Below are 143,684 nucleotides of genomic sequence, written 5' to 3'. Positions count from 1 at the left end.
GCATTTATATATAAATTCCAATCATACATTATCAAGAGCCTTTTCAAAGTCAGCTGTGAATACCAGGCCTGGTTTGCCAGATTCTTCATAGTGTTCTACTGTTTCCAGTACTTTTGTTATATTATCTCCAATGTATTGTCCATGTAAAATACCTTTCTTATTAGGATGAATAATATCTGACAATACCTTTTTTAATCTATGTGCTATGCATTTAGTTTTTTTTTCTTCATCACAAACCTGAAGTGTTTTTATGGACTGGATCTTTATATTTACCACTTGGGTCCTGTTTCAGTAATATTGAAATCAGACCTTCTTGTTGAGTATCTGATAATCTACCATTTTTATAGGAATGGTTAAAACATGCTAATAACGGTCCTCTGAGTACATCAAAAAAGGTTTGGTATACCTCAACTGGTATGCCATCCAGCCCTGGAGTTTTCCCACACTTAAAGGCTTTAATTACATCAAGAAGTTTCTCCTCTGTAATTTGGCCTTCACATAAGTCTTCCTGTACAGCAGTTCATTTTACGTTATTAACATAAAAAAATCTTTACAGTTAACATCGGTTAGTGGAAATGGAGGAGACTGAAACAAAAACATATGCTTAAAGTACTTTGCTTCCTCTTTCAAAATATATTTTGGTGAACCATGGGTGACTGTCATAGGTAACAAGTTTCAGTAAATTATTTTTGGTAGCATTTCTATGTTGAAGATTAAAATATAATTTTGTCATTTTCCCCCATATTCCATCCAGTTCGCTTTATTTAAAAAATATTTCACTTGATTTTTCTTGAATAAGTTCCTCCATTTAGTTTTTAAACTTATTCTATGCCTCTATGGTACAGTTTTTATCACTATCTATCTGTGCCGTTAGTTCCTCTATTTCCATTGTTAATATGAACTCTTGTGACCTAAAATGATTTTGTTTTAAAAGACGAGTATTAAACTGTGTGGCATTTATAGGCACATTTAAATGTGTCCCATACAATTAGGGGATCTGCTGTACCTATGTTTTGTCAGAAAAGTAACTTGTAAATTCTTCGGTCCTGGTTTAAAACAAGTTGTAATCCATTAGGCTTTGATTTAATTTACAATATCCTCACCCACGTGGAAATTCAGTAAGAGTAATTAACAGTACCAGTCAAAAGTTTGTCCAACTTTAGAATGGTACTGTATATGCCAATTATTTCATGGTCCGACCGCATTCTGTCCCGTATCAACACTTTTTAAACTTTTTGTGCCGGTGAGAATGACATAAGAAAGTAGTCAAGACGACTAGCTTGATTGAGCCTCCGCCATTAATATCTCACTAGGTCAGGATTTTTAAGCATCTGTAATATAGGGAAAGGCAAAGGGGGATACCTATTCAGTTGTACAACTGAATGCATATATCCACTATATATCCATAATATTCGTGATTTCCTTCAGTTCATGAGGGTAATAGTTTGTAGTGTGATTTCCTTTACGGTCCATTGAGGTATTTAAAACCGTATTATAATCTCCCACCATAATAATAGAGTCTTGTATTGCTTGTAGTCTTAATACATTATTATTCATATTTTCAAAGAAGCGTGGATCATCATTCTTCTGAGGTGTTGCTTAGATCCAACATAGTAATGTGTATGTCCCATATGGGATCACGCTGTAGCGACAGTTTCAGGTAGAATGCTTTTGGGTTCCATGTAGAACCCATGGCTTGAATAGAATTTTGTTATAGTTTCCAAAATCCCATGAGAACTAGGGCTCCTCAGTGGAAAAGCACAACCGGATGCCAAAACATGTTAAAACATACAATGACAATGTGACAGACTGTTGTGTGATGATGATGTTGTTTTGATAAAGGTAGGTTTGACGGAGGCCAACTGGAGTGAGTCCAGAAAACAGCTGTGTTCGAGCTGAAGAGACAAGCCATAGCTTGTTCAGCAGTTGAAGACATTTCAAAACATGGCTGTGTTTCTGGTTGTAAGCAAGCTAGGACAGAACAGTTTTATTAGGGATAAATAAGCATTTATCAGATTACATGTTTAAAGGTCCATCTGAATCCTGTTTAATTTATAATCACTGACAGTGCATTAGTTGAGGGTGACAGTCTATAGAATATCCAGTGTGTTTGTATTTTGCTGCTACATTTTTGTCTGATCAGCATAGGTTCATTAATAATCAACTAATTTCCCTGCATGGAGCTTCTATGCTAACCAAAACAACAAATGCTTTGGCATTAATCTGGCTTTGGCATTGTGTCACCCCTCTGGCACAGCTTTGAGCAACCCCACACACCAGCCCCTCCAGTCTCCCTAGCACCCATTCCCATCTTTGATCCACACAATGGAAATGGGCAGGTGCCAGAGGAGAGAATGTGATTGATAGTCTATATACCCAACAAAGGTTTCAGAATCACATTGCCCATTTCAGCAAGATCTGATTGCTAGGAATACTGAAGTTAAATCTTAAGGATACTGTCCACAGTCAGTTTTCTGAAAATATGCAAATGAGTTGAGCGATCATAGCAGTGGGTATGGGTGTATCAGTGCAAGCTTGGAGGGTTCTAGAATCATCCTTTAGTTTTCAAGGCATAGTGATAGATAGAATGTAACATGGGTTCTGTCTCGGCTCGGTGCTGACAGAGTTCAGAGTGAGGGTTCGGCCTCCATATATAGCCCCCACAGCACCAGGAATGGCTCTAATCCAGTCGGGCTCTCAGCCTCTGGCTGCTTGAATAACCTGACCCCTTCCCAAGTGCAAGGCCTTGAGTTGACAGACATGCACAGAATTTTTGTACCAGCTGTCCCATGCACTGTTGTTTTTGATTTGGGGGGGATGTACAGAGGCCGAGTCCAGCGTTCTGCATAGTCCAGACTCCGACGAACCCCTCACGTGCTTCGACGCTTCGATACATCTCATCCTATAGATAGACCGAGACAGAGGACATGAGTTATAGGGGGAATGTCAGGCCGGTATTTCAATATAGCTTGAAATAGAAGGGCAGTAATACCGCTGTGCTGATGGAAGCGGATTCAGCACTGGGAGATGGAGCTGTGCTGGAGAGGACTTACCCAGATGGGCCTCACTATCTGTATTATCATCAGCTTGAAATACATTCCTGTATTTTCAAGCCAAATGTACTTATCCCACAAATCATAAACCTGTTATCCATACAGATGTAGGATCTTAATTTGATCTCCCTATTGCAGGAGATGTAAAACGTATAGTGTATTTGAGTTTTAAAAAGGCTTCTGAAGTTTGTAATTTCCACTTTGAAATTTCAGACTTGATTTTCCCTAACAAAAAATGTATCCTTCAAAAACAAAAATGTCCTTCAAAAATGTACATTAATTATAATCCACATTATTCACATTTCCTGTTGCTGGATAATTATTTTCCTGCTTTAGCAAACTGGCTGAAAATTAAGATCATACACTGGTCATCTCCCCAGTGTACTCTGTCCTCGCTCTGTGGAGCTTAGTTTCACTGACACAGAGTCATTGCTCATCACTGTAGTCCAGATATAGGCTACAGCATCTCTCCCATGCAACATCCTCCTGCTGAGTGGGTCAATGGCGAAGGCCAGGAGACTAACTATCCCTCTCTCTACCCCTTCATCTTCTGTACCTCTCTCTCTCCATAACAGTAACAGCAGGGTTCGGCCAACCCCCGGTTAAGAGGAATTTATTCCTGAGGTGTAGTTGGTTCAGAGGGTGTGTGTACTACCGTGCACAGACGTCCCAGAAAAGCTGCTAAAGTACATTTCAACCTTTTAACTCTTGAACAAGGGAGCTTGCTGAGCAGTGAAATCACACATGAAAGCAAATATTGATCATTTCTCGGAGGGCAGGCAAAGGGTGGCTTTTTCTGTCAGTGACAAAGCAGCATTCCTGTCTTAATATGCAGCACAATACTATGGCACACTATCATGTGAGATATAATGCACAGTCACTCAAACTCCACATTTCTTCCTTCACCAGTACAATGTGAGTATTTCATATTTTATTAGGATCCCCATTAGCTGTTGCTGAAGCAGCAGCTACTCTTCCTCGGGTCGACACAAAACATAAAATATGACATAATACAGAACGTCAATAGAAAATAGTTAACTCAAGGACTGAACTACACAAATTCAAAATAAGAACAATATAACCAAAAAAGGTTAGACGTATACGTACACTGAGTGTACAAAACATTAGGAACACTTTTCTAATATTGAGGGGCAGCACCTTTTGCCCTCAGAACAGCCTCAATTCGTCAGGGCATGGACTCTATAAGGTGTCAAAAGAGTTCCACAGGGATTCTGGCCCACGTTGACTCCAATGCTTCCCACAGTTGTGTCAGGTTGGCTGGATGGCCTTTGGGTGGTGGACCAGTCTTGATACACACTGGAAACTGTTGAGCGTGAAAAACAATAGCAGTGTTGCAGTTCTTGACACACTCTCACAGGTGCGCCTGGCACCTACTACCTTACCCCGTTCAAATGCACTTAAATCGATTGTCTTGCCCATTCACCCTCTGAATGGCACACACACACACACATTCCATGTCTCAATTGTCTCAAAGGTTAAATACGGATTTTTAAGCCATCTCCTCCCCTTCATGTACACTGATAGAAGTGGATTTAACAAGCGACATAAATAAGAGATCATAGCTTTCACCTGGATTCACCTGGTCAGTCTAAGTATGTAATGGAAAGAGCAGGTGTGCCTAATGTTTTGTACATTCAGTGTACATTAGTACATATGCCTATTGTTTAATAAGATAAGGGAGGGGTGTTGCACTGTGAGGTGTTGTGATTTGAATCAGGTGTGTCGTGCTAGGGCAAATAAAAAAATGTGCACTCCTTTGGGTCCCCAGGACTGGGATTGAGAACCACTGCTCTATGTAATGCCGTGTGTTGCCTTGAATTTGTTCTGGATTTGGGTAATGTGAAGAGAACCCTGGTGGCATGCCTGGTGGGGTTAGTATGTCTGTCAGAGCTATATGTAAATTGATTACACAGATCATTTGGAATTATATCATACAATAATATTTCTCACAAACAAGAATTTATGCAGTCAATCTCTCCTCTACTTTCAGCCAAGAGAGACTGACATGCATTCTGTTGACATTAGCCTGCTGTGTACATTGAAGGGCACGAAGTGCTGCTCTGTTCTGGGCCAGCTGCAGCTTTTCTAGGTCCTTTGCAGCACTTGACCATGTCACCGGGAAATTAGATAAAACTAGATTAGATAAAACTAGAGCCTGCAGGACTTGTTTGGTAGACTGATGTTAAAATTCTGAGTATCTCTTTATCACAGACAGACATCTCCCCATGTTTACACCAATATAATCAATGTGTCTTTACCATGCTAATTTACAGTCTAAGGTGACACCAAGAAGTTTAGTCTCCTCAACTTGCTCAACAGCCACATCATTCACTACCAGATTCAGCTGAGGTATAGAACTTAGGGAATGATTTGTACTAAATACAATGCTTTTAGTTTTAGATATGTTGAGGACTAGTTTATTACTTGCCAACCATTTCAAAACTGACTACAAGTCTTTGTTTAGGGTTACAGGGATTTCACTATCATCAGTGTACAAAGACACACAGGCTTTGTTTAATGATAGTGGTCGATCATTAGTAAAAAGAGAGAACAGTAAAGGGCCAAGAGAGCTGCCTTGAGGAATATCACACTTGACATGTTTTACATTAGAGAAGTTTCCATTAAAGAAAACCCTCTGTGTTCTATTGGATAGATAGCTCTCAACCCATGATACGGCAGAGGAAGTAAAACCATAACACATACGTTTTTCCAATAATAGATTATGGTCGATAATATCGAAGTCTGCACTGAGTCATAACAATACAGCTCCCACAATCTTCTTATTATCAATTCATTTTTCCAAAAGTTTGCTAAGCGTGGGCAGCAAGCTGATTGGTCGGCTGTTAGAACCAGCAAAGTGAGTTTTACCATTCTTGGGTAGCGGAATGACATTAGCTTCCCTCCAGGTCTGAGGACAAAAACTTTTCTCCAGGCTCAGATTAAAGATATGACAAACAGGAGTGGCAATATAATTCACCTTTCCATTTAAGTTGTCAATTCTAGGTGGTTTCTCATTATTGATGGATAACGATAAATTTTTCCACCTCTCCCACACCAACTTCACAGAATTCAAAATGACAATGCTTTTCTTAAATTATTAGGTATTTTATACATGAATATGATGGCTCACAGTCTGTTGGCATTTCATGACTGAGTTTGCCCACTTTGCCAATTAAATTAATATCATTGGCAATATCTAAAGGTTTTGTAATGAATGAGACTTTTTTTGCATGATTTGATCAGGTGTGGTGATGGTATTTTGACATGGTCTGTAATTTCATCCTGGTCTCATAGACTAGACGTAACATAGTAAATGTAAATCCGGGATACACAAATGAATTTGATATGTTATGTTTGGCATGGTTACATCAGACAGAAGGTTACTTAAGTAGAAAACAAAAGTAGGGTGGTTGGTCAGAGTGGATGGGTAGGCATATAACGCAAACGTCTAGCAACCCAAAGGTTGCGTGTTCTAATCTCATCACGGACAACTTTAGAATTTTTGCTAATTAGCAACTTTGCTACTACTTACTACTTATTAGGTATTTTGCAACTACTTAGCATGTTAGCAACCCTTTCCGTAACCTTAACCCTTTAACCTAACTCCTAACACTAACTTTAACCTTAACCCTAACCTTAGCCCTAACCCCTATCCTACCTAACGTTAGCCACATAGCTAATGCTATCCCATTCAAATTGAAATTTGTAACATATCATATGTTTAGCAATTTCATAACATATTGTACGAATTTCAATTGGTAACATATCATACGAATTGTAATTCATAACTTATCATACGAAATGAATGATGGACATCCACTAATTAATACATACCATATGAAACGTAACATATGATACTAAATGGAAGGAGACAGATTTATATTTACTATGTTACGTCTACTAAATGGAGGGAGGCGGATTTACATTTATTATGTCGCATCCATGTTGGTATTTTCTAAAGCGTTGTCTGTTTACAGTACGAGTGGCATCAGGATCATGATCTGACACAGTCAGTTATGGTTAAAGAACGTGCAAATACTATTTTACCATGTCTGAAAAAAGAACAAGCCACTGAACTGATTCAGTGCAGTAAGTGATGAACTAACATCACATATGAGGGGGGAAAACATACATTCTCCTTTGAAAGCTTAAACTGTCATCACACCACCTTATCCAGTATATGTTCAGTATGGGATATTATGTAACTGTCTGATACTGGAGGGGCACATGTATGGGAATACAAACCCCACTGATAAATCACATTATATATTTGAGCAATCCTTTCACTCAAAGGCAATAAAACACTGCCTCCTGCCCCTGGTTGCATCATTAAGGGAATAGAGAATCAATTCAAGATATCTAGTCAGGGGACCTTCCGGTGACAAATTTACAGTATGTCATTAAGTAGCTTATTCTTGCCTTGTAGCCTTTTGTTTTTGGAGGGGGCAGTCAGCTCTAGTGACCCAGTTTAGAGAGTGCTCTGATGACTGGGTTTGATTCAGAGTACGAAACTTTATATTATGCAGTTTTTCTTTGGGCTTTCAAAAGCAACAATCTAAGCTATTGTGTTTGCGGTGTCTAGTGACCCTCTTTTAATGTGTGAGAGTAACTGGTAATGTAACAGACCCGGGCAGCCTGCTTAGGAGGGGTTTCATCAAGAGATGGATCCACAGAGGGATATTGTTTATGTACAGTGCAGCAGAGCGTCATAGGGAACTTTGGATTTGATTAACTTGATAACCATTTGTGGAGGTTGTGTGTGTGTGTGTGTGTGTGTGTGTGTGTGTGTGTGTGTGTGTGTGTGTGTGTGTGTGTGTGTGTGTGTGTGTGTGTGTGTGTGTGTGTGTGTGTGTGTGTGTGTGTGTGTGTGTGTGTGTGTGTGTGTGTGTGTGTGTGTTTTCCAACATATACTACTTAATCAAGACTACATATGGCACAAAAATATATATAATGTATTGAACTATAGAGATAACTTAATTTTTTTTAAATCAAAGCCAAACGAGGGGCTCTCCCCTGCTGTCCTCTGTGGCAGAATGTCATTGGTCTCACAGTGCCTCAAGCCAAGCAGAAGTAACAGCAAACCTTCAGCTCTAAGCAAAGCCACAGCTGCTGATTTTGGCCAAGTGGTGAGTTGTTTCAATTACAGGTAGCCAGCAAGGGCCCTAGGGGTCAGTGAGATAAACCAAAAGCTGTTTGCTGTTTGCTAGCTGCTAGAATCCCCCATGCTGATGCCTAGGTTCTCACACCGCCTCCACCCAACCAACCCGCCCTGATAAAACCTAATGGCACCCCCAGGCATGAGGAAGTAAAGTGCTCCAGTACCATTGTGGGGAGTAATGGAATGTGGGTAATGGCGCTACAGCCATAGTTGAGGGGGTTGAGGATGGGGGAGTCATTATAGTCTGTTGCTACGGCAACCTCCATAAGCTTGCCATATGCAGGAGAGGGGAAAAACACAAAAACATGAGCGTCTTGTAAATGGCATGCACATGCAGTCTTCAGTCTACAGGAAGCTACAGTATGCATTTTCAGATGGATTCAGTCAACTGTTGGTGGGGGGTTAGGATTTGGCATTTTGCTCAATTTTGCACACCGCAGTGAAGTGGAAACCCTGTGTGGAGATGTTGATTTTATATCAGTCTTGTTTTGTAGCATTTTCTCATCCACTGATTTCTAGCCTTAATTGATGGATTAGTCATGACATACAGTGTGTTATACTATGCAAACAGCACTCTTAAATGTGTGGGTGGGTCACACAGTTCAGACATGGTCAGATTAGTTCAAGGCCCTGCCATTATAGGTTCCTGATCGTTCTTTTTGCCCATCTCCTGGTAAAGAGCTAACTGTGACTAGCCTTGGTGTGTATGAGACTAGGCCTGTCCAGAGAGCCTGGAAATTAAAGGGTTAATATTTATCGCTCCAGCTTCGGCAGGGTTTAATTGTCGACCTCCACAATGAGTATTCTATGGCATTGCTGTAACACTCACCAGTATTCACTCTATGTAATGTATTTTTATAGTGTGTGTTGTTGTGTTGAATATTTCTATTACAAAGAACGGTCAAGGACTATAGATAGGCCTATGCACATTTATTGAAGACCTTCAGCCTAGTCTTGGAGAGGAAGACATCCACTTCTGTTCTTGGTCAAATAAGTACTTTCAAGGCTCTTCATATAATCTATTCCATCTCCAGCGTCTCACATCCAGCGTCTCACACCTGGGCCCGGTTTCATTAGAACCCCGGTTCATCATTAGAACCTACGTAGGAACATCGTTAAATCTCTGAGCTGTTTCCCAAAACCATTGGTATTAACATTGCACTTGAAAATGATCGTAATCTAATGCCTTCCTCAGACCACTCGTAGAACAGCTAAGTGGGTCGTTAGATGCTTTTGTGCCCTCCCGCGTCACTTTATACACAGAAGATCTCCGCTAAACTTAGAATCCGGTGGTTTATCTGTATCTCTGTGACCACCAGTGGCGGATTTAGGTATAGGCGACATGGGCAGCTGCCCAGGGCGGCATCTTGCCGGGGCGGCACAGGGCGCCCGCACAAAAAAATTGGAGTGGTGACCTTAGCGCGATCGGTTTTCTATCGCTCATTTGCACATCACGTCAATGATATCATGTCACCGTGTGGGACTGTAGGTCAATTAACCTTGTTGGAGTGGGCGCCCTGATTCTAGTTTGTAAGCTAGGCAGGCAACTGCCTGGGAAGGCCTCCCACTCAGAAGTACGAGATGGGGAGGGGGGCGGGGGTAGGTTGACCTCAGGTCTCCCCACTGGAAGCCCGAGGTAGGGGGAGCGGGAGAATCTATTAAATAGCGCACCTCTAACTTTGTACAGTACCAACGCAATTAGTAAAATCAGTCACACTACGAAATGCTACCGTTGGTTTAGTATTGACTCTTGGGGGGGGGGGGGGGGGGGGGGCTGAAGGGGGGGGGGGGTTCGCCCAGGGAGCCATACAAGCTAGAACCGACACTGGTGACCACTGATAATTTCAGAACAAAGTTGACTACAAATACAAAGGTGCCAATGTCTTTGGAATTGATACAAACAATTGACGTATAAAAATATGCTTCAAATGAAAACCAAGATGACTGCATTAAAATAACAGCAGGCTTTAGGGCTATTTCAATCATATTGAAATACATTTGAATTGAGTATTATTATGCTACTTGTAGGCTACTCTCTGTAATTTATCTCAATATATTTTTTGATGTGTGGCCTAACATGTGCGCAATGATGTACCAAATCAGTGATTTAATGCATTTTTATTGAGTAAGGATTAGAATAAGCCATCTCAATATGTGCAGCCGTAGGCAGTAATATCTCTCTTGGAGCTGATCCGTCATCAGTATTGTGAAATAATTATAATATTAAGGAAAGATTTGAATGGCGAAAGCTGATCCGAGAGCAGCGCTCCCTTTCTTTTGATCCTATCAGTATCAACACATGCTCTAATGATACACTCTCTGCGTGGTGTTGAGGGAAACGCATGTTACATCGTCGACATTTGTAGGAAAGATGCATCATTAAAACACTCCGAAGCCTAAATTCCATCGCTATCGGAAAACCGTGCCCTGCTGAACTTCAGAGTGAGGGATGAATCTTCAGATACTCTGCATGGTCTCTGGGCAGATTACTCAAACTACTCTAACCTAGTGGTAATCATAGAAATACAGTACATTACATGTTTATATACTGTACATCACTGGTGGGAACCCAACACCGTTATCATTGTGGATTACTGTAAGAAGCTCAGGAGGGAGAAGGAGGAGGGTGGGGATAGCATTTCGTGAATGCAAATGAAAATGATCCCTAGCAAAAGCAATGATGGTTGATTTCAGTCCAGGACACTGTGCTGTCTCGTCTCCTAGGGACGTACCATAACAGCTGGACTGGAAATCCCTTTGCTTGGTTTGGCGTGACCGTGTGAAAGAGAGAGCTTCACTGATTGCTATGAGACTCCTGCTCTGTGCCACACATAGTGTGGAAACCTGCTGCTAAGATGCATTATACGGAGGACATGTAACAGCTTGGCATTTGCATTTCCTTGGTATAACATGTGTTTCTTCTCTTAAGCCTATGCATATCAAGAGATTAAATTAAATTAAAAACAAAAATAGTTGAGGTGTGGTAATGATCTGTTCCAGGGGTATTATTCTAAGTCTAAGCAATGTTCTAGTGAAACTAATAGTTTATGTAATATTGAGGATGCACATACATGTCAGCGTGTCCCTATATGTTGATCTCTGGGAGAATGTGATTTCCAGGTGTGAAAACATAAGGCTTCCATTGCCTGCACTCAGGGGCCAGCTTGGGTATGTTGTGCTTGACTGGTAAGCACCATATCACGTTAATATGAAGACCAAACAATGCATTAAACAAATATATATCCATGAGAAGATTTTTTTCACATGCTTGTGGCTTTGAATGAAATATATTGAGACAAAATCACTGATCCCAAGTTTGGTTTGCCCCATTTGGCCTCAATTGTTTGGTTCAACAATCTCATTGTTGTGCCATACTGTAGTTGATGTGTGTGGAGGCTGCATGTGGTCAGGGTTCGCACAAGGCTTGGTCCATGCATTAAGTCCATGTCATTGATAGTCCCTCCCCTGTCCCCTGGGTACTGGTGCGTACTGAGGGAGGGAAGGAGGGAGGGGACAACAGTGTGATGTTGTTTCCGTGGTAATGGACCCAGTGGGGTGCAGGGCCTTAATGAGTTATATGGCCCCTGTTAATGCTATCTCATGATCTGCTATTATCATGACAATAGCCTGGGGCCACAGTAAACACAGGCTGACTACCCCTCTTCCTTTGGTAGACATTCCTCCATTCCAGGGGTTCTCAAACTTTTTGGAGCCGGGAACCCCTTTTGTGATAGCAAATTCATCAGGAACCCTCTCATAATCAGAACACAACTCGAGTGAGCTAAAAATAAAAAAAATGCTTACAAGGAGTTTTACTGACTTGGGCAGTGCATGGCCGAACTAACCAAGTCTCGGGCCATCGGAAGGAACGTTTTTGGCAACGGAGAAAATGTTTAAAAATCAGTTTCAGAGCATATTTCCTGCAATTCTACCAATTTTTTTAATAGGGCAGAGATTATTTTTTTTGCAGCATTAAAGCTAATATCCTGCATTCTACCCATTTCGGATGAGGCAGAGTAAAAAATTGCAGTTTTAAAGCTTAAATAACATTGCGTTTCTGAAAAAAAAATACAAGTATTAAGTTGAACCATTTATAATTGGTGGAGTACTGTGGATACCAATATCCCAGTGAGTCTCCCAGACCCATGTTGCCCAAGGTTAAGAGCATATGAGTAGATGAATAATATTACATTGCATTATATTGTACTGTATTATATTACACCTTAAACTTATTCCACGAATCTCTTGGACAATTAAAAAAAAAAAATCTGTTGTTAGTATAAAAAAAAAGTTGTTTTATTAATACATTTTTACATCTGCCCAAAGACCCCCTGCAGTACCTTTGGGGTTCTGTGGACCCCAGGTTCAGAACCCCTGCTCTAGTCCACTACTTTTGAATCTGCTGAGGGCTACTACTGGTCTGCGACTGAAGGGAGAGAAGCTTTCTCACCATTCTCAATGTTGGAAGGTCTTCATTCCTGAGGATTAGTGACTGTTTAAGAACCAACCTGGGTAGGCTTACAGGAGACTGTTGTGTTTTGCTTGACTAAAACCAACAAAGATACAGGCGCCCTTCCTAAATCAGTTGCCGGAGACGAGGGAAACCACTCGGGTATTTCACCATGAGGCCAATGGGGCTTTTATAACAGTTAAACATTTTAATGGCTGTGATAGGAGATAACTGAGGATGGATCCACAACATTGTAGTTACTCCACAATACTAACATACATTACAGAGTGGAAAGAAGCAAGCCTGTACAGAAAAAAAATATTCCAAAATATGCATTCTGTTTACAATAAGGTATTACTGAAAAGATTGTGGCAAAGAAATTAACTTTTGGCCCTGAATACAAAGTGTTGTGTTTGGGGTAATTCCAACACAACACAACACTGAGTACTACTTTTCATATTTTCAAAAATGGTGGTGGCTGCATCATGTTATGGGTATGCTTTACATCAGCAAGGATTAGGGAGATCTTTTGGGATAAAAATAAACGGAATAGAGCTAAGCACGGGCAAAATCCTAGAGGAAAACCTGTTTCAGTCTGCTCTCCAACAAACACTGGGAGACAAATTCGCATTTCAGCAGGACAATAACCTAAAGCACAAGACCAAATATACACTGGAGTTGCTTAACAAGACATCTTTGAATGTTTCTGAGTGGCCTACTTATTACAACTTGACAGAGCTTGACGAATTGTTTAAAGAATAATATTGTACAATCCAGGTTTGCAAAGCTCTTAGAAACTTACCAAGAAAGACTCACAGCTGTAATTGTTGCCAAAGGTGATTCTAACATGTATTGACTCAGGGGGTTGAATACTAATCAAATCAATAAATATTAGTGTTTTATTCTCCATTAAAAGAAATAAAAAATAATGTTCTTCCACTTTGGCATGACAGACTATTTTGTGTAGAACGTCCACCAAAACATGACAATTAAGTCGATTTGAATCCCACTTTGTAGCACAACAAAATGTGGAAAAAGTCAAGGGGTGTGAATACTTTCTGAAGGCACTGTAAAGAGTATTTCATTGGGGTAGCCTAACAGACTAGCAGAGAGAATAGAGATAGCCTGTACTGTAGTAACACTGTACCACAATCCTGTTTAGCACTCCACAGAAATGACAGGGTTTTCTCATGCAGCTGGGAAGACATGTTGAGACAGACCCATGCATGTGAATTACGCTGTCTTTACCACTTAAGCCCACTGAGGCTTGTCGAGGTATAGTCTTCCCCCTACTTTGCATGGTGAAATGCAAGTGTGAAACCACTTGAGGTTTTACACTTCAGGATTTACTGGTATTTTGATACAGTTATATCTATTTTGATTAATTGTATTGAACAGGACTCCTGCAGACCAGTATATGATGCAAGCAGTTTGTAACTCAACTGCTCCACTATTTGGCAAAAGACTTACTGCACTAGGGACATTGTGAGGATAAGTGTAGGTTCTTAATGCTGATTCTGAGTTGTGGGATAGGGAAAGGAAAGGGAAAGGGTAGGTGGCTAACAGCTTCCCTGAGAACCTCAACACATACCCTTTACCCGAACCTCGGATAAACAGCGGTCAAAGCCCACATACATGCACCTTTGTTAGCCTGAGCACCCTTCTTTTCTGTTGTCTAGCAGTAACAGTTGTCCTTTGTTTTAAGGGTGTTGGTTGATTGTTCAGTCATAAATACATAATGAGGATTTTGTTATGAGAATAGATGTTACCACCCAGTAACACAGTAACACCAGTAACACAAATACAACAAAGATAGTCATTCTCCACCAATTTCTGATTATGACTGTGCTTTTGTATTTTCTGGTGTGAGCTTTCTCTCTCCAAAAAATGGAAGGTGTTATTCTTCAGGTTGATAGATATAAATCCTATACATTTGAGCATTGGAGAATTGGAGATGGGAGGAGATGGTTTTCCATGTGCAGCTGAACTTGTGGTGAGGCTTCCTCTTCTCTCCTTCTGTCTCTCAGACAGTCCAGCCAAACTCCTTGGCCCTGAGTGAACGCACTGTGATCGCATCACTCGCATGGAGAGAGGGTTGCCAGGCAACCGTGCATGTCTGGTCACCCGACATAGCCAGGAAATCCAAGGGAAGGCTTAGATTTGGAGGATATTGTGTGTGTGTGTGTGTGTGTGTGTGTGTGTGTACGCGTGTGTTTGGGCTCACATGCATATACAGTATATTTCACTATCATTCAGGGATTTCACACCTTCTGTATCACATTGTGTCAGTGTATCTGTGATGGAGCGTGTATGATCTTGCGCACGTGCATGCGTGCATCCATTTCTGCATGTTTGTAGGCGTTTCTGTGCACACTTGTCTCACAGCAGTGTCACGATCGTCTAAGGTGGAAACAGTAGACCAAGGTGCAACGTGGTGAGCGTACATACTTCTTTATTATAAGATGTCGCCAACAAAACAATAAACATCAAAACGATAACGTGAAGCCAACGTAGTGCTCACAGGCAACTATACATGGACAACTACCCACAAATGGGAAGTGGGAAAAGGCTACCTAAGTATGGTTCTCAATCAGAGACAACGATAGACAGCTGCCTCTGATTGAGAACCACACCCGGCCAAACACCAAGAAATACAAATCATAGAAAAAGGAACATAGAATGCCCACCCAAATCACACCCTGACCAAACCAAAATAGAGACATAAAAAGCTCTCTACGGTCAGGGCGTGACAAGCAGCCAACTCTCATGTTCTATTTCTGGCACTTAGGGAGGCTAAACAGGCTTCGCGACGTAGAGTGCCCCTAGCCTATTTAAAGGGGAATAAATCTACATGTAATGGGAGCAGACTGCTAGATACAACATGGAGAAGGGAGGGGAGGAGGGAAAGGCTTTGCTTGTGTCAATTATTCCCTTGCTGTTGGCAACGAGGTTTTAGACACATAGACGGAATGGAATTTACCAAACAACATTTCAGAGAGTGGTGATGAAATCCTCAACACCGCTGTCAGTTGAAATGAAATAGAGTCCTCTGTTCACTCAAATGAGAAACACAGTATGTTTTTTTTTGTTTGAATGCGTAAAATGGGACATGTGAGTCATAGTTGTTATGGAGAGTGTTTAACAGGCGTGATTGTCCTGAGAATGATGAGGTAGAGCGCAATGCAACTGGGAAACATATTGACAGTGCCGTTGTCAGGTTCCAAGGTGTCTGTGTGTAGGGTTTGTTGGTCCTAGTGGTGATGCATGGAGGCTTTATTAACACTGCTGTGTTTATCCTGGTGTAGGTTACTTCCCAGGTAACAATAGAGGACTCTTATTAGAATGATGTTGATATCGCAGCATATGTCACAAAAGTGACCAGCTTTTTCAAGGGGTCTGTTGCACAGAGCTGGTGGGAACATTTTAGGTTTCATCACTGATTAGTCAATCAGTTAAACTGATTTAACAATTTATATTAGATCACCAAGACAGAACCAACAATGGTGCAGAGCCATGTGCTACAGGATAATGAGACGTATGAGCTCACGAGACTGTGTGCATTGGAAAAGGGAAAATTATACTTTGATGGCGCAGTACATCACCAGTAACCGGAGACGGACCATGGAAATGGAAGTAAAATCGATTATCAATATGATTCAGCTAAGAGCCATTAAGGAGGCACTTGAATGAAGGTGTGAAGCTGTGGAGGATTGAACAGATTTACCATTAGGTTTAACATGGTCAAGTTTGTAGAAGAAGCCAGATTGATGAGGATATTTTATTCTGTTTATTTCCAACTGAATCTATTCTTTGGTCACGTCTCAGTTGGCCCTGCTGCATGACTCCCTTAGTTGAGATAATCCGAGTCCGAATCCGATTAAGATACCAATCAGATTACATGTATCCAGTTTCAGGTTGGGTAAGGACAAATGTGTTAACCATTAACCTCGTCATAGAATGCCATCTGTAAAAGTCATTGGTTTAGGTGAAGTAGGGCAGGGGTTCATGGATCTTCTGTTGCATTTACGCACTTAGAAAAAAAGGTGCTTTCTATAACCTTAAAGGGTTCTTTGGCTGTCCACACTGGATAAACCTTTGAAGATACCTTTTTGGTTCCAGGTGGAACCGTTTTGGGTTCCATGTAGAATGTCTACCTGAAACAAGAAAGGGTTCTACCTGGAACCAAAAATGGTTCTCTTATGGGGACAGCAGAAGAATCCTTTTGGAACCCTTTTTTCTAAGAGTTTAGGTCTCCTTTGAAGACGGCTGACTGTATTAGTCCATGAAATCATTCACCGTTTGAACACAAATGGAATGGAATGATGCAATTCAACCAAATGATGAATGTAATATCTAACCTTTCACTCTTGATTATCATACAGTACAGTAGTATAGGCTACTGTGTAGCTCAGTTGTTAGAGCATGGCGCTTGCAACGCCAGGGTTGTGGGTTTGATTCCCACTGGGGACCAGTGTAAAAAAAGTATCAAAATGTATACACTCACTGTAAGTCGCTCTGGATAAGAGCATCTGCTAAAATATCACCACGCTGCTACACACCTCTCTGTCTCTTACTCTGATTAAACTCTCCACGTGTACTGCAGATCTACATGATGCTCGGATGGAAGGTAACCGCCTGCCTGCCTGCCCATGTATCTACCCATAGATGTGGCTTCCTTCCCACAGCAGTGAGTGAGACAGGGGAGGGATTTCATCGATAACAATGGCATCACCGACGGGGTGAAAATGAGGTTTATTTTCAACAGGATCATACAGTGGGGATCCATGATGTGCTGTCAGAGGGCCTGATTGAGATGGTAGCTCAGTCACATGTTCCCTCTCTGGGGGATCTATAACACACATGTTCATCTCTCTGGCAATGGAGACATGCAGCTCATTCTATTCTATTCAACCAGTCACTGTATTAAGATGAAATGTATGAAGCTGGAGACATTCACGTCTGCAGTTTACTGTGCGCTTTTTCTCTCTGAACTCTACTTGGCATGTGCATAGAACTACAGCATTGTGTTTAGAATACAACATTATGAGAGTATGCAGGGTTTGTTGGTGTGACTAACCTTGTGTTCCTCTACACCCAAACATTTCCTCATTGCTGTTATTGTGAATTTTAAGAGGTGTGTACATCAATGCTTTGCCTCATTCCAGCAAGTTTATAATCTCAACATCTTCCATCTGTAGTATGAACAGCAGCTGTAGGATCTCAGATTTACAAGATGTGATTTTCCTCTGAGCTTGCATTATCAGATACTGTATAGTTGTTTTTGAGTTTTGTGAAACCCAACTGAAATATAGACACTAGGTACCATAACTGTTTGGGGATTTCATTTTAACATGCCTCCTAAGTCTTTTGTTAAGTGACTCTTGATAGATGCACTACATGACCAGAAGTATGTGGACACCTGCTCGTTGAACGTCTCATTCCAAAATCATGGGCATTAATATGGAGTTGGTCCTGCCTTTGCTGCTATAACAGCCTCCACTCTTCTGGGAAGCATTCCACTAGATGTTGGAACATTGCTGCGGGGACTTGCTTCCATTCAGCCACAAGAGCATTAGTGATGTCGGGCACTGATGTTGGGCGATTAGGCCTGGCTCGCAGTCGGCGTTCCAATTCATCCCAAAGGTGTTCAATGGAGTTGAGGTGCAGGCCAGTCAAGTTCTTCCACACCAATGTTGTGCACGGGGGCATTGTCATGCTGAAACAGGAAAGGGCCTTCCCCAAACTGTTGCCACAAAGTTGGAAACATAGAATAATCTAGAATGTCATTGCATGCTGTAGCGTTAAGATTTCCCTTCACTGGAACTAAGGGGCCTAGCCCGAACCATGAAAAACATCCCTAGACCATTATTCCTCCTCCACCAAACTTTACAGTTGGCACTATGTATTGGGGCAGGTAGCACTCTCCTGGCATCTGCTAAACCCAGATTCATCCGTCGGACTGCCAAATGGCGAAGCATAATTCATCACTCCAGAGAATGCGTTTCCACTGCTCCAGAGTCCAATGACGGCAAGTTTTACACCACTCCAGCCGCTGCTTGGCCATGGAAACCCATTTCATGAAGCTCCTGACGAACAGTTCTTGTGCTGACATTAATTCTTGAGGCAGTTTGGAACTCGGTAGTGAGTGTTGCAAACAAGGACAGACGATTTTTATGTGCTTCAGCACTCAGCAGTACCATTCTGTGAGCTTATCTGGCCTACCACTTCACAGCTGAGCCGTTGTTGCTCTTAGAAGTTTCCACTTCATAATAACAGCATTTACAGTTGACTGGTGCAGCTTTAGCAGGGTAGAAATTTGACGAACTGACTTGTTGGAAAGGTGCCACGTTGAAAGTCACTGAGCTCTTCAGTGAGGTCATTCTACTGCCAATGTTTATCTATGGAGATTGCATGGCTGTGTGCTCGATTTTATACACCTGTCAGCCAAATCCACAAATTTTAAGGGCTGTCCACATACTTTTGTATATATACTGTAGTTGTTGTGCTACAGCAGAGCACCATATGATGTCTCTATTAATGCATGTGACCTAATGCCAGCAGGGTCAAAGCTCTATGGTTTTGAAGGTCACCCATTCTTCACTTGGCCCTAGGGCTCTGTCTTTCTATGTTAGGCTACTAAACACCAGTGACAATGGCGTCTGAATTCCCTCATCAACTCCCCAGTCAATTTGACAACAAAACAAGTTTAGGCCAGGGAGGGATTTTCTCTTAATTATGATGATTATAGTTCCCTTGTTTGGCTTGTGTATAAAGCCAGCCATTTTGGAATTCATTAATGAATAGCCTTCTCAACTGTCACCTTGGGCAACACCAACACAAGTAAACATTTCATGATGACTCCCTCCCATGTCTGTAACCTCTGGCATTTGGTGCCAAATTGGTGTAGGGAGCCTGTATTACACCGTGGTCTGTGTGGTAGGGGTATTTAGCTCTACCAATCACAGTTAACTATGTCAGTAGACTCAGAGATAGTCTGAGATAGTCTGAAGTTGACTATGAATGGATGCTTGTTTTAGACACTCCCATTGTCTTATATTGATATTTTAGTAAAGATGAGTGTTTTCTTTCTCCCATGTGAGCCGTGTTTTGATGCAAATGAGCAAACATCTTCACTTCATGAGTTGGGGTTGTTGTAGTGATTTCATGAATGAGGGTTGTTGTAGTGTGGTAAGGTCTCAGTACTAGTGAATTCCTCAATGGTGAGTTGTTATACATGCTTGTAAACTTGTCAAGTCATCGTTTTTTATATATTTTAGTATCAGTAGTCATCAACCAGTCATTGCGGACTGAATTACTGCTTCAATTAGTTGTAACTGCTGGTAGGAAATACCATCATTCCATCAATGTGTTTTGCTACAAGTCTGTGACACACATTTTTCTACCTTTATATATATATTAGGAACAAATTATTATTTACAGTGACGACCTGTCAAACACATCAATAAACAACAATCACACAATACAATTACACAAAGCAAACACAAACCTTGAGAAACAAAACACAACCATATGAAACGAGCACATTCTTCGGTAAAAAGGCCCTCTAACATCAGCATGAATTGCCCTACAGGCACCAAATCCACCAACTTAAAGGACTTTTGGTGATTATTCCACATGAGAGGCCCCAAAAAACTAAAAGCAGATTTACCTAGCTCGGTGGAGATTGAAGGGATTTCCAGGGTTAGCCATCCCTGAGTCCAGGTCTGGAAACATATATGTCAAAAGGTTAACAATGAGGTAACGTATGGCGGAAGTTTATGCAAGAGGGCTTTCTAGACCAAAATACTTCAAGGAGGGCTAGCCTACTTTCTGATACAAAATGCAATGATCTGTACTAAACCTATCACCCGTAATAAAGTGCAATGTTAAACTGTGTCCAATGGCTTCATTGCAGTGGCAGCTGCATTCATATCGACAATATTACCATTGTCAATAACAGCAATGAATGTTGACTGAATTATTTGTTTTCTGCTATTTAACGAAAGACAGGACCTGTTCTTATCAAAGAAGCCTATTTGAATTCTTAATTTCTTAACTAGCTCATCAACATGCTTTTTGAAAGATAGCTTTCGTCAATCTAGATGGCAAGATATTTATACGCGGGTACACGATCAATGAGGATACATATGCATAAATCATTCGATACATTTTTATATGATTTGGAAAATAACATATAATTGGTTTTACTTGCATTAAGTACTCATTTCAGTTCAACAAAGGCTTTATGCAGGGCAATAAATGCAGATTGACGCTCTGACAGAGCCTGGTCAGCTGTGCGGGCAATAGCATACACCACAGTGTCATCTGCATACAGTTGAAGGTTACAATTCTTTACAGATAAACCAATATTGCTAATGTAAATAGTGAAAAGAACCAGACTAAGTATTGATCCCTGTGGGACACCCTTATGTCCAGAACACCTGATTTAACACTATTAGTAAAGACACACAGCATTCTGTCCTTTAAATAATTTTCAAACCAGCTACATAAAAGGCCATGCTAAATGTCTTTGTGACATATTCATTTCGCAGCAGACTGAAGTTTCTCCCAGAGGCTTCATGAGGCAGACGACTGAGTAGACGTGAGGAGCAATACAATGTGTCTCTCTCCCAGAGCTGTAAAGTCACAAGGGTGATAGTCGCAACTGACTGTCTGTAAAAAAGAAGGCAACAGGTGATACATTATCAACAGGGCACCATACTAAACCCAGCCCCGCCAAGATGCTTGTTAGCACCAGCCTGCACTGTGGGGTGGGCACAGTCTGTCATGTGCACTGTGTTGCAGTTGCATTATACTGTAGATAGGCTGGTGTTAGAGTTAATTCCATATGTACGTTAGGCTATAAATCCCCACAGTGCATTTTTTGAGGTTGGTGGTGTTCACGGATGGTAGTGGCGGATGAGAGCAGTGTGGCAACACACCCCTGACGTGAAAATTAAACTTGTTTTTGTTTTGATCCTAATGACATGAGTGAGCAATTGTTTTTCCTCGAATAAATTTGTCAGCAATAGCAAAAGCCTTGTCAGATCTCCAGTAGGAGAAAAATAAGAGTTATTGTAAGGCTTGTTAAAAATGTGATCTATTACCTTTTACTAACCCTGATACATGGCTGCAGCCTCTTATGACAGCTGCGTGTCAGGGTTGTGTCAGGGTTAGCCTTGTACATAACCGGCAAGATGGCGCCGACAGAGATGGTCGCCTCGCTTCGAGTTCTTAGGAAACTGTGCAGTATTTTGTTTTTTTATGTATTATTTCTTACATTGTTACCTTTAAAATTATAGACTGATAATTTCTTTGTCAGTGGGCAAACGTACAAAATCAGCAGGGGATCAAATACTTTTTTCCCTAACTGTACTTCCATGTACATATTCTCATTCACCCGTTTAGATTTGTGTGTATTAGGTAATTGTTGGGGGAATTGTTAGATTACTTGTTAGATATTACTGCACTGTCGGAACTAGAAGCACAAGCATTTTGCTACAATTGCATTAACATCTGGTAACCATGTGTATGTGGCAAATAACATTTTATTTCATTTGATTTTACTGTACTCTCTTGTACATTACACATTGGCAAATAACATTTTATTTTATTTTACTGTACTCTCTTGTACATTACACATTGACTCAGATAACTCTGCCTATCCTGTGCGTGGGATGTTTATAATGTGGTGTGTAACAGGAAAGCGGTGCATGATGGTGGGTGTTAATGAATCCGTCATTGATAGGATCCTGCTAGGAAAATACCTGTCTATTTGTGGAAAAATCACCCTTATTTGTTCTTTAGTTATATCCCAGTTTACCTATTTGCTTATGGTCTTGCCTACACCCAGTGAACTGTTTTTTTAATTATATGAGCAAAAATCATTCCATTTTATTTGGAATGGCAAGCCAGACAAAATTAAAAGAGCCTATGAAATGATTAAATATTAAAGCATTAGACCTCTCACTAAAGGCGTTAGTCATACAAAAGTTATACTTCCTGTAAATCCGAAACGGGTTCTCGGGCAAATTAGTAAGAATGTCTCACCCCATGTTCAAGAATGGCCTTTTTCCCTTAATTCCGATTACAACTTTTGGTTATTTTAAAATGAAATAATCTCAAATATCTCTCTTTTTTAAAACAAGTCATAGAAAGTTGGTTGCAATTTCAGTTTAATCAACCAGAAAAGACAGAACAAATAATACAACACATATTGTGGTTAAACTCAAATATACGAATTGATAATATACCAATGTTTCTTTTTACAAACGATATAATCTTTGTAAATTATCACACTAATTGATTAAAAAAAACATAATTTTTTCGATAGAATGTATAAAAAAAGTATAATCGTGTAAATTATTTCATAACTAGGACTGGTGGCGTTATTTCACACACGCAGCTAACAAAAAAATATGGAAATGTCTGCTCTACCCAAAATAACAACCAACTATTTGCTTCATTACTGAAATACTGGAAGATGCAAGTGGAAGGGGGGGACAGTAAAGAGCTTGTCTGCTCGCCCGGCATTAAAGACCAAAATTGCTTAAAGAAAATTGTGATAAATAAAAAGGTATACAATTTTTGAGGTACCGATTCCATGGCACATGGTTTATGAGCTGATACTCAAACTTATAATTGTTCAATTGAAATTATTATACAAAATTCTTGCGACCAATAGAATGTTATATATGGGAGATACAGCATTCCCAGCTCTGCAGATTTTGCTGCGAAGACACAGAGTCATTCGATCATTTATTTTGGTACTGTCCATATGTAACTTGTTTTGGGTCACAGGTCCAGGAATAGCTGAAGAATTGCAACATTTACCTGGTGCTAACTCTGCAGATAACACCACTGGGTGATTTGAAAAGTAATAGTTGATCGATCAATAATATAATACTTTTAGCAAAATAAATGATATTTTATTTATAATCTGTAGAAACTATGAGAATTGAAAGGTTCAGAACTTTTGTGAAACATCACAGCACAGTTGAAAAATATATGGCAAATAGAAATCCAATATGGATGGTGTTAAGAGATAGATGGGAGGGGTTGAATGGAGCTGAAGGGTGGGACTAATAACAACAAGATAACTCATGTAAAATATACTGTGTCTGTAAAATGTATATATACTGTAGGTTCAGATTTTTTGTCAAACAGCACAGTTCAAAATATATGGACGGACATCAGAAATAGATGGGAGAGGTTGAGGAAGGGCAGGACTAAAAACAAACAAAGTACAACTATTGTAAAATAGATTTTGTCCGTAAAATGTACAGTACCAGTCAAAAGTTTGTACACACCTACTCATTCAAGGGTTTTTCTTTATTTTTTTTACTATTTTCTACGTTGTAGAAAAGTAGTGAAGATATCAAAACTATGAAATAACATACAGTGGGACAAAAAAGTATTTAGTCAGCCACCAATTGTGCAAGTTCTCCCACTTAAAGATGAGAGAGGCCTGTAATTTTCATCATAGGTACACTTCAACTATGACAGACAAAAGGAGGGGAAAAAATCCAGAAAATCACATTGTAGGATTTGTAATGAATTTATTTGCAAATTATGGTGGAAAATAAGTATTTGGTCAATAACAAAAGTTTATCTCAATACTTTGTTATATACCCTTTGTTGGCAATGACAGAGGTCAAACGTTTTCTGTAAGTCTTCACAAGGTTTTCACACACTGTTGCTGGTATTTTGGCCCATTCCTCCATGCAGATCTCCTCTAGAGCAGTGATGTTTTGGGGCTGTTGCTGGGCAACACGGACTTTCAACTCCCTCCAAAGATTTTCTATGGGGTTGAGATCTGGAGACTGGCTAGGTCACTCCAGGACCTTGAAATGCTTCTTACGAAGCCACTCCTTCGTTGCCCGGGCGGTGTGTTTGGGATCATTGTCATGCTGAAAGACCCAGCCATCTTAAATGCCCTTGCTGATGGAAGGAGGTTTTCACTCAAAATCTCACGATACATGGCCCCATTCATTCTTTCCTTTACACGGATCAGTCGTCCTGGTCCCTTTGCAGAAAAACAGCCCCAAAGCATGATGTTTCCACCCCCATGCTTCACAGTAGGTATGGTGTTCTTTGGATGCAACTCAGCATTCTTTGTCCTCCAAACACGACGAGTTGAGTTTTTACCAAAAAGTTATATTTTGGTTTCATCTGACCATATGACATTCTCCCAATCTTCTTCTGGATCATCCAAATGCTCTCTAGCAAACTTCAGACGGGCCTGGACATGTACTGGCTTAAGCAGGGGGACACGTCTGGCACTGCAGGATTTGAGTCCCTGGCGGCGTAGTGTGTTACTGATGGTAGGCTTTGTTACTTTGGTCCCAGCTCTCTGCAGGTCATTCACTAGGTCCCCCCGTGTGGTTCTGGGATTTTTGCTCACCGTTCTTGTGATCATTTTGACCCCACGGGGTGAGATCTTGCGTGGACCTCCAGATCGAGGGAGATTATCAGTGGTCTTGTATGTCTTCCATTTCCTAATAATTGCTCCCACAGTTGATTTCTTCAAACCAAGCTGCTTACCTATTGCAGATTCAGTCTTCCCAGCCTGGTGCAGGTCTACAATTTTGTTTCTGGTGTCCTTTGACAGCTCTTTGGTCTTGGCCATAGTGGGGTTTGGAGTGTGACTGTTTGAGGTTGTGGACAGGTGTCTTTTATACTGATAACAAGTTCAAACAGGTGCCATTAATACAGGTAACGAGTGGAGGACAGAGGAGCCTCTTAAAGAAGAAGTTACAGGTCTGTGAGAGCCAGAAATCTTGCTTGTTTGTAGGTGACCAAATACTTATTTTCCACCATAATTTGCAAATAAATTCATTAAAAATCCTACAATGTGATTTTCTGGAATTTTTTTATTCTCATTTTGTCTGTCATAGTTGAAGTGTACCTATGATGAAAATTACAGGCCTCTCTCATCTTTTTTAAGTGGGAGAACTTGCACAATTGGTGGCTGACTAAATACTTTTTTGCCCCACTGTATATGGAATCATGTAGTAAGCAAAAAACTGTTAGACAAATCAAAATATATTTTATATTTGAGATTCTTCAAAGTAGCCACCCTTTGGCTTGATGACAGCTTTGCACACTCTTGGCATTCTCTCAACTTTCTCTTCAACTTGAATGCCTTTCCAACAGTCTTGAAGGAGTTCTCACATATGCTGAGCACTGATTTTTCTTCACTTTGCAGTCCAACTCATCCCAAACCATCTCTATTGGGTTAAAGTTGGGTGATTGTAGAGGCCAGGTCATCTGATGCAGCACTCCATCACTCTCCTTCTTGGTCAAATAGCCCTTACACATCCTAGAGGTGTGTTGGGTCATTGTCCTGTTGAAAAACAAATTATAGTCCCACTAAACGCAAACCAGAAGGGATGGTGTATTGCTGCAGAATGCTGTGGTAGCCATGCTGGTTAAGTGTGCCTTGAATTGCAAATATATCACAAACAGTGTCACCAGCAAAGCACCCCCACACCATCACACTTCCTCCTACATGCTTCACGGTGGGAACCACACATGCAGAGATTATCTGTTTACCTACTCTGCATCTCACAAACACACAGCGGTTGGAACCAAAAATCTCAAATATAGACTCATCAGACCAAAGGACAGATTTCCACCGGTCTAATGTCCATTGCTTGTGTTTCTTGGCCCAAGCAAGTCTATTATTTTTATTGGTGTCCTTTAGTAGGGGCTTCTTTGCATAAATTTGACCATGTAGGCCTGATTCACACACTCCTCTGAACAGTTGATGTTGAGATGTGTCTGTTACTTGAACTCTGTGAAGCATTTATTTGGGCTGCAATTTCTGAGGCTGGTAACTCTAATGAACTTATCCTCTGCAGCAGAGGTAACTCTGGGTCTTCCTTTCCTGTGGCGGTCCTCATGAGAGCCAGTTTCATCATAGCACTTGATGGTTTTTGAGACTGCACTTGAAGAAACTTTCAAAGTTCTTGAACTTTTCCTCATTGACTGACCTTCATGTCTTAAAGTAATGATGGACTGTCGTTTACCTTTGCTTGTTTGAGCTGTTCTTGGCATAATATGGACTTGATCTTTTACCAGATATGGCTATCTTCTGTATACCACCCCTACCTTATCACAACTCAACTGATTGGCTCGAACGCATTAAGAAGGAAAGAAATTCCACAAATTAACTTTTAACAAGGCACACCTGTTAATTTGAATGCATTTCAGGTGACTACCCCATGAAACTGGTTGAGAGAATGCCAAGAGTGTGCAAAGCTGTCATCAAGGCAAAGGGTGGCTACTTTGAAGAATCTCAAATATAAAATATAACACTTTTTTAGTTATTACATGATTCCATGTGTGTTATTTCATAGTTTGATGTCTTCACTATTATTCTACAATGTAGAAAATAGTAAAAATAACGAAAAAGCCTTGAATAATTAGGTGTTCTAAGTGTTTTACTTGTAATGTATATTTATATATGTGTGTATGTATGAATGTATTTTTATATTTATTTACAAAATGTTATATGGGGGATTGGAAATGATGCAGACAATTATATTGATGGAAGCTACAATCTATCTTCAATATAAAAGCTGATCTACTCCCTAAATAAAAAAATAAAAAATAAAATGGTGTTCAATGTGGCATGCTGTGCAGTGTTATTAAGCTGTCCTGACATGGAGACAATCTGCTCAACAGCTTACTTACAATAGTGGAGAAAGATAGGACAACACTGGAGACATAACAGAGAAGGTCTCATCACAAAGGAGCAACAGATTACTATTTTAGGATGATATTCATCCTATGGTTTTGGGCTTAAAAACTGTTATGAATGTTGGTTAGTTATTGTGAATATTTCCGTATGAGAACCATTCTCATTTACGTAAATCATGATTTATTAAATCCATTTATGGAAATGTAATTGCACATTTTCAATTAGAGAGCGTGAAGGTGCCTGCATCAAGGTTACCGTGGACATCCCTTCCCAACATCCCCTCTTAATCATCCCATTAACTGGAACATGCAATAGGGAATGTACCATTCCTGTGGGCTGGCCTATATGTGTGTGTGCATGTGAGTGAGAATATAAGAAAGAAAAGGTTAGTCATCTCTTGTGAGATGGTTATACAGAACACCAACCAAGCAGTATAGAAACAGATGACCTCTCTCCAAACCTGAAGGCGTTGGTTACAATGAGGAATTGAGGATGCACACCACTGATCAGAAGATGACCAGGAAAATGACCTCATTTTACATATAGAGACACCTGCACCATTACGGTGTCCTTGGTAGAAGGCCAGCTTAGCATACATTGTGGCTCAGTGTGGCTCTAAAGCTCTATTGCTTCTGGGACTTTATCGGCCCATCAACCAGGAAGTGCTCATCTGGGAGCCGCTGTTACCCCTGAGGCGGACACGGAGCATTCCTTCCATTTTGCTACCCCCGTCCTGTCCTTTACATATGCTGCGGAATGTCCTAAATGTGACTTTGGAGGCCGGGATTGGTACTGAGAGAGAGAGCTGTTTTCCATCTGTTTTCACAGCTCATAATGTGGTCAGGAGCACAAGGGGTTTTTCCATTGAAGATAAAGGGTGTTTTTTGTTATTAGCTAGTTGGTTTAAAACACCTGCAGTAGGATAACACAGAATCCAATGACCTGCCTAAGAGGAGAGCCAACTACATTACATGGTAATATGGGAACCAGACCATAACAGAGCACATATCTCAAATCTACTTGAAGGGCTTATCATTTTATTAGTTCTGTCTTCAGCTCAGCCACAAAAAGACAAGACATTTATCTATCAAAAATAATGTTGTTTGTTGAATGGTTCTTGAGAGTGCCAAGGGAGGGAGAGTTACAGGGCACACATACATGGTATGTTTCTTTGCATCATCTGAAGCGCATTTCTGCAGGGGATATACATACACAAAGTCCCTAAGGTAAAAATGCAGAAAATGAGGCCATTTTCTCTCTCTCTCTTTACCTTATATTTCACAGGTGCTCAATGCAGCTCCATAAATCTTCAAATGGCCTATATAAATCTTCCTTTTGTTCAAGGTTAACCCCATAGACAACTGAATGCATAAACACAGCAGTAAGACAGGCTGTAATGTATGCAGAGAGAAGAGGCATTTTACCACAGACAGATGAGGTGACACATTTCACTGATTTCTGGACAGGAGACATGGTAGATCTTGCCAGACGGAGAGGTTAGGACGGAGGACCTGACTAGAATTGTGTGATCCTAACAAAATACAGTGCAGTGAAAGAGTATTTGTCCCATTTCTAATTTTCTCTACTTTTGCATATTTTTGATACTGAATGTCGTCAGATTTTCAACCAAAACCTAATATTAGATAAAGGGAACCTGAGTGAACAAATAACACAGCAATTATATACTTATTTAATTTATTTCATAAACAACGTTATGCAACACCCAATGCCCCTGTGTGAAAAAGTAATTGCCCCATTACACTCAATAACTGCTTGTGCCACCTTTAGCTGCAATGACTCCAAACAAACACTTTCTGTAGTTGTTTATCATGTCGTCCATCTGTCTCTAGAACATTCTTCCAAGAGTCTTGATGATCATCCAGGTGCTTTTTGCCAAACTTACGTGAACTTTTTGACACGACATATGTCCCATTATGCCTGGCGAAAACCAAACACTGCATTCCACAGTAAGAACCTCATACCAACAGTCAAGTATAGCGGTTGTAGTGTGATGCTTTGGGGATGCTTTGCTGCCTCAGGACTTGGACGACTTGACTAGAAGGAACCATGAATTCTGCTCTGTATCAGAGAATTCTACAGGAGAATGTCAGGCCATCCATCTGTGAGCTGAAGCTGAAGCGCAGCTGGGTCGTGCAGCAAGACAATGATCCAAAACACACAATCAAGTCTACATGAAAATGGTTAAAAAGCCAAACATTTGATGTTTTGGAATGGTCTAGTCAAAGTCCAGACCTAATCCCAATTGAGATGTTGTGGCAGGACTTCAAATAAGCAGTTCATGCTTGAAAACCCACAAATGTCGCTGAGTTAAAGCCAGTGGTGGAAAAAATACCCAATTGTCATACTTGAGTAAAAGTAAAGATACCTTCATAGAAAATGACTCAAGTAAAAGTGAAAGTCACCCAGAAATATACTACTTGAGTAAAAGTCTAAAAGTATTTGGTTTTAAATATGCTTAGGTATCAAAAGTAAATGTAATTGCAAAAATATACTAAATGTAAAAGTATAAATCATTTGAAATTGCTTCTAAAAAGAAGATCAGATGGCACAATTTTCTTGTTTTTTATTTACTTACGGATAGCCAGGGGCACACTACAACACTAAAACATCATTTACAAACTAAGCATTTGTGTTTAGTGAGTCCTCCAGATCAGAGGCAGTAGGGATGACCAGGGATGTTCTGTGTTTAGTGAGTCCTCCAGATCAGAGGCAGTAGGGATGACCAGGGATGTTCTCTGTTTAGTGAGTCCTCCAGATCAGAGGCAGTAGGGATGACCAGGGATGTTCTGTGTTTAGTGAGTCCTCCAGATCAGAGGCAGTAGGGATGACCAGGGATGTTCTGTGTTTAGTGAGTCCTCCAGATCAGAGGCAGTAGGGAGGACCAGGGATGTTCTGTGTTTAGTGAGTCCTCCAGATCAGAGGCAGTAGGGAGGACCAGGGATGTTCTGTGTTTAGTGAGTCCTCCAGATCAGAGGCAGTAGGGATGACCAGGGATGTTCTGTGTTTAGTGAGTCCTCCAGATCAGAGGCAGTAGGGATGACCAGGGATGTTCTGTGTTTAGTGAGTCCTCCAGATCAGAGGCAGTAGGGATGACCAGGGATGTTCTGTGTTTAGTGAGTCCTCCAGATCAGAGGCAGTAGGGATGACCAGGGATGTTCTGTGTTTAGTGAGTCTTCCAGATCAGAGGCAGTAGGGAGGACCAGGGATGTTCTCTGTTTAGTGAGTCCTCCAGATCAGAGGCAGTAGGGATGACCAGGGATGTTCTGTGTTTAGTGAGTCCTCCAGATCAGAGGCAGTAGGGATGACCAGGGATGTTCTCTGTTTAGTGAGTCCTCCAGATCAGAGGCAGTAGGGATGACCAGGGATGTTCTGTGTTTAGTGAGTCCTCCAGATCAGAGGCAGTAGGGATGACCAGGGATGTTCTGTGTTTAGTGAGTCCTCCAGATCAGAGGCAGTAGGGAGGACCAGGGATGTTCTGTGTTTAGTGAGTCCTCCAGATCAGAGGCAGTAGGGAGGACCAGGGATGTTCTGTGTTTAGTGAGTCCTCCAGATCAGAGGCAGTAGGGATGACCAGGGATGTTCTGTGTTTAGTGAGTCCTCCAGATCAGAGGCAGTAGGGATGACCAGGGATGTTCTGTGTTTAGTGAGTCCTCCAGATCAGAGGCAGTAGGGATGACCAGGGATGTTCTGTGTTTAGTGAGTCCTCCAGATCAGAGGCAGTAGGGATGACCAGGGATGTTCTGTGTTTAGTGAGTCTTCCAGATCAGAGGCAGTAGGGACGACCAGGGATGTTCTCTGTTTAGTGAGTCCTCCAGATCAGAGGCAGTAGGGATGACCAGGGATGTTCTGTGTTTAGTGAGTCCTCCAGATCAGAGGCAGTAGGGATGACCAGGGATGTTCTGTGTTTAGTGAGTCCTCCAGATCAGAGGCAGTAGGGATGACCAGGGATGTTCTCTGTTTAGTGAGTCCTCCAGATCAGAGGCAGTAGGGATGACCAGGGATGTTCTGTGTTTAGTGAGTCCTCCAGATCAGAGGCAGTAGGGATGACCAGGGATGTTCTGTGTTTAGTGAGTCCTCCAGATCAGAGGCAGTAGGGAGGACCAGGGATGTTCTGTGTTTAGTGAGTCCTCCAGATCAGAGGCAGTAGGGAGGACCAGGGATGTTCTGTGTTTAGTGAGTCCTCCAGATCAGAGGCAGTAGGGATGACCAGGGATGTTCTGTGTTTAGTGAGTCCTCCAGATCAGAGGCAGTAGGGATGACCAGGGATGTTCTGTGTTTAGTGAGTCCTCCAGATCAGAGGCAGTAGGGATGACCAGGGATGTTCTGTGTTTAGTGAGTCCTCCAGATCAGAGGCAGTAGGGATGACCAGGGATGTTCTGTGTTTAGTGAGTCCTCCAGATCAGAGGCAGTAGGGATGACCAGGGATGTTCTCTGTTTAGTGAGTCCTCCAGATCAGAGGCAGTAGGGATGACCAGGGATGTTCTGTGTTTAGTGAGTCCTCCAGATCAGAGGCAGTAGGGATGACCAGGGATGTTCTCTGTTTAGTGAGTCCTCCAGATCAGAGGCAGCAGGGATGACCAGGGATGTTCTCTGTTTAGTGAGTCCTCCAGATCAGAGGCAGTAGGGAGGACCAGGGATGTTCTGTGTTTAGTGAGTCCTCCAGATCAGAGGCAGTAGGGATGACCAGGGATGTTCTCTGTTTAGTGAGTCCTCCAGATCAGAGGCAGTAGGGATGACCAGGGATGTTCTGTGTTTAGTGAGTCCTCCAGATCAGAGGCAGTAGGGATGACCAGGGATGTTCTGTGTTTAGTGAGTCCTCCAGATCAGAGGCAGTAGGGATGACCAGGGATGTTCTGTGTTTAGTGAGTCCTCCAGATCAGAGGCAGTAGGGATGACCAGGGATGTTCTCTGTTTAGTGAGTCCTCCAGATCAGAGGCACTAGGGATGACCAGGAATGTTCTCTGTTTAGTGAGTCCTCCAGATCAGAGGCAGTAGGGATGACCAGGGATGTTCTGTGTTTAGTGAGTCCTCCAGATCAGAGGCAGTAGGGATGACCAGGGATGTTCTGTGTTTAGAGAGTCCTCCAGATCAGAGGCAGTAGGGATGACCAGGGATGTTCTGTGTTTAGTGAGTCCTCCAGATCAGAGGCAGTAGGGATGACCAGGGATGTTCTGTGTTTAGTGAGTCCTCCAGATCAGAGGCAGTAGGGAGGACCAGGGATGTTCTGTGTTTAGTGAGTCCTCCAGATCAGAGGCAGTAGGGATGACCAGGGATGTTCTGTGTTTAGTGAGTCCTCCAGATCAGAGGCAGTAGGGAGGACCAGGGATGTTCTGTGTTTAGAGAGTCCTCCAGATCAGAGGCAGTAGGGATGACCAGGGATGTTCTCTGTTTAGTGAGTCCTCCAGATCAGAGGCAGTAGGGAGGACCAGGGATGTTCTGTGTTTAGTGAGTCCTCCAGATCAGAGGCAGTAGGGAGGACCAGGGATGTTCTGTGTTTAGTGAGTCCTCCAGATCAGAGGCAGTAGGGAGGACCAGGGATGTTCTGTGTTTAGTGAGTCCTCCAGATCAGAGGCAGTAGGGATGACCAGGGATGTTCTGTGTTTAGTGAGTCCTCCAGATCAGAGGCAGTAGGGAGGACCAGGGATGTTCTGTGTTTAGTGAGTCCTCCAGATCAGAGGCAGTAGGGAGGACCAGGGATGTTCTGTGTTTAGTGAGTCCTCCAGATCAGAGGCAGTAGGGAGGACCAGGGATGTTCTGTGTTTAGTGAGTCCTCCAGATCAGAGGCAGTAGGGATGACCAGGGATGTTCTGTGTTTAGTGAGTCCTCCAGATCAGAGGCAGTAGGGAGGACCAGGGATGTTCTGTGTTTAGTGAGTCCTCCAGATCAGAGGCAGTAGGGAGGACCAGGGATGTTCTGTGTTTAGTGAGTCCTCCAGATCAGAGGCAGTAGGGAGGCCCAGGGATGTTCTGTGTTTAGTGAGTCCTCCAGATCAGAGGCAGTAGGGATGACCAGGGATGTTCTCTGTTTAGTGAGTCCTCCAGATCAGAGGCAGTAGGGAGGACCAGGGATGTTCTGTGTTTAGTGAGTCCTCCAGATCAGAGGCAGTAGGGAGGACCAGGGATGTTCTGTGTTTAGTGAGTCCTCCAGATCAGAGGCAGTAGGGATGACCAGGGATGTTCTCTGTTTAGTGAGTCCTCCAGATCAGAGGCAGTAGGGATGACCAGGGATGTTCTGTGTTAAGTGAGTCCTCCAGATCAGAGGCAGTAGGGATGACCAGGGATGTTCTGTGTTTAGTGAGTCCTCCAGATCAGAGGCAGTAGGGATGACCAGGGATGTTCTCTGTTTAGTGAGTCCTCCAGATCAGAGGCAGTAGGGATGACCAGGGATGTTCTGTGTTTAGTGAGTCCTCCAGATCAGAGGCAGTAGGGATGACCAGGGATGTTCTCTGTTTAGTGAGTCCTCCAGATCAGAGGCAGTAGGGATGACCAGGAATGTTCTCTGTTTAGTGAGTCCTCCAGATCAGAGGCAGTAGGGATGACCAGGGATGTTCTGTGTTTAGTGAGTCCTCCAGATCAGAGGCAGTAGGGATGACCAGGGATGTTCTGTGTTTAGAGAGTCCTCCAGATCAGAGGCAGTAGGGATGACCAGGGATGTTCTGTGTTTAGTGAGTCCTCCAGATCAGAGGCAGTAGGGATGACCAGGGATGTTCTGTGTTTAGTGAGTCCTCCAGATCAGAGGCAGTAGGGAGGACCAGGGATGTTCTGTGTTTAGTGAGTCCTCCAGATCAGAGGCAGTAGGGATGACCAGGGATGTTCTGTGTTTAGTGAGTCCTCCAGATCAGAGGCAGTAGGGAGGACCAGGGATGTTCTGTGTTTAGAGAGTCCTCCAGATCAGAGGCAGTAGGGATGACCAGGGATGTTCTCTGTTTAGTGAGTCCTCCAGATCAGAGGCAGTAGGGAGGACCAGGGATGTTCTGTGTTTAGTGAGTCCTCCAGATCAGAGGCAGTAGGGAGGACCAGGGATGTTCTGTGTTTAGTGAGTCCTCCAGATCAGAGGCAGTAGGGATGACCAGGGATGTTCTGTGTTTAGTGAGTCCTCCAGATCAGAGGCAGTAGGGAGGACCAGGGATGTTCTGTGTTTAGTGAGTCCTCCAGATCAGAGGCAGTAGGGAGGACCAGGGATGTTCTGTGTTTAGTGAGTCCTCCAGATCAGAGGCAGTAGGGAGGACCAGGGATGTTCTGTGTTTAGTGAGTCCTCCAGATCAGAGGCAGTAGGGATGACCAGGGATGTTCTGTGTTTAGTGAGTCCTCCAGATCAGAGGCAGTAGGGAGGACCAGGGATGTTCTGTGTTTAGTGAGTCCTCCAGATCAGAGGCAGTAGGGAGGACCAGGGATGTTCTGTGTTTAGTGAGTCCTCCAGATCAGAGGCAGTAGGGAGGCCCAGGGATGTTCTGTGTTTAGTGAGTCCTCCAGATCAGAGGCAGTAGGGATGACCAGGGATGTTCTGTGTTTAGTGAGTCCTCCAGATCAGAGGCAGTAGGGAGGACCAGGGATGTTCTGTGTTTAGTGAGTCCTCCAGATCAGAGGCAGTAGGGAGGACCAGGGATGTTCTGTGTTTAGTGAGTCCTCCAGATCAGAGGCAGTAGGGAGGACCAGGGATGTTCTGTGTTTAGTGAGTCCTCCAGATCAGAGGCAGTAGGGATGACCAGGGATGTTCTGTGTTTAGTGAGTCCTCCAGATCAGAGGCAGTAGGGATGACCAGGGATGTTCTGTGTTTAGTGAGTCCTCCAGATCAGAGGCAGTAGGGAGGACCAGGGATGTTCTGTGTTTAGTGAGTCCTCCAGATCAGAGGCAGTAGGGAGGACCAGGGATGTTCTGTGTTTAGTGAGTCCTCCAGATCAGAGGCAGTAGGGAGGACCAGGGATGTTCTGTGTTTAGTGAGTCCTCCAGATCAGAGGCAGTAGGGAGGACCAGGGATGTTCTGTGTTTAGTGAGTCCTCCAGATCAGAGGCAGTAGGGAGGACCAGGGATGTTCTGTGTTTAGTGAGTCCTCCAGATCAGAGGCAGTAGGGAGGACCAGGGATGTTCTGTGTTTAGTGAGTCCTCCAGATCAGAGGCAGTAGGGAGGACCAGGGATGTTCTGTGTTTAGTGAGTCCTCCAGATCAGAGGCAGTAGGGAGGACCAGGGATGTTCTCTTAATAAGTGAGTGAATTGGACCACTTTCCTGTTCTGCTTAGCATTGAACATGTAACTTTTGGGTGTCAGGGAAAATGTACGGAGTAAAAAGTACATTATTTTCTTTAGAAATATACTGAAGTAAAAGTAAAAGTAATCAAAAATATAAATATTAAAGTAAGGTACAGATACCTAAAAACACTACTTAAGTAGTATTTTAGAGTATTTATACTTAAGTACTTTACACCACTGGTTAAAGCAGTTCTGCATGCAAGAGTGGGCCAGAATTCCTCCACAGCGATGTGAGAGACTTAATTAAATTAAATAAGTATATTTTTTGTTGTTATTTGTAAACTCAAGTTCATTTAATCTAATATTAGGTTTTGGTTGAAGATCTGATAACATTCAGTATCAAAAATTTGCAAAAAAAAACAGAAAAACAGAAAGGGGGCAAATACTTTTTCATTGCACTGTATGTATAGCTTGGTCCCAGATATATTTGTGATGTCTTGCCTACTGTACTCCTATGGGTATGAAATTAACATAGGAGTTGGATATACAGCACAAACAGATCTGAAACCATGCTGATATAGGTACTTTATGAGTCTAAAAAGAGCCATATGGTTACCACATGAAAGGATGGATAACCGTTAACAATAACTGCAGAGGTCGCAGTGTTAGCTCTCCGTATGAGAGAGATTGCTTTTGGAAAAATGATGAAGCTTTCTCATAGATAATGTTTTTTCCATTAAAACTATGATTTATCACCAGCTGAAAGGATTGTTCAATAGGTTGTCCCATTACCTTTATCTTTGTCTTCCAATGCCTTGCTTGGAACTATGAAATAGAGAGGGTTGTTTAGAGGGTACATCCATGTACAGTCAACACCGGTAATTACTTGGTAGGATCATAGAGCACATGTTCTCTTGTTTCAGGGCAGCACACACAGCACTGCCTTGAATGTACTACTGCTACATGGAAGGTAATCAAAATGTTTTATGTTGACTCATAAATTCTAGGAACCATGGTGTATCAAAGAGGTCTCTTATGAAACGATGTGCATTTGAGCCTCACTAAGACGGAACGTGTGCTTTGAATCTGGGCACACTGGCTTCAGCAATTCCTACAGAGCTTTTGATCTCTGAAGCAGACACTGCACTCCTCTAGGAGCCAGGTCCTGCTCATGTCAACATACATCAAGGCCTCCACACACAGCTTCAATTACAGTCCTACCCTGGGTTAAGGCTTAACGAGACCCTTGCTACAACTCTGTATACTCCTGTTGGACTACCTATGACTACCGCCTCCTCCCAACTAAGTAAAATACTCCTGAGTTATGTGGGTCCATTTCCGGATCAGAGGCATTATGAGAGTCCCAGGGTCCCTTTATAGCTGTGTTATCTAATAGCTCATATGAGAAATGGAGACATGATGAGCAGTAATGGGTGGTGCAGTGTTAATGCTCATATCTACAACCTCCAAAGGAATCAATAGCAAATTAATAATAGTGAATAGTAATTTTCCACTGCTGTGCCACTGTCTAAGAATGAGGAACAATAATCCATTTGTTCCTACAACAATTTTCCATGAAACTAAATTATTAAAACGTTTATATGGCATGTTTTAAAAGTTTGTTATCACTCTTTCAATTCTAAGCAGTTTTCTTTGATACCTGGTTGGACTGCTTTTCTGATGAGTCTGTTTGAACGACTCCACAGTGTGCCAAAGGGGACTACTTCAAAACCGTAGGAGCCCCTCTGGTCCCAGCTCACTCTCCTCACTGCAGTTCATGATTACACGTTGACATGTAGAGCTGTAGAGCCTTGTCTGTGGTGGCTGTAATGGAATTATGTCCTTCCTGCTGATAGGACAGTCCCCACCCTCTACATTCTACACCCACAGTGACAGAGGAGAGTCCCTCCCTCCGAGTTCATGCTAGAGACTAGTTAAACTGTAATTATGCCATCTCTCTCCATTTCTCCATTACTCCATCTCTCTCTCTCTCTCTCTCTCAAATTCTCCATGTCTCTCTCTCTCTCTCTCTCGCTCTCCATCCATCGCTCTAGTCTCCATCTCTCTCTCCCTCTTTACCTATCCTGATGTGATGTCTGGGTGTGTTTTTTTCTCCTTCTTCTCCAGGATTGCCTGGTTCTGCTTGGAGAGAGACCTGTCTTTCTGATGTGCAGTGAGTCCAATTGGAACGTGGGGGCTCCCCTCTCTCTCTCTCTCTCTCTCTCTCTCTCTCTCTCTCTCTCTCTCTCTCTCTCTCTCTCTCTCTCTCAGTGATCAAAGGATGCTTGCTGCTCCAGGAGGCTAGTCTCCCTGCCAAGCCACATTGTGTGTATTTGAGGCAGGGAAATGAAAGGATGGAGCACATGGCCTACATCCAGGCTTCACAAAGAATGCATCAAACTGGCTTTCTGAATGTTTTGGAGAAGCAGCAAATTCAAAAAGGAAAGTAGGTGTTCAAAGGATTAAGCTCAAGTGTGGGAGGTAGAAAGAAGTGCTCACAACGCTAAAGGATGTTAAGTAGACTCACATGTACATAGGGAGTGCATAGGGAGTGCATGAGGTCACTAGGTCATCAAAGGACAGTATGTCAATTAGTTATATGCAGCGATTTGGGGGCTGCTCAGCCCAGCTCAGCACACCCACTCGTTATCCTGTTGCGGTGATAAGCTGAAAGCAGTGGGAATCCTCTTTGGACACGATATGCCCCTGCACATTTGGATGAAGCCCTATGAAGGTTTGTAGAATGTGGAGGATTTCATTGTTCGTGATCATTAACCAGTCTCAATGCACTTCGTTGGGCGTAGTAGTTAGCCAATGGGATGAGCCGCTCGCTGTCGAGTCACGGAGGCAGCCATCCAGTCCCCTTTCTACACCACCGCTTGTTGCCAGGGTTGTTTGTGCCCTGTGGGGGAGAGGTGGAACTGGAGCAGAAAATGTAATGGAGAATACTGGGGCTTTGCCACCTGAGCTTTGTCACACTGATATAAATACTTAGTTTTTGTTTTGAGATTGAAGAAGTGCTGGAGTCAGGAGATGATTCACTTTAAATCCATGCTAATCTGAAGAAGTGGAAGTTGTTGTTTTCCTTCTGTAATTCCTGCTGGCGGGTTTGACTGCTTTTCACTGAATAATGGTATGCTATAAAGAACATCTGCACAAGTGTGTGATGATTCCCAAGCACAAAAACTTACCTACAGCTCCCAAGCTTTTGCAACTCTTTATTCTCCCCAGTTTATCTCCTCTCTTCCTTCTGTGAGCCCTCCTCTCTCTCATCATGTCTCTGTGTAAGAGATGCACTCCCTGCCTATGTGTGAGATTAGAGAGATGGCATATTTATGCCAGTGTTGTTCCCCTGCTTTGTCTGACGAGCTAACACTCAGGGGCGACAGCAAGCACTATAACTTTCTCTCTATTTCTGACCTACATTTCATTTCAGAAAATAACATACGTGGATGCTGGATCGTGTATGTGTGTGGATGTGTATATGTGGGGAGAGGGAGAGAGAGGAAGACAGTGTGGATAGGGTCAATAAAACGAGCAAATTGTTTCCTGTGGGTGACCAATAAAATGTATTTGTGTAAACGATGTGCTGTAATTGGATGTTGATAATTGGTAACACACTTCATGAGCTTGGAATTATGGGAAGACAAATGGTATATAACTGGCCATATAATTTATGGGAGGAGATTGGAACCAAAATGACAGTAAAAACAGAATATATTTTAGAATAGCTGTCTAGCTGACATTATTGATCATATACTGTTCCTGAACAGTTCCATGTTTTGGTGAAACACATTGCCACATAGTTTGAGTCTTTAATCATTTCACAGCTTGTTATGATTTCCCTGCATGTGCCAGTATCCGCAGTGTAGTATAATCACCATTTAAATGCTGTACATACATCAGACCTGGGCTCAAATTTCAAACATCTCAATTACTTTCACATACATTCAAAGTATTCAGATATGTTTTACTTGAAAAGACAAGTAGTTGAACATCTTAATGTATTTGGAAGGTATTTGAAAAATACAATCCCATTCAAATACACTCCCATTCGTATACCCAGGTATTTTGAAAATAATATTTGAAATAAGTATTTGAAAATTCGACATACATACATTAAAATATTTGGAACTGAGCTGTGTATTCATGAGTTTAGTTTAACTGTTGGGAAATGCTTCAAGAGGAAGTCTCATGTCAGACTTGATAGCTCTGAAAACATCCCTCCTCCCTAATGTTTCCCCTTCAGACTAAGCTCTGGCCCAAGACTGAAAACACAAAATGTATTTTTCTGTGTTGTGCGAGTCACTCAACATCTCTTAATCAGGCACTCTTGTATTGTTCTAAGTTATGGGAATTCTCCTTTGGAATGGAAGGGGTACAGTCAGGCCTTTCTGCCAAAGTTGACCAAATGGAAAGACATGCCCCTCTTACATAATGTGATGCACTGTACTAAAATCATGTTCACTTATTAAATATACTCTAGGTCTGAAACGTTGCAGTTCTTGGCCGATGAAAGCTGTATTTTGAGATACTGCAGTCATAGGTTTCCATTTTTTTATTCTCTCAGTCATGTGGTGTACTCACAAACTCTGATTTGTTAGTGAAGGACAATGATATTAATGTTCTGGAAAACTGCTAGCGTGATGCTTGTACGAAGTGTACAGAGTGTTCTAGACCGTCCCGATCCCCAAATTGAGAGAGGTAGCTAGCCTGCTGTAAATGACTTACGACTGGGCCACACTTTACCTGGCGGCTTTCAGGAAGAGAAAGTTTAAGAGACTAAACTCTGAGACCTGGGTTGGGTTTGAGTAAGCTGGGTGGGTAGCTAGCGTGTACAGAGGTGTCTTGAAGTTCCCCCCCGCCCCAGCAGGGTGGATTATAATGGGCATGGCCTGCTGTTTTTGACGGCCCAGCCAACATTCACGCTTCAAAGCATCTTTAGCTGGGTGGCTCTGACAGAAAGGGAGTGAGACAATGGAGGCACTCATTTATATCACACAAAAAAATTGCTAAATAAAGAAATAAGAATGTCTATTCTTTAAGACGTATCTGTTGTAAACTACTATCATATATGTTTTTTGGACTTCAACTTTGCTTAAAAGTAGAAATCATTGTAAACAAAACAATCCTCGATGACCTTGTTGTTTAAAAACATTGATATTATAGGTATGTCTATACAGAATATGCCATCACTACTAGCATGAAGCCAAATATTTTTCAGGTCCAGGAACCATTAATTTCATGTAGTTGTTTCGCTGTCTCCCTGTGTAAGAAACTGTACATTTATTTCATCTGTTCATCTGAATGTTCAATCTAGAAAGAAATTCCCCTGAAGATTTTAAACATATTATCTCGGTTTTGATCTAAGCCTTTTTTGAGGCCAAGGTCACAACACTAACCCTCCCAGAGGAGAACATTTTTCAAAGGGCCTGTAGTTGACATTTACAGATAGCCCCACTAAACATGATACTCCTCTCCGTCCTCACATGACACAGTACAAAGGGTACAGCCATCAATTACAACTCAACCTTTAAGTGCCTAACAACACGCTTTAAAGCAACTAGGAGCCTAGATGGTCGGCTAGTTCAGGAGAGTTTAGAGGTGTTCTGTTGACCTCCTGACCAGTGTGTTTGACAACCATTAGCTTCTTTTATATAACTTGTTGTTTGCTCGCATGTTGTTCTCAACTGTTGGTTTATGTCCCCGGTACTGAACTGGCAGACCGCATTTTCATTTGTTTTACCTGCCAATGGATATCTCCATTATAATTATCCTGATCAATGAATTTGCCTGGATAAGGAAGCTGTCAGTCTCGTCACGTTCATATGTATGGCATGGTTGAGATCCCCCCCCCAAAAATGCAACATGTTGCATAGGTCGGATAGACACACAGCGAGGCTTATATTAACCACCGCTGCACCAAACCAAATGCTAGGCAAAAAGCATTGGGAAATAATGTCTTGACGCTTTTTCCGAGGGAGATTAAGTTTAGAAATGCCTGGCTGGGCTGCGGGACAGTTGATGCACATTGATACTTGAAATGTCATTATGGCATTATGACATCATTGCATTTTGCGTTATATTGTGAATAACTAAGGGCTATCAACAAATCAGCATCCAGGATCCAAATGTACTGTTTTATAATTTCCCATACTCATCCTTAATGGTTATCTTGTACATCTCCCTTGCCGAAAAAAAACAGGCTTCTTGCAAACAGTTGTGGAAAATCTTTGGCCAATTTGTCACAAATATTTTCGCATGCAACTAAATTGTGTGGCAAATTGTTGCCACGAATTTGCGCCGACTTGTGAACTTCTGGCAAACAATTCTGGGAAACATGTAGCGAAAATTTTACGGTTTGCGGCAAATTTTCTGCAAACTCAGTATGAATATGCAAATTCTATAAGGTTTTTGGTTACTGTGTGTTATTAACATTGAAAAACAAAAAACACATATAACTCTAAATGGACTGCTTCTCACAGAGAAAACTAAACAAACTAAATGTACTAAATATACGAAACAACATGTATTCATTGTCTTGACGTAACAGTTACAAATAAATCAAATACAACTTGAAATCATCAGCATGCTAATAAAGAACAGAGAAAAGACTGGATATTTCCCAAATAAATTGCTTAATTAATATTTTTATGTAGCTACAACATTTATTTGAGAGACATGTGAATACTATGGGGATGTTGACCTTAGAATGTTTAAAGGGGAAACTATAGAATTTACAGACATGATTCAAGTGATAACTGAGTATAGCTTTCAAACAATGGAAGTTTAAAAGATCATTAAAATAAAACATAATTAAAAAAACAAAAACTCAATCAAACCCAGTTCAGAACTATTGCCTTTTGGAGTGAACTTTGGAGATGGCAGCTCTGTGGAAGTCCTTCGTCCAAAGCTTGTTGAATGTATGCACTGAACCAATCAGAAAACACAAAACAAAATTAGGATACTGAAAACAATCACTGAAAACATTTTATATTTTGGCATTTTAAGAACAAATGCTTATTTACAACGATGACCTACCCCAGCCAAACCAATTGTGCATCGCCCTATGGAACTCCCAATCACGGACGTATGTGATTCAGCCTGGATTCGAATAAGGGACTGTAGTGACGCCTCTTGCACTGAGATGCAGTGCCTTAGACCGCTGCGCAACTCAGGAGCCCTCAGTCATAAGAAGATGTTTTGTCTGGCATTGATCCCAGTCATCAGCGACAGAGCATTGGGCTAAGCACATGTTTGACATCAATGTGTGTACTCTAACAATGGTAATAAGCTTGCCAATTTTAAGAAATGTTATATAACATACTGTTTACAACTAGAATGGAATGATTTGCCTTGTGTGTTACGTTTTGTGGGCTTTGGCACTCTTATGTAAGTGTCATAACCAGTCATAAAATGTTGACATATATGTCACAACAGGTCTAAGTAAGTGTGTCATGAAAGGGTTATTAGCATATTATGACTGTCATATTATGACTGTCATTACTGTCATACCATATTATGACAGGTTATATAAGCTGCTATGACAAATTATGACATGGTTATGACGCTAGGTTTCAAATAAAGTGTTACCACTAAATGTTATGTTGCTTTTCTTCCACCCAAGCCTTATACACCTAAGTCAGGAAGAATAGACAACTAGTACACAACTTCCTCATAATAATACAGTCCCCAGTATAGATTGACGACCATAATTAGTTGATTAGTTTGAATCAATTGTTTTGCTGAAAAATATATAGAATGCCAGTTCCAGTGAGAAGCATAGCAACATCAAGGCAACTTTGTAACAGATTACCCCGTTTTTCCTAAGCCAACCCCACCCGTTAGCCACTGAGTCGACCATTCACTGACTTGCCTAGTTAAATAAAATAACAAACAAAAAAGTAAAATATGGCCTTTATAGGCCTATCTGGCTTATATTATTACCCTTACAAAACAAAAATTGTCCTGTGATAGATTCTATAAATATTTTGGAATCAAAGTTTGTTTGTTCACAACATTATCATTGTTGTCCTCCATGGTTTTGCTTTAATATACAGTGCATTCGGAAAGTATTCAGACGCCTTGACTTTTTCCACATTTTGTTACGTTACAGCCATATTCTAAAATGGATGAAATTAAAACATTTCCCTCATCAATCCACACACAATTCCCCATAATGCCAAAGCGAAAACACATAAATACGTTATTTACATAAGAATTCAGACCCTTTGCTATGAGACGCGAAATTGAGCTCAGGTGCATCCTGTTTCCATTGATCATCCTTGAAATATTTCTTCTACAAGTTGATAGGAGTCCACCTGTGGTAAATTCGATTGATTGGACATGATTTGGAAAGGCACACACCTGTCTGTATAAGGTCCCACAGTTGACAGTGCCTGTCAGAGCGAAAACCAAGCCATGAGGTCGAAGGAATTGTCCACAGAACTCCGAGGCAGGATTGTGTCGAGGCACAGATCTGGGAAATGGTACCAAAACATTTCTGCAGCATTGAAGGTCCCCAAGAACACAGTGGCCTCCATCATTCTTAAATGGAAGAAGTTTGGAACCACCAAGACTCTTCCTAGAGCTGGCCGCCCGGCCAAACTGAGCAATCGGGGGAGAAGGGCCTTGGTCAGGGAGGTGACCAAGAACCCAATGGTCACTCTGACAGAGGTCCAGAGTTCCTCTGTGGAGATAGGAGAACCTTACAGAAGGACAACCATCTCTGCAGCGCTCCACCAATCAGGCCATTATGGCAGAGTGGCCAGATGGTAGGCACATGACAGCCCACTTGGAGTTTGCCAAAAGGCACCTAAAGGACTCTCAGACCATGAACTATTTGGCCTGAATGCCAAGCGTCATGTCTGGAGGAATCCTGGCACCATCCCTACAGTGAAGCAATGTAGTGGCAGCATCATGCTGTGGGGATGTTTTTCAGCAACAGGAACTGGGAAATGAGTCAGGATCAAGGTAGAGATGAACAGAGGAAAGTACAGAGAGATCATTGATAAAAACCTGCTCCAGAGTGCTCAGGACCTCAGACTGGGGCGAAGGTTCACCTTCCAACAGGACAATAACCCTAAGCACACAGCCAAGACAACGCAGGAGTGGCTTCAGGACATGTCTCTGAATGTCCTTGAGTGGCCCAGCCAGAGCCAGATTGAACATCTCTGGAGAGACCTGAAAATAGCTGTGCAGTGACGCTCCATATCCAACATGACAGAGCTTGAGAGGATCTGCAGAGAAGATTGGGAGCAACCCCAAATACCAGGTGTGTCAAGCTTATTGTGTCATACCCAAGAAGACTGGAGGCTGTAATCGCTGCCAAAGGTGCTAAAACAAAGTACTGAGTAAAGGGTTTGAATATGTGTTTAAATTGATATTCAGTCAAGAGGTCTGAATACTTTTCGGAACCACTGTAAGTGTATATTTAACACTACCACTAGGAGATATTCGAACTGTTAGCTGCAGGCACACATACAGAAGTAGGACTAGTCTACCTGGCCTTCGCACAAATGTAGGCCTATAAATGTTCTCATTTGGGGTTGTCTGATAGTATTTCACCACCACTAATGAGCTGTGGAGCTTCTCAAAGTAATTTCTCATCACCTCAAACAGCAAGTAAACCATTTCTGTTTTTATACAGAACAAAAATATAAACCCAACTTGTAACAATTTCAATGATTTTACTGAGTTACAGTTCATATAAAGGAATCAGTCACTTGAAACAAATTCATTAGGCCCTAATCTATAGATTCCACATGACTGCACAGGGGCGCAGCCATGGGAAGCCAGGCCCAGCCAATCATAATTTGTTTTTCTCATACGACTCCACAGGTGAAGAAGCTGGATGTGGAGGTCCTGGGCTGGCATGGTTACACGTGGTCTGCGGTTGTGAGGCCAGTTGGACGTACTCCAAATTCTCTAAAACGACATTATGGTAGAGTAATTAACATTCAATTATCTGGCAACAGCTCTGGTGGATATTCCTGAAGTGAGCATGCCAATTGCACGCTCCCTAAAAACTTGAGACATCTGTAGCATTGTGTTGTGTGACAAAACTGCACATTTTAGAGTGCTGTTTTATTGTGCCCAGCACAAGGTGCACCTGTGTAATGATCATGCTGTTTAATCAGCTTCTTGATATGCTACACCTGTCAGGTGGATGTATTATCTTGGCAAATGAGAAGTGCTCGCTAACAAAGATGTAAACAAATCTGTGCACAACATTTGGGTTAAATAACTATTTTGTGTGTATGGAACATTTCGGGGATATTTTATTTCAGCTCATGAAATATGGGACCAACACTTTCCATGTTGTGTTTATATTTTTGTTCAGTTTAAAATCAATTGAGACAGACAATAGTTTCTCAAAGTATTTTAACAATATTTCCAGCTCCCTCCCTTTTGATAGCCACTCGGCAGGAAAGTGAAAAATGTAATGCTCTGATCCATTGGAAACGTCATAAAATACCTGATTACTTCTAATCCCTTGCTCAAATAGCCTACAGCTGTGTCTGTCCCGAGCTCACTGGCGCAGGAAACTCTAAGGGCCCAGAATATTTTATGCAATGTTTCTAGTTTGCTAGCGCTAGTTTTTTAAAAGCGACCCAGTTAATAGTTGATACAATGTTTCAAGGTTCGTTGCAGACAGGTCATGCGTAGCAAATGTGATTCTGTCACGCCCTGACCTTAGAGATCCTTTTTATGTCTCTATTTTGGTTTGGTCAGGGTGTGAGTTGGGGTGGGCATTCTATGTTTAATGTTTCTATGATTTTCTATTTCTATGTTTTGGCCGGGTATGGTTCTCAATCAGGGACACCTGTCTTTGTGGGAAGTTTACTTTGTTTAGGGCACATAGCCTTTGAGCTTCACGGTTTGTTTGTATTGTATATTGTTTGTCGGCGTCAGTTTTAAAATAAAGAGAAAATGTATGCTCACCACGCTGCACCTTGGTCCGCTCCTTTCAACAGCCGTGACAGATGCATAGGATATTTATTTATAGGATATTTATTTGTACAATGTTTTATCTGTTGGCTTCATGTAGGCTAGTTTTATATAGTTGGCAATGGCAATAAAAGTCACTTTTATATTTACACAATTGTCATTTAGATTTAGAATGTAGATTAACCACAAACAATGATTTTGAGATACAAAAACTATTATAAATTACATAAAACTGTTCTACGAAAATGTGCATTTGAAAATCATAACTGGCACGAAGATCGGTAGAAATGGTGAGATAAATTGGCACTCCAAATGGAAATGGTTGCAGACCACTGGTTTAGCCAGTAGCCTATTACCAGCAACTTCAGGAGCGTAATTCTACGAAGGCCAGCAGCAGCAGGAGAAGTAGGGTCGGGAAGAGTTTTTCTTCTTCTGTTGAGGCTATCTTGATCTCTGGCTTCCTCCTGAGTCATTTGTGTGTCTTAATTATAGAATCATGCTTAAAGCATCAGTACATATAGTTCATTTTATTAAAACACCTAGGGCTACTGTGTTTATGGAACAAATACACATTTTAACACTTCGACCAATAGTTTCGTCGAAAGAAAATAGTATTCTTGTCGGGGACAGCTTTAGTAGAAATGTAGGAAATGAGTTTCAGATGCCCAGTTTATGTGGGAATCTATTCACTCGGGTGCAAATTCTAAAAGCAAAGTTGCGCCCCTGAGTGAATTAAATATCACGAGTTTGCTAATTTCATATTAGCTAACAGCCATCGAAAAGGGTAAAAGGATTAGCTAGCAGTTCCAGCTGTCAGATAAGGGAGAGTAGGCTACTCTGGATAGGGCAGGTACTGTACCTTTTTGGGAGAACATTGTGAAAATATTCTCCAGTTCCAGTCCCTGGCGAGAAAAACTGAGGACAGAGAGCTATAGCAACATACTATTCAGTGCTGTCTAATTTGAGTATAATGCAGCATGTTTCTTTTGTGATGTTTTCTGTCCTCAGATACAGAGAGCTGTAAAACCCTGTCTGCAGATGAAGAGGTCCCAATGAATATCCCAAGAGAATAAGGGTACATCCTTGTAGACCATGGATTATATGTGTACCTATGTTAACACATGTTGTTAACAAAGTTTTAAAGTCACACACAATGTATGTAAACCTATTACAACTGGAGCAGGCCAACCTTGCTGGGTCTGCGTGCTTCTGTTCCAGCCCAGCACTAACACACCTGTTTCAATGTATCAAACCTAATTAGTTAATAATCAAGTGTGCTATTGCTGGCTGGAACAGAAGTCTGCTCCCCCCGTAGATCAGGGATTAGTGGGGTGAGGTTGGCCACCTCTGGTATTGACTACTTGTTACAAAAATGTCTAACCTTTACTTTTCTGAGTTAGCTTACTTGTACACTTTGAAATTATATGTGTTTCATTCCCGGTTAAAGGAAGTGGGTTCTTTTTAGTTCTTGCAAAGAGAAACTCAACAGTATAAAGCATTATACACATCCCAAGGATGGTTTATTTCCAACATGACAGCTGAGTCCATCTGCACACGCTCAAAGGCAGCACACTTGAATAGACTGGCCAACAACCAATGAGGGCCTGCCAATTAAGCTATGCACATCCAATCAGATACATATTTCCATTATCACACACTGAACACCTGCATACCATTTTAACCAGATGTGCATAATAATATATTGCTTATCTCTCAAACACTTTTACAAGTCCAGCCTCTGTGGTGGACGTTTGTTAGAGACAGGACGGGTTCTCAGAACAACATTCTGAGGCTGTGGTGGAGGCATCTCAACTGCTTCAGCAGCTGTGCTCTAAGGCACATTGATCGCATTGTCCATCTCAATGTCATCAACATCATAGTCCCAAGATTCTCCTACGTAAAAATAAGCATCTCCCTGTGTAAAAGCATCAACTTGGCTCCTTGGCTTGGTGTTCAACATCTGATTCACATGTCTTTTCACATAGTTACCCTCAACATTAACCATGTATGTGACTGGACCCAAAACCTTAGTTATCACACCATTCAACCATTGTTCTCCTCCCCTGTAATTCTTTACCAAGACCTCTTGATCAACAGAGAAGGATCTGACCTTCTGTGGTTTGTCACTGTTGACTTGTGACCCCTCAGTCTGTACACTCGGCAAGAACTGAGGTTTGACCAGGGACAGTCGTGTACGAATGCTTTGCTGACGTTTTATGTGTACTAGTATGTGGTGTGTTGCGGTAGCCATATAGGAAGTTAGAAGCACAATGCTGTAACATCATACCACCTACTGCTCTGGTCTTAGCTAGCGACTTCTTATGCTTTTGCACTAGCCTTTCACCTAACCCATTTGAAGGATGATATGCAGGTGAAATGGTATGCTTGATAACGTTACTTTTTTAAATGTTTTCATTTCACAGGAAGTGAATTGTGGGCCATTATCTGTGGTTACTTCCTGGGGCAGACCATTGGAAGTAAACAGATGTCTGAGTACCTCAACAGTTTTAGTTGAAGTAGTACTCTGCATGTGTACAATTTCTGGCCATCTAGCATAAGCATCTGTTGTGGAAATTCAACACATAAGACACTCACAGTCAATCTTACATAAATCATGGTTTATTAACAGCAAGCTTGAGAGGTTCCAACAAACTTGATGCACCATAGTACATGTCTGTTAGGAGCTCCACCGGGGCAATCCCGTTAGTTCTCTTATATACTGCTTACACAGACAAGTTTTATTTGCATGATTCAGCTTATTCATTATTCATAATTAACGTTAGGTTCATGCATGTGACCAACCAATACTGGTTCATGCATGTGACAGACCAATACCTCACGAGGCTTCTTCTCTTCAAGCTGAGACCTTGAAACTGAGATATCCTTCCGTTCTCAAAACAAGGTTCTGGGCATACTGCCAAATTGCAAATATTGAAAGTTAGGATTCGTTCAATCAGTCACATGAACACAGACATTGGTTATTAGAAAAGCACAAACATAGAACACAGAAATTGGTTAGAAAAGCATAAACATAACATTTTCCATCACACATCCATAACATCCAAGAAGATTTGCTTGTGGTCTTCTGCAAAGTGAATTCTCTCCCATGGAGAGATGATGCCCATTTCCATGTACTGTATGTACTGGCACTTTTGCAGGCATGCTACGCTGCTGCTTGCATAAGTCACAGTGACTTACTTCAGTTTCAATATTTTCATCAGCGAAGACTTCTAGCTAAGGATTTGATCTTAACTATACACCAATGGCTCTCATGTAGTTCTGCCAATAGTCTGCTTTGCAGGCTTTGTGGAACCACCAGCCTGTAACCCCAAAGAATATAGTCATCCTCAACGGTAAGTCCAAACTTTCTTTTGAAATAAGGTTTAAAGACTTTGTACCCATGGTTTGGCCAGCCTGACAATACATACTGCTTAAGATTTTTTTAAATTCTCAGTTTGAATTGATATACCTTTAGCCGTGATTGGTAAGTCGTCTATATATGACAGTCTATACACTGGATTTGGTGTAGGACCCCTACAATCACTTAGTGGGAGTCTAGACAACACATCTGCATTGCCATGCTGTTCTGACAGCTTGTACTGTATCTCATATGTGTAAGCTGATAAAATCAAAGACCACCATGCAAATTGCATTCTAGCTGCTCCAAGTGTTGGGACACTTGCCTTAGGACCAATAATCTTAAGAAGAAGCTTAAGGTCTGTCAGCAAGGTACATTTCCTACAGTACAGATACTCATGACATTTCATAACTCCAAACACCAGTCCTAGTACTTCTTTCTCTATTTGAGAATAGTTCCTTTCTGTTTTGGTAAGCATCCTAGAGGAAAATGCTATAGGTTTCTCAGAACCATCCTTCGTTTTGTGAGAAATCACTGCACCTACAAGTACCGGTGAAGCAACACAGGCTAGTATGAGCGGTAGCTCCGGGTTGTGGTGAACTAACACCTGGCTAGTAAGTAGCTTCCTCGAAAGCACTTTGGCTTTTCTGTGACCATTCCCATTTTACATCTTTCTGCAGTAGAGCGGTCATAGGCTTAATTATGGTAGACAGATTTGGAATGAATTTGCCATAATAGTTAAGTAACGACTGAAAAGACCTGAGGTCAGGGGTGTTTGTAGGAATGGGAGCTTCAGTTTTCTGTTTCATAGGGTGTATCCCCTCTGCATCTATCACATGACCTAGATAGGCTACGCTGTTGTGGAAGAAATAACATGTCTCTCTTTTAACCTTTAGATGGCAGACTTAGTCTTTTTAGCACTTCTTCAATATTTCTCATGTACCCCATCGATACCTTGTAGGATCTGACCCATAATTTTCTGAAAAATAGCTGGAGCACAGGCAACACCATAAGGACGCCTGTTGACCTAAAACAACCCCTTATGTGTATTCGTGGTGAGATAGGGCTTAGATCTCTCCTCGAACTGTACTTGTTGGTATGCTTGTGACAAATCCAGCTTTGTGAACTTCTCACCCCCTGTCAGCTTTGTGAACAAGTCCTGCGTGTTTGGTGTACGGATGTTGATCTACTTCCAGCCACTGATTGATAGTTACCTCGTAATCGTCACATATTCTTCCAGTATTGTCTGTTTTTGGTATACACACAACCGTTCTCTGTAGTTAACTGGAGTAAGGACCCCTTTTGACTCCAACTTGACTGGATGTTTTTCAACAGCTTCTCTAAGTGCATATGGCACTGGGCGAGGCTTGCAGAACTTAGGTACAGTACATGTATCTTGGCTGTGATACTGTACCTTTTAGCATTCCCAGCTCTGGCTGAAACAGAGGAATATTTTTCACACAAACCCTCTACTGTCGCTACAGCTGTTACTCTGTGTACACGTGGCCAGTCTAGCATTAACTGACTGATCCAGTCTCTACCCAACAGCGCAGGACCATTTCCCTTGACCACCAGCAAGTCTAAAGTTTTAGTGCTTCCATTACACTTGACCTTGATTGAGATTTTCTCTGTTAGAGCTAGTGACTCTTTACTGTACCTTTTTAACACAGTTTGCAGGGCTCAATTTCACCTTTTTGAACCTGCGGTTGTACAACCTCTCTGATATCACAGGAACTGCTGCACCTGTATCAACTTCCATTTTGAGTCTCACATCATCTACCCTTACATACACATAGTACAGTTTAGTCGTGTTCTTGTCTGTATCTAATGCAAACAGTTCAGTTCCTTTTACGTTACCCAAGTCATAGTCAGTGATGAAAACAGCTGATGTCCCTTTATCAGATGTCTCGCTCTCATGTGAGATGTAATGCTCATCACTCTGATGCTGGAGTATGATGCAATGCTCATCTCTGTTGCAATGACGTTCTTGTCCTCTCTCTCACTGGTGTGCGTTGCCCTGGTGTGGATCATCGTTGTTCCTCTCATCTTCCTGCAGTCGCAGTGAGGAGGCCTCTCCCTCAGTAGCTTCCAGGAGCTTGTTCCATTTTGCTTGCTTCGTGTCATTCCTTCCCACTTGAAGTGAGCGGCATGCCCTGGCTATGTGTCCTTTCTTCTTGCACTCCAGACACTCAACATTTTTGTAGCGGCACTCATATGGCTTGTGCCTTTTTCCCGTGCAATGGTAACATGGTTTACCTGTTGCCTCCGTTTGTCTCCATGCTTTTTTTCTCAATTGCATTTGCTTCAAAAGTATTTTGTGAAAACTGCTCTGCAAAAAAGTATTTGTGTGAGCTACGTTCAGTAAACTGTATCTCAGCCCTGCACTTTAACCACCGCACACAAATCTATCCCGTAATGACTCTTCAAGAAACTGACCGAATTTACACGTAGCTGATAGTTTTCTTAAACTAGCCAAGTACTCACTAATCGACTCTCCCTCGAGGTGCATTGAACTTGCATCTTTCAGCAATAACATTTGTTCTCGGTACGTAGTGACTTTTCAACAGTGCAACCAACTCTGTCAAAAATAAATTCACTTGGTTTCTGTGGCGCATATAAGTCCATTAACAAATTGTGAGTGTTTCTGCTAACAATCATCAGAAAAATGGCTTTTGACTTATCATCCTTGTACTTTAGCCAATTAGCTTCAAAATAAATTTCTAACCTTTCCAAATAGGCTTCAAAACCTTCCTCACTTTCCTCAAAGTGAAAATCCTAGGCCTTGCTGAATGCCAGCTTCGGTGCTAGCTTTTCTACACAGACTGTCTCGACGGAGCTAGCACTTTCTTGTTCGCTCTGTTCCCCGTCAGACAAAAACTCTGGTACCTTGTCGCCAATCTGTTGCATCCCCGGTTAAAGGAAGCGGATTCTTTTTAGTTAAAGAGAAACTCGACACTATAAAGCATTAACATCATGAAGATGGTTTATTTCCAACATGACAGCGGATAAAACATAGCCGGTTCCAAACTGAGTTCATCTGCACCCGCTCAAAGGTAGCACACTAGAATACCCTGGCCAACAACCAATGAGGGCCTGCCAATCAAGCTATGCACATCCAATCAGAAACATATTCCAATATCATGCACTGAACATGTGCCTTTTAACCAGATGTGCATAATAACATGCTGTAATAACTTGTTTTAATTGTTAACTTAACTGTTATGCAAGATTAACTAGTGTCGATGTTGATTAATCACAGATCACAATCCGGCAATAAAGGGAATCCGTCTCTAATTTGTCTGTTTCTCTGTTGTATTCTCAAATAAACATGACCTTTCTTTTCAGTCATGTCCTCTCCAATTAGTTTTATTTGATTGTCACAATTTTTTCAGGATATCAGCCATGTGAACCCATTTTGCAGCTGATAATGGCAGTCAACACCAATGCAGCCATAGGTCTACAGTAGTGGTTCCCAACTCCTGTCATTGAGTACTTCCAACAGCCCACATTTGTGTTGTAGCCCCGGACAAACATACCTGATTCAACTCTGAGGGCCTGATGATTAGTTGACAAGTTGAATCAGGTGTGTTTGTCCGGGGCTACAATAAGCTGTACTGTTGGGGGTATTCGAGGAGTTGGGAACCACTGGCCTACAGTGTGATGGCATTAGTATTATGGGCATTTGCAATGCACCCCTTGACATTGTGCATCTGAAGTAGAGAGTAGCTTAACTCGCACATTGTTTACGTGTTGTTCAGCTATATGTTCTCAATTTAAAAATGAAACCAGTAGACAATGTATGAGGCTAAACATTATACTAGATTTTGTACATCCATTGTGCTGACATGAAATTGTTTAGTGCAAATCCAACCCTTGTAATCTAGGTGGTGAAACGTCTGGAAGCAGGAGATGATGGGGTCCTTAGCTTAAAACATACACACTACTACTACTAACAAATTCAATGCCTGATACTTTTCTCCCAGTAGGTATGAGTGGCACTTAAGAGGTGCTACTGTGATAATTAAGATGGTTTTCCTAAGACTACCACAACAATTACATTGTCTATGCTAAATTTCTTTCAATTCTCAAAGAAAGAAAACAATTGGACTATAAGAAATACTTTTTATTCAATGGGTCTAGGCAAAGTAGAAATGACAAAATATGTACCATTTGACCCATACAACAATATAGACTATTATTAAAGTACAGTATGTTTACAATATCGTAAACAATATTATTTGACACGTTCCAAATTCCATTTCATATATTCATAGTTTAAGAGGGCACTTTTGTCATGATGACAAGGTGAAGATGCTCTCTACTCAAACGGCACAACAGAATCATTCAGATTGACCAAAGCACACCATGACAACCATCTCATATAGCTCAGGGATGTCTCCTTTCATATCTGGGAAAGGACTAAGTAGTAGAAGTATAAACTGATGCTGCTGCAGCACTGCTCATCTTCACAGTGGGAATCTAGTCAACATGTGTGTCTTGATAGAGGTCAGCTGGTGAACCTACATTAGTACATCAACAAATGACAAGTACTCCTGATGTTAGAATATCACTTCTTCAGGTCACCTATACCACCAGGTCACCTAATGTTTGGTTGTGTTTAATTCATTCAGGAGTTTTAGTGTCATATAAAGATTAAATCTATTGTTGGGCTGGAACAACCAATAGTCACCACAGCAGGTTGCCCTATACCATTGAGGCCTTTGTCCGAATGCCCATACATTTCCCCCCCTTTTATGAAGTTCTCAACAAATGATCATTGGGTTATTATGTGAATATATGATAACCACAAGTTTTTTCTGACAATAATGTCCTCCAGGCTATATGGACGTCATGTCGTAGAATTTGTGTCTCCCCTTTTCATGGCTGAGGCTACCATCTTATTAAAACATATACTGCTAATGTCTCCCGCCACAATAGGAATAGTAGGCTTACATTAGTCTGCAAATGTGATGATAGAGGCATGCAATTCTTTGTTATAAAGGTGAATTTTGAAGGTGTAAAAATAGCTTCCCCATTATCTTTCAAAGATAATTCATAAAAATCCAAATAACTTCACAGATCTTCATTGTAAAGGGTTTAAACACTGTTTCCTATGCTTGTTCTATGAACCATAAACAATTAATGAACATGCACCTGTGGAACGGTCGTAAGACACTAACAGCTTACAGACAGTAGGCAATTAAGGTCACAGTTATAAAAACATAGGACACTAAAAAGCCCTTTCTACTGACTCTGAAAAACACCAAAAGAAAGATGCCCAGGGTCCCTGCTCATCTGCGTGAATGTGCCTTAGGCATGAGGACTGCAGATGTGGCCAGGGCAATAAATTGAAATGTCTGTACTGTGAGACGCCTTAGACAGTGCTACAGGGAGACAGGACGGACAGCTGTCCGCAATAGGCTGAGAGAGGCTGGACTGAGGGCTTGTAGGCTTGTTGTAAGGCAGGTCCTCACCAGCCATCACCGGCAACAATGTTGCCTATGGGCAGAAACTCACCATTGCTGGACCAGACAGGACTGGCAAAAAGTGCCCTCGAAGGAATGAGCGTTACACCGAGGCCTGTACTCTGGAGCGGAATCGATTTGGAGGTGGAGGGTCCGTCATGGTCTGGGGCGGTGTGTCACAGCATCAACTGTGTGCGTTACAGGGAAGACATCCTCCTCCCTCATGTGGTACCCTTCTTGCAGGCTCATCCTGACATGACCCTCCAGCATGACAATGCCACCAGCCATACTGCTCGTTCTGTGCGTGATTTGCTGTAAGACAGGAATGTCAGTGTTTTGCTATGGCCAGCGAAGAGCCTGAATCTCAATCCCATTGAGCATGTCTGGGACCTGTTGGATCGGAGGGTGAGGGCTAGGGACATTTCCCCCCAGAAATGTCCGGGAACTTGCAGGTGCCTTGGTGGAAGAGTGGGGTAACATCTCACAGCAAGAACAATCAAATCTGGTGCAGTCCATGAGGAGGAGATGCACTGCAGTACTTAATGCAGCTGGTGGCCATACCAGATACTGACTGTTACTTTTGATTTTGACCCCCCCCCCCCCCCTTTGTTCAGGGACACATTATAACATTTCTGTTAGTCACATGTCTGTGGAACTTGTTCAGTAGATGTCTCAGTTGTTGAATCTTGTTATGTTCATACAAATATTTACACATGTTAAGTTTGCTGAAAATAAATGCAGTTGACAGTGAGAGGATGTTTCTTAGCTAGCTAATTTTGTCTAACTTCCTGAAGTGTTGTTGTTAACACCTGGTTAGCATAACAGCTAAACTAAACTCAAAATCGATCAGACTTGATTTACCAGTGATGAAATGATCGTAACAGACCTTGTACTGACAGCTATCTGGGTTCAGGTTCTGATTGGCAAAAAGGTTTCTTCGCTTTTCTGATAGTTCTTGAGTCTCACCTCATTGGTATCACCAATGGTGTTTCATGATTGCAGGGAATCTGTAAACATATGTTTTCTAGTTGTCTTCACTGTCTTGTTAGAGCAGCCAAATACTTGGAAGACCACCACATTATTTCTTCTGACAAAAACAGCCGAGTGGCTACCCCAAACTGCATGATGACTAGAGTGCCTAAAACTAGTTGATTCATCCCCACTGTCATATTTCTGTGGGGATGAATCAACTAGTTTTAGGCACTCTTGTTAAGCAGTTTGGGGTAGCCGTTTTTTCAGAAGAAATAATGAGGTGATCTTCCAACATGGCCACCAGGAGGCATCGTACATCAACTGCAAGCCCTCTATTGTTGCCAAAGGTTTGCTTCAGCATTACCACTAGTGGCAAACATTTGCAATCTTCTGGCAACATTCTGTGGCACACTATTTAGATTGCAGCAAATTTGCCACAAACTTGGAAGTTTGCCGCAACAAATTCATTTTTTAAGGACTGTCATTCTTTCATGCCAGCATGTCCATGGGAAAACCAAGACTCAACTGAAAAGGGCTTACCAAGAAAAACTTCCAAAATTAGTAATTTGAGGTATGAAGGAGTTGGAGCACTCAAAAAAAGGCAGATATTTGTTTATTTAAACTCACTTTAATCCATTGTTCAGGATGAGTATAGGTGACTGACGTTTCAACGTCAAGCTGATGTCTTCCAGAGAAGGTGTGGGATGGTCACGCAGGAAGGGGTAGACTCTAGCCTATCGACTCTCCAGGACAAGGATTTAGGAGAGGCCACCTGTTGGCTCGGTCCTATCTGGTTCAGCAACCAGACAGTGGGAAGGGAAAAAAGGGGTACGAGGATCACAGGGAGTGTTAAGGTAAAGTAGCCTGAAGCTAGAAAAGTGAAAGAAGCTCACAGACCAGACCCCTGATATACTGTAATGTATAAGTTTCAGTTGAACTTTCCTATTTCATGACTTTTCCAGTTAACCATCAGGAGGAGACACCACAATAGGTTCTGACAAATTTAATCGATGAGACTTTTTTAAGCTCTGTTTGCATGTCTCTGTATCCACAGGGAGTTCAGCCTGTGCTTCTGTACTTCTCAGTGGCTGACCAAAATTATAATCCTTTCCTCCATGCAGTCCCTCTTGCTTTGAACTGTTCTTGAGGAAGTGATTAGCTTTAGTTCCACCTCCATAACCTGTCACTTCACATCCAGGGCCTGTGACACTGAGGAGGGGAGGGGGACTGGTGTTTTTGCAGAGGGTTAAGGACAGGACAAAAGCCTGCAAATAAATTGAAAGGGGATAATGGCGGTTCCTCTGGAAAACATTACCTTTACTGGGCCAGAATTAGCAATGGATAAGCTTTCAGGTAACATAGTTCAGAAGTAATAGGCATTTTATAGGGTTGGACGAAGGCCACTAAACCAAATATTAGCAGACTTCAGAAGTGCATTGCTAAAGGAAAAACAGCCAATTGAATTCATAGTAGAACATTGTAAGCATAAAGTTTCATCTAAGTGGCATACTGCATAAAGTGCATTCTGAAAGTATTCAGACCACTTGATTTTTTTCACATTTCCTTATTCTTATTCTAAAATTGATTAAATTGTTTTTTCCCTCATCAATCTACACACAATACCCCAAAATGACAAAGCAAAAACAGCTTGTTCGACATTTTTGCACATTTATAACATTTTTAAAAAGGAAATACTACATTTACATAAGTATTCAGACCCTTTACTTTGTTGATGCACCTTTGGCAGTGATTACAGCCTCGACTCTTCTTGAGTATGACGCAATAAGCTTGGCACACCTGTATTTGGGGAGTTGCTCCCATTGTTCTCTGCAGATCCTCTCAAGCTCTGTCAGGTTGGATGGGGAGTGTCACTGCACAGCTATTTTCAGGTCTCTCCAGAGATGTTCAATCAGGTTCAAGTCCGGGCTCGAGCTGGGCCACTCAATGACATTCAGAGTCTCAAAGCCACTCCTGCGTTGTCTTGGCTGTGTGCTTAGGGTCGTTATCCTGTTGGAAGGTGAACCTTCACCCCAGTCTGAGGTCCTGAGTGCTCTGGAGCAGGTTTTCATCAAGAATCTTTCAGTACTTTGCTCCGTTTATCTTTCCCTCAATCCATTTTTTTAATGTTCATTTATTTTTATTTTTTTAATTTCACCTTTATTTAACCAGGTAGGCCAGTTGAGAACAGGTTCTCATTTACAACAAGATAAAGCAAAGCAGTGCGACACAAACAACAACACAGAGCTACACATGGAATTAACAAACATACAGTCAATAACCCAATAGAAAAAATCTATATACAGTGTGTGAAAATGAGCTACGATTAGGGAGGTAAGGCAATAAATAGGCCAGAGTGGCAAAGCAATTACAATTTAGCAATTAAACACTGGAGTGATAGATGTGCAGAAGACGAACGTGCAAGTAGAGATACTGGGGTGCAAAGGAGCAAAAAAAAATATATAATAAATAAATAAATACAGTTGGGGAATGAAGTAGTTGGATGTGTTATTTACAGATGGGCTATGTACAGGTGCAATGATCTGTGAGCTGCTCTGACAGCTGATGCTTAAAGTTAGTGAGGGAGATATGAGTCTCCAGCTTCAGTGATTTTTGCAATTCGTTCCAGTCATTGGCAGCAGAGAACTGGAAGGAAAGGCGGCCAAAGGAGGAATGGGCTTTGGGGGTGACCAGTGAAATATACCTGCTGGAGCGCGTGCTACGGGTGGGTGCTGCTATGGTGACCAGTGAGCTGAGATAAGGCAGGGCTTTACCTAGCAGACTTATAGATGACCTGGAGCAAGTGGGTTTGGCGACAGATATGTAGCGAGGGCCAGCCAACGAGAGCATACAGGTCGCAGTGGTGGGTAGTATATGGGGCTTTGGTGACAAAACAGATGGCAATGTGATAGACTGCATCCAATTTGCTGAGTAGAGTGTTGAAGGCTATTTTGTAAATGACCTCGCCGAAGTCAAGGATTGGTAGGATAGTCAGTTTTACAAGGGTATGTTTGGCAGCATGAGTGAAGGAGGCTTTGTTGCGAAATAGGAAGCCGATTCTAGATTTAATTTTGGATTGGAGATGCTTAATGTGAGTCTGGAAGTTGAGTTTACAGTCTAACCAGACACATAGGAATTTGTAATTGTCCACATATTCTAAGTCAGAACCGTCCGTCCGTCTCTCTCTCGCTCGCTCTCTCTCTCAGCCCATGCCTCAGGACTACCTGGCCTGATGACTCCTTGCTGTCCACCTGGCCGTGCTGCTGCTCCAGTTTCAACTGTTCTGCCTGCGGCAATGGAACCCTGACCTGTTCACAGGACGTGCTACCTGTCCCAGACCTGCTGTTTTCAACTCTCTAGAGACAGCAGTAGCGGTAGAGATACTCTGAATGATCAGCTATGAAAAGCCAACTGACATTTAATCCTGATGTGCTGACCTGTTGCACCCTCGACAACCACTGTGATTATTATTATTTGACCCTGTTGGTCATTTATGAACATTTGAACATCTTGGCCATGTTCTGTTATAATCTCCACCCGGCACAGCCAGAAGAGGACTGACCACCACTCATAGCCTGGTTCCTCTCTAGGTTTCTTCCTAGGTTCTAGGCTTTCTAAGGAGTTTTTCCTAGCCACCGTGCTTCTACACCTGCATTGCTTGCTGTTTGCGGTTTTAGGCTGGGTTTCTGTACAGCACTTTGAGATATCAGCTGATGTAAGAAGGGCTTTATAAATACTTTTGATTTGATTTAGTTTTACTTGCATTTAAGAGCAGTTGGAGGCCACTGAAGGTGAGTTGTATGGCATTGAAGCTCGTCTGGAGGTTAGTTAACACAGTGTCCAAAGAAGGGCCAGAAGTATACAGAATGGTGTCGTCTGCGTAGAGGTGGATCAGAGAATCACCAGCAGCAAGAGCGACATCATTGATGTAGACAGAGAAAAGAGTCGGCCAGAGAATTGAACCCTGTGGCAGGTCCGGACAACAGGCCCTCCGATTTGACACACTGAACAATGTCTGAGAAGTAGTTGGTGAACCAGGCGAGGCAGTCATTTGAAAAACCAAGGCTGTTGAGTCTGCCGATAAGAATGTGGTGAGACAGAGTCGAAAGCCTTGGCCAGGTCGATGAATACGGCTGCATAGTATTGTCTTTTATCGATGGTGGTTATGATATCGTTTAGGACCTTGAGCATGGCTGATGTGCACCCATGACCAGCTCGGAAACCAGAATGCATAGTGGAGAAGGTACAGTGGGATTCGAAATGGTCGGTGATCTGTTTGTTAACTTGGCTTTTGAAGACCTTAGAAAGGCAGGGTAGGATAGATATAGGTCAGTAACAGTTTGGGTCTAGTGTCTCCCCCTTTTGAAGAGGGGGATGACCGCGGCAGCTTTACAATCTTTGGGGATCTCAGACGACACGAAAGAGCGGTTGAACAGGCTAATAATAGGGGTTGCAACAATTGCGGCGGATAATTTTAGAAAGAGAGGTCTGAAAAGCTGACCACACAACTCTAAAAACCCCAAGTTCCTTGAAATAGTTGAATGCTGACGTCAGTTTGTATTGTTTTGCTTCTTTTGGTTTCACATTAATACACAGTGAAACACTGATTATGTTACTAGTCCTACGCAGATAAGGATAAGCCCAATGTTCTCTGGCCTGTACTGTATCAATAACTGGCTAATTTCTGTGGCGTGATGTTATTTCTTATCTGACTGTTTTTAAAGTAACCAAAGAAACATATTTTTTGTTTCTAATGGAGTAAAATACTTGACATAGGGTGACATACTCCATACCAAAAATAAAACGCATAACTATATGGTACACCATGTAACTTGATATTATGGAAACATTACAATATACACTGAATCATACAACGCTCCATATATTTTCCCTCTGGTTAATGTCGATCTGGGACATGCAATTACTTTTTTGTTGGGAGAGCGGAGATTGCAAATGTCACGATAGAAACTATATGGTGGCAATCATTTCCTCTCTGCCTCCTTGCCATTCTCTCACATCACGTCTTTTGAAGCCTGCAACTACAGGCCTTCTGATCAACTGTTATTCCTGTTACCAGCTATTGCTACATATGAAGAGAAAAAACACTTATTCAATCTCCATTGCCTCAAATGTAAATGTTATGCCCTAGTTCTTGTTAGATATACTGTAATCCAAACTGTGACTTTATTGATTAGAGAGATAAAAGTTTGACAGAGTAATCAGTCAGTATGACATACTCCAGTGAGGAATGTGTTGGCTAACGGTGGGCCTGACGCCGTGGTGACTGATAAAGACTGGTAGTGCAGTGTTGTGTAAGATCCAACACCTCAAGGGGAAGACTGAGGCACGGAGCTCTAAGCAACACGTGTTGTTCTTGACAGACATGGCTCCTCGCTACGTCCTCACTGACAGTTTTCCATGTTTGAATAATGATTTCCTTCAGCCCTAAGACAACAATCTATCTACAGGTTGAGTGAAGTTACAGTCTTGAGCTTCACTGGTGAGGAGGGAATTTCACACTGCTGACATATCATTTAGTGACATCACAATCGGCAAATCGAGTGAATGCATTAGGTTTTGGTCTAAATGACTGAGACCAGTAGTTGCACTACTTATAACTCTTTTACTCTTCACTGATGGTGAATGTTAAACTGTATGCAGTGGACTGCTTCTTCCCCAGCAGTTGCGGACAGCTTGTCCTGGAAAGCTTGTTGCTACTTGCAGAAGTTGCGGACAGCTTGTCCTGGAAAGCTTGTTGCTACTTGCAGAAGTTGCGGACAGCTTGTCCTGGAAAGCTTGTTGCTACTTGCAGAAGTTGCGGACAGCTTGTCCTGGAAAGCTTGTTGCTACTTGCAGAAGTTGCAGACAGCTTGTCCTGGAAAGCTTGTTGCTACTTGCAGAAGTTGCGGACAGCTTGTCCTGGAAAGCTTGTTGCTACTTGCAGAAGTTGCGGACAGCTTGTCCTGGAAAGCTTGTTGCTACTTGCAGAAGTTGCGGACAGCTTGTCCTGGAAAGCTTGTTGCTACTTGCAGAAGTTGCGGACAGCTTGTCCTGGAAAGCTTGTTGCTACTTGCAGAAGTTGACCACTTGACCTCCCTCTTAATTGTTCACCTGAATGCAATCAACAACAGGTGATTGTGATACATTCCACATCCTTATAACCCTAAGTCTGCCGTGTCAATAACAATATTACATTCACTCCTCTAGCTCCGTGAAATAAACCTGCTAATATTTGCTTCGAGGAGGGTGCTCCTTTCCTTTCTGTTCTGAGTTGAGGTGTAAGTCTCCTGTCTGTGTGTGTGCGTGGAACATGCAATCTAGGAACGTGTGTTTTTGTTCCATGGAACTGCAGAGGGTGCCTGTCAAATTCAATTTCACACTCCACTGTAAAAACCCATAACGGTCAGGCGTATGTTGTTGACATGAAAAGCGGTGGAACATTTCTCATGTTGTCTATCCATTTTTTCTTCAAAGATAAGACTAACACCTTGACAATTGTTCTCATTTTTCTAAGACAGCCTATTGGGCGATTCCATGCCAGCGGGAGGGGAAAATATTTTTGGTATCTCTGATTGTTCTGGCAATTCTCACATACATGCCTGCTGACCCTATGATCTGTGAAACGTACATGATACAGACAACATCTTGGTGTCATTATACTCCTTACAGTGTGCTCTAAAATATGGAGTATGTCTTGATTGTGAAATAAAACAAATGCACATTAATTTACTCAACATAAAAAATATTCTCAAAACTACCCTTTCTGATTTTGTTAATTTGGTAACCATGTCATAACAGCTGACATAACTTGTCATAACACTTCATAACCCATCAACACACTTCATCACACTCTGAGCAGAGACACAACTTTCTCCAACAGAGTCTTGGTGCCGCACTTATCTACTCACTCAGATATATGAACATGGCATAAGTCTTAAACTCGGATACCTCCTTTTTATTTTGCTCATACGTTTTTGTGTCAACACCTGTTACCAACTAGCCGGTTAGCTAGGTTACAATGGAGCCCACTTTGCCTGGAATAGCTAACAAACGTTTCTAGCGCTGTAGAAGCTGTGTTTTTTACGCTCTTGTCTGGGAAAATATCGACAATCCGGAATTCCAATGCGGAAAATGTTTGCTAGTGGAGGATTACAGGAATGAGGTGGCTATGCTTAGCAAGCAAACCTTAATTCTGCACACACTTATGGGGAAAACGCAAACTGGAACTTTCTCGTTCTCAAATCCTGTTAATGGATGCTGCTCGGGCCTGATGGATGTTTCCTCGCCTTGTCATCTGTCCCTATCAGAATGGCCTGTGCTACCTCGAACTTGCCTGCCAAAGAAGTCGTCTCCGTCTCCTCCATCTTGTAGTGAAGTAGATGGTGAACAGCAAGAATATTTTTCCAATCAACGTTGGTCCCATGTCACAAGTCGCGGAAACCGAACGCAGCGGCCTGCTGCTAAGCTGACGGGAGTGACTGCGAGAGGTTCGGAGCAGATTGACATAAGGAATAGCGTCACTGTACTGGTGCCTGATCTACATACGCCTTCAATGCTGGGATTGCCTGTGTCTGCAACACCGGTGCTGACTCCAACTACGCTGACTCCAGCAGCGGCTTCATCGTCGAGTTCGGCTCCTTTCCCTCGCTCTGGATCTGACAGGGCACTGCCTGCTCTGGGAGGTCTGGACCTATCGCAGGGAGCAGCGGGCGTACGCTATCCTGCTTCTCATGGGTGCTAAAAAAGTACTAAAAATAAACCCATGTTAATATATGTAGTTTAAGAAACAAGGTTCATGGAATCAATAATTTGCTGGTAACTGATTACATTAACATTCTGACAATCTCTGAAACTCACTTAGATAATACCTTTGATGATACAGTGGTAGCAATACATGGTTATAACATCTACAGAAAATACAGAAATGCCAAAAGGTGGAGGTGTTACCGTTTATATTCAGAACCATATTCCTGTAAAGCTTAGAGAGGATCTCATATTAAATATTGTGTATTGTGTAAGCCCATTCTGATGGGAAGCTCCTATAGACCAAGAGTTAACAGTCAGCATCTGGAAAACTTGTGAAATGCTTGATAATGTATGGGATATCAACAGAGGTATATTTTCTGGGTGATTTAAAGGAGATATCCCCATTTTTCTTGACGTATTACAACAACAGTTGTGCAATTTGTCAAGTTTCCGTGCTAGCTGCAATAGTTCCAACCTTGTGAAATTGTTTTATAATAGCCAATGTATGTAAGAAAGTATTTCACATAGCAAGATGTTAGATGTCCTGCTAACGTCATACATTGTATGCGCTGGTTGTGTTGGACAATGTTGATGGCAGTCCGACTGGCAGGGGTAGAGGGAGAGCAAGGGGCTCTGTAGAATTCTGTATTGCAAAAACTAAATGAAACCGCTTCTTTCAAATTCTGTCATTGTAATGTACTTGGTGTAAAGCGGTTTGAATGTATGTGGGTTGTTACCTGGGTTTCTCACAGGGTTGCTGAGCTGTAGGAGGTTTCTGGAGCTCCTGCATGGTCTCGAGGTTCACCCAACGCTAGAGGGAGGGAAAGAATGAGGAATGTGGAGGTTTAGTATATCGATACCGCAGTGGAAACTAGTGACTTTTGAGGATGGGAGACCCACGGGAACGCACTGGGACGAACAAAGTGTGTTTCAAAAATCACCAAAGACTAATTATTTTAACCTAAAGAATTTAATAGAGACATTTATAGTACAATATTATGGGGAATGGGAATGAGGGGGCTACTTACACAGTGTTGGGAAGGGATCACAGCAGTGATTGAATGAGGGTATGAGGCATGAGTTGAGGTGATCAGAGGCTTGACTTCAGCGCAGGACAGGATTTGACTGGGAAGACAAAAAACACCACAACACACTACACAGCTAGACAAAAGAGCTAAGGATGAGTTGGTCCAAGCAAGGAGTAAAATCATTGATGTGTAATAATGTGATTGTATGTAATTGACTCTACATACAGTAATGAGAAAAAATGAATAGGGGCACTCAGTGCTTGGCGAGGGAACATTCAACGTGCCAATGGATGAGCGGGCACATGAGATGTGGCTTCAGTTCATGTCAGGAGAGAGTTGACAATGGTGGTGTAGTAGAGACAGTCGAAAGTTCCATATGTTCAGTAAGTAAAGCATCGTAACGCGCCATTACCACTACAAGCTCATTGTAGTTGCCCTTGTTAGCAAAACTTTCCCTCTCGTTGTGTCCTTTTAAAAGCCAATTCTTGCATGCCCAAAAACACAGTGGTGTTGATAAGCCACTTGAGAACATCCCTGTTTCTTCTTACTTTCTCGTTGTGTTGCGCATTTTGAATACGCGGACCTTCGTCATGATCAACTTTTTCCCAGAAGCTTGAATCTGATGTGGCATTTATATGCTCCCTGCTTTTGTTTTGCCGTTTAGCTGAACGATCAATGTTCTTCAGGTCACTGTACCCCCCCCTTTCGCCCAAGGCTCAGACTTTCCAAAAAGCAGGCTTGGCCAGCAATTACAAGCGATTTGATGACAGCCTCCCTGTTAACCAGCTATACTTTAGCTACCAATTGGTATTGAACGCCCTCACCTTTCATCCTTGTTCATGAAACTGATTTCAGGCAGAGGTCGACCCTCGGTTCTGATTCGCACCTTTTCCTCGTACCCCAGAGAATGAAATGGGTTCTTCAACAAAAAGTCAACAACATTTTCAGTAGCGTTGGCGTTGAAAACTGCACACTTGAGCTGCTAGCTAGCTAGCTAATTGAAATAAATTGGCTAACTGGACACACACAAAGTTATAAAATCAAGAAAACAAATTAGAATCTACCACCTCCGTTTCCTGTATTTTGAAGAAATTAACTTGAATTGAATAATATCCCAAAATTGCTCAACTATCACTTTTCAATCTCTATCCAATAATATCACCAACTCACCAAGCTTCTCAACATATATAAATTATAAAAAGACAACTATTAATTGACTGCATTGGTATCATCTCCTACAGGCTTTGTTATAATTCACTCTGAGGTCTGATGTAATTCTACCTGATATTCCTGCCTTCAGTTTTTGACTTACCTAGCACTCTTCTCACTTGTGATTGCACAAGTTCCTCAGTTGTTGGTGGAGGAATAGGGGTTAGGAGTCCAAGTCTTTGTGCCTTCGGGTTCTTCTCCTTGGCATCCCGCCACCAGATTCCAACCGCTTCCTCAAAATCTTGTATTGGAGGTCCGGAATGTATCCATATGTCTTCTTTGTCTCTAGTGAGTGGACACTCCAACGTTTTTCTGTTTTTTTAAATACAGTCTTCTATAGCTATAAACCAACATAATTTGAGAGTATGCATTGTTATAAAATAAATAATTAACTTTCAAGGACAATTAGTAAGGTCACAGATCTTGCAATCTGAGTACAACAGAACAAATAAGGTTGTGCATTACCTCCCTCAATGGTTTAGAGAAAGGAGATTGGATGGGTTACAATACACTGCAAATACACTTACAGTTGAAGTCGGAAGTTTACATACACTTAGGTTGGAGTCATTAAAACTCATTTCTCAACCACTCCACAAATTTCTTGTTAACAAAATATAGTGTTGGCAAGTCGGTTAGAACATCTACTTTGTGCATGACACAAGTAATTTTTCCAACAATTGTTTACAGACAGATTATTTCACTTATAATTCACTGTATCACAATTCCAGTTTACATACACTAAGTTGACTGTGCCTTTAAACAGCTTGGAACATTCCAGAAAATGATGTCATGGCTTTAGAAGCTTCTGATAGGCTAATTGACATAATTTGAGTCAATTGGAGGTGTACCTGTGGATGTACTTCAAGGCCTACCTTCAAACTCAGTGACTATATGCTTGTCACCATGGGAAAATCAAAAGAAATCAGCCAAGACCTCAGAAAAAAAATTGGAGACTTCCACAAGTCTGGTTCATCCTTGGGAGCAATTTCCAAATGCCTGAAGGTACCATGTTCATCTGTATAAACAAAAGTACGCAAGTATAAACACCATGGGACCACGCAGCCATCATTACCGCTCAGGAAGCAGACGCAATCTGTCTCCTAGAGATGAACATACTTCGGTGCAAGAAGTGCAAATAAATCCCAAAACAACAGCAAAAGGACCTTGTGAAGATGCTGGAGGAAACAGGTACAAAAGTATCTATATCCACAGTAAAACGAGTCCTATATCGACATAACCTGAAAGTCTGCTCAGCAAGGAAGAAGCCACTGTTCCAAAACCGGCATAAAAAAGCCAGACTACGGTTTGCAACTGCACATGGGGACAAAGATCGTACTTTTTGGAGAAATGTCCACTGATCTGATGAAACAAAAATATAACTGTTTGGCCATAATGACCATCGCTATGTTTGGAGGAAAAAGGGGGAGGCTTGCAAGCCAAAGAACACCATCCCAACCATGAAGCACAGGGGTGGCAGTATCATGTTGTGGGGGTGCTTTGCTGCAGGAGGGACTGGTGCAATTCACAAAATAGATGGCATCATGAGGGAGGAAAATGATGTGGATATATTGAAGCAACATCTCAAGACATCAGTCAGGAAGTTAAAGCTTGGTCACAAATGGATCTTCCAAATGGACAATGACCCCAAGCATACTTCGAAAGTTGTGGCAATTTTGCTTGGCTTAAGGACAACAAAGTCAAGGTATTGGAGTGGCCATCACAAAGCCCTAACCTCAGTCCAATAGAAAAGTTGTGGGCAGAACTGAAAAAGCGTGTGCGAGCAAGGAGGCCTACAAACCTTACTCAATTCCACCAGCTCTGTCAGGAATGGGCCAAAATTCACCCATCTCATTGTGGGAAGCTTTGTGAAAGGCTAACTGAAACGTTTGACCCAAGTTAAACAATTTAAAGGCAATGCTACCAAATACTAATTGAGTGTATGTAAACTTCTGACCCACTGGGAATGTGATGAAAGACATAAAAGCTGAAATAAATCATTCCCTCTACTATTATTAAAATAAAGTGGTGATCCTAACTGACCTAAGACATAGAATTTTTACTAGGATTAAGTGTCAGGAATTGTGAAAAAAAACTGAGTTTAAATGTATTTGGCTAAGGTGTATGTAAACTTCCGATTTCAACTGTATACAAAATGATTACAAAATTGATTACAAAATGTTTCTTGCATCCCACGTCCTTGCCTACTTCTCAATTGTATGGTAGAAGAAGGTCCAAGGTCACTGCCCTCGAACACTCTTCTCCAATAGGTTTTGAAAAGGAGGCAAGGAGAGAGGAAGTAAGCGATAGGAAATATTAATTTAAAAGACACTGTGTTTGGCCAATGTGTGAGTGCGAACAGGTGGGTGGGGCAGACTTAAAGTTCTGTTGTTCAAAACTTCCTCCTCTAACCTATCGACTTAAAATAGAGTGGGGACTTACATCTTGGTTCCATCTGCGTTCTGCCTGGCTGGTCTGTCCTTGTGGAAGTTGTAATCTAGTGCGGCCAGCAGTGTTCTGGCCTCAGACTGGGGGTGAAAAGGAAAAACGCTTGCTGGCGTAAATCAGAATATACCTGTGGTAGGACTCAAGATCAGCTGTTGATCTGTAAAAAAAAAAAAAGTTTTTTAATAAAGAACACAGACAAGTCATAATGAATGCGACATGAAATCAACGAAATCCTCCTTTGGCCGTGCATGTAAAACATCACCCAGATGGAGGGTTTCCCAATCCTCCCCTCTGTGACCAATAGACCAATATTTGTATACATTTTCTGGTGGTCCCCGAGGACAGTACTGCAGTAATGCATAATGGACCATTATCTGTAACCAATTGCTCAATAGGGTTAAGGATTCTTGATAAAATATGTAACCCACCTGAAGTTCATGTATTTATGAAGATCCTTCAGCCACCTTGTGTTGAGAACGATGTCTGGCCTTTAATCGGTGCGGTCTAGATATTCCAACACTGGAGCAACATAATCACATCATGAAAGTAAAATAAAATGTACTGTAATATTGATCATTACATACTCACTGCATGGATTTTCTTGGACAGGTTCTTCGCTCCATGCCACATATCAAGAGAATGCTGTATTCCACTGAGTTTACATATTCCTTTCACTGGGTCTGAAAAAATTAGATATACACTACCGTTCAAAGAAAAAAGAAAAGCCCATTTTTTTGTCCATTAAAATAACATCAAATTGATCAGAAATACAGTGTAGACATTGTTAATGTTGTAAATTACTATTGTAGCTGGAAACGGACGATTTTTAATGGAATATCTACATAGGCCCATTATCAGCAATCATCACTCCTGTGTTCAAATGGCACGTTGTGTTAGCTAATCCAAGTTAATCATTAGAAAACCATTTTGCAATTATGTTAGCACAGCTGAAAACTGTTGTAATGATTAAAGCAATAAAACTGGCCTTCTTTAGACTAGTTGAATATCTGGAGCATCAGCATTTGTGGATTTGATTACAGGCTCAAAATGGCCGGAAACAAATAACATTCGTCGAAAACACATCTATTCTTGTCCTGAGAAATGAAGACTATTCCATGCGAGAAATTAACAAGAAACTAAAGATCTTGTACAACCCTGTGTACTACTCCCTTCACAGAACAGTGCAAACTGGCTCTAACCAAAATAGAAAGAGGAGGCCCCGGTGCACAACTGAGCAAGAGGACAAGTACATGAGAGTCTCTATTTTGAGAAACAAACGGCTAACAAGTCCTCAACTGGCAGCTTCATTAAATAGTACCAGCAAAACACCAGTCTCAACGTCAACAGTGACGAGGAAACACCAGGATGCTGGCCTTCTAGGCAGAGTTCCTCTGTCCAGTGTCTGTGTTCTTTTGCACATTTTAATCTTTTCCTTTTATTGGCCAGTCTGAGATATGGCTTTTTCTTTGCAACTCTGCCTAGAAGGCCAGCATCCCGGAGTCGCCTCGTCACTGTTGACGTTGAGACTGGTGTTTTGCTGGTACTATTTAATGAACCTGCCAGTTGAGGACTTGACGTTGAGACTGGCATTTTGTTTTCTTAGTCCACGTAAAGTGACACAGGATGGTCATACTGCTTCTTGACAGTATCAAAGTGTCTTTTATACAAGTAATTTCAAATGTGATTTTTTTTTTAAATAGAAAAAAATGTAATGAGTACAACAAAGGATTTAAGAAACAAACTTTCAAACGAAAGGAAACTTCTTGACAGGGAAATAACACATTTAAATCAATGTGGGTTTGACACTTATGTAGGTGTCACAACCAGCTATAAAATAATGCAATATATGTCACAACAGCTGTAAATATATGGGTCATGACAGTGTCATGTTATGATTATACTAGGTGTCAAGTAAAGTGTTACCGTTCATTTTAAGACCATATTGTTTGGAACAATACACTCAACAAGTACATCACCTTTCCAGAGTGGGCTCTATGCTAATTGAAGGTGTGGTCAATTTTACGATCAGCACCAACAGTGAATGGGAAAATGGATTCAAAGAGAACTCCCTCTGCTGGTGACTTGCTGAATGTGAAATCCTAAAGGGGGGGCTGTAATTGGTTAATGACCTATAATGTAAATGTATAAAATGGGTAATTTCATTAAAAGTACCAGAGAGCCCACTCTGGAAATGTTACATTACAAACAATAGGTCTAAAAATAAGCAAAATCAAAAAGGGTAGTTGAGATACTCATATTTTTTATGTTGAATAAATGAATGTGAACATTTGTATTTCAGAATCTAGACATACCGTACTCCATATTTGAGGGAACACTATATGGAGTATAATGACACCAAGATGTGTCTGTGTCATGTATAGTTCACAAGGTCTAAAAAGTGCCTAAAATGGCCAATTAAACATCCTTCCACCCAATGAAGTTCCTATGTGAGAACTGCTAGAACAATCTAGTTGCCACAAGAGAAGGGCAACCAGTGAAAAACAAACACCATTGTAAATACAACCCATGTTTATTTATTTTCCCTTTTGTACATCGTTACAATGTCTTTATTCTTTTGGAACATCTGTAATGTTTACTGTTAATTTGTTATTATTTCACTTTTGTTAATTATCTATTTCACTTGCTTTTGTTTTCCATGCCAATAGAGACCTTAAATTGAAATTGAATTAATTGAGAGAGCGAGACAGGAAAGAGAGTTTCAAGAGTGATTTGTTAAGTTACACTGCCACCCTCTGGTCACCACTGTAAACTTGGTCACCACTCTGGTCACCACTGTAAACTTCATTTAGTCTTCCTTTAACATCAGTCTAATCAGAAGTAAAACAATCATTTTTTACACTCTGCCATAGCTAAAATGGTACAATAATAGCACAACAACTGCAGCATCAATGTATGTTAGTGAAGACTTGATTATAGGCTGGAAATAAATAAAAAGTTTGTTATTATACAGAACATTCTGGCTCCATCTCCTAGTCAGTAGGTAGACTGCAGTTTGAGATCCTCTATAAATCTTTCCAGATCCAGTCATATTCTTAAAAAAATATGTAATAAAAAACCAAAGGATGCAAAATTAGTGTCAAAAAAGGAGAAATGACTGATCATCTGCAGGATATGTAATGAATTTCACCTTTAACCATCTATTGGATTAATTTACATCACTCTTTCTCAGTTCCAAGAGGTTTTCCCCTGAGCTCGTATAGTCGTTGCCCTAGTTTGGATAGCCTGTCACGGTACTCAAGCCTCTGGTAGTTGATCTCTGGCACCCCTCTGAAGCCGAACAGTGCGCCCCACCAGGCAGCAGCGATCACGGCCGTGGAGTCGCTGTCCCCACCATGGAAGAAGCCATGATTGGCCAGCTCAACCCAGGAGTCGCCTGCTTTCAGGAGGGCATCGTAAGCTATCATGGGAGCATCATGCCCACTGGCGCCACCACAACCCTTGAAGCTCACCGCCCTATAGAAACTCTCCCTCTCCTTCACTCCGTAGGACTCTGGAAACTGAGGTTTGCTCTTTCCATCCAGAATGCCTCTCTTTTCTAAATAGGATTTCCACTGAATTCCAAAGTAGTCCCTGGAAAAATAAGATTAGTCTGAAGCAGATGAAACTTACACATCATTCTACTTTGTAAACCCAGGCAAAGATGTAGGAATTTAATTTGGCCTGTATTGTCGCAGCAAAATAATTCTGCAGCAACAGGAATTTATCATTTAGCCAATAATGTTGCGTGATCGGTGATTAGGCTATTAGCTGGTCAAATGACGCTACATAAAAAGTGGAATACTTTTAATATAACTGGGTGTTAGTGCAATTCTGTGAATTTACATAAACCACGAAGCTCATCTGCATTTCCTGCAGGGCAAGAACATTGTGTGAAGTGTGACCTGCATACAGTCAAACAGAGGAGGCTGTTGGGCAGAGATATAGGAGGACTGGCTTATTGTAATGGTTGGAATGGAGTGGTATCAAACATATCAAAGACATGGAAACCATGTGTTTGACACCGTTCCAGTCCGCCCACCGTTCCACTCTGCCCACCAGCCTCCTCTGCAGCCAACCACAACAAAGGCCTCACCAGTGCTCCATGTTCAGCTCCACACTATTGCCCGAATGCCTGACGTACTCCTTGGCTTTGTCCAGGACCTCCAGGAGTCTGTGTCCCCAGGCCTCCACGGGCAGGGTGCCCCTCACTGCGTAGGCCGTGAACAGGGCTGCAGCCAGGGCTCCCAGGTAGCCTGTGGGGTGGTGGTGGGTCAGACGCCCACTCTCCACACTTACTGCTATCAGCAGGTGCTCCTGCTCAGGGTCGGGGAACCGCAGGCCGATACACATGGCCCTCATGGCTGCCCCACACCCTCCGCCCCTCTTGTCGAAGGGAATCTTAATGTCCTCGTCAGTTCTCTGTCTGTGCTTTGCAACGCTGCTCATGCAGGTGAGGCCTACAGTGGAGACAGAGGGAGTATAATTATTGAATATCAACATGTGGGTTTAAATGTAACTAAATGTAATCTTCAAAATCCCCCAAAGTTATTATTTTTGATGATAGGGCCATAATCAATAACTAGTAATGTTGCATACTCCAAAAAATGTTAAAATCTCACATCTTTGGTAAAAAAAAATATAAATTGCTGAGGTCACGTTTGAGGACATACGCTCAACTGCACAGTACAAATATGATAAAAAACATGCAAGTATGAAATATTTATATGATGTATTTCCTATTCAACAAAACTGTATGAATAGGACTTCAAATCAAATTAGAAAATGACTATAAGATTTCACCTTCATTATAACTGTAAAATACATGTGGTTCAGTTGGTAGAGCATGGTGCTTGCAATGCGTGGGTTCGTTTCCCACAGGGGACCAGTATGAAAAAGTAACAAAATATGAAAATGTCTGCACTCTACTGTAAGTTGCTCTGGATAAGAGTGTCCGCTAAATGACAACAAATGTAAATGCTAAAATATTTGTATGTTTAGTGTTAGAGAAAATGTGCAGATTTTCTAAAGGTCTCTCTTGATCAAAACATCTGCTCTAGATTGGCTTCCAGAACTCATTAGGAACGGACCTTTCATCTCATGCTAATATACTACTATGTATATTAGCATACTACTAAGACATCCCAGCTTAAAGTGGTTTCAGATTTCACATCATACGACAGATAGGCTCAGAAAAAATACTACTATGTATGTGGGAACCAGGGCTATTACTCAATGCAAGCCAGATCTAAGGTGTCCACAGAACCGGTACCAGAACCACGTAGGTCCCCTATATTTACATCTAAGTTAAGTGTACCGTGTCCAACTGTGCAGAAATATTGCCATTTGCCACTCATGTTAACACAACATGACACACCTCATAAAGGAATATAAACTGTTACATACCTGCTCCTCTTTCATCCATGTCTGTCATGCTTACAATGTACTTCTCCACCAGGGCTCGATACAGCACAGGGAGGGACGCCCCTTTCCCCTTCCCTACCTTGACCAGAGCCTCAGCTGTAGCCAGGTGCATGACGGTGTCATCACTAACAGGGAAGTCTTTGGCATCCAGCTTCTCTAGACCTCCTCTCTTCTGAACTTCCTCATGTATGAACACTCCATCATTTTCAAATTCCCAGTGACCATGGTTGTAGCCCAGGGCATCTCCTGCTCCACTCAGGACCATGCTGGCCTTGTACCTCTGTTCCAGGGGGACCGTGTCTGACATGGTGAGATCTGGTGTTCAATTACTTCTGTAAGAGATTCCATTGGATCATTGACTAATTGACTAATATGTGACATTGAATGTCAATTAATATAAAATACAGAAAAAAGCTGTTGAAACGAGATATGAGGCTGTCAACCATAATGAGAGTAACTGAACCATCAATGATAAAAGACAAACATCACAGAATGTAGAGATATGAATGTATTGTGTAGAATTATCGAATGTCCCCAAGACGAGCTAGTGCAGTAAATTGATACCTTGTGCTGAGGGTTGATCGTAAAGACTTATATAGGCAGACCTTGAGTGTCGGTCCCCTTCATGCGATTGTTATGTTTCGATTGTGTAGAATCCAATCCCGCTCAGCTCCTTACAAGGAAACAATTCAACCACGACGAGCCATGAAAAGCACTTCCAAAAAAAATAAAAAAATAAAAAATGACAAACACTTCCTGGGCAGTGTTGCCAACTCCTCAGTAAGGAAAGTAGCTATTGGCTGTCCTAAAAGTCGCTAAATGACATCACCTAATTTGCATATTTGGCCATGTGATTGTAATTGTGATGGACGCTTTAGGAGAGAGGAATAACGTCGTGGGAGAGACAAAAAGTGAGTAAAAAACACCCTAAATATGTTTAGAACGACAAATGAACTTTCTTCTGTCGATTCTTGGTTTTTTTTATGTCACAATTCCAACCCTCCTCCTTTATCCGGGCTTGGGACCGCCAAAAGTGACCCCAAATTGACACTGGCGGAGTTACTTCGTTTTTTATTTTATTTTTGTTAATTTGGTTTGACTTTTAACCTTATGGTCCACTTATGAGCCTACAACAAGTCACAGTAAAACATTAACATTTTTTTTTTTTGGTATACAATCTAAATGGACCAAAAAGAGACAATAGAAAAACTGTCAATGGCAATGTGAGAAAATTATGGTAACTAGTCTGGCCCTAATTCAGGTGTAAAAATAATAGTAATGTAAGCCAGGGCGGGATCAGCCAGCTGCGGCTTTCCGCATGCGCGATTAATTTGCAGTCTGGACGCGGGTGGGTGAACATCTCCTGCTCTGACTGCAGCGCGAGGACTGGGCCGCTTGTGCTTTGGGACGCGGTGGGGCCCACGGCAGCATTCGCTGCTCGTTAAGAGTAAGAACGATACGTGCTTTCACGTCAGTCTCAAAGTCTCCAATAACACTAGAAAGTCGCTAGATTTGTCGCTAGTTGCTTTTTTGAAAAATTGTCGCTAGAGGGGTCTGAATACTCGCTAAATATAGCGACAAAATGGTTAAGTTGGCAACACTGGCGACTCTACGTCTTACAGGAACGCGCTCACCGGCCAAGCACACGCACTGTCGTGGATGCAAGGTCCGGTCACTTGTGACACCAATGTAATGAAACAGGGAGGGAGCAGGTCGAGGGTTCTAGCCCGAAGTCCAGCGCGCTATCGACTGTGCCGCAAAAGCATGCTCAAGCGGCAGTGTCGAAAACCGCGCATATAAACCCAGGGTCGTTACATTATGTATCTCGTATAAGGTCGTTGTGTAATGTGATATTGTACCCCCTAGCCCAATTGTCCTTGGTATATTATTTATATATACACACACACTTGTGTTCCCACATGTACTTCCTGTATTGAGTTGTTGTAAAAAAAAAAATATATATATATATCAAGTCGTTACAGTCCCATTAGTTTTCTTTGCAGCCTCGTTTGAATGTCGCCGTTGCGCCATTTGTACGGAATGGAGTAACGCTTCGAACACACCGACTGTGTTATGCATCACTGAGGTGTGTATGCATCACTGATGCATAACATTTTGCGCAGCTAGGCAACTATACTTGTGCAGGTACCTTTTGAAGATGGTCGCATGCGGTTGGACACGGAGGAGAGAATCATTTTCGCAGTATCCTCAAAACCGTGTCTTTTTGACACAACTGCTGACAGCTACAGGGACATAAACACAAAAAAATGCTGCTCGTTGACAAGTGTCCACAATAGTAGGATTGCCAGGTCAGTTTAGTAGTGAGCTTGTGCTAGATGTGGCTAGTTAACCTAGCCAATGAGGTGTGTGTGTGTGAAAGAAAGTCAAATAAATTATGCTAGTTACTACCCCAGAACTTTACCAAACAATCATGTTTGAAAGAGTGAGTGTGTATGCTAGATTAATAGCAATGGTAGACACTACTGATAATTTGGTCAGATAATCGTGTGTGTGTGTACAGTAGGTGACCTGTCCATGATAGCTATAGTTATGCTAGGTAATGGTTTGGCTTATCATGTTCATGTCTATGTAGAAGAAGACTGTAGGAGGAAGTGGAGAGGACTCAGGGACAGGTATTAGAGAGAGAGAGAAGGGCAGAGAAAGAGAAGAGGCCAGCAGCCTTGGCGCTTCTGCCACATTTTATTTTCTGGATCCATTTATTGTGCCTAGGGCAACGAGTGGCAATTTTACAGGCAGACCCTCTACTACGTCATCCACAAGTGGTCGCCACCGGTGCATCAAGACCCTCAACGTCATCTACAAGTGCTACCATCGCCTCCACCGGTGCAGCGAGACCCTCTACAACGTCTACATCATCTACGAGTATGACCACCACCGGTGCAGCGAGACCCTCTACAATGTCTACATCATCTACGAGTATGACCACCACCGGTGCAGCGAGACCCTCTACAACGTCTACATCATCTACGAGTATGACCACCACCGGTGCAGCCATGGAAGATGATGAAATGGAGGAAGCACCTCTGGATCTAGGACCACCTGAGATTATTATGAACCTCACGGAAGTGTCCACTGAGGACCTCGTTGAACAGGATGTGGCCGTGGAGAGAAACAGAGAGAGAAACGAAGAGGAACAACGTCACACCAGGCGTCATCGGCGGTACCAGCCCCCAGATCCACTCAACTCATTTCAGCAGAGGCTCCTCCAAGCCGTCGAGAGGGATGCAGCCCAACCTGATGCTCACAGGAAGGAGGATGAGGAGACCTTCTTTGCCATGAGCCTGGTGCCAACACTGAAGAGGCTGCCTCAGCAAAGAAAAGCAGCCGTCAAGGTTAAAATGTATCGGCTGCTTTTCGAAGCCGAATTCAAATGTACGTTTTTTTAAATCCACTACACAGGTAGTGTTATAAGTGTTGTGACAGTGAAGTAAAGTAGGTCATTTTTTACAGTATAGTCATGTAGGTTAATTGGTATTTCAGATCAAAGTATTAATGATGCACATGCATAGCTGTTGTTTCTGGGTTAGAAAATATACTCAAACAACAGTTTGCTGTCTAAATATTTGCCTGTCACATTAATCTTTTGATCTGAAACACAAATGACATGAGTAAACAGCAAGTATTACCAACTTTACCACACTGTTCCTATATTTATGCCACTAACTACACTATACAAGCAGTATTTAGTTAACATAAATCTCACCTTTGTGAACGCTGTGTGTAACACATCCGGTGTCAGGATAAATAAAAAGCCAGGTCTGCTAACTTTAATTATGTTTAATTACCGCAAACAATGAATGGCAAATGCAATTTTCATATATACGGGTTCGCTGTATCAACGCGCAGGGTTAACAGGGAACTGGCAGGAAGTACGTAAACAGCTGCTCTTATACCGTGATGACGTAGTTTCAACGCGTCTGTTGGCCTATCACAGTAGAGGCTGGGCGTGGTTTAGACTTTGCCCCCCTCGGATTTGTCCAAGCCCCTTGGCGCGTTCCTTTTGTCCACATCTGGTTGCTGGGTAGATTAGATCCGTCTTGTGTCTGTCGATTCTACACTGAAACAGTTCCTAATATGGTATTGTCCAGTATTCTAAACTCCTGGTTGGTCTAGAGAGATGCACCCCTCCCCTCTCCAGACTGTCCACAGCTTTTATGGCCTGTGTTGGTCAGTCCTTACACACACCCCCCTCTGTATTGTTTGTGTGTGTGTGTGTAACAAAACAATATTCCTCTTCAACCAATATGCTAACAGCCTATAGTGCATAAACATAAATCCTAACACCTTTAATGGTGTCATATTATGTTAAGCTTGTATGTGTTGTTTCTCTTCCCTTTCAGAAATGGAGTCAATTTAGCCGACCAGCTCACAGGAAGAGGAGAGGAGTTGTCTGGGTGTTGTTTTGACCTCCCTCATTGTACTTTTCTTTTCACACACGTCAGTTCCGTTTAAATTCAGTCAATTCATAAAGTCATTTGTTTATAAAGTCTTACATGCTGACCAGACACGTCGCGTGCGTCGCAAAATAAATTTAGAAATCCATGTTATTCAATTATTGCACCCACACTGCTCGCACGCGCCAACGAGCATCTGCGACGCCAAGGGCTAAAATAGAAGTAATTCCTATTTCTGACGCAGATTGCGCTGCAAGTCCTGCCTCTCCCATCTCCTCATTGGTTTATAGAAGCAGGTACCCACGTGCCATCTCCTCATTGGTTATACCCACGTGGGTGATAGAAAGACGAACTGTTTTGCCAGTAGTCGTGGTAATACAATGAAAGTTTAGATGCGATCACCATATAATTTAAACGATGAAAAGGCCTGGAAGGAGGAGAGATGACAAGAAACGATTCGGGTTGGCCGTTTTATGTGTGGATTAATTGTCGGAGTAGAGATCCTTGTGCATTTCAGGTAAAATAACAACTCAATGTTTATATCCCAGGACAAATTAGCTAGCAACAGCAAGCTAGCTAAATACGACAAATTAACGTTAGCTAGCAATGGCAAGCTAACTAGCTAAATTACCATACATGTTTAATGCTTTTCGACCTGTCCCCAAATTAATGTCATTTGTTCAGAGTTTGTTTTGATATTTTAACCTGCGTGTCGTGATTGAGTTTGGTGTGGGGGGGGGCAAAATAGATTTATGCACGATAGCGCACGCGCGCAGCCGGTTTGGACAAGGTGTTAGGATAGCAGTCATTATTAGTGTTACATAGATTTCTGAATTGAAACTCATACACCGGAGAATTCACAGATGCTCTTGTTGGTCTCTTACGAGACTAAAGGTGAATATATTTCTTTCATTTAAAACCACTTGAAACCAGGGTGTTGAAACTGTTTGAAGTTATGTTCCATTAACTGGTCCATGACGTCCAGCGGCCATTTGTTTGTTTAGCTGTGTTATGGCTACACACTATTTTATTTTTCCCAGAGACACACACACACCTCTTCTCCACTCCTCTCTGTACCGCAGATCTCCAGTGCCCTGCCCTCTCTCTCTTTATGGCCATGTCTGAAGTTCCCCTACTACGTCTAGGCTTTATGAGTAGTCCCTGTATCGGTCTGCGGTTGTGCCAAAAATACTTGCTCTTGTTGTTCTCTTACAGGCTACACATTCATAATATTTTTTTTTTTTTACACGCACATACACCTCTTTCAATAGTTCTATTTTTTTTTTAACATTTTTACAACACATACCTGTCATGTTCTTTCCTGTAGTTGAATACTTATTAAATTATGTTTTCATCGTCAGTTGTTTATTAATATCTCATTTAGACTTAATCTGCTTATTTCTTCCCTATACCTTTGCAGATCTAAGACAAGATGAAAGTAAAAACACATTCTCTTCCTAATTCGTTTTTTTCCACCTGTATTTTGTCAGACCAGTGAACATGGTGGAGTCGCCTCGTCACTGTTGACGTTGAGACTGGTGTTTTGCTGGTACTATTTAATGAACCTGCCAGTTGAGGACTTGACGTTGAGACTGGCATTTTGTTTTCTTAGTCCACGTAAAGTGACACAGGATGGTCATACTGCTTCTTGACAGTATCAAAGTGTCTTTTATACAAGTAATTTCAAATGTGATTTTTTTTTTTAATAGAAAAAAATGTAATGAGTACAACAAAGGATTTAAGAAACAAACTTTCAAACGAAAGGAAACTTCTTGACAGGGAAATAACACATTTAAATCAATGTGGGTTTGACACTTATGTAGGTGTCACAACCAGCTATAAAATAATGCAATATATGTCACAACAGCTGTAAATATATGGGTCATGACAGTGTCATGTTATGATTATACTAGGTGTCAAGTAAAGTGTTACCGTTCATTTTAAGACCATATTGTTTGGAACAATACACTCAACAAGTACATCACCTTTCCAGAGTGGGCTCTATGCTAATTGAAGGTGTGGTCAATTTTACGATCAGCACCAACAGTGAATGGGAAAATGGATTCAAAGAGAACTCCCTCTGCTGGTGACTTGCTGAATGTGAAATCCTAAAGGGGGGGCTGTAATTGGTTAATGACCTATAATGTAAATGTATAAAATGGGTAATTTCATTAAAAGTACCAGAGAGCCCACTCTGGAAATGTTACATTACAAACAATAGGTCTAAAAATAAGCAAAATCAAAAAGGGTAGTTGAGATACTCATATTTTTTATGTTGAATAAATGAATGTGAACATTTGTATTTCAGAATCTAGACATACCGTACTCCATATTTGAGGGAACACTATATGGAGTATAATGACACCAAGATGTGTCTGTGTCATGTATAGTTCACAAGGTCTAAAAAGTGCCTAAAATGGCCAATTAAACATCCTTCCACCCAATGAAGTTCCTATGTGAGAACTGCTAGAACAATCTAGTTGCCACAAGAGAAGGGCAACCAGTGAAAAACAAACACCATTGTAAATACAACCCATGTTTATTTATTTTCCCTTTTGTACATCGTTACAATGTCTTTATTCTTTTGGAACATCTGTAATGTTTACTGTTAATTTGTTATTATTTCACTTTTGTTAATTATCTATTTCACTTGCTTTTGTTTTCCATGCCAATAGAGACCTTAAATTGAAATTGAATTAATTGAGAGAGCGAGACAGGAAAGAGAGTTTCAAGAGTGATTTGTTAAGTTACACTGCCACCCTCTGGTCACCACTGTAAACTTGGTCACCACTCTGGTCACCACTGTAAACTTCATTTAGTCTTCCTTTAACATCAGTCTAATCAGAAGTAAAACAATCATTTTTTACACTCTGCCATAGCTAAAATGGTACAATAATAGCACAACAACTGCAGCATCAATGTATGTTAGTGAAGACTTGATTATAGGCTGGAAATAAATAAAAAGTTTGTTATTATACAGAACATTCTGGCTCCATCTCCTAGTCAGTAGGTAGACTGCAGTTTGAGATCCTCTATAAATCTTTCCAGATCCAGTCATATTCTTAAAAAAATATGTAATAAAAAACCAAAGGATGCAAAATTAGTGTCAAAAAAGGAGAAATGACTGATCATCTGCAGGATATGTAATGAATTTCACCTTTAACCATCTATTGGATTAATTTACATCACTCTTTCTCAGTTCCAAGAGGTTTTCCCCTGAGCTCGTATAGTCGTTGCCCTAGTTTGGATAGCCTGTCACGGTACTCAAGCCTCTGGTAGTTGATCTCTGGCACCCCTCTGAAGCCGAACAGTGCGCCCCACCAGGCAGCAGCGATCACGGCCGTGGAGTCGCTGTCCCCACCATGGAAGAAGCCATGATTGGCCAGCTCAACCCAGGAGTCGCCTGCTTTCAGGAGGGCATCGTAAGCTATCATGGGAGCATCATGCCCACTGGCGCCACCACAACCCTTGAAGCTCACCGCCCTATAGAAACTCTCCCTCTCCTTCACTCCGTAGGACTCTGGAAACTGAGGTTTGCTCTTTCCATCCAGAATGCCTCTCTTTTCTAAATAGGATTTCCACTGAATTCCAAAGTAGTCCCTGGAAAAATAAGATTAGTCTGAAGCAGATGAAACTTACACATCATTCTACTTTGTAAACCCAGGCAAAGATGTAGGAATTTAATTTGGCCTGTATTGTCGCAGCAAAATAATTCTGCAGCAACAGGAATTTATCATTTAGCCAATAATGTTGCGTGATCGGTGATTAGGCTATTAGCTGGTCAAATGACGCTACATAAAAAGTGGAATACTTTTAATATAACTGGGTGTTAGTGCAATTCTGTGAATTTACATAAACCACGAAGCTCATCTGCATTTCCTGCAGGGCAAGAACATTGTGTGAAGTGTGACCTGCATACAGTCAAACAGAGGAGGCTGTTGGGCAGAGATATAGGAGGACTGGCTTATTGTAATGGTTGGAATGGAGTGGTATCAAACATATCAAAGACATGGAAACCATGTGTTTGACACCGTTCCAGTCCGCCCACCGTTCCACTCTGCCCACCAGCCTCCTCTGCAGCCAACCACAACAAAGGCCTCACCAGTGCTCCATGTTCAGCTCCACACTATTGCCCGAATGCCTGACGTACTCCTTGGCTTTGTCCAGGACCTCCAGGAGTCTGTGTCCCCAGGCCTCCACGGGCAGGGTGCCCCTCACTGCGTAGGCCGTGAACAGGGCTGCAGCCAGGGCTCCCAGGTAGCCTGTGGGGTGGTGGTGGGTCAGACGCCCACTCTCCACACTTACTGCTATCAGCAGGTGCTCCTGCTCAGGGTCGGGGAACCGCAGGCCGATACACATGGCCCTCATGGCTGCCCCACACCCTCCGCCCCTCTTGTCGAAGGGAATCTTAATGTCCTCGTCAGTTCTCTGTCTGTGCTTTGCAACGCTGCTCATGCAGGTGAGGCCTACAGTGGAGACAGAGGGAGTATAATTATTGAATATCAACATGTGGGTTTAAATGTAACTAAATGTAATCTTCAAAATCCCCCAAAGTTATTATTTTTGATGATAGGGCCATAATCAATAACTAGTAATGTTGCATACTCCAAAAAATGTTAAAATCTCACATCTTTGGTAAAAAAAAATATAAATTGCTGAGGTCACGTTTGAGGACATACGCTCAACTGCACAGTACAAATATGATAAAAAACATGCAAGTATGAAATATTTATATGATGTATTTCCTATTCAACAAAACGGTATGAATAGGACTTCAAATCAAATTAGAAAATGACTATAAGATTTCACCTTCATTATAACTGTAAAATACATGTGGTTCAGTTGGTAGAGCATGGTGCTTGCAATGCGTGGGTTCGTTTCCCACAGGGGACCAGTATGAAAAAGTAACAAAATATGAAAATGTCTGCACTCTACTGTAAGTTGCTCTGGATAAGAGTGTCCGCTAAATGACAACAAATGTAAATGCTAAAATATTTGTATGTTTAGTGTTAGAGAAAATGTGCAGATTTTCTAAAGGTCTCTCTTGATCAAAACATCTGCTCTAGATTGGCTTCCAGAACTCATTAGGAACGGACCTTTCATCTCATGCTAATATACTACTATGTATATTAGCATACTACTAAGACATCCCAGCTTAAAGTGGTTTCAGATTTCACATCATACGACAGATAGGCTCAGAAAAAATACTACTATGTATGTGGGAACCAGGGCTATTACTCAATGCAAGCCAGATCTAAGGTGTCCACAGAACCGGTACCAGAACCACGTAGGTCCCCTATATTTACATCTAAGTTAAGTGTACCGTGTCCAACTGTGCAGAAATATTGCCATTTGCCACTCATGTTAACACAACATGACACACCTCATAAAGGAATATAAACTGTTACATACCTGCTCCTCTTTCATCCATGTCTGTCATGCTTACAATGTACTTCTCCACCAGGGCTCGATACAGCACAGGGAGGGACGCCCCTTTCCCCTTCCCTACCTTGACCAGAGCCTCAGCTGTAGCCAGGTGCATGACGGTGTCATCACTAACAGGGAAGTCTTTGGCATCCAGCTTCTCTAGACCTCCTCTCTTCTGAACTTCCTCATGTATGAACACTCCATCATTTTCAAATTCCCAGTGACCATGGTTGTAGCCCAGGGCATCTCCTGCTCCACTCAGGACCATGCTGGCCTTGTACCTCTGTTCCAGGGGGACCGTGTCTGACATGGTGAGATCTGGTGTTCAATTACTTCTGTAAGAGATTCCATTGGATCATTGACTAATTGACTAATATGTGACATTGAATGTCAATTAATATAAAATACAGAAAAAAGCTGTTGAAACGAGATATGAGGCTGTCAACCATAATGAGAGTAACTGAACCATCAATGATAAAAGACAAACATCACAGAATGTAGAGATATGAATGTATTGTGTAGAATTATCGAATGTCCCCAAGACGAGCTAGTGCAGTAAATTGATACCTTGTGCTGAGGGTTGATCGTAAAGACTTATATAGGCAGACCTTGAGTGTCGGTCCCCTTCATGCGATTGTTATGTTTCGATTGTGTAGAATCCAATCCCGCTCAGCTCCTTACAAGGAAACAATTCAACCACGACGAGCCATGAAAAGCACTTCCTAAAAAAAAAAAAATGACAAACACTTCCTGGGCAGTGTTGCCAACTCCTCAGTAAGGAAAGTAGCTATTGGCTGTCCTAAAAGTCGCTAAATGACATCACCTAATTTGCATATTTGGCCATGTGATTGTAATTGTGATGGACGCTTTAGGAGAGAGGAATAACGTCGTGGGAGAGACAAAAAGTGAGTAAAAAACACCCTAAATATGTTTAGAACGACAAATGAACTTTCTTCTGTCGATTCTTGGTTTTTTTTATGTCACAATTCCAACCCTCCTCCTTTATCCGGGCTTGGGACCGCCAAAAGTGACCCCAAATTGACACTGGCGGAGTTACTTCGTTTTTTATTTTATTTTTGTTAATTTGGTTTGACTTTTAACCTTATGGTCCACTTATGAGCCTACAACAAGTCACAGTAAAACATTAACATTTTTTTTTTTTGGTATACAATCTAAATGGACCAAAAAGAGACAATAGAAAAACTGTCAATGGCAATGTGAGAAAATTATGGTAACTAGTCTGGCCCTAATTCAGGTGTAAAAATAATAGTAATGTAAGCCAGGGCGGGATCAGCCAGCTGCGGCTTTCCGCATGCGCGATTAATTTGCAGTCTGGACGCGGGTGGGTGAACATCTCCTGCTCTGACTGCAGCGCGAGGACTGGGCCGCTTGTGCTTTGGGACGCGGTGGGGCCCACGGCAGCATTCGCTGCTCGTTAAGAGTAAGAACGATACGTGCTTTCACGTCAGTCTCAAAGTCTCCAATAACACTAGAAAGTCGCTAGATTTGTCGCTAGTTGCTTTTTTGAAAAATTGTCGCTAGAGGGGTCTGAATACTCGCTAAATATAGCGACAAAATGGTTAAGTTGGCAACACTGGCGACTCTACGTCTTACAGGAACGCGCTCACCGGCCAAGCACACGCACTGTCGTGGATGCAAGGTCCGGTCACTTGTGACACCAATGTAATGAAACAGGGAGGGAGCAGGTCGAGGGTTCTAGCCCGAAGTCCAGCGCGCTATCGACTGTGCCGCAAAAGCATGCTCAAGCGGCAGTGTCGAAAACCGCGCATATAAACCCAGGGTCGTTACATTATGTATCTCGTATAAGGTCGTTGTGTAATGTGATATTGTACCCCCTAGCCCAATTGTCCTTGGTATATTATTTATATATACACACACACTTGTGTTCCCACATGTACTTCCTGTATTGAGTTGTTGTAAAAAAAAAAATATATATATATATCAAGTCGTTACAGTCCCATTAGTTTTCTTTGCAGCCTCGTTTGAATGTCGCCGTTGCGCCATTTGTACGGAATGGAGTAACGCTTCGAACACACCGACTGTGTTATGCATCACTGAGGTGTGTATGCATCACTGATGCATAACATTTTGCGCAGCTAGGCAACTATACTTGTGCAGGTACCTTTTGAAGATGGTCGCATGCGGTTGGACACGGAGGAGAGAATCATTTTCGCAGTATCCTCAAAACCGTGTCTTTTTGACACAACTGCTGACAGCTACAGGGACATAAACACAAAAAAATGCTGCTCGTTGACAAGTGTCCACAATAGTAGGATTGCCAGGTCAGTTTAGTAGTGAGCTTGTGCTAGATGTGGCTAGTTAACCTAGCCAATGAGGTGTGTGTGTGTGAAAGAAAGTCAAATAAATTATGCTAGTTACTACCCCAGAACTTTACCAAACAATCATGTTTGAAAGAGTGAGTGTGTATGCTAGATTAATAGCAATGGTAGACACTACTGATAATTTGGTCAGATAATCGTGTGTGTGTGTACAGTAGGTGACCTGTCCATGATAGCTATAGTTATGCTAGGTAATGGTTTGGCTTATCATGTTCATGTCTATGTAGAAGAAGACTGTAGGAGGAAGTGGAGAGGACTCAGGGACAGGTATTAGAGAGAGAGAGAAGGGCAGAGAAAGAGAAGAGGCCAGCAGCCTTGGCGCTTCTGCCACATTTTATTTTCTGGATCCATTTATTGTGCCTAGGGCAACGAGTGGCAATTTTACAGGCAGACCCTCTACTACGTCATCCACAAGTGGTCGCCACCGGTGCATCAAGACCCTCAACGTCATCTACAAGTGCTACCATCGCCTCCACCGGTGCAGCGAGACCCTCTACAACGTCTACATCATCTACGAGTATGACCACCACCGGTGCAGCGAGACCCTCTACAATGTCTACATCATCTACGAGTATGACCACCACCGGTGCAGCGAGACCCTCTACAACGTCTACATCATCTACGAGTATGACCACCACCGGTGCAGCCATGGAAGATGATGAAATGGAGGAAGCACCTCTGGATCTAGGACCACCTGAGATTATTATGAACCTCACGGAAGTGTCCACTGAGGACCTCGTTGAACAGGATGTGGCCGTGGAGAGAAACAGAGAGAGAAACGAAGAGGAACAACGTCACACCAGGCGTCATCGGCGGTACCAGCCCCCAGATCCACTCAACTCATTTCAGCAGAGGCTCCTCCAAGCCGTCGAGAGGGATGCAGCCCAACCTGATGCTCACAGGAAGGAGGATGAGGAGACCTTCTTTGCCATGAGCCTGGTGCCAACACTGAAGAGGCTGCCTCAGCAAAGAAAAGCAGCCGTCAAGGTTAAAATGTATCGGCTGCTTTTCGAAGCCGAATTCAAATGTACGTTTTTTTAAATCCACTACACAGGTAGTGTTATAAGTGTTGTGACAGTGAAGTAAAGTAGGTCATTTTTTACAGTATAGTCATGTAGGTTAATTGGTATTTCAGATCAAAGTATTAATGATGCACATGCATAGCTGTTGTTTCTGGGTTAGAAAATATACTCAAACAACAGTTTGCTGTCTAAATATTTGCCTGTCACATTAATCTTTTGATCTGAAACACAAATGACATGAGTAAACAGCAAGTATTACCAACTTTACCACACTGTTCCTATATTTATGCCACTAACTACACTATACAAGCAGTATTTAGTTAACATAAATCTCACCTTTGTGAACGCTGTGTGTAACACATCCGGTGTCAGGATAAATAAAAAGCCAGGTCTGCTAACTTTAATTATGTTTAATTACCGCAAACAATGAATGGCAAATGCAATTTTCATATATACGGGTTCGCTGTATCAACGCGCAGGGTTAACAGGGAACTGGCAGGAAGTACGTAAACAGCTGCTCTTATACCGTGATGACGTAGTTTCAACGCGTCTGTTGGCCTATCACAGTAGAGGCTGGGCGTGGTTTAGACTTTGCCCCCCTCGGATTTGTCCAAGCCCCTTGGCGCGTTCCTTTTGTCCACATCTGGTTGCTGGGTAGATTAGATCCGTCTTGTGTCTGTCGATTCTACACTGAAACAGTTCCTAATATGGTATTGTCCAGTATTCTAAACTCCTGGTTGGTCTAGAGAGATGCACCCCTCCCCTCTCCAGACTGTCCACAGCTTTTATGGCCTGTGTTGGTCAGTCCTTACACACACCCCCCTCTGTATTGTTTGTGTGTGTGTGTGTAACAAAACAATATTCCTCTTCAACCAATATGCTAACAGCCTATAGTGCATAAACATAAATCCTAACACCTTTAATGGTGTCATATTATGTTAAGCTTGTATGTGTTGTTTCTCTTCCCTTTCAGAAATGGAGTCAATTTAGCCGACCAGCTCACAGGAAGAGGAGAGGAGTTGTCTGGGTGTTGTTTTGACCTCCCTCATTGTACTTTTCTTTTCACACACGTCAGTTCCGTTTAAATTCAGTCAATTCATAAAGTCATTTGTTTATAAAGTCTTACATGCTGACCAGACACGTCGCGTGCGTCGCAAAATAAATTTAGAAATCCATGTTATTCAATTATTGCACCCACACTGCTCGCACGCGCCAACGAGCATCTGCGACGCCAAGGGCTAAAATAGAAGTAATTCCTATTTCTGACGCAGATTGCGCTGCAAGTCCTGCCTCTCCCATCTCCTCATTGGTTTATAGAAGCAGGTACCCACGTGCCATCTCCTCATTGGTTATACCCACGTGGGTGATAGAAAGACGAACTGTTTTGCCAGTAGTCGTGGTAATACAATGAAAGTTTAGATGCGATCACCATATAATTTAAACGATGAAAAGGCCTGGAAGGAGGAGAGATGACAAGAAACGATTCGGGTTGGCCGTTTTATGTGTGGATTAATTGTCGGAGTAGAGATCCTTGTGCATTTCAGGTAAAATAACAACTCAATGTTTATATCCCAGGACAAATTAGCTAGCAACAGCAAGCTAGCTAAATACGACAAATTAACGTTAGCTAGCAATGGCAAGCTAACTAGCTAAATTACCATACATGTTTAATGCTTTTCGACCTGTCCCCAAATTAATGTCATTTGTTCAGAGTTTGTTTTGATATTTTAACCTGCGTGTCGTGATTGAGTTTGGTGTGGGGGGGGGAAAAATAGATTTATGCACGATAGCGCACGCGCGCAGCCGGTTTGGACAAGGTGTTAGGATAGCAGTCATTATTAGTGTTACATAGATTTCTGAATTGAAACTCATACACCGGAGAATTCACAGATGCTCTTGTTGGTCTCTTACGAGACTAAAGGTGAATATATTTCTTTCATTTAAAACCACTTGAAACCAGGGTGTTGAAACTGTTTGAAGTTATGTTCCATTAACTGGTCCATGACGTCCAGCGGCCATTTGTTTGTTTAGCTGTGTTATGGCTACACACTATTTTATTTTTCCCAGAGACACACACACACCTCTTCTCCACTCCTCTCTGTACCGCAGATCTCCAGTGCCCTGCCCTCTCTCTCTTTATGGCCATGTCTGAAGTTCCCCTACTACGTCTAGGCTTTATGAGTAGTCCCTGTATCGGTCTGCGGTTGTGCCAAAAATACTTGCTCTTGTTGTTCTCTTACAGGCTACACATTCATAATATTTTTTTTTTTTTACACGCACATACACCTCTTTCAATAGTTCTATTTTTTTTTAAACATTTTTACAACACATACCTGTCATGTTCTTTCCTGTAGTTGAATACTTATTAAATTATGTTTTCATCGTCAGTTGTTTATTAATATCTCATTTAGACTTAATCTGCTTATTTCTTCCCTATACCTTTGCAGATCTAAGACAAGATGAAAGTAAAAACACATTCTCTTCCTAATTCGTTTTTTTCCACCTGTATTTTGTCAGACCAGTGAACATGGTGGAGTCGCCTCGTCACTGTTGACGTTGAGACTGGTGTTTTGCTGGTACTATTTAATGAACCTGCCAGTTGAGGACTTGACGTTGAGACTGGCATTTTGTTTTCTTAGTCCACGTAAAGTGACACAGGATGGTCATACTGCTTCTTGACAGTATCAAAGTGTCTTTTATACAAGTAATTTCAAATGTGATTTTTTTTTTTAATAGAAAAAAATGTAATGAGTACAACAAAGGATTTAAGAAACAAACTTTCAAACGAAAGGAAACTTCTTGACAGGGAAATAACACATTTAAATCAATGTGGGTTTGACACTTATGTAGGTGTCACAACCAGCTATAAAATAATGCAATATATGTCACAACAGCTGTAAATATATGGGTCATGACAGTGTCATGTTATGATTATACTAGGTGTCAAGTAAAGTGTTACCGTTCATTTTAAGACCATATTGTTTGGAACAATACACTCAACAAGTACATCACCTTTCCAGAGTGGGCTCTATGCTAATTGAAGGTGTGGTCAATTTTACGATCAGCACCAACAGTGAATGGGAAAATGGATTCAAAGAGAACTCCCTCTGCTGGTGACTTGCTGAATGTGAAATCCTAAAGGGGGGGCTGTAATTGGTTAATGACCTATAATGTAAATGTATAAAATGGGTAATTTCATTAAAAGTACCAGAGAGCCCACTCTGGAAATGTTACATTACAAACAATAGGTCTAAAAATAAGCAAAATCAAAAAGGGTAGTTGAGATACTCATATTTTTTATGTTGAATAAATGAATGTGAACATTTGTATTTCAGAATCTAGACATACCGTACTCCATATTTGAGGGAACACTATATGGAGTATAATGACACCAAGATGTGTCTGTGTCATGTATAGTTCACAAGGTCTAAAAAGTGCCTAAAATGGCCAATTAAACATCCTTCCACCCAATGAAGTTCCTATGTGAGAACTGCTAGAACAATCTAGTTGCCACAAGAGAAGGGCAACCAGTGAAAAACAAACACCATTGTAAATACAACCCATGTTTATTTATTTTCCCTTTTGTACATCGTTACAATGTCTTTATTCTTTTGGAACATCTGTAATGTTTACTGTTAATTTGTTATTATTTCACTTTTGTTAATTATCTATTTCACTTGCTTTTGTTTTCCATGCCAATAGAGACCTTAAATTGAAATTGAATTAATTGAGAGAGCGAGACAGGAAAGAGAGTTTCAAGAGTGATTTGTTAAGTTACACTGCCACCCTCTGGTCACCACTGTAAACTTGGTCACCACTCTGGTCACCACTGTAAACTTCATTTAGTCTTCCTTTAACATCAGTCTAATCAGAAGTAAAACAATCATTTTTTACACTCTGCCATAGCTAAAATGGTACAATAATAGCACAACAACTGCAGCATCAATGTATGTTAGTGAAGACTTGATTATAGGCTGGAAATAAATAAAAAGTTTGTTATTATACAGAACATTCTGGCTCCATCTCCTAGTCAGTAGGTAGACTGCAGTTTGAGATCCTCTATAAATCTTTCCAGATCCAGTCATATTCTTAAAAAAATATGTAATAAAAAACCAAAGGATGCAAAATTAGTGTCAAAAAAGGAGAAATGACTGATCATCTGCAGGATATGTAATGAATTTCACCTTTAACCATCTATTGGATTAATTTACATCACTCTTTCTCAGTTCCAAGAGGTTTTCCCCTGAGCTCGTATAGTCGTTGCCCTAGTTTGGATAGCCTGTCACGGTACTCAAGCCTCTGGTAGTTGATCTCTGGCACCCCTCTGAAGCCGAACAGTGCGCCCCACCAGGCAGCAGCGATCACGGCCGTGGAGTCGCTGTCCCCACCATGGAAGAAGCCATGATTGGCCAGCTCAACCCAGGAGTCGCCTGCTTTCAGGAGGGCATCGTAAGCTATCATGGGAGCATCATGCCCACTGGCGCCACCACAACCCTTGAAGCTCACCGCCCTATAGAAACTCTCCCTCTCCTTCACTCCGTAGGACTCTGGAAACTGAGGTTTGCTCTTTCCATCCAGAATGCCTCTCTTTTCTAAATAGGATTTCCACTGAATTCCAAAGTAGTCCCTGGAAAAATAAGATTAGTCTGAAGCAGATGAAACTTACACATCATTCTACTTTGTAAACCCAGGCAAAGATGTAGGAATTTAATTTGGCCTGTATTGTCGCAGCAAAATAATTCTGCAGCAACAGGAATTTATCATTTAGCCAATAATGTTGCGTGATCGGTGATTAGGCTATTAGCTGGTCAAATGACGCTACATAAAAAGTGGAATACTTTTAATATAACTGGGTGTTAGTGCAATTCTGTGAATTTACATAAACCACGAAGCTCACCTGCATTTCCTGCAGGGCAAGAACATTGTGTGAAGTGTGACCTGCATACAGTCAAACAGAGGAGGCTGTTGGGCAGAGATATAGGAGGACTGGCTTATTGTAATGGTTGGAATGGAGTGGTATCAAACATATCAAAGACATGGAAACCATGTGTTTGACACCGTTCCAGTCCGCCCACCGTTCCACTCTGCCCACCAGCCTCCTCTGCAGCCAACCACAACAAAGGCCTCACCAGTGCTCCATGTTCAGCTCCACACTATTGCCCGAATGCCTGACGTACTCCTTGGCTTTGTCCAGGACCTCCAGGAGTCTGTGTCCCCAGGCCTCCACGGGCAGGGTGCCCCTCACTGCGTAGGCCGTGAACAGGGCTGCAGCCAGGGCTCCCAGGTAGCCTGTGGGGTGGTGGTGGGTCAGACGCCCACTCTCCACACTTACTGCTATCAGCAGGTGCTCCTGCTCAGGGTCGGGGAACCGCAGGCCGATACACATGGCCCTCATGGCTGCCCCACACCCTCCGCCCCTCTTGTCGAAGGGAATCTTAATGTCCTCGTCAGTTCTCTGTCTGTGCTTTGCAACGCTGCTCATGCAGGTGAGGCCTACAGTGGAGACAGAGGGAGTATAATTATTGAATATCAACATGTGGGTTTAAATGTAACTAAATGTAATCTTCAAAATCCCCCAAAGTTATTATTTTTGATGATAGGGCCATAATCAATAACTAGTAATGTTGCATACTCCAAAAAATGTTAAAATCTCACATCTTTGGTAAAAAAAAATATAAATTGCTGAGGTCACGTTTGAGGACATACGCTCAACTGCACAGTACAAATATGATAAAAAACATGCAAGTATGAAATATTTATATGATGTATTTCCTATTCAACAAAACTGTATGAATAGGACTTCAAATCAAATTAGAAAATGACTATAAGATTTCACCTTCATTATAACTGTAAAATACATGTGGTTCAGTTGGTAGAGCATGGTGCTTGCAATGCGTGGGTTCGTTTCCCACAGGGGACCAGTATGAAAAAGTAACAAAATATGAAAATGTCTGCACTCTACTGTAAGTTGCTCTGGATAAGAGTGTCCGCTAAATGACAACAAATGTAAATGCTAAAATATTTGTATGTTTAGTGTTAGAGAAAATGTGCAGATTTTCTAAAGGTCTCTCTTGATCAAAACATCTGCTCTAGATTGGCTTCCAGAACTCATTAGGAACGGACCTTTCATCTCATGCTAATATACTACTATGTATATTAGCATACTACTAAGACATCCCAGCTTAAAGTGGTTTCAGATTTCACATCATACGACAGATAGGCTCAGAAAAAATACTACTATGTATGTGGGAACCAGGGCTATTACTCAATGCAAGCCAGATCTAAGGTGTCCACAGAACCGGTACCAGAACCACGTAGGTCCCCTATATTTACATCTAAGTTAAGTGTACCGTGTCCAACTGTGCAGAAATATTGCCATTTGCCACTCATGTTAACACAACATGACACACCTCATAAAGGAATATAAACTGTTACATACCTGCTCCTCTTTCATCCATGTCTGTCATGCTTACAATGTACTTCTCCACCAGGGCTCGATACAGCACAGGGAGGGACGCCCCTTTCCCCTTCCCTACCTTGACCAGAGCCTCAGCTGTAGCCAGGTGCATGACGGTGTCATCACTAACAGGGAAGTCTTTGGCATCCAGCTTCTCTAGACCTCCTCTCTTCTGAACTTCCTCATGTATGAACACTCCATCATTTTCAAATTCCCAGTGACCATGGTTGTAGCCCAGGGCATCTCCTGCTCCACTCAGGACCATGCTGGCCTTGTACCTCTGTTCCAGGGGGACCGTGTCTGACATGGTGAGATCTGGTGTTCAATTACTTCTGTAAGAGATTCCATTGGATCATTGACTAATTGACTAATATGTGACATTGAATGTCAATTAATATAAAATACAGAAAAAAGCTGTTGAAACGAGATATGAGGCTGTCAACCATAATGAGAGTAACTGAACCATCAATGATAAAAGACAAACATCACAGAATGTAGAGATATGAATGTATTGTGTAGAATTATCGAATGTCCCCAAGACGAGCTAGTGCAGTAAATTGATACCTTGTGCTGAGGGTTGATCGTAAAGACTTATATAGGCAGACCTTGAGTGTCGGTCCCCTTCATGCGATTGTTATGTTTCGATTGTGTAGAATCCAATCCCGCTCAGCTCCTTACAAGGAAACAATTCAACCACGACGAGCCATGAAAAGCACTTCCTAAAAAAAAAAAAAATGACAAACACTTCCTGGGCAGTGTTGCCAACTCCTCAGTAAGGAAAGTAGCTATTGGCTGTCCTAAAAGTCGCTAAATGACATCACCTAATTTGCATATTTGGCCATGTGATTGTAATTGTGATGGACGCTTTAGGAGAGAGGAATAACGTCGTGGGAGAGACAAAAAGTGAGTAAAAAACACCCTAAATATGTTTAGAACGACAAATGAACTTTCTTCTGTCGATTCTTGGTTTTTTTTATGTCACAATTCCAACCCTCCTCCTTTATCCGGGCTTGGGACCGCCAAAAGTGACCCCAAATTGACACTGGCGGAGTTACTTCGTTTTTTATTTTATTTTTGTTAATTTGGTTTGACTTTTAACCTTATGGTCCACTTATGAGCCTACAACAAGTCACAGTAAAACATTAACATTTTTTTTTTTTGGTATACAATCTAAATGGACCAAAAAGAGACAATAGAAAAACTGTCAATGGCAATGTGAGAAAATTATGGTAACTAGTCTGGCCCTAATTCAGGTGTAAAAATAATAGTAATGTAAGCCAGGGCGGGATCAGCCAGCTGCGGCTTTCCGCATGCGCGATTAATTTGCAGTCTGGACGCGGGTGGGTGAACATCTCCTGCTCTGACTGCAGCGCGAGGACTGGGCCGCTTGTGCTTTGGGACGCGGTGGGGCCCACGGCAGCATTCGCTGCTCGTTAAGAGTAAGAACGATACGTGCTTTCACGTCAGTCTCAAAGTCTCCAATAACACTAGAAAGTCGCTAGATTTGTCGCTAGTTGCTTTTTTGAAAAATTGTCGCTAGAGGGGTCTGAATACTCGCTAAATATAGCGACAAAATGGTTAAGTTGGCAACACTGGCGACTCTACGTCTTACAGGAACGCGCTCACCGGCCAAGCACACGCACTGTCGTGGATGCAAGGTCCGGTCACTTGTGACACCAATGTAATGAAACAGGGAGGGAGCAGGTCGAGGGTTCTAGCCCGAAGTCCAGCGCGCTATCGACTGTGCCGCAAAAGCATGCTCAAGCGGCAGTGTCGAAAACCGCGCATATAAACCCAGGGTCGTTACATTATGTATCTCGTATAAGGTCGTTGTGTAATGTGATATTGTACCCCCTAGCCCAATTGTCCTTGGTATATTATTTATATATACACACACACTTGTGTTCCCACATGTACTTCCTGTATTGAGTTGTTGTAAAAAAAAATATATATATATATATCAAGTCGTTACAGTCCCATTAGTTTTCTTTGCAGCCTCGTTTGAATGTCGCCGTTGCGCCATTTGTACGGAATGGAGTAACGCTTCGAACACACCGACTGTGTTATGCATCACTGAGGTGTGTATGCATCACTGATGCATAACATTTTGCGCAGCTAGGCAACTATACTTGTGCAGGTACCTTTTGAAGATGGTCGCATGCGGTTGGACACGGAGGAGAGAATCATTTTCGCAGTATCCTCAAAACCGTGTCTTTTTGACACAACTGCTGACAGCTACAGGGACATAAACACAAAAAAATGCTGCTCGTTGACAAGTGTCCACAATAGTAGGATTGCCAGGTCAGTTTAGTAGTGAGCTTGTGCTAGATGTGGCTAGTTAACCTAGCCAATGAGGTGTGTGTGTGTGAAAGAAAGTCAAATAAATTATGCTAGTTACTACCCCAGAACTTTACCAAACAATCATGTTTGAAAGAGTGAGTGTGTATGCTAGATTAATAGCAATGGTAGACACTACTGATAATTTGGTCAGATAATCGTGTGTGTGTGTACAGTAGGTGACCTGTCCATGATAGCTATAGTTATGCTAGGTAATGGTTTGGCTTATCATGTTCATGTCTATGTAGAAGAAGACTGTAGGAGGAAGTGGAGAGGACTCAGGGACAGGTATTAGAGAGAGAGAGAAGGGCAGAGAAAGAGAAGAGGCCAGCAGCCTTGGCGCTTCTGCCACATTTTATTTTCTGGATCCATTTATTGTGCCTAGGGCAACGAGTGGCAATTTTACAGGCAGACCCTCTACTACGTCATCCACAAGTGGTCGCCACCGGTGCATCAAGACCCTCAACGTCATCTACAAGTGCTACCATCGCCTCCACCGGTGCAGCGAGACCCTCTACAACGTCTACATCATCTACGAGTATGACCACCACCGGTGCAGCGAGACCCTCTACAATGTCTACATCATCTACGAGTATGACCACCACCGGTGCAGCGAGACCCTCTACAACGTCTACATCATCTACGAGTATGACCACCACCGGTGCAGCCATGGAAGATGATGAAATGGAGGAAGCACCTCTGGATCTAGGACCACCTGAGATTATTATGAACCTCACGGAAGTGTCCACTGAGGACCTCGTTGAACAGGATGTGGCCGTGGAGAGAAACAGAGAGAGAAACGAAGAGGAACAACGTCACACCAGGCGTCATCGGCGGTACCAGCCCCCAGATCCACTCAACTCATTTCAGCAGAGGCTCCTCCAAGCCGTCGAGAGGGATGCAGCCCAACCTGATGCTCACAGGAAGGAGGATGAGGAGACCTTCTTTGCCATGAGCCTGGTGCCAACACTGAAGAGGCTGCCTCAGCAAAGAAAAGCAGCCGTCAAGGTTAAAATGTATCGGCTGCTTTTCGAAGCCGAATTCAAATGTACGTTTTTTTAAATCCACTACACAGGTAGTGTTATAAGTGTTGTGACAGTGAAGTAAAGTAGGTCATTTTTTACAGTATAGTCATGTAGGTTAATTGGTATTTCAGATCAAAGTATTAATGATGCACATGCATAGCTGTTGTTTCTGGGTTAGAAAATATACTCAAACAACAGTTTGCTGTCTAAATATTTGCCTGTCACATTAATCTTTTGATCTGAAACACAAATGACATGAGTAAACAGCAAGTATTACCAACTTTACCACACTGTTCCTATATTTATGCCACTAACTACACTATACAAGCAGTATTTAGTTAACATAAATCTCACCTTTGTGAACGCTGTGTGTAACACATCCGGTGTCAGGATAAATAAAAAGCCAGGTCTGCTAACTTTAATTATGTTTAATTACCGCAAACAATGAATGGCAAATGCAATTTTCATATATACGGGTTCGCTGTATCAACGCGCAGGGTTAACAGGGAACTGGCAGGAAGTACGTAAACAGCTGCTCTTATACCGTGATGACGTAGTTTCAACGCGTCTGTTGGCCTATCACAGTAGAGGCTGGGCGTGGTTTAGACTTTGCCCCCCTCGGATTTGTCCAAGCCCCTTGGCGCGTTCCTTTTGTCCACATCTGGTTGCTGGGTAGATTAGATCCGTCTTGTGTCTGTCGATTCTACACTGAAACAGTTCCTAATATGGTATTGTCCAGTATTCTAAACTCCTGGTTGGTCTAGAGAGATGCACCCCTCCCCTCTCCAGACTGTCCACAGCTTTTATGGCCTGTGTTGGTCAGTCCTTACACACACCCCCCTCTGTATTGTTTGTGTGTGTGTGTGTAACAAAACAATATTCCTCTTCAACCAATATGCTAACAGCCTATAGTGCATAAACATAAATCCTAACACCTTTAATGGTGTCATATTATGTTAAGCTTGTATGTGTTGTTTCTCTTCCCTTTCAGAAATGGAGTCAATTTAGCCGACCAGCTCACAGGAAGAGGAGAGGAGTTGTCTGGGTGTTGTTTTGACCTCCCTCATTGTACTTTTCTTTTCACACACGTCAGTTCCGTTTAAATTCAGTCAATTCATAAAGTCATTTGTTTATAAAGTCTTACATGCTGACCAGACACGTCGCGTGCGTCGCAAAATAAATTTAGAAATCCATGTTATTCAATTATTGCACCCACACTGCTCGCACGCGCCAACGAGCATCTGCGACGCCAAGGGCTAAAATAGAAGTAATTCCTATTTCTGACGCAGATTGCGCTGCAAGTCCTGCCTCTCCCATCTCCTCATTGGTTTATAGAAGCAGGTACCCACGTGCCATCTCCTCATTGGTTATACCCACGTGGGTGATAGAAAGACGAACTGTTTTGCCAGTAGTCGTGGTAATACAATGAAAGTTTAGATGCGATCACCATATAATTTAAACGATGAAAAGGCCTGGAAGGAGGAGAGATGACAAGAAACGATTCGGGTTGGCCGTTTTATGTGTGGATTAATTGTCGGAGTAGAGATCCTTGTGCATTTCAGGTAAAATAACAACTCAATGTTTATATCCCAGGACAAATTAGCTAGCAACAGCAAGCTAGCTAAATACGACAAATTAACGTTAGCTAGCAATGGCAAGCTAACTAGCTAAATTACCATACATGTTTAATGCTTTTCGACCTGTCCCCAAATTAATGTCATTTGTTCAGAGTTTGTTTTGATATTTTAACCTGCGTGTCGTGATTGAGTTTGGTGTGGGGGGGGGCAAAATAGATTTATGCACGATAGCGCACGCGCGCAGCCGGTTTGGACAAGGTGTTAGGATAGCAGTCATTATTAGTGTTACATAGATTTCTGAATTGAAACTCATACACCGGAGAATTCACAGATGCTCTTGTTGGTCTCTTACGAGACTAAAGGTGAATATATTTCTTTCATTTAAAACCACTTGAAACCAGGGTGTTGAAACTGTTTGAAGTTATGTTCCATTAACTGGTCCATGACGTCCAGCGGCCATTTGTTTGTTTAGCTGTGTTATGGCTACACACTATTTTATTTTTCCCAGAGACACACACACACCTCTTCTCCACTCCTCTCTGTACCGCAGATCTCCAGTGCCCTGCCCTCTCTCTCTTTATGGCCATGTCTGAAGTTCCCCTACTACGTCTAGGCTTTATGAGTAGTCCCTGTATCGGTCTGCGGTTGTGCCAAAAATACTTGCTCTTGTTGTTCTCTTACAGGCTACACATTCATAATATTTTTTTTTTTTACACGCACATACACCTCTTTCAATAGTTCTATTTTTTTTTAAACATTTTTACAACACATACCTGTCATGTTCTTTCCTGTAGTTGAATACTTATTAAATTATGTTTTCATCGTCAGTTGTTTATTAATATCTCATTTAGACTTAATCTGCTTATTTCTTCCCTATACCTTTGCAGATCTAAGACAAGATGAAAGTAAAAACACATTCTCTTCCTAATTCGTTTTTTTCCACCTGTATTTTGTCAGACCAGTGAACATGGTGGTAAACTGTACTATTTGTAGGTTTCATTTTCCCTTTGTTATCATACTAACTTAACTGTATGTCGTATAACCTTAATTAGTGCTCCCGCTCACCTGATGTACCATGCCAGGTGTGTATAATACTGACGTTAATGCGAGAGGGAAGGGGTTAAGGTGTGGTCTTTACTCCCAAATTTCACTTAAATATAACTTCCAAATGAAGAGACAATGATACATAAAGTAATCTGGGGGAAAAATGCAACTTTATAGACAACGGTGAATAGTTCTTAAAATAACCTTTGTTAGGGGGCTCTTAAAAGAGCAGTTACACTCCACGGCATACTGCCATGGGACTTCACCTACTGGCGATGAGAAGTAGGTGGTCAGTTTCTCCCTCACCTGGAGTGCCTGTCTGGGGGCGTTGTTGGCACCTGCCCTGGTGACATCAGGTAGGTGACCATTTGGCGTGCCCATCTCCATCCGGAGCGGCTCCTGGAATGACCTCCGCAGGTAGTTATAGAGAACACATGTGGCTTTCACGCAGGCATCGACATTTGAGGGGCTGAGACCAAGCACTCTCCAATACATTCTCCACCGGGCTGCCAGAATCCCAAAGGCGCATTCAACAACTAACCTTGCCCTGGACAATCGTATGTTAAAGATCCTTACATGCTTTGGAAATGACAGCTGGCGTCCAGCGTAGGGCCTCATGAGGTTGGGTTTTAAAGGGAAGGCCTCATCGCCGACGAAGATGTGGGGAACAGGTCCCAGGTCTTCAGCTCCAGGGAGTGATGCAGGTGGTGGAATCTCCAGGGTGCCATCCTGACGTGCCTTGCCGACGGCAGAGGGTCCCGCCATCACTTCCCTTGCCGTAAGCACCAACATCGACAACACGGAAACAGTAGATGACATCTCCTACAGCCAGGAGTACAACTGAATATGTACCCTTGTAGTTGTAGAATTGTGAACCTGAGCACGGTGGAGCCTGGATTATTACATGTTTCCCGTCAATGGAGCCAAGACAGTTGGGGAAATTCCACCTCTCCAGGAACTTGGCAGCGATGGCCCTCCAGTCTTCCTCCTTGGGGATAGGCATGTATTCACCAACCAGACAGTCCCAAATGGCTTGTGCCACAGAGGGGACAATGCCTGCCACCGTGGACTGTCCAACTCAGAAGCTGAATCCAATGGTCCTGTAGGAGTCCCCTGTCGCCAAGAATCTAAAATATAATTCAAAATAATCATCAATATTGTGTGTAACTTGAATTCCACCCACATATTATATCTACTCGTATAGCTACCTCATTACTGTTTATTATGCTTTACTAATTATATTGTAATACTCATCAACCATCATTAACAATGCCTTGAAACAGTACAATTCAGTCTGACTATATCAATAAACTGTAGCCCAGGCCAACTCTACTCTTAGGAAGAATGGTACTATCTACTTAAAAGGGTTCTCCGGCTGTCTCCATAGGAGATCCCTTTTTGGTTCCAGGTAGTACCCTTTTGGTTCCAAGTAGAACCCTATTGGGTTCCATGTATAACATTTTCCCCAAAGGTTTATACCTGGAACCAAAAATAGTTATCCTATGGGGAAAGCAGAAGGACACTTTTGGAACCTTTTTCTCTGAGTATATGTCAGTCCAATAAGAATGTAATGAATGACTAACTGTCTTGAACAACAATGGGTCCTGGAGAAGACTAGCCTACCTTCATCAGGACAGAAGGCACCACAACTTTCTTTTCATTTGGTAACATTGCATAATTAAAAAAGGATTATAAACCAACTTTGGGAAAAATTATAGTTTTATGAACATTCTGTAAAAGTACATCTGATATCAAATAGGGACTATTAACTAGAGAGCCCTTTAGCTAGCTAGGTTGCACATAAAAACAATTTATCAATCAATTATGGTATCAAAGGCCTTAAAAATGTACTAGAACGTAGCTTACCGGAGACAAATCGCCAGGCGTTCAACTGGGCTGATGGACCCCCGGTAGTTGGTATCCATCCGGGCGATCCTGGCTCCAACCATCTGGAGCAGGTGATCGAACTGGCTTCCGTCCAGACGAAAGTAACTTCGGAATTCCTCTCCAAACATTCGAAGCTCTTGAATGAGACGGTGGAACTCCCCTGCCTGCTTACGGGACTTGAACCATCTCTGGACCCACACAGACCTGCGCTTTCGGCTGGGCTGGTCCCGGCACAACAGCGCGATCAAGACCACCTTCCACAACGTTGGTCTCATTGTTGAAAGAGCCTACGCTGCTATCTTGACTATTTATTATTGCGTTTCGCTCCAAAACTGAATTTGAGGGAAATTATATTATAGGCTCTCACAATTAATTTCTGGATGTCATCGAATAAATAATATACTTGGCAAATTAATAAAAATGTAAAGAAATTCTCCAGTCAAACTGGAGTTTTTATTATGTGTTTTTATTATGTAATCCCACTTTTTTTACTGGATATGTGTGCAACAAAAATTGCTACTTTCTGTCAAGTCCACGCATACAATTTGATGCATACGTTCGATTTCGTAATCTTAAACGTCAGTTGGTGTGTTCGAAGCGTCAAAGAATATTGTGTTGTCTTAACAGAATTAGAGCAGATTTTTTTAAACAAAGACATAACAAATTACAATATGCTACAATATGTCCGGGTTGGCGCCCCCTTGGGTTTGTGCCGTGGGGGAGATCTTCGTGGGCTATACTCGGCCTTGTCTCAGGATGGCTATTTATGAAAATAGGGTACTGAATTAATTTCCCTTTACTTACAGTTTATGAATGTAGAGGTCTGTTGAAAGTGGCTCTTCTCTTTCCTTGCTTTCTTTTCCTTGTGGTATTCTCGTTGAGTCGATGTTTGAATCTGAATAAACCAAGAGTATATATACCATGTTGTGACCAATGAGAGCGCAGCATTACGTGGTCAAAACGCAATCTTTTTAACGCCATATTCAGAAGTTCGATTTGACCGCGTAATGCTGCGTTCGCACAGGTGGAGAGACAAATTGAAGTAATAAAGGTGACAGAGGCACATTCAATACCGCATTGCACGCTCTTGCCTGCATCTAGCTGATCTGGGGTTTAATCTTAAATCCAAACAATTGCAAAATGTTTCAAGAGTTGGACAAATTCAGGTAGGTCCCGCCCCATTTCGTTCTGTTTAAGAAACTTTTTACCAAAGAATCATCAGAATGAATACACACCTGATCACCCACACACACACACACACACACAGTTCAATCTCATAGCAGCCACATAGAGCATTATCACTTTGCTTGTTGTAAAATTCCTTTTCGCATCTACAAGCTTTCCTTCTTTCACTTTTTACCTTCACTTGTGGACTTCAGTACAAAACAGCTGTCTGTGACTAGGCACAAAAACCTCTTCATGCCAAACCTTCACACCATAACCCCTAACCGCTACACAACCTACATCGTCACCATTTTAAGGTTATAGTAAAACAAAATTGAACCAACGCATTAGTACACCCACAATCCAATCCTAAGTGTACAATCATACATTAGTGTACAGCAAGTAGTTTAGCAGTTAAACCGGCGGGCCCTGGTGTCAATACATTTATAAAACCAAAACCTTACATTGACTTGGAAGAGTTGCAGTGTTGGATAGCCTTAGCCAGCTAGCTAACATTAATAGCATTCCTCTCTGTTTGAGTCAAGATATTTGGGTAGGTAGGCTAAATTAGCTGCATTAGCTAAGTAAAAGGTAGAATAAGAAGAAAAAAAATACAATGAAATATAGCTAGCTCGCTCTATCTATGCTGCTTCAACTATTGCCTTTCTGAGTCAACTACTCACTACACTTTATGCACTGCAGTGCTAGCTAACTGTAGCTTATGCTTTCAGTACTAAATCAATTATTGGCCCTTCTGAATGTGAATGTGCCCTTCTGCTGCTTTACAGCCAGTCCACAAGGATGGGAAGTTAACCTAAACCCCTCATATTTGTCAGGTATAGTTCACTTTTATTTTATATCACTCAAATATCCAATTAATGGTGGCCAATATTGAGTGATATCGTGAGCCTACCCCACCAATCTGAATTTACATGATCAATTGATGTTAACTTATCATGAAAGCATGCAGTTACTTCCTGTATGACTGATGATAGAGCTAAATGTGCGCAATTGTTTTGCACGGAACAATCAAACAATTGTCGTTCTGACTATCCTCTTGAAGAGGTGATGATATTACAACCTAATAGTTCAAATGAATTTAACAATCCCTTGAAAACGACATGCAGTTGTCAATGGTTTTTAGCATAGCTGGGAGTCTCCTTACCCCCCAGCAGGCAAATCGAACGCTCTGCACCGTATTGTGACATTTTATTGATAACGACCTATACAATATATGAATGTCCATGGCTTTAAGAAGAGTCCCCTTCTACCTCTTCTACTCTGTGGTTGCAGCCAAGCAAAGGAGCACAAGTTGCATTGTAGCAGCTCCCTCACTACACACGTTACGAAAATGGCTAGCATGTCAGAAAAACTATCGGGACCTAAGATGCGGATCGGGGGAGAGCAAAAAACATATTGCACATCTTTCATCCACTCACATTATGTGACCTACGACATCTTGGTCAGAGCCTACGACTATACAATTCACCAGTGATCCCAGGAGTTGCTTGTGGATCCCAAATTGTTTCAAAATCGCAGTTTAAAATGGTGTAATGTGTGGGCAGCTTATGTTGATTCGGCTGGCATACATTTGGAAAGGCTGATGGCTTCGAATACCAGGGTCATTTTCTTTGTGGAAACTTGAATTTTTTATCTCTGCATTGAGATGATATTACTCTGCTTGAAGTGTGTAAGTGCAGGGCAGAAAATTACAAATGGCATCCTACTCCTGTATCCAAACCATGATCTTAATGGATATTACAACCTTCCCAGAATGCTCTCTGGTAGGCCAGCCCATGTCAACAGAAGCCAGCTCCGTTCCCATGCAGCCCCTCTCTGACAAGACCCTGGTGAATCAGCTGATTGTCTGCCGCCGTGCCGCCCGTAAAACATTTACCATGTCAACATGGGGAAATAGACCACAGCCTGAATGGATGCCATCATCCCAGAGTCTCTTTGGCACAGCTTCCCTTTCAGCTACTACTGTATTTTTCTGTGCAATGGGATGGGAGGTTGATGAACTAGGGCCAGCTTTGATATCAACAGCAGTAACCTAGTGGCTACCCTCCCAAACATGAACCCTAACTCACCATATCAGTAATCTCTTTCTCTGTAGAAAGATGAGAATTGTATCTGTCACAGTTGGGACTCAACTACCTTCACCGGTTTTCCCATCCTCCAGCCTATTGGATTTGCAGATGGCACTCATTGTAAGAGCGAGGTAGTATCATTTATTAAAAGCCACTTAATGGGCTGTTTGGCTTTGTGCATAGGCCTACAGGCTCTCCATGTCATAGTGATGTCTGTTCTACTTTCTCAGATCATGTAATGCCATAACATCAACCCTCCACAACGTATACACTACTGCCATACATTGGGTAGCTTTTTCACACATCTTACCTCCTCTGCCTTGTCTCTGTTGAATGTACAATGTGCGAGTACACAAACTACGAGCACAATGTGTGAGTACACACACACGCACTCTACATCCTCCATCCTCCACCTTTCCATCAAAGCATTTCAATGCTTTTGTTGATACATGAAGCATGAAAGTGGGATTTCATTCAATCTTCCTATCCTCCATACATCCACTCTCCCTCTCTCCCAACCCCCAGAAAGCACTCTCATGCTCCACCTGAGGATTGAAGACAGGATGCTTCTCTTCAGTGATGCAAGCTGGGGATGTCTGCTACCATTATCCCCCATTACAGCTTATGGCGAGGTGTATCTACCATGACATAACCCAGGCTTTTATCTCCAACTGTCAGCCTCAGAATAATATCAACATGGACCTCTTTTAAAGTCAGCATGGGTGGGTGGTCCTGTGTGCCTGTCATAAGGTAGCAACCTAAGCATGTGTTTAAGTCTATGGATATCCATTCAGATGCAGAATTGTTGTTCCTCTTGTTCAATGTGTAAGAATGTATGATGTGTGTTGTTTAATGGTTGGGGTAAACATGGGTGGTAGTTGTCTTTGAATGAGGAAGCTCATGAAAATGGAGCCTATACGAATCTGGAGGGCTACACGCTAAACGTCCATAGTTACATCAGAAGTCATTTCAGTGTATTATAGATACGATCTCACTTGTATTAATTTCAACCTCAGCAGGTCCATTTCAACCCCAGCAAAAGTAGTGAATGATGAAAAAGATGGACATTAAAAGGCGCTTAGGCTAACATGGCAGCTTGAGAACTTCTTCAAAGAGCATTGGTTGAAAGAAATCTCAGGTATGCCTTATTGAATATCAGTAGACATTTCTGGAGATAAATGATGCACTGTACAGGGGGTTGTGTGCGTGTGTGTGTTGTGTTGTGTATCTGACAAGATAACTGCGTAAACTGGTTATAGATTACCAGGACCTACAACCTGCCACCCTATTATCAGTACTGAACATGATGTCTTTTTGCCCTCGAAATTCTAGTCATTGATATTCTCATTATCTTTTCCTCTTTATCTATTCATAAATTATAGCTTGTTGTAAACCTAGTGTTACTGGTTCTAAATGATGGATAACCTGTTGTGCTGGTACTGGTTCTAGATGGTGGAAAACCTGGTGTGTTTTATTAGTTATGGAGGAAGTACAGTAGTTACCAGAGCTACAAAAATGGTACTTGTAGCAGTGGTGTGAAGTAAAAGTAAAAGAATACCATAAAGTACTACTTTAGTACTTTAGTAAAGAATACCTTTTTGGAGTATTTGTACTTTGCTATTTATAGTTTTGACAACTTTTAGTTCACTACATTCCTTAAGTAATGTACGTTTTACTCCATACATTTCCCTGACACCCAAAAGCACTCGTTACATTTGAATGCTTTGCAGGACAGAAAAATTGTCAAATTCACATACTTTTCAAGAGTCCATCCTGGTCATCCCTACTGCCTCTTATCTGGCTGACTCACTAAACACACATGTTTCATTTGTAAAGGATGTCTGAGTGTTGGAGTGTGCCCCTTGATATACGTAAAAAAAAATATTAAAGAAATGGAGCAGTCTGGTTCTCTAATTTGAAATGATTTATTATTTTACTTTTACATTTGATAGTTAAGTATATTTGAGCAATTAGGCCTACATTTACTTCCAATACTTAAGTATATATAAAACCAAATACTTTTTTACTTTTACTCAAGTAGTATTTTACTGTATGACTTTCACTTTTACTTGAGTCATTTTCTATTAAGGTATCTTTACTTTTCCTCGTGACAATTGGCTAGTTTTTCCAGCACTGGCCATTGGTTTGTACCATGGCACACCGTTCAATGTGACCTAGTTCCATTCATTTAATTCATGAATGTTTAATATCTTGTCTTTGCATCACAACGATACCATGTTTAGACATGATGAGCTGCAACATAGCATGAAATTTGCACAAGTCAATGTAGTAACTGGAGTGTAGACTAAAACGATTTAACCACACCTTGTGCTGTACTCTAAAGACTTGGGCTGACCGAAACTAACAAAAAAACATGTACAAGCACAGTCCAAATATTTGGGGTAAGTCTCACTCCCACACAAAGAAAAACCTTAAAAACTAAATGCTTGGTGAAATGAATAAATCACGTAAGAAAATGCTAGTTTTTATTACTCTCATTGGAAATTGTAGGATTTACTCCAAAAGCACTCAATGATTGCAGGTTCTTGAAATGAAACTTTAATGAATCTTTAAGAGGTCTTATCAAAAGCAGGAGGAGCGGAGGTAACTAAAAGGAGATGGATTATTACTGACAGCACATCTGCTGGGTCTCCTCTAAGACTCCAGGTTGGAAAAAAAACTCTTCCTCCCTCTAACTCCTGCTGCAGGATGAAACACACCTGGGAGTATGTGTGTGTGCGCTCGTTGGTACGTCCGTGCGTGCGTGTGTGCGAGAGAGAGGGGGTGGTGCAATGTTTCTGCAGTGACTGGCACACCGAGGAATAGTGATAAACAGTCGTACCTGGGGGGAGTGTGAGTGTTAGCATGAGAGTGTGTTTTTGCTGCTTTGACTGATGTTACATGGCACGGTGGTTGACTTTGGAGTGTGTATGCATGCGTGTGTGTTCTGCTGTGGCTGTGAAAATACAGATGGTATTAAACCATCCATATATTTCAGTTGTGAACTAGAGCTGACCCTAACCTCTGATCCTGGCTAGTGTAAATAGTGTGATTTTAGCTGATTTTAATAACCTCTGGAGAAGATGGCGATAATTTGATGCAGGGGTTTTGTGTCAGAGTCTGCTATCTAGTGGACAAATATTCAAATGTATTTGGGGTTCTGTTCTTTGAACATTCACGTTTCAGTGAAGTGATGAAGTGCTAAAACATTACTGCCTTCATAAATGTATGAAGTTATTACCACCCAACCTAATGTCACATTGCTGATCTCCACCATAAACCTGAAGCATAATGTACTAAAACCCTTACAATTTCACCCTGATAAGGCAGTGATAATGAGTTGTGAACTAAAACGATTTCGTTATTAAGAGCTCCTCGTGACTTCAGGAGGAGAGGAATGTGTGTGTGTGTGCGAGGGGGATGAAGAGAAGAAAGTGTGTGTGTGTGTATGTGCGTGTATGTGTGTGTGTTTGTTTAGAAGTCCTCACAAGCATAGTAAAACAAGGAAAATTCGGACAAGTGTGGACATTTTGCCGGTCCCCACGAGGAAGAATACTATTTTAGGCTTAGGGGTTAGGTTCAGGGTTATAGTTAGGGTTAAAATTAAGGTTAGAGTTAGGGGTTAGGGTTAGAATTAGGGTTGGGGAAAATATAATTGTGGATGGGAATCAATTATTTGGTTCCCACAAGGATAGCGGTACAAAACGGTGTGTGTGTGCGCATGTGCACATATGTCTGCTGTGAGAAAGGGAAATGGGGGGCGAGGACTGAAGAGGGAAAAGATAGGGAGAGAGAGAGAAAAGAGTGAGGCCCCCTCCCCTCCAGTCATCAATCAGAGTGAGCACTCCTCTGTTGCTACTTCATTAGATTATATAAAACAAGACCTGTGGAGGACAGAGAAATTCTGATGAAATGATAAAGTGGCTAACGAGGATCCCTTTAACATTAATATACATCTGGGTTCATAGCAACTCTGCTAATGGCAATTAACAATCACTTCCATATTCCCATATGTTCACAATGAAATAAATCAAACATCAATTGCTGAAATTGAATATGAGTAGGCTATTTTATGTTTTTATTAGGGTCAAGTGGAGCATTAATTTGTATAGCCTATGCCCTTTCATGCCCTCTGCTAATTTTTTACATTTCAGACCCAACCAGGAACATATGGGATGGGGCAGCTATCAGATACAGTATGTGCATGAGTTCTGTTCTGTTAAGTAAGGGGCTTCTCTCTGTGTATTTATGGAATGAAGACTACTAGAATACAACAGGATTACAGTTGGTTTTCTGGGGCTTTTTATGGTCAGAGTGAATGACGATACCAATGTTTTTCAAACTGTTTTTGACAGTTTCATGTATTCTAAACCTATCAGTTCTAAATGTGAAAAATCGAATAAAAGTTTATTGGTCAAGTACACCAGTTATCAGTTACTAACTCCTAACAATGCAGTAAAATGTCAAACACGTACACAAATAATCAATTGAAAAAACAGAAAGAGCAACAAGAAATCAAGAAATGTCGGAACAAATCCAATTTAACAAGCCAAATAGCACTGTAATAGCAATCCACATGCAATCAAAACACGTCTACACCGAATGAATTTACACAGGATATTCTAGGAATGATATGTACAGTAGTAGATATATTAGCGTGAGCTTTGTCAAGAATCCTGTATATAAATAAATGTGTGGTGTGTGTGTATAACCAGTGTAACTAAAATGCACTGTACAGTAGTATAAACATTAGAATAAGCTTTGTCGAGAATACAGTATACACAGCGCATTCAGAAAGTATTCAGACCCCTTGACTTGTTCCACATTTTGTTACGTTACAGCCTAATTCTAAAATGTATTTTTGTTTAAGTCCCCTCAGCAATCTACACACAATACAACCATAATGACAAAGTGGAAAAATGTTTTAATAAATTTGCAATAAGTTTGCAAATTTATAAAAAATAAAACCTAGAAAAATACCTTATTTACATAAGTATTCATACCATTTGCAATGAGACTCGAAATTGAGCTCAGGTGCATCGTGTTTCCATTGATCATCCTTTAGATGTTTAAACAACTTGATTGGAGTCCACCTGTGGTAAATTCAATTGATTGGACATGATTTAGAAAGGCACACATGTCTATATAAGGTCTCACAGTTGACAGAGCATGTCAGAGCAAAAACCAAGCCATGAGGTCAAAGGAATTGTCTGTAGAGCTCTGAGACAGGATTGTGTCGAGGCACAGATCTGGGGAATGGTACCAAAACATTTCTGCAGCATTGAAGGTCCCCAAGAACACAGTGGCCTCCATCATTCTTAAATGGAAGAAGTTTGGAACCACCAAGACTCCTGGATCTGGCCGCCAAACAAAACTTAGCAACCAGGGGACAAATGCCTTAGTCAGGGAGGTGACCAAGAACCCAATGGTCACTCTGACATGGCTCCAGAGTTCCTCTGTGGAGATGGGAGAATCTTCCAGAAGGACAACCATCTCTGCAGTACTCCACCAATCAGGCCTTCATGGTAGAGTGGTCAGACGGAAGACTCCTCAGTAAAATGTACATGACAGCCCGCATGGAGTTTGCCAAAAGGCACCTAAAGGACTCTCAGACCATGAGAAACAAGATTATTAATATTCAAAACAAAATACTTTCAGACTTTTACTCAAGTAGTATTTTACTGGGGTACTTTCACTTTTACTTGGGTAACTTTGTATTAAGGTATCTATAATTTTACTCATAAAATAGCATGCGCTTGGGTTAGACAACAAGCGTTTAAGCGGCAAAGCATACTTCTATTTATTTACGGTCTGTTGTTTCTGGGCTTCGACAGAAGGTGGCGTCGTCCTCCGTGTATTGACTTCTTTCAAAAAACCTCTTTACCCTTATGAAAATGTTGCATTATAATCTCAGGAGAGAATTCTGAAATTGTTAAACCTATACAAATGCTCTCTACTGAATATAGGTCAGTTATAGTTAATCGTTTAATTGTGCATGTATTTAGGATATTAGGCATATTACTAGAACCAGTTCAATTGTTTTTACGTTATAATAATGTTATGCACATAAAGTGACATCGACATAGTCATTCGTAGCCAATACCTACAATAAGGTGCTCATTCTCAATATTAAAACACCTACTTATGTATTAACTAATAGCATTCTAATTGATCAATAGCTTGCACAGCTGCATAGGCGTATGCTTTAATCCACAGGCCTATTGGTGAATCGAATCAAATTAGAAATACGCAAAGGGGTAGGCTATTTATTACGCATATACATTTCTTGCTATATGGATTTCGATATGCATGTCAAAGGAATTTTATGAAACCATAGCAACGTGCATGTGGCCATAGCAACGTGCATGTGGCCACAATAATAAAAAGAAATGTGCACTTTGTTTGGCATGGCCCGAATGGGTGGAGCGTATGTTATGGTAGGCAGGCTACTGCGCTGTTTTGCTTTCTGCTTCCTCATCAGTGTGTATGCTGCGGCCGCAGTGGTAGTAGTCCGACCGCATGTGCCGTCACGTAGCCTACCATAGAGCTCATAACGTCAACCCAAATTCATAGCTGCAATAATTGTAATTTTGTTTATGGACGCAGTGTAGCCATTTCTCGCGATAATTTGGACTCATCCACGAAACGCAGGTGGATTTATTTGTTTTAAATTCCCGGAACGGAGGGTCGTTTTTTGGACAGGCAACGTGCCTATAGAGGAGACGTGGGGACGGGAGACAAGTGCGCAGTGCTCACGGAGAAAACAGTAGAGAGAGACAGGAAGCAATGTGTTTGTTGTAACCCACCAGGATCGTCCTTTATCTGTGTGGGGAGTTCGACAGTTGCAAAATGAAATGAATGTTAACTGGAGTGTGGAGAAAAATTCTAATGAACCCGGCGCTGCGTCCTACTGAGGAGGACACTGTTCCCCAAAGCTTCTGAGGGGGAAACGAGGATGAACCATCCAAAGCGCACGTCGGGCCTGTAAACACATTGACTTTACGTTTGTTGATAGGCTATCATTGCTGTGGATTCATCGAGGAGCCTATTGAACATTTAAACGCTGTTTTAGGTCATCACATAGGTTCTGTAGAGAAGCTAGACGTTCCTTTCACCTGCTATTGAAAATGGGCAACAGTTTCTCCAACATATCTGCTTTCCAATCCCTTCACATTGTGATGCTGGGGTTGGATTCGGCTGGCAAAACGACTGTTCTTTATCGTCTGAAATTCAACGAATTCGTAAACACCGTGCCAACAATTGGATTCAACACTGAGAAAATCAAACTCAGTAATGGTACGGCAAAGGGGATCAGCTGTCACTTCTGGGACGTCGGAGGCCAGGAGAAGCTCCGACCCCTATGGAAATCCTACAGTTGGTGCACGGACGGCATCATCTATGTGGTGGACTCCGTAGACGTCGATCGGTTGGAGGAGGCTAAAACGGAACTGCATAAAGTTACCAAATTCGCGGAGAACCAGGGGACACCGCTGCTGGTGATAGCCAACAAGCAGGACCTGCCCAAATCTCTTCCAGTCGCGGACATTGAAAAACAGCTGGCTCTCCACGAGCTCACCCCATCCACCACATACCACGTCCAACCTTGCTGCGCCATAATTGGCGAGGGACTCCACGAGGGTATGGACAAATTATATGAGATGATAGTAAAGCGGAGAAAGTCTTTAAAGCAAAAGAAGAAACGATAACGACCGCCTATGGGTCGTAGCCTATGGATCGTTCATTAACCTAAACCTAGGCAACATTACTGTATCTAAATGCTGTTTGGGTATGCCAATGTTGCCCTAAAATGACATTTACTTTGCGGTGATTGTTGTATTTCCTTTCATTGGGTTGTAAAAGTTGCTGACGCTGTGAATCCTATAGCTGAATGATGCTTTTGCACGCAAGAGGGTGATCCTATTGGTGCAAGATATTTACTAAGGTTAACCAAAACAAACTTGATATTACTTTTATCATAGGAACAAAAGCATTGATAAATGAATGCGGGCTGGCCCGTCATTTGCTGCTTTACCATGGACTATAAATCTGTAGCTCAACATGTTATTTTGAAGAAGCATCCCATACAGTATAGACCTATACTGTGATGGACTATGGACATTCTGACGGAATGCTTCTTTGGACAGCAAGTTTTACTTTGCACGTTAAGTGGATGTGGGTCACAATGAAATGGACCCTGTTCATTCAGAGAGAAGAAATAAACTGAAACCAAGATATCTGTGTTATGAAAGTCACACCTCAGTCTCTGTATGGGTTTATTAATGCAGAAGTTAACAAGGCTTTGGAGCGTTGAAGTTTACTATGCGTGGTGGACTGAGGATAACATTGTCTGCAACGTGGTCCACTACTTTGCGCTTTTAATTTCCTAACAAAATAGTAGAGTACTACACTGTATAGCAAAAAAACAGGCTGTGTATGTACCAAAAAGCCAAAATTGAATAATTTTTTGAATATTAAAATATATGCAAAATGCATTGTGACTGATTACTTTTATTTCCATGATGTGATATAGGAATGTCAATGTAATCTACAGTAAGAGGATAATGTCAACAGCTGGCCAAGATGATGGTGGTCAACAGGAGATGTATTTTAAACCTGGTGAACTATTGACCTGAACACATGGACTGGTTTGTCTCTACGTCTCTCCTGAGAGACCCTCACATTTCAAAGGTGTGTATCAGGGAGGGAAGAGGAAGACAGGAGGGTTGGTCACAGTCTATCAATGAACTAATGGGAATCTATTCAATGTTGTCACTTGATCTCCCAAAATGTCTCTATTTAACGCATGCTCATACCCATCGTGGTTTGTGAGTTGGTGTTAGAATGTAGAGGTTTTGGATAGGCCTACCCATTGGTGTTGGATGTGTGTATGTATGTATGTATTGACCATGGCACTGCCATATTCTGACCATTAACACTATGAAAATAGTTTTCTTAGTCATGACTCATGAGGATGGGGATAGTAACCAGCGGTTCTTACTACAGTATATTCCCTCACTCAAAGGCCGTGTGGTGTTTTTCCATAAGTTGACCCGACTTGCGTGAAGTACAGAGGGAGAGAGTGTGTGTGCATGTCCTTTTGATGTTATTTAGTCTTCAATGTAGATACATTATATATTACTTCATTCAGATTTATTTTTTTCCTTGACCCTGTCTGATAGCACATGGAAAACAATTATCCCTGGTGTGTGTGTACTGTAGATATGTGGCTATGTGACTGTGCCAACACAACGAATCTTGTGACTGCATGTTTTCTCAGCTGCATTATGTCCTGCAGGGGTGATAAAACACATATTGTTTGGGTTGTCCCTGCATAGTATATGTAGATCAGTGTGTGTGTGTGTGTGTGTGTTCAGCAGCCTATATAAACACTGTATGATGTATGCATGCACACGTATTTGTCTGTGTCTGTGTGTGTGTAGAGAAATACAGGAAATGTACTAAAAAAACAAATATCTCTGCCGTCAAGAAGGGGTCCACCAAATCTTGCTTAGGACCCCCAAAAAGCTAGGGCCGGCCCTGGTTAAGTACACACTATTAGTATGGACACTGGTAAGGGACAATTATCTGTTGAACTAGATGTGGTGTGATGTTTGAATGCTAAGTTATTTTTCTGAGCTGGACTGTTGTAGTTTTAACTTGCCGTTGACCAACTGAAGACTAAATGGTGTTTAGATTGGTGGTAATCACTAACATTAGTTTGTAATATTCGGTAAACTGCTGGGTTGACTCAGGTAATGAATGTAGACAAAGACAATGGATAGATTGAATGCACACACACGCACTCACACACACACCACCATGCACAACCACACGGCCTCCTCAATTAAAATACTAATGTGCTGGTGCAGGCAGAACAGCCAGCGAAACTGACAGAGGCTGAGAACACTTTGGGTGAAATTAGCATTTGGAGCAAACAGGCACAGCAAAGGGGGATGGGGAGGGGTGAGAAGGGGTGAGGTGGCCGGGATACAGCCAGCTGGGTGTTTAAGCAAACATCATCTGTCAAGGCCCAGCGACCACTAGTCTTCTCACCAGTTAATTTGTCCATGACTTTTTCAGGTCTGACAGATAGCTGCTGAGTCACACGGTACGAATGGTCATGCAGGCAGCACCATCTCTCTCTCTCTCTCTCTCTCTCTCTCTCTCTCTCTCTCTCTCTCTCTCTCTCTCTCTCTCTCTCTCTCTCTCTCTCTCTCTCTGTTTCTCCACCCCTTTCTTCCCCCATCTATCTCTCTCTCTGTCTCTCTCTCTCTCTCTCTCTGTTTCTCCACCCCTTTCTTCCCCCCATCTCTCTCTCTCTCCACCATCTCTTTCCCCCCTCACCATCTCTCTCTCAATTTCATTTTAAGGGGCTTTAGTAGCATGGGAAACATATGTGTACATTGCCAAAGCAAGTGAAATAGATAATAAACAAAAGTGAAATAAATATTTAAAAAATGTACAGTGAACTCACAAAAGTTCCAAAAGAATAAAGACATTTCAAATGTCATATTATGTCTATGTACAGTGTTGTAATGATATGCAAATAGTTCAAGTACAAAAGGGAAAATAAATAAACATAAATATAGGTTGAATTTACAATGGTGTTTGTTCTTCACTGGTTGCCCTTTTCTTGTGGCAACAGGTCACACATCTTACTGCTGTGATTGCACACTCTGGTATTTCACCCAATAGATATGGGAGTTTATCAAAATTGGATTTGTTTTTGATTTCTTTGTGGGTCTGTGTAATCTGAGGGAAATATGTGTCTCTAATATGGTCATACATTTGGCAGGAGGTAAAGAAGTGCAGCTCAGTTTCCACCTCATTTTGTGGGCAGTGAGCACATAGCCTGTCTTCTTTTGAGAGCCAGGTCTGCTTTCGGTAGCCTTTCTCAATAGCAAGGCTATGCTCACTGAGTCTGTACATAGTCAAAGATTTTCTTCATTTTGGGTTAGTTGCCGTGGTCAGGCATTATGCCACTGTGTACTCTCTGTTTAGGGCCAAATAGCATTCTAGTTTGCTTGTTTTTTTTGTTCATTATTTCCAATGTGTCAAGTAATTTTGTTTTCTCATGATTTGGTTGGGTTTAATTGTGTTGCTGTCCTGGGGCTCTGTGGGGTATGTTTGTGTTTGTGAACAGAACCCCAGGACCAACTTGCTTAGGGGGCTCTTCTCCTGGTTCATTTCTCTGTAGGTGATGGCTTTGTTATGGAAGGTTTGTGAATCACTTCCTTTTAGGTGGTTGTAGAATTTAACGTCTCTTTTTTGGATTTTGATAATTAGCGGGTATTGACCTAATTCTGCTTTGCATGCATTATTTGGTGTTTTATATTGTACACTGGGGGATATTTTTGTAGAATTCTGCATGCGGAGTCTCAATTTGGTATTTGTCCCATTTTATGAATTCTTGGTTGTTGAGCAGACCCCAGACCTCACAACCATAAAGGGCAATGGGTTCAATGACTGATTCAAGTATTTTAGCCAGTTCCTAATTGTTATGTTGAATTTGATGTTCCTTTTGATGGCATAGAAGGCCCTTCTTGCCTTGTCTCTCAGATCGTTCACAGCTTTATGGAAGTTACCTGTGGCGCTGACATTTAGGCTGAGGTATGTATAGTTTTTTGTGTGCTCTAGGGCAACGGTGTCTAGATGGAATCTGTGCAGAAGATCTAGGTGCTGCTGTAGGCACTCCTTGGTTGGGGACAGAAGCACCAGATCATCATCATCTCTCTCTCTCTCGCTCTCGCTCTCCTCACAACATGGCTGACTGCAGTGAAGGCTGCTGAGGGGAGGACGACTCATAATAATGTCTGGAACGGAGTATAATGGCTGGAATGGAGTGAATTGAATGGTATCAAACCAGCAGCCTCCACTGGCTTACAGCCTGCACACTCCCAGACATGGCCAAGGGCATCTAATCTAGTCTGTCAAGGCTGGAGGTACAAGTCACGCCGAGCCACAGGGGGAGGATGAAGTGTTTACAGAGCCCTGACTGCAAGTCTTGGGTAAACTCTACGGCACCCCCACTCTACTGTTTAATCCTCTCGATTGGCATCAGGATTAGTGGGAAATGCTGTGTGTGTGGTGTACGTGTGTGTGTGTGGGGGGGAGAAACATACATGCCAAATATAGACCATATTGTGTTCTTACAGATTATAGAAAATAGCAGAAGCACTGAATTACATGTTCAGACCCCAGTCCTACCTACCTACCTACCTACAGTGCCTTGGAAAATATTCAGACCCTTTGATCCCTTTTCCACATTTTGTAAGGTTACAGCCTTATTTTAAAATGGATTCACTTGTTTTTTGCACTCATCAATCTACACAGTATACACAGTACTTTGTTGAAGCACTTTTGGCAGTGATTACAGCATCTAGTCTTCTTGGGTATGATGCTACAAGCTTGGCACACCTGTATTTGGAGAGTTTCTCCCATTCATCTCTGCAGATCCTCTCAAGCTCTGTCAAGATGGATGGGGAGCATTGCTGCACACCTATTTTCAGGTCTCTCCAGAGACGTTAGATTGGTTTCAAGTCCGGGCTCTAGCTGGGCCACCCAAGGACATTCAGAGACTTGTCCTGAAGCAACTCCTGTTGGAAGGTGAATCTTCACCCCAGTCTGAGGTCCTAACCTGCTCCAGAGCGCTTTTCATGAAGGATCTCTCTGTACTTTGCTCCGTTCATCTTTGCCTCACTCCTGACTAGTCTCCCAGTCCTTGCCGCTGAAAAACATCTCAACAGCATGATGCTGCCACCACCATGCTTCACCGTAGGGATGGTGCAAGGTTTCCTCCAGCCGTGACGCTTGGCATTCAGGCCAACGAGTTCAATCTTGTTTCATCAGACCAGAGAATCTTGTTTCTCATGGCCTGAGAGTCTTTAGGTGCCTTTTGGCAAACTCCAAGCAGGCTGTCATGTGCCTTCTACTGAGGAGTGGCTTCCGTCTGGCCACTTTACCATAAAGGCCTGATTGGTGGAGTGCTGCAGAGATCGTTGTCCTTCGAGAAGGTTCTCCTCTCTCCATAGAGGAACTCTAGAGCTCTGTCAGAGTGAACATTGGGTTCTTGGTCACCTCCCTGACCAAGGTCCTTCTCCCCCGATTGTTTGGCTGGGCGGCCAGGTCTAGGAAGAGTCTCGTTGGTTCCAAACTTCTTCCATTTAAGAATGATGGAGGCCACTGTGTTCTTGGGGACCTTCAATGCTGCAGACATTTTTTGGTACCATTCCCCAGATCTGTGCCTCGACACAATCCTGTCTCTGAGCTCTACGGACAATTCCTTTAACCTCATGGCTTGGTTTTTTCTCTGACAGGCACTGACAACTGTGGGACCTTATATAGACAGGTGTGTGCCTTTCCAAATCATGTCCAATCAATTGAATTTACCACAGGTGGACTCCAATCAAGTTGTAGAAACATCTCAAGGATGATCAATGGAAACACGATGCACCTGAGTTCAATTTCGAGTCTGAATACTTATGTAAGTAAGATATTTCTGTTTATATTTATCTTTATAGATTTGCAAAAATTTATAAAAACCTGTTTTTGCTTTGTCATTATGGGGCATTTTGTGTAGATTGCTGAGGAAATTGTTTAATTTAATCAATTTTAGAATAAGGCTGTAACATAACGAAATGTGGAAAAAGTCAAGGGGTCTGAATACTTTCTGAAGGCACTGTACATACAGGTTATGGAAAATGTGCTCTTTGTTATTTCTCCAGTAGGTTTCCTAAAGGAGAAGCCTCTACTTCTGTGTCAAAAATAATAAAACAAAAACATCAAATACTACAGTAATGTCCGCAAAACCACTACAGTGAATGCTATAGTATGTAAATATAGTAATACTACAGTATTTAGACCAATGTATAATATAGTACTTTTTTTATATGGGCATGTTTGTGTGCGTATGTGTGCATTCATATAAGACTACATCCATGTTTTTCACTCTCCTTCTACTTGGAGATCCCACTGCAGTGTTTTCAGTGAGGAGAGTGAATTAAGTTTTCTGCTAGTGTACAGTTTAGTCTGTCAGAGAGTTGTGCACAAAGCTGTGCTCTGGGAATCATGCCTCTTTATATGGTAGGAATAAGAGGCTTCTGGGACATGTGCTAACACAGGCAAGCATTACAGCCCATTCATCTTAGCACCTTGTGCTAACACTACGCTATGGACAAAAGCTAGCATTACAGCCCATTCATCTTAGCACCTTCTGCTAACACTACGCTTCGATTTGGAGGTGGAGGGTCCGTCATGGTCTGGGGCAGTGTGTCACAGCATCAACTGTGTGCGTTACAGGGAAGACATCCTCCTCCCTCATGTGGTACCCTTCTTGCAGGCTCATCCTGACATGACCCTCCAGCATGACAATGCCACTAGCCATACTGCTCGTTCTGTGCGTGATGTGCTGTAAGACAGGAATGTCAGTGTTTTGCCATGGCCAGCGAAGAGCCCGAATCTCAATCCCATTGAGCACGTCTGGGACCTGTTGGATCGGAGGGTGAGGGCTAGGGACATTCCCCCCAGAAATGTCCGGGAACTTGCAGGTGCCTTGGTGGAAGAGTGGGGTAACATCTCACAGCAAGAACAATCAAATCTGGTGCAGTCCATGAGGAGGAGATGCACTGCAGTACTTAATGCAGCTGGTGGCCATACCAGATACTGACTGTTACTTTTGATTTTGACCCCCCCCCCCCCTTTGTTCAGGGACACATTATAAAATTTATGTTAGTCACATGTCTGTGGAACTTGTTCAGTAGATGTCTGGTGCAGATCTGTAGATCTGGTGCAGTCCATGAGGAGGAGATGCACTGCAGTACTTAATGCAGCTGGTGGCCATACCAGATACTGACTGTTACTTTTGATTTTGACCCCCCCCCCCCCTTTGTTCAGGGACACATTATAAAATGTATGTTAGTCACATGTCTGTGGAACTTGTTCAGTAGATGTCTCAGTTGTTGAATCTTGTTATGTTCATACAAATATTTACACATGTCAAGTTTGCTGAAAATAAATGCAGTTGACAGTGAGAGGACGTTTCTTTTTTTGCTGAGTTTAGCTAGCTCATTTTGTCTAACTTCCTGAAGTGTTGTTGTTAACACCTGGTTAGCATAACAGCTAAACTAAACTCAAAATCGATCAGACTTGATTTACCAGTGATGAAATTATCGTAGCAGACCTTGTACTGAGAGCTATCTGGGTTCAGGTTCTGATTGGCAAAAAGGTTTCTTCGCTTTTCTGATAGTTCTTGAGTCTCACCTCATTGGTATCACCAATGGTGTTTCATGATTGCAGGGAATCTGTAAACATATGTTTTTTTGTTGTCTTCACTGTCTTGTTAGAGCAGCCAAATACTTGGAAGACCACCTCATTATTTCTTCTGACAAAAACAGCCGAGTGGCTACCCCAAACTGCATGATGACTAGAGTGCCTAAAACTAGTTGATTCATCCCCACTGTCATTTTTCTGTGGGGATGAATCAACTAGTTTTAGGCACTCTTGTCAAGCAGTTTGGGGTAGCCACTCGGCTGTTTTTTCAGAAGAAATAATGAGGTGATCTTCCAACATGGCCACCAGGAGGCATCGTACATCAACTGCAAGCCCTCTATTGTTGCCAAAGGTTTGCTTCAGCTTTACCACTAGTGGCAAACATTTGCAATCTTCTGGCAACATTCTGTGGCACACTATTTAGATTGCAGCAAATTTGCCACAAACTTGGAAGTTTGCAGCAACAAATTCATTTTTGTAAGGACTGTCATTCTTTCATGCCAGCATGTCCATGGGAAAACCAAGACTCAACTGAAAAGGGCTTACCAAGAAAAACTTCCAAAATTAGTAATTTGAGGTATGAAGGAGTTGGAGCACTCAAAAAAAGGCAGATATTAATTTATTTAAACTCACTTTAATCCATTGTTCAGGATGAGTATAGGTGACTGACGTTTCAACGTCAAGCTGATGTCTTCCAGACAATGTGTGGGATGGTCACGCAGGAAGGGGTAGACTCTAGCCTATCGACTCTCCAGGACAAGGATTTAGGAGAGGCCACCTGTTGGCTCGGTCCTATCTGGTTCAGCAACCAGACAGTGGGAAGGGAAAAAAGGGGAACGAGGATCACAGGGAGTGTTAAGGTAAAGTAGCCTGAAGCTAGAAAAGTGAAAGAAGCTCACAGAGCAGACCCCTGATATACTGTATTGTAGAAGTTTCAGTTGAACTTTCCTATTTCATGACTTTTCCAGTTAACAATCAGGGTGAGACACCACAATAGGTTCTGACAAATTTAATCGATGAGACTTTTTTAAGCTCTGTTTGCATGTCTCTGTATCCACAGGGAGTTCAGCCTGTGCTTCTGTACTTCTCAGTGGCTGACCAAAATTATAATCCTTTCCTCCATGCAGTCCCTCTTGCTTTGAACTGTTCTTGAGGAGGTGATTAGCTTTAGTTCCACCTCCATAACCTGTCACTTCACATCCAGGGCCTGTGACACTGAGGAGGGGAGGGGGACTGGTGTTTTTGCAGAGGGTTAAGGACAGGACAAAAGCCTGCAAATAAATTGAAAGGGGATAATGGCGGTTCCTCTGGAAAACATTACCTTTACTGGGCCAGAATTAGCAATGGATAAGCTTTCAGGTAACATAGTTCAGAAGTAATAGGCATTTTATAGGGTTGGACGAAGGCCACTAAACCAAATATTAGCAGACTTCAGAAGTGCATTGCTAAAGGAAAAACAGCCAATTGAATTCATAGTAGAACATTGTAAGCATAAAGTTTAATCTAAGTGGCATACTGCATAAAGTGCATTCTGAAAGTATTCAGACCACTTGATTTTTTTCACATTTCCTTATTTTTATTTTTTAAATTGATTAAATTGTTTTTTCCCTCATCAATCTACACACAATACCCCAAAATGACAAAGCAAAAACAGCTTGTTCGACGTTTTTGCACATTTATAACATTTTTATAAAGGAAATACTACATTTACTTAAGTATTCAGACCCTTTGTTGATGCACCTTTGGCAGTGATTACAGCCTCGACTCTTCTTGAGTATGACGCAATAAGCTTGGCACACCTGTATTTGGGGAGTTGCTCCCATTGTTCTCTGCAGATCCTCTCAAGCTCTGTCAGGTTGGATGGGGAGTGTCACTGCACAGCTATTTTCAGGTCTCTCCAGAGATGTTCAATCAGGTTCAAGTCCGGGCTCGAGCTGGGCCACTCAATGACATTCAGAGACTTGTCTCAAAGACACTCCTGCGTTGTCTTGGCTGTGTGCTTAGGGTCGTTATCCTGTTGGAAGGTGAACCTTCGCCCCAGTCTGAGGTCCTAAGTGCTCTGGAGCAGGTTTTCATCAAGAATCTTTCAGTACTTTGCTCCGTTTATCTTTCCCTCAATCCATTTTTTTAATGTAATTTTTTTTTTACATTTTAAATTTCACCTTTATTTAACCAGGTAGGCCAGTTGAGAACAAGTTCTCATTTACAACAAGATAAAGCAAAGCAGTGCGACACAAACAACAACACAGAGTTACACATGGAATTAACAAACATACAGTCAATAACCCAATAGAAAAAATCTATATACAGTGTGTGCAAATGAGCTAAGATTAGGGAGGTAAGGCAATAAATAGGCCAGAGTGGCAAAGCAATTACAATTTAGTAATTAAACACTGGAGTGATAGATGTGCAGAAGACGAACGTGCAAGTAGAGATACTGGGGTGCAAAGGAGCAAAAAAAAATATATAACAATATGGGAATGAAGTAGTTGGATGTGTTATTTACAGATGGGCTATGTACAGGTGCAATGATCTGTGAGCTGCTCTGGTCAGATGCTTAAAGTTAGTGAGGGAGATATGAGTCTCCAGCTTCAGTGATTTTTGCAATTCGTTCCAATCATTGGCAGCAGAGAACTGGAAGGAAAGGCGGCCAAAGGAGGAATGGGCTTTGGGGGTGACCAGTGAAATATACCTTCTGGAGCGCGTGCTACGGGTGGGTGCTACTATGGTGACCAGTGAGCTGAGATAAGGCAGGGCTTTACCTAGCAAAGACTTATAGATGACCTGAAGCAAGTGGGTTTGGTGACAGATATGTAGCGAGGGCCAGCCAACGAGAGCATACAGGTCGCAGTGGTGGGTAGTATATGGGGCTTTGGTGACAAAACGGATGGCAATGTGATAGACTGCATCCAATTTGCTGAGTAGAGTGTTGGAGGCTATTTTGTAAATGACCTCGCCGAAGTCAAGGATCGGTAGGATAGTCAGTTTTACAAGGGTATGTTTGGCAGCATGAGTGAAGGAGGCTTTGTTGCGAAATAGGAAGCCGATTCTAGATTTAATTTTGGATTGGAGATGCTTAATGTGAGTCTGGAAGTTGAGTTTACAGTCTAACCAGACACATAGGAATTTGTAATTGTCCACATATTCTAAGTCAGAACCGTCCGTCCGTCTCTCTCTCTCTCTCTCTCTCTCAGCCCATGCCTCAGGACTACCTGGCCTGATGACTCCTTGCTGTCCACCTGGCCGTGCTGCTGCTCCAGTTTCAACTGTTCTGGAACCCTGACCTGTTCCCCGGACGTGCTACCTGTCCCAGACCTGCTGTTTTCAACTCTCTAGAGACAGCAGTAGCGGAAGAGATACTCTGAATGATCGGCTATGAAAAGCCAACTGACATTTAATCCTGATGTGCTGACCTGTTGCACCCTCGACAACCACTGTAATTATTATTATTTTACCCTGTTTGTCATCTATGAACATTTGAACATCTTGGCCATGTTCTGTTATAATCTCCACCCGGCACAGCCAGAAGAGGACTGGCCACCACTCATAGCCTGGTTCCTCTCTAGGTTTCTTCCTAGGTTCTAGGCTTTCTAAGGAGTTTTTCCTAGCCACCGTGCTTCTACACCTGCATTGCTTGCTGTTTGGGGTTTTAGGCTGGGTTTCTGTACAGCATTTTGAGATATCAACTGATGTAAGAAGGGCTTTATAAATACATTTGATTTGATTTAGTTTTACTTGCATTTAAGAGCAGTTGGAGGCCACGGAGGGAGAGTTGTATGGCATTGAAGCTCGTCTGGAGGTTAGTTAACACAGTGTCCAAAGAAGGGCCAGAAGTATACAGAATGGTGTCGTCTGCGTAGAGGTGGATCAGAGAATCACCAGCAGCAAGAGCGACATCATTGATGTAGACAGAGAAAAGAGTCGGCCCGAGAATTGAACCCTGTGGCAGGTCCGGACAACAGGCCCTCCGATTTGACACACTGAACAATGTCTGAGAAGTAGTTGGTGAACCAGGCGAGGCAGTCATTTGAAAAACCAAGGCTGTTGAGTCTGCCGATAAGAATGTGGTGAGACAGAGTCGAAAGCCTTGGCCAGGTCGATGAATACGGCTGCACAGTATTGTCACTTATCGATGGTGGTTATGATATCGTTTAGGACCTTGAGCATGGCTGATGTGCACCCATGACCAGCTCGGAAACCAGAATGCATAGTGGAGAAGGTACAGTGGGATTCGAAATGGTCAGTGATCTGTTTGTTAACTTGGCTTTTGAAGACCTTAGAAAGGCAGGGTAGGATAGATATAGGTCAGTAACAGGTTGGGTCTAGTGTCTCCCCCTTTGAAGAGGGGGATGACCGCGGCAGCTTTCCAATCTTTGGGGATCTCAGACGACACGAAAGAGCGGTTGAACAGGCTAATAATAGGGGTTGCAACAATTGCGGCGGATAATTTTAGAAAGAGAGGTCTGAAAAGCTGACCACACAACTCTAAAAACCCCAAGTTCCTTGAAATAGTTGAATGCTGACGTCAGTTTGTATTGTTTTACTTCTTTTGGTTTCACATTAATACACAGTGAAACACCGATTATGTTACTAGTCCTACACAGATAAGGATAAGCCCAATGTTCTCTGGCCTGTACTGTATCAATAACTGGCTAATTTCTGTGGCGTGATGTTATTTCTTATCTGACTGTTTTTAAAGTAACCAAAGAAACATATTTTTTGTTTCTAATCGAGTAAAATACTTGACATACTCCATACCAAAAATAAAACGCATAACTATATGGTACACCATGTAACTTGATATTATGGAAACATTACAATATACACTGAATCATACAACGCTCCATATATTTTCCCTCTGGTTAATGTTGATCTGGGACATGCAATTACTTTTTTGGTGGGAGAGCGGAGATTGCAAATGTCACGATAGAAATGATATGGTGGCAATCATTTCCTCATTGCCTCCTTGCCATTCTCTCACATCACGTCTTTTGAAGCCTGCAACTACAGGCCTTCTGATCAACTTTTATTCCTGTTACCAGCTATTGCTACATATGAAGAGAAAAAACACTTATTCAATCTCCATTGCCTCAAATGTAAATGTTATGCCCTAGTTCTTGTTAGATATACTGTAATCCAAACTGTGACTTTATTGATTAGAGAGATAAAAGTTTGACAGAGTAATCAGTCAGTATGACATACTCCAGTGAGGAATGTGTTGGCTAACGGTGGGCCTGACGCCGTGGTGACTGATAAAGACTGGTAGTGCAGTGTTGTGTAAGATCCAACACCTCAAGGGTGCTTGTCCTGGAAAGCTTGTTGCTACTTGCAGAAGTTGCGGACAGCTTGTCCTGGAAAGCTTGTTGCTACTTGCAGAAGCTGCGGACAGCTTGTCCTGGAAAGCTTGTTGCTACTTGCAGAAGTTGCGGACAGCTTGTCCTGGAAAGCTTGTTGCTACTTGCAGATGTTGACCACTTGACCTCCCTCTTAATTGTTCACCTGAATGCCATCAACAACAGTTGATGGTGACACATTCCACATCCTTATAACCCTAAGTCTGCCGTGTCAATAACAATATTACATTCACTCCTCTAGCTCCGTGAAATAAACCTGCTAATATTTGCTTCGAGGAGGGTGCTCCTTTCCTTTCTGTTCTGAGTTGAGGTGTAAGTCTCTTTTCTGTGCGTGTGCATGGAACATGCAATTTAGGAACGTGTGTTTTTGTTCCATGGAACTGCAGAGGGTGCCTGTCAAATTCAATTTCACACTCCACTGTAAATACCCATAACGGTCAGGCGTATGTTGTTGACATGAAAAGCGGTGGAACATTTCTCATGTTGTCTATCCAGTTTTTCTTCAAAGATAAGACTAACACCTTGACAATGGTTCTCATTTTTCTAAGACAGCTGTCATGACGTTGGTCTATTTGGGTACAGCAAGCCCCATCCCCCTCTCCCTGCCACTCCCTGCCTCCCCCTTTCCTCCTTCAACTAGGTTGCTGTGGTCAGAGAGATGTCGTAAATTCCTGAGAATCTCCTCATGGACACACATTATAGCAGAGGGTAAACTTTCACAGAGGACAAAGGAAATCCTTCCACCTCACAGAACTGGAGGTACGAACACATTTTATTTTCCGGAAAAAGTATAAAAGATTGGTGAAGATTCCAGCTATTAACTGGTCCGTTTGTCACAACTTGGGAAACTCATGGGAGACTGTGTGGCTACATTACCATACCGCTGTTTATATAATAGCCTCAGATATGAGCTTTATGAGTTGTATGAGTTGTATAAGATGAATGAGTGAGTATGATACTCTTTGTATAATTGTGTAATATGATTTTGGACTGTTTAATGAAGAAAAATACAATTCCCTTTTGATTTGAACTAAATCAGAGGACTGCCCCTGATCCCAGTTGGGTCAGACATCCTGGGACAGCCCCTTTCTGCAATTCCGAATAAAAACCCAACCCCAATTATCACTAGACCATGTTTTTCTCCATTAGGAGGGGACGAAGGTTGTGAACCATTGCTGAATCTTTTAACCATACCATGTGGTTAAACTCTTAGACTATCGACACCGACAGAATAAGAACAAGTCTTTGATATTGATTACTAGTCTGCAGCTAGGAATTCGGTATCATTGAACGCGAAGAACGACAACCGCCGAAACATCCATTCTATAACGAATGTCACTCTGAACTATCCACTATAATCACGACAGCGAGAGAGAGAGAGGACGAAACTCTCCAACAGAAACTAACTTTTCACCAGCGATCAAGACGACACACTGAGCTGATTACACTGATTACATATTGATTGCAATTGTTCCCGAATGAGTGAGCGTTCATGTGTAAAGGATTAGCATGTCAATTGTTATAATTATGAACTCTGTAGTGACATCTTGGTCGACCCCCCCCCCCCCCCATTTCCCCTTTGTCTAACAAGCCGTCATGCCGGTTCAGCCCACTAGGGCATATTCTCCTATCATTTCATGTAACCACATTTATCAAGTTTGTTTGTTTGTTTATGCATTTCTGTGAATTACTTCGTTAGTAATAAATACATGTTTAAGACAATTGATGTATGGATGACTCATAGTGAAGACTGGGTTCGTGCAAATAACCAACAATTTACGACGTTTGGAATGAGACTAACGTGATGTAAAATAAATTAATCATTAATCAGAAGACTATTGATCAGATATGAAAATATCTGAAAGGTTATATTGGGAAATTATAACTTTGTAATCTGAATACTTTCCCTGGTGCCCCAACTTCCTAGTTAATTAGTTACGTTATTATTTAGTTGATCGCGTAATAACTAATTACAGAGAATCTTTGATAAAAACTATAAGTCTTCAATTTAATGATAGTAAAGACAAGACACAGCCTATTGGGCGATTCCATGCCAGCGGGAGGGGAAAATATTTTTGGTATCTCTGATTGTTCTGGCAATTCTCACATACATGCCTGCTGACCCTATGATCTGTGAAACGTACATGATACAGACAACATCTTGGTGTCATTATACTCCTTACAGTGTGCTCTAAAATATGGAGTATGTCTTGATTGTGAAATAAAACAAATGCACATTAATTTACTCAACATAAAAAATATTCTCAAAACTACCCTTTCTGATTTTGTTAATTTGGTAACCATGTCATAACAGCTGACATAACTTGTCATAACACTTCATAACCCATCAACACACTTCATCACACTCTGAGCAGAGACACAACTTTCTCCAACAGAGTCTTGGTGCCGCACTTATCTACTCACTCAGATATATGAACATGGCATAAGTCTCAAACTCGGATACCTCCTTTTTATTTTGTTCATACGTTTTTGTGTCAACACTTGCTACCAACTAGCCGGTTAGCTAGGTTACAATGGAGCCCACTTTGCCTGGAATAGCTAACAAACGTTTCTAGCGCTGTAGAAGCTGTGTTTTTTACGCTCTTGTCTGGGAAAATATCGACAATACGGAATTTCAATGCGGAAATTGCTTGCTAGTGGAGGATTACAGGAATGAGGTGGCTATGCTTACCAAGCAAACCTTAATTCTGCACAAACTTATGGGGAAAACGCAAACTGGAACTTACTCGTTCTCAACTCCTGTTAATGGATGCCGCTCGGGCCTTATGGATGTTTCCTCGCCTTGTCATCTGTCCCTATCAGAATGGCCTGTGCTACCTCGAACTTGCCTGCCAAAGAAGTCGTCTCCGTCTCCTCCATCTTGTAGTGAAGTAGATGGAGAACAGCAAGAAGATTCTTCCAATCAACGTTGGTCCCATGTCACAAGTCGTGGAAACCGAACGCAGCGGCCTGCTGCTAAGCTGACGGCTCCTTTCCCTCGCTCTGCATCTGACAGGGCACTGTCTGCTCTGGGAGGTCTGGACCTATCGCAGGGAGCAGCGGGCGTACGCTATCCTGCTTCTCATGGGTGCTAAAAAAGTACTAAAAATAATCCCATGTTAATATATGTAGTTTAAGAAACAAGGTTCATGAAATCAATAATTTGCTGGTAACTGATTACATTAACATTCTGACAATCTCTGAAACTCACTTAGATAATACCTTTGATGATACAGTGGTAGCAATACATGGTTATAACATCTACAGAAAATACAGAAATGCCAAAAGGTGGAGGTGTTACCGTTTATATTCAGAACCATATTCCTGTAAAGCTTAGAGAGGATCTCATGTTAAATATTGTTGAAGTAATATGGCTACAGGTTCATCTGCCCTACCCAAAGCCCATTCTGCTGGGAAGCTGCTATAGACCAAGAGTTAACAGTCAGCATCTGGAAAACTTGTGAAATACTTGACAATGTATGGGATATCAACAGAGGAATATTTTCTGGGTGATTTAAAGGAGATATCCCCATTTTTCTTGGCGTATTACAACAATAGTTGTGCAATTTGTCAAGTTTCCGTGCTAGCTGCAATAGTTCCGTGCTAGCTGCTAACGTCATTCGTTGTATGCGCTGGTTTCGTTGGACAATGTTGATGGCAGTCCGACTAGCAGGGCAAGAGGCAGGGGTAGAGGGAGAGCCAGGGGCTCTGTAGAATTCTGTAGTGCAAAAACTAAATGAAACCGCTTCTTTCAAATTCTGTCATTGTAATGTACTTGGTGTAAAGCGGTTTGAATGTATGTGGGTTGTTACCTGGGTTTCTCACAGGGTTGCTGAGCTGTAGGAGGTTTCTGGAGCTCCTGCATGGTCTCGAGGTTCACCCAACGCTAGAGGGAGGGAAAGAATGAGGAATGTGGAGGTTTAGTATATCGATACCGCAGTGGAAACTGGTCACTTTTGAGGATGGGAGACCCACGGCATAGGTGTGGAACGCACTGAGACGACAAAGTGTGTTTGTATGTAATTGACTCTACATACAGTAATGAGAGAAAATGAATAGGGGCATTCAGTGTTTTGCGAGGAAACATTCAACATGCCAGTGGATGAGCGGGCACATGAGATGTGGCTTCAGTTCATGTCAGGAGAGAGTTGACAATGGTGGTGGAGTAGTCATCACCTCTTAAATCAGGGAACAGGAGGGGACTTAGCTGGAAATACAAATAGTAGATACATTCCATTACAGCAGCAACATTGTAGGTTTGAACTACAAGTTTCTCCATGAAGTTAAACTCAGACATCTCAAAATTCACAAAGTAAAACACAGACTGTGCATCACGCCCACTTGACACATCAAAGTAGCTCAAGAAACGTTCCTGAATAAATCCACATACCTGACGATAATTGACAACTCCAAGCAGACTGGTAGCACCATAGGTCCCAGAGTGGTGGGGCAATGTTTACCCCCTGGGGCCCGGAGTTTTTCCTTATCTGTTAACCTAACCAGGAAAACTCTGGATCCTATAATGTATGACAGAGCTTAATCAGTTAAAAAAAAGGTTTTATAAGGGCTATGATGGGACCAGTTTTTCCTAATTTTATTTATTTATTTAACCAGGCAAGTCAGTTAACAAATTCTTATTTACAATGACGGCCTAGGAACAGTGGGTTAACGGCCTTGTTCAGGGGCAGAAGGACAGATTTTTACCTTGTCAGCTCGGGGATTCGATCTAGCAACTTTTCGGTTACTAGTCCAACGCTCTAACCACTAGGCTACCTGCCGCCCCAATCAGGTCACATGGTTTTAAAAATCTCCTGTAAAATACTCCTGGCCCTGGGGGATGAAAACCCTGTCAAACTGCAGCAACCTGTTACTTGTTCATATTAATTATATTTAGACTAGATTAAGAGGGGGATTTCCTCTACCCAGACACCGAGACAACTGAAAGACAATAGAACTCACAGGGCTGAGCTTGCTTTATGCATCATGCACACCTATGCAACTTTAGGCTTCATAACAAATGTACTGTCATCACTATTATGTTGATTGATTAATTCCAGTTAATAATTTTGTATTGAAAACATATAGACAGCCTAGCCAGCCCAATTTTGAATATAAACCAAATTTGAACACATTCACATTTTGTCCTGACACACAAATGAACTATAAATACATAACGTTACCAATTAGTTGACCCTGACCAAATGGGCAGGATCTCATTTGTAGACTACAGTTGATCAGAATGAAACATCGTCTCGTTTTCATCCCATAAGGCATGTCAGATCTCTCATGTTTTGGTGTAGCGTAGGCTACTGCAACATTTCTGGAATTAGTTTTTGCTTGGGTCTGTCTGGAGTGATTGTGTTATCATCTTTGCTAAATAAATACAGGTGTAAAGTGGAAAGTTTACTTGATCGCACACGAAAAAGATGCGCTGCGTCAACCTCTTTCTTTAATCTAACTTTTAATGGATGATGCGATGGAAGCTTTAAATCATTCTGAATTGATTTCGACATCCCAGAAAAGACAGACGAAAGTTCCATATGTTCAGTAAGTAAAGCATCGTAACGCGACATTACCCCTACAAGCTCATTGTGAATACGCAGACCGCATTTTGAATACGCAGACCTTCGTCATGATCGATGTGACTTTTTCCCAGAAGCTTGAAGCTTGAATAATGCTCTGCAGCACAACCCCAATACATCATTCTCTGATTCTAATCATATGATTGTATGGACAACATGTCAGCTCATACTGCAAAAGCTTTTATTGGTTGGAGGTTGTCCATAATACCATGTACAGTCATGGCCAAAAGTTTTGAGAATGACACAAATATTCATTTCCACAAAGTTTGCTGCTTCAGTGTCTTTAGACATTTTTGTCAGATGTTACTATGGAATACTGAAGTATAATAACAAGCATTTTGTAACGACGGGTGAGTGAAATGAGTGAGGAGTCAACTGCAGAGAGCGAAATGTACGGGAAAACGCTTTAATGTCCTTCAAAAATGTAACAGGTCCAAACAAGGGTGAATGCCCAAAACACTGGCGCTAAACAAACCCCAAACCTTGTTACAAACACTGGACAGCGAAAAACCCAAAACAAGACACGATACATCACCAAACGTAACAACCAATAAGCCTGCACAAACACGAGCGGGCAAAACGAAACTAAATAGCACCCAACCCAAAACCCCAACAAGGAACAGGTGAAAACAATTAGACAGACATAAACGAAAAGGAAAAAGGGATCGGTGGCAGCTAGTAGACCGCCACTCGAACAGGAAGGGGAGCCACCTTCGGTGGTATTCGTGACACATTTCATAAGTGTCAAAGGCTTTTATTGACAATTACATGAAGTTGATGCAAAGAGTCAATATTTGCAGTGTTGACCCTTCTTTTTCAAGACCTCTGCAATCCGCTCTGGCATGCTGTCAATTAACTTCTGGGCCACATCCTGACTGATGGCAGCCCATTCTTGCATAATCAATGCTTGGAGTTTGTCAGAAATTGTTGGTTTTTGTTTGTCCACACGCCTCTTGAGGATTGACCACAAGTTCTCAATGGGATTAAGGTCTGGGGAGTTTCCTGGCCATGGACCCAAAATATTGATGTTTTGTTCCCCGAGCCACTTAGTTATCACTTTTGCCTTATGGCAAGGTGCTCCATCATGCTGGAAAAGGCATTGTTCGTCACCAAACTCTTCCTGGATGGTTGGGAGAAGTTGCTCTCGAAAGATGTGTTGGTACCATTCTTTATTCATGGCTGTGTTCTTAGGCAAAATTGTGAGTGAGCCCACTCCCTTGGCTGAGAAGCAACCCCACACATGAATGGTCTCAGGATGCTTTACTGTTGGCATGACACAGGACTGATGTTAGCGCTCACCTTGTCTTCTCCGGACAAGCTTTTTTACAGATGCCCCAAATAATCAGAAAAGGGATTCATCAGAGAAAATGACTTTACCCCAGTCCTCACCAGTCCAATCCCCATACCTTTTGCAGAATATCAGTCTATCCCTGATGTTTTTCCTGGAGAGAAGTGGCTTCTTTGCTGCCCATCTTGACACCAGGCCATCCTCCAAAAGTCTTTGCCTCACTGTGCGTGCAGATGCACTCACACCTGCATGCTACCATTCCTGAGTAAGCTCTGTACTGGTGGTGCCCCGATCCCGCAGCTGAATCAACTTTAGGAGACGGTCCTGGCGCTTGCTGGACTTTCTTGGGCGCCCTGAAGCCTTCTTCACAACAATTGAACCGCTCTCCTTGAAGTTCTTGATGATCTGGTAAATTATTGATTTAGGTGCAATCTTACTGGCAGCAATATCCTTGCCTGTGAAGCCCTTTTTGTGCAAAGCAATGATGACGGCACGTGTTTCCTTGCAGGTAACCATGGTTGACAGAGGAAGAACATTGATTCCAAGCACCACCCTCCTTTTGAAGCCTCCAGTCTGTTATTCAAACTCAATCAGCATGACAGAGTGATCTCCAGCCTTGTCAACACTCACACTTGTGTTAACGAGAGAATCACTGACATGATGTCAGCTGGTACTTTTGTGGCAGGGCTGAAATGCAGTGGAAATGTTTTTGGGGGATTCAGTTCATTTGCATGGCAAATAGGGACTTTGCAATTAATTGCAATTCATCTGATCACTCTTCATAACATTCTGGAGTATATGCAAATTGCCATCATACAAACTGAGGCAGCAGACTTTGTGAAAATTAATATTTGTGTCATTCTCAAAACTTTTGGCCACGACTGTAGGTCTATGGAAGGGGGTGAGGCCTACGCGCATTCTAGGTTTTGCAATGAAGTCAATGTACCCAGAGGAGAACAGAAGCTAGCTGTTCTCCGGCGACAACATGTGCTACCAGATAGTGCTGTTGAAGTTACTATAGACATTCATTGCAAAACAGTGTGTTTTAATAATTTGGTAACATATTAATATATTTAGTATAGTTAAATCTAAAAAGGATAACTTTTTTTGTGTTTCACTATTTTTATGAAATTTCACTGAGGAGGACAGAAAAAGACAACTATTAATTGACTGCATTGGTATCATCTCCTACAGGCTTTGTTATAACTCACTCTGAGGTCTGATGTAATTCTACCTGATATTCCTGCCTTCAGTTTTTTACTTACCTAGCAGTTGACCAAATACTAATTGAGTGTATGTGAACTTCTGATCCACTGGGAATGTGATGAAAGACATAAAAGCTGAAATAAATCATTCCCTCTACTATTATTAAAATAACGTGGTGATCCTAACTGACCTAAGACATGGAATTTTTACTAGGATTAAATGTCAGGAATTGTGAAAAAACTGAGTTTAAATGTATTTGGCTAAGGTGTATGTAAACTTCTGACTTCAACTGTATATTTGATTACAAAATGTTTCTTGCATCCCACGTCCTTGCCTACTTCTCAATTGTATGGTAGAAGAAGGTCCAGGGTCACTGCCCTCGAACCCTCTTCTCCAATAGGTTTTGAAAAGGAGGCAAGGAGAGAGGAAGTAAGCGATAGGAAATATTAATTTAAAAGACACTGTGTTTGGCCAATGTGTGAGTGCGAACAGGTGGGTGGGGCAGACTTAAAGTTCTGTTGTTCAAAACTTCCTCCTCTAACCTATCGACTTCAAATAGAATGGGGACTTACATCTTGGTTCCATCTGCGTTCTGCCTGGCTGGTCTGTCCTTGTGGAAGTTGTAATCTAGTGTGGCCAGCAGTGTTCTGGCCTCAGACTGGTGGTGAAAATGAAAAACGCTTGCTGGCGTAAATCAGAATATAGTTGTGGTAGGACTCAAGATCAGCTGTTGATCTGTAAAAAAAACAGTTTTCAATAAAGAACACAGACAAGTCATAATGAATGCGTCATGAAATCAACGAAATCCTCATTTGGCCATGCATGTAAAACATCACCCAGATGGAGGGTTTCCCAAACCTCCCCTCTGTGACCAATATTTGTATACATTTTCTGGTGGTCCCCGAGGACAGTACTGCAGTAATGCATAATGGACCATTATCTGTAACCAACTGCTCAATAGGGTTAAGGATTCTTGATAAAATATGTAACCCACCTGAAGTTCATGTATTTATGAAGATCCTTCAGCCACCTTGTGTTGAGAACGATGTCTGGCCTTTAATCGGTGCGGTCTAGATATTCCAACACTGGAGCAACATAATCACATCATGAAAGTAAAATAAAATGTACTGTAATATTGATCATTACATACTCACTGCATGGACTTTCTTGGACAGGTTCTTCGCTCCATGCCACATATCAAGAGAATGCTGTATTCCGCTGAGTTTACATATTCCTTTCACTGGTTCTGAAAAAATGAGATATACACTACCGTTCAAAAGTTTGGGGTCACCATGAAATGTCCTTGTTTTTGAAAGAAAAGCCAATTTTTTGTCCATTAAAATAACATCAAATTGATCAGAAATACAGTGTAGACATTGTTAATGTTGTAAATGACTATTGTAGCTGGAAACTGACGATTTTTTATGGAATATCTACATAGGTGTACAGAGGCCCATTATCAGCAATCATCACTCCTGTGTTCCAATGGCACGTTGTGTTAGCTAATCCAAGTTAATCATTAGAAAACCCTTTTGCAATTATGTTAGCACAGCTGAAAACTGTTGTAATGATTAAAGCAATAAAACTGGCCTTCTTTAGACTAGTTGAGTATCTGGAGCATCAGCATTTGTGGATTTGATTACAGGCTCAAAATGCCCGGAAACAATTATCTTTCGTTGAAAACACATCTATTCTTGTCCTGAGAAATTAAGACTATTCCATGCGAGAAATTAACAAGAAACTAAAGATCTCGTACAACCCTGTGTACTACTCCCTTCACAGAACAGCGCAAACTGGCTCTAACCAAAATAGAAAGAGGAGGCCCCGGTGCACAACTGAGCAAGAGGACAAGTACATGAGAGTCTCTATTTTGAGAAACAGACGCCTCACAAGTCCTCAACTGGCAGCTTCATTAAATAGTACCAGCAAAACACCAGTCTCAACGTCAACAGTGACGAGGCAACACCAGGATGCTGGCCTTCTAGGCAGAGTTCCTCTGTCCAGTGTCTGTGTTCTTTTGCACATTTTAATCTTTTCCTTTTATTGGCCAGTCTGAGATATGGCTTTTTCTTTGCAACTCTGCCTAGAAGGCCAGCATCCCGGAGTCGCTTCGTCACTGTTGACGTTGAGACTGGTGTTTTGCTGGTACTATTTAATGAACCTGCCAGTTGAGGACTTGACGTTGAGACTGGCATTTTGTTTTCTTAGTCCACGTAAAGTGACACAGGATGGTCATACTGCTTCTTGACAGTATCAAAGTGTCTTTTATACAAGTAATTTCAAATGTGATTTTTTTTAAATAGAAAAAATGTAATGAATACAACAAAGGATTTAAGAAACAAACTTTCAAACGAAAGGAAACTTCTTGACAGGGAAATAACACATTTAAATCAATGTGGGTTTGACACTTATGTAGGTGTCACAACCAGCTATAAAATAATGCAATATATGTCACAACAGCTGTAAATATATGGGTCATGACAGTGTCATGTTATGATTATACTAGGTGTCAAGTAAAGTGTTACCGTTCATTTTAAGACCATATTGTTTGGAACAATACACTCAACAAGTACATCACCTTTCCAGAGTGGGCTCTATGCTAATTGAAGGTGTGGTCAATTTTACGATCAGCACCAACAGTGAATGGGAAAATGGATTCAAAGAGAACTCCCTCTGCTGGTGACTTGCTGAATGTGAAATCCTAAAGGGGGGGCTGTAATTGGTTAATGACATATAATGTAAATGTATATACATTTACATTTAATATATGTATACAATGGGTAATTTCATTAAAAGTACCAGAGAGCCCACTCTGGAAATGTTACATTACAAACAATATGTCTAAAAATAAGCAAAATCATAAAGGGTAGTTGAGATACTCATATTTTTTATGTTGAATAAATGAATGTGAACATTTGTATTTCAGAATCTAGACATACAGTACTCCATATTTAAGAGAACACTATATGGAGTATAATGACACCAAGATGTGTCTGTATCATGTATAGTTCACAAGGTCTTAATAGGTCTAAAAAGTGCCTAAAATGGCCAATTAAACATCCTTCCACTCAATGAAGTTCCTATGTGAGAACTGCTAGAACAATCTAGTTGCCACAAGAGAAGGGCAACCAGTGAAAAACAAACACCATTGTAAATACAACCCATGTTTATTTATTTTCCCTTTTGTACATCGTTACAATGTCTTTATTCTTTTGGAACATCTGTAATGTTTACTGTTAATTTGTTATTATTTCACTTTTGTTAATTATCTATTTCACTTGCTTTTGTTTTCCATGCCAATAGAGACCTTAAATTGAAATTGAATTAATTGAGAGAGCGAGACAGGAAAGAGAGTTTCAAGAGTGATTTGTTAAGTTACACTGCCACCCTCTGGTCACCACTGTACTTGTAAACTTCATTTAGTCTTCCTTTAACATCAGTCTAATCAGAAGTAAAACAATCATTTTTTACACTCTGCCATAGCTAAAATGGTACAATAATAGCACAACAACTGCAGCATCAATGTATGTTAGGGAAGACTTGATTATAGGCTGGAAATAAATACATGTTGCCATTACAGAAAAAGTTTGTTATTATACAGAACATTCTGGCTCCATCTCCTAGTCAGTAGGTAGACTGCAGTTTGAGATCATAAGTCCTATATAAATCTTTCCAGATCCAGTCATATTCTTAAAAAAATATGTAATAAAAAACCAAAGGATGCAAAATTTGTGTCAAAAAAGGAGAAATGACTGATCATCTGCAGGATATGTAATGAATTTCACCTTTAACCATCTATTGGTTTAATTTACATCACTCTCTCAGTTCCAAGAGGTTTTCCCCTGAGCTCGTATAGTCGTTGCCCTAGTTTGGATAGGCTGTCACGGTACTCAAGCCTCTGGTAGTTGATCTCTGGCACCCCTCTGAAGCCGAACAGTGCGCCCCACCAGGCAGCAGCGATCACGGCCGTGGAGTCGCTGTCCCCACCATGGAAGAAGCCATGATTGGCCAGCTCAACCCAGGAGTCGCCTGCTTTCAGGAGGGCATCGTAAGCTATCATGGGAGCATCATGCCCACTGGCGCCACCACAACCCTTGAAGCTCACCGCCCTATAGAAACTCTCCCTCTCCTTCACTCCGTAGGACTCTGGAAACTGAGGTTTGCTCTTTCCATCCAGAATGCCTCTCTTTTCTAAATAGGATTTCCACTGAATTTCAAAGTAGTCCCTGGAAAAATAAGATTAGTCTGAAGCAGATGAAACTTAGACATCATTCTACTTTGTAAACCCAGGCAAAGATGTAGTGTGACCTGCATGTGTGAAGTGTGACCTGCATACAGTCAAACAGAGGAGGCTGTTGGGCAGAGATATAGGAGGACTGGCTTATTGTAATGGTTGGAATGGAGTGGTATCAAACATATCAAAGACATGGAAACCATGTGTTTGACACCGTTCCAGTCCGCCCACTGTTCCACTCTGCCCACCAGCCTCCTCTGCAGCCAACCACAACAAATGCCTCACCAGTGCTCCATGTTCAGCTCCACACAATTGCCCGAATGCCTGACGTACTCCTTGGCTTTGTCCAGGACCTCCAGGAGTCTGTGTCCCCAGGCCTCCACGGGCAGGGTGCCCCTCACTGCATAGGCCGTGAACAGGGCTGCAGCCAGGGCTCCCAGGTAGCCTGTGGGGTGGTGGTGGGTCAGACGCCCACTCTCCACACTTACTGCTATCAGCAGGTGCTCCTGCTCAGGGTCGGGGAAGCGCAGGCCGATACACATGGCCCTCATGGCTGCCCCACACCCTCCGCCCCCCTTGTCGAAGGGAATCTTAATGTCCTTGTCAGTTCTCTGTCTGTGCTTTGCAACGCTGTTGATGCAGGTGAGGCCTACAGCGGAGACAGAGGGAGTATAATTATTGAATATCAACATGTGGGTTTAAATGTAACTAAATGTAATCAAAAATGTAATCTTCAAAATCCCCCAAAGTAATTATTTTTGATGATAGGGCCATAATCAATAACTAGTAATGTTGCATACTCCAATAAATGTTAGAATCTCACATCTTTGGTAAAAATTGTTATAAATTGCTGAGGTCACTTTTGAGGACATACGCTCAACTGCACAGTACAAATATGATAAAAAAACATGAACGTATTAAATATTTATATGATGTATTTCCTATTCAACAAAACTGTATGAATAGGACTTCAAATCAAATTATAAAATGACTATAAGATTTCACCTTCATTATAACTGTAAAATACATGTGGTTCAGTTGGTAGAGCATGGTGCTTGCAACGCGTGGGTTCGTTTCCCACAGGGGACCAGTATGAAAAAGTAACAAAATATGAAAATGTCTGCACTCTACTGTAAGTTGCTCTGGATAAGAGTGTCCGCTAAATGACAACAAATGTAAATGCTAAAATATTTGTATGTTTAGTGTTAGAGAAAATGTGCAGATTTTCTAAAGGTCTCTCTTGATCAAAACATCTGCCCCCATCTGTGAACGTCTCACAGAGGTCTAGGTTGGCTTCCAGAACTCATTAGGAACGCACCTTTAATCTCATGCTAATATTGTCTGTCTATGACAAATGGAAAGAGATTTTTTATTAGATGAATGGCTATGATTCAATCTCTGAATGTGCCACCATGATGAAACCACTCTCTCCTGCTGTGCTACGATGTAACTATCGCAGGCATGTGCTTCACCTGTGAGGTAGGGTTCAGCTAGGAGTTGATGGACAGTCGGAAGAGCGAATGAAATGGTAGAAGGGACATCCCAGCTTAAAGTGGTTTCAGATTTCACATCATACGACAGATAGGCTCAGAAAAAATACTACTATGTATGTGGGAACCAGGGCTATTACTCAATGCAAGCCAGATCTAAGGTGTCCACAGAACCGGTACCAGAACCACGTAGGTCCCCTATATTTACATCTAAGTTAAGTGTACCGTGTCCAACTGTGCAGAAATATTGCCATTTGCCACTCATGTTAACACAACATGACACACCTCATAAAGGAATATAAACTGTTACATACCTGCTCCTCTTCCATCCATGTCTGTCATGCTTACAATGTACTTCTCCACCAGGGCTCGATACAGCACAGGGAGGGACGCCCCTTTCCCCTCCCCTACCTTGACCAGAGCCTCAGCTGTAGCCAGGTGCATGACGGTGTCATCACTAACAGGGAAGTCTATGGCATCCAGCTTCTCTAGACCTCCTCTCTTCTGAACTTCCTCATGTATGAACACTCCATCATTTTCAAATTCCCAGTGACCATGGTTGTAGCCCAGGGCATCTCCTGCTCCACTCAGGACCATGCTGGCCTTGTACCTCTGTTGCAGAGGGACCGTGTCTGACATGGTGAGATCTGGTTGGTGTTCAATTACTTCTGTAAGAGATTCCATTGGCTCATTGACTAATTGTATGTGACATTGAATGTCAATTAATATAAAATACAGAAAAAAGCTGTTGAGACGAGATATGAGGCTGTCAACCATAATGAGAGTCACTGAACCATCAATGATAAAAGACAAACATCACAGAATGTAGAGATATGAATGTATTGTGTAGAATTATCGAATGTCCCCAATACAAGTCGAGCTAGTGCAGTAAATTGATACCTTGTGCTGAGGGTTGATCTTATATAGGCAGAACTTGAGTGTCGTTCCCCTCTGTTGGTTCCCTTCCTGTAATTCTGTACTTTCCCTTTTGCAGTCTCCACCCCCTCTCAGCTCCATACAAGGCAACAATGAGTTTTGAAAAACACTTCCTGGATTAGGGCCAATGGGATTGTGACGTTGCAATTGCCCCATCTTCTGGAAGTAAATGGGAAATTCATAGTTTATTGACTATTGTACACTTTCTTCACGGTCTATTCTAAAACTTTATACCGTATAAAACATTTATAGGTTATTGTTTATGTTAAAGTTTGACCAAGGATGGCGCCCAGTGTGTCCTCACTGTAAAAAACCAAGCTGACATCATCTCTCAGGAGTGTTGTTAAGGTGAATCAGAGAAGGATGAAGAAGAGAGACATTCTACACTTTCATTTTTTTCTGGTTCATACAGTCAATGAACTAAGCAGACCAAACCCAGTTGCTATCGTATTGGTGTCCATGGGAGAGCCGCCCCTTGCTTAAGCAGACTGAAACTATGACAATTTTTTTTCAATTGTTAACAACCTCAGTAAGACATCTTTATTTATCCACCATCTTTGGGTGAATTCCCCCAGACCACAGGAAATTATGTAAAATCTTGGTTCAACCAATGTCATCAACAAACAATTGTTTTTGAGCTTGTTGATAATGTTACAACATTAGTTTTAAATCTTATCGTATATATCTTGATATAAAGTGTATACCATTCATATTGTGAACGGAGTGTAAAAAACATTAAGGACACCTGCTCTTTCCGTGATATAGACTGACCAGGTGAATCCAGGTGAAAGATATGATCCCTTATTGATGTCACCTGTTAAATTCACTTCAATCAGTTTAGATGAAGGGGGGAGACAGGATAAAGAAGGATTTTTAAGCCTTGAGTCAATTGAGAGATGGATCGTGTATGCCTGCCATTCAGAGGGTGAATGGGCAAGACAAAAGAGATGTGTAAAACTCAATATTAGGAAGGTGTTCTTAATGTTTTGTGCACTCAGTGTATATCTACATTTTGGTAATGGAAGTATGCTGGTCCCTTGCAAAAACAAATCGAATCAAATCAAACTTTATTTGTCACGTGCACCGACCTTACAGTGAAATGCTTACTTACAGGCTCTAACCAATAGTGTAAAAAAGGTATTTGGTGAACAATAATAAATAAAACAACAGTAAAAAGATAGGCTATATACAGTAGCGGGGCTATAAAAGTAGTGAGGCTACATACAGACACCGGTTAGTCAGGCTGATTGAGGTTGAATGTACATGTAGATATGGTTAAAGTGACTATGCATATAGTCATATAGCAGTAGCGCAAAAGAGGGGTTGGCGGGTGGTGGGTGGGACACAATGCAGATAGCCCGGTTAGCCAATGTGTGGGAGCACTGGTTGGCCGGCCCAATTGAGGTAGTATGTACATGAATGTATAGTTAAAGTGACTATGCATATATGATAAACAGAGAGTAGCAGCAGCGTAAAAAGAGGGGTTGGGGGGGGGGGGGGAACACAATGCAAATAGTCCGGGTAGCCATTTGATTACCTGTTCAGGAGTCTAACGGCTTGGTCCTAGACTTGGCACTCTGGTACTGTTTGCCGTGCGGTAGGAGAGAACAGTCTATGACTGGGGTGACTGGGGTCTTTGACAATTTTTAGGACCTTCCTCTGACACCGCCAGGTCCTGGATGGCAGGCAGCTTAGCCCCAGTGATGTACTGGGCCGTATGCACTACCCTCTGTAGTGTCTTGTGGTCAGAGGCCGAGCAATTGCCGTACCAGGCAGTGATGCAACCAGTCAGGATGCTCTCAATGTTGCAGCTGTAGAACCTTTTGAGAATCTCAGGACCCATGCCAAATCTTTTTAGTTTTCTGAGGGGGAATAGGCTTTGTCGTACCTTCTTCACGACTGTCTTGGTGTGCTTGGACCATTCTAGTTTGTTGTTGATGTGGACACCAAGGAACTTGAAGCTCTCAACCTGCTCCACTACAGCCCCATTAATGAGAATGGGGGCGTGCTCGGTCCTCCTTTTCCTGTAGTCCACAATCATCTCCTTAGTTTTGGTTACGTTGAGGGATAGGTTGTTATTCTGGCACCACCCGGCCAGATCTCCTCCCTATAGGCTGTCTCGTCGTTGTCGGTGATCAGGCCTCCCACTGTTGTGTCATCTGCAAACTTAATGATGGTGTTGGAGTCATGCCTGGCCATGCAGTCATGGGTGAACAGGGAGTACAGGAGGGGACTGAGCACACACCCCTGGGGAGCGCCAGTGTTGAGGATCAGCGTGGCAGATGTGTTGCTACCTACCCTCACCACCTGGGGGTGGCCCGTCAGGAAGTCCAAGATCCAGTTGCAGAGGGAGGTGTTTAGTCCCAGGATCCTTAGCTTAGTGATGAGCTTTGAGGGTGCTATGGTGTTGAACGCTGAGCTGTAGTCAATAAACAGCATTCTCACACAAGTGTTCCTTTTGTCCAAGTGGGAAAGGGCAGTGTGGAGTGCAATAGAGATTGCATCATCTGTGGATCTGTTTGGGCGGTATGCAAATTGGAGTGGGTCTAGGGTTTCTGGGATAATGGTGTTGATGTGAGCCATTACCAACCTTTCAAAGCAATTCATGGCCACGGACGTGAGTGCTACGGGTCTGTAGACATTTAGGCAGGTTGCCTTTGTGTACTTGGGCACAAGGACTATGGTCTGCTTGAAACATGTTGGTATTACAGACTCAATCAGGGACATGTTGAAAATGTCAGTGAAAACATCTGCCAGTTGGTCAGCACATGCCCGGAGCACACGTCCTGGTAATCCGTCTGGCCCCGCAGTCTTGTGTATGTTGACCGGTTTAAAGGTCTTACTCACGTCGGCTACGGAGAGCGTGATCACACAGTCGTCCGGAACAGTTGATGCTCTCATGCATGCCTCAGTGTTGCTTGCCTCGAAGCGAGCATAGAAGTGATTTAGCTCGTCTGGTAGGCTCGTGTCACTGAGCAGCTCGCGGCTGTGCTTCCCTTTGTAGTCTGTAGTAGTTTGCAAGCCCTGCCACATAAGACGAGCGTCAGAGCTGGTGTAGTATGATTCAATCTTAGCCCTGTATTGATCTTTGCCTGTTTGATGGTTCGTCGCATGGCATAGCAGGATTTCTTGTAAGCTTCTGGGTTAGAGTCCTGCACCACCTTGAAAGCGGCAGCTCTACCCTTTAGCTCAGTACGAATGTTGCCTGTAATCCATGGCTTCTGGTTGGGGTATGTACGTTCAGTCACTGTAGGGATGATGTCCTCGATGCACTTATTGATAAAGCCCGTGACTGATGTGGTGTACTCCTAAATGCCATCGGAAGAATCCCGGAACA

At 41.9% G+C, this 143,684-nt stretch overlaps 8 protein-coding genes across 17 annotated transcripts; 4 read left to right on the top strand and 4 right to left on the bottom strand.

Annotated features, from left to right (window-relative positions):
- Positions 1–71,275: 71,275 nt before the first annotated feature.
- LOC139546781 (ADP-ribosylhydrolase ARH1-like) lies at positions 71,276–74,492 on the bottom strand. Its single transcript, XM_071355557.1, has 3 exons — positions 74,168–74,492; positions 72,858–73,221; positions 71,276–72,355 (listed from the first exon to the last, which is right to left on the bottom strand). The coding sequence occupies exons 1-3, from the start codon at positions 74,490–74,492 to the stop codon at positions 71,941–71,943; spliced, it is 1,104 nt and encodes a 367-aa protein (XP_071211658.1). The 3' UTR covers positions 71,276–71,940.
- A 539-nt stretch (positions 74,493–75,031) lies between these two features.
- On the top strand, positions 75,032–80,977 carry LOC139546784 (coiled-coil domain-containing protein 80-like). 2 transcript variants are annotated; one of them, XM_071355564.1, is made up of 3 exons: positions 75,032–75,096; positions 76,916–77,578; positions 78,547–80,977. In XM_071355564.1, coding segments are annotated over exons 1-3 (711 nt in total). In that variant the 5' UTR covers positions 75,032–75,050; the 3' UTR covers positions 78,549–80,977. The 2 variants fall into 2 exon arrangements, with proteins under 2 accessions (XP_071211665.1, XP_071211664.1); XM_071355563.1 differs by lacking the exon at positions 78,547–80,977 and having other exon boundaries at positions 76,916–77,910.
- A 143-nt stretch (positions 80,978–81,120) lies between these two features.
- LOC139546779 (ADP-ribosylhydrolase ARH1-like) lies at positions 81,121–87,906 on the bottom strand. Of its 5 annotated transcripts, XM_071355555.1 has the most exons (5): positions 87,228–87,350; positions 86,171–86,264; positions 84,013–84,362; positions 82,703–83,066; positions 81,121–82,200 (listed from the first exon to the last, which is right to left on the bottom strand). In XM_071355555.1, exons 3-5 carry the CDS (start codon positions 84,335–84,337, stop codon positions 81,786–81,788), a joined length of 1,104 nt encoding a protein of 367 aa, XP_071211656.1. In that variant the 5' UTR covers positions 84,338–84,362; positions 86,171–86,264; positions 87,228–87,350; the 3' UTR covers positions 81,121–81,785. The 5 variants fall into 5 exon arrangements, with proteins under 5 accessions (XP_071211656.1, XP_071211657.1, XP_071211655.1 ...); XM_071355556.1 differs by lacking the exons at positions 86,171–86,264; positions 87,228–87,350 and adding an exon at positions 87,746–87,906; XM_071355554.1 differs by lacking the exon at positions 86,171–86,264.
- Positions 84,766–90,813, top strand: LOC139546782 (coiled-coil domain-containing protein 80-like). 2 transcript variants are annotated; one of them, XM_071355560.1, is made up of 3 exons: positions 84,766–84,932; positions 86,752–87,414; positions 88,383–90,813. In XM_071355560.1, coding segments are annotated over exons 1-3 (711 nt in total). In that variant the 5' UTR covers positions 84,766–84,886; the 3' UTR covers positions 88,385–90,813. The 2 variants fall into 2 exon arrangements, with proteins under 2 accessions (XP_071211661.1, XP_071211660.1); XM_071355559.1 differs by lacking the exon at positions 88,383–90,813 and having other exon boundaries at positions 86,752–87,746.
- A 143-nt stretch (positions 90,814–90,956) lies between these two features.
- LOC139546778 (ADP-ribosylhydrolase ARH1-like) lies at positions 90,957–102,648 on the bottom strand. Of its 2 annotated transcripts, XM_071355550.1 has the most exons (5): positions 102,541–102,593; positions 94,431–94,585; positions 93,849–94,198; positions 92,539–92,902; positions 90,957–92,036 (listed from the first exon to the last, which is right to left on the bottom strand). In XM_071355550.1, the coding sequence occupies exons 3-5, from the start codon at positions 94,171–94,173 to the stop codon at positions 91,622–91,624; spliced, it is 1,104 nt and encodes a 367-aa protein (XP_071211651.1). In that variant the 5' UTR covers positions 94,174–94,198; positions 94,431–94,585; positions 102,541–102,593; the 3' UTR covers positions 90,957–91,621. The 2 variants fall into 2 exon arrangements, with proteins under 2 accessions (XP_071211651.1, XP_071211652.1); XM_071355551.1 differs by lacking the exon at positions 94,431–94,585 and having other exon boundaries at positions 102,541–102,648.
- LOC139546783 (coiled-coil domain-containing protein 80-like) lies at positions 94,705–99,632 on the top strand. 2 transcript variants are annotated; one of them, XM_071355562.1, is made up of 3 exons: positions 94,705–94,769; positions 96,589–97,251; positions 98,220–99,632. In XM_071355562.1, coding segments are annotated over exons 1-3 (711 nt in total). In that variant the 5' UTR covers positions 94,705–94,723; the 3' UTR covers positions 98,222–99,632. The 2 variants fall into 2 exon arrangements, with proteins under 2 accessions (XP_071211663.1, XP_071211662.1); XM_071355561.1 differs by lacking the exon at positions 98,220–99,632 and having other exon boundaries at positions 96,589–97,583.
- An 8,819-nt stretch (positions 102,649–111,467) lies between the features above and the next one.
- Positions 111,468–113,480, top strand: LOC139546785 (ADP-ribosylation factor-like protein 4C). Its single transcript, XM_071355565.1, has one exon. The coding sequence runs from the start codon at positions 112,118–112,120 to the stop codon at positions 112,694–112,696; it is 579 nt and encodes a 192-aa protein (XP_071211666.1). The 5' UTR covers positions 111,468–112,117; the 3' UTR covers positions 112,697–113,480.
- Positions 113,481–136,835: 23,355 nt separating this feature from the next.
- Positions 136,836–140,466, bottom strand: LOC139546777 (ADP-ribosylhydrolase ARH1-like). 2 transcript variants are annotated; one of them, XM_071355549.1, is made up of 4 exons: positions 140,312–140,466; positions 139,726–140,079; positions 138,207–138,570; positions 136,836–137,913 (listed from the first exon to the last, which is right to left on the bottom strand). In XM_071355549.1, the coding sequence occupies exons 2-4, from the start codon at positions 140,048–140,050 to the stop codon at positions 137,496–137,498; spliced, it is 1,107 nt and encodes a 368-aa protein (XP_071211650.1). In that variant the 5' UTR covers positions 140,051–140,079; positions 140,312–140,466; the 3' UTR covers positions 136,836–137,495. The 2 variants fall into 2 exon arrangements, with proteins under 2 accessions (XP_071211650.1, XP_071211649.1); XM_071355548.1 differs by lacking the exon at positions 140,312–140,466 and having other exon boundaries at positions 139,726–140,301.
- Between the last annotated feature and the right edge of the window lie 3,218 nt (positions 140,467–143,684).

Source organism: Salvelinus alpinus, chromosome 20 (assembly GCF_045679555.1).
Source record: "Salvelinus alpinus chromosome 20, SLU_Salpinus.1, whole genome shotgun sequence".
NCBI lineage: Eukaryota > Metazoa > Chordata > Actinopteri > Salmoniformes > Salmonidae > Salvelinus > Salvelinus alpinus.
This window is presented reverse-complemented; position numbering and strand designations above follow the sequence as displayed.

Excerpts from the sequence above, each read along its gene's own strand:
- LOC139546783 (XM_071355561.1), top strand. The coding sequence starts at position 94,724 with ATGGACGCTTTAGGAGAGAGGAATAACGTCGTGGGAGAGACAAAAA. Across the intron at positions 94,770-96,588 it reads CGTCGTGGGAGAGACAAAAA|GGCAACGAGTGGCAATTTTA; the intron begins GTGAGTAAAAAA and ends TATTGTGCCTAG.
- LOC139546784 (XM_071355563.1), top strand. The coding sequence starts at position 75,051 with ATGGACGCTTTAGGAGAGAGGAATAACGTCGTGGGAGAGACAAAAA. Across the intron at positions 75,097-76,915 it reads CGTCGTGGGAGAGACAAAAA|GGCAACGAGTGGCAATTTTA; the intron begins GTGAGTAAAAAA and ends TATTGTGCCTAG.
- LOC139546778 (XM_071355551.1), bottom strand. The coding sequence starts at position 94,173 with ATGTCAGACACGGTCCCCCTGGAACAGAGGTACAAGGCCAGCATGGTC. Across the intron at positions 92,903-93,848 it reads CATGGATGAAAGAGGAGCAG|GCCTCACCTGCATGAGCAGC; the intron begins GTATGTAACAGT and ends TCTCCACTGTAG. Across the intron at positions 92,037-92,538 it reads GAGCTGAACATGGAGCACTG|GGACTACTTTGGAATTCAGT; the intron begins GTGAGGCCTTTG and ends TTATTTTTCCAG.
- LOC139546779 (XM_071355556.1), bottom strand. The coding sequence starts at position 84,337 with ATGTCAGACACGGTCCCCCTGGAACAGAGGTACAAGGCCAGCATGGTC. Across the intron at positions 83,067-84,012 it reads CATGGATGAAAGAGGAGCAG|GCCTCACCTGCATGAGCAGC; the intron begins GTATGTAACAGT and ends TCTCCACTGTAG. Across the intron at positions 82,201-82,702 it reads GAGCTGAACATGGAGCACTG|GGACTACTTTGGAATTCAGT; the intron begins GTGAGGCCTTTG and ends TTATTTTTCCAG.
- LOC139546777 (XM_071355548.1), bottom strand. The coding sequence starts at position 140,188 with ATGGTTGACAGCCTCATATCTCGTCTCAACAGCTTTTTTCTGTATTTT. Across the intron at positions 138,571-139,725 it reads CATGGATGGAAGAGGAGCAG|GCCTCACCTGCATCAACAGC; the intron begins GTATGTAACAGT and ends TCTCCGCTGTAG. Across the intron at positions 137,914-138,206 it reads GAGCTGAACATGGAGCACTG|GGACTACTTTGAAATTCAGT; the intron begins GTGAGGCATTTG and ends TTATTTTTCCAG.
- LOC139546782 (XM_071355559.1), top strand. The coding sequence starts at position 84,887 with ATGGACGCTTTAGGAGAGAGGAATAACGTCGTGGGAGAGACAAAAA. Across the intron at positions 84,933-86,751 it reads CGTCGTGGGAGAGACAAAAA|GGCAACGAGTGGCAATTTTA; the intron begins GTGAGTAAAAAA and ends TATTGTGCCTAG.
- LOC139546785 (XM_071355565.1), top strand. The coding sequence starts at position 112,118 with ATGGGCAACAGTTTCTCCAACATATCTGCTTTCCAATCCCTTCACATT.
- LOC139546781 (XM_071355557.1), bottom strand. The coding sequence starts at position 74,492 with ATGTCAGACACGGTCCCCCTGGAACAGAGGTACAAGGCCAGCATGGTC. Across the intron at positions 73,222-74,167 it reads CATGGATGAAAGAGGAGCAG|GCCTCACCTGCATGAGCAGC; the intron begins GTATGTAACAGT and ends TCTCCACTGTAG. Across the intron at positions 72,356-72,857 it reads GAGCTGAACATGGAGCACTG|GGACTACTTTGGAATTCAGT; the intron begins GTGAGGCCTTTG and ends TTATTTTTCCAG.